Genomic DNA, 111468 nt, shown 5'->3' with positions numbered 1-111468 from the left:
ACTTAATCTTTTGATCAAACTTTCCTTAAGGTATTTTTCAACTATTCTCTTTAAAAATCAAGAATAAAAATTGAGGGTCACCCTGCAAATTTTGGTACCAGAGAAACAATCCAAGATTCACCGATACTTATTTAAAATTCAAAATGGCCGCCCTTCCTGTGTTATCTCTGTTATTTCGAAAAACTACACCAGTAAACAGTTTTCTTACACCAAGAGCTTTAAAATGAACCCCCACATGTGGTATATCAGAAAAGAATTGTAAAGTTTAAGAGTACGAATAGCTGTCCCCGAGGCACGTTCTACCTTAACAGGGTAAAACAAACAATGAAAATACAACCATAGACCCTGAAAAAGACCCTAATCCCTGTTTTCATAGGGTCTATGACAAAACAAACTATTTTCAAAACAGTTAAAATAGAACAAAAAAGTGTATTTTACACGCAATGAAATTAAAGCTAACAGTAACAGACAATTAAGCTTGAGAGAAATCCATAAATCTATATCAACAATTCTCTTTTTAATCCAATTCATGTTTCCTGTTTACAGATCCTGGTGTGTATTCAAACATGAATCTCAGTACCCGACATTTTTTGTTATCAAAGTAGCATATCTGGGGTCCAGGAAACTTGAAATGTGGTTTACAACAATCTTTGACCATCAAGTCACACATCACATTGATTGAATTAAAATGTACGTATGTACGTACATACATGCATGCATGCATGCATACATACATACATACATACATACATACATACATACATACATGATACAAATAAAGTAATCAACAGACAGACATACACCCATCCATCCATCCACCTTGAACCAGGGGAAATAATAATGAACAAAACTTGATCAAGAAGTACAAAATAGACAAAAATAAACAATAAGTACAAAAATACGGAGGCTTGTTGGTGGCGCATTAGTATTTTTTGCTTTTTATCCGACAAAATTTGGGGTGTTTTTATCCAACTAAATTTGTTTCTCAGCCAACAAATTTGTGTTTGCGCCCTCTAGTGTTGGGTTATGACAACCCACTGGTGCTCGGACAAAGTGTTTGATGCTGTGTGTTGTTGCAAAACTCAGTGGCGGAAGTTCTGTATAGTATGCATTTTTATACATCCACCGATAGCCGTGAAGTTGACCAGATCCCCTCCGCTGTTCTTCTATGAACAAGGCAACTTCTAGTTCTCCTGTTTTGTTTTTGTGGCAAAACAGACTTTGTTTTCTAAGCAATCTTTTCAAATGACTGAGACTTATAGAAAAGTTAAAAGATACTGACAAAACAAGTTGAAGTTCATGATATGTCAGTCCAGGATCGACGTAAAATGCAAACAACGAGTCTCTCTGGTCGACATTAATGATCAAATTCGCCAGGCAGTGATAGTTTTGCGAATGGTCACTGCACCAATTGAACAAATTAAAAGAGATTTCTCTATCCACAAGCACATTTCGGATAGAAAACATATTTATTTTAATGGAAACACGCAAATTTTGATGGATTAAACAACTCATTTTTTCAGATGAAAAAAAAAACAAATTTCGTCGGATAAAATAAAACAAACTTTGTCGTATAAAATAAAATAAATTTCGTCAGATGAAACAAATTTTGTTGGATAAAATAAAACTAATTTTGTAGGGTAAAATAAAACAAATTCTGTCGAGTATAAAATACATATTTTTTCAGATAAAAAGACCATTTTAGGGTACAAGTTCCGTAGTACTCCCGATCCATTCGATGTACAATTGACAACTATTTTAATGTGACAAAGATATGAACTATATATTGCAGTATTGCAACCGTCGGTGATCTTGTTACCTGTGTGGGTATTCACTATTGTTAGTGTCACATAGGAGAAGTATACTACTTACGAATATTGAAGTACATAATTATTCTACAAAAAGAAGTCAGGCATTAAAATTTTCATCTTATCAATAAGAAGAGCCTTTGTCCGTTGTTTAAGTGTTGCATCATGTACATATGCTGCTGTATGTGTAATATAGTGCATATAGGCCTATCGAGACTTGATTTCTAAGCTATTTGTTTCGCTACCTATCCATTGTGCACCAACATGACTTACAAGAAAGGATTTTGCGTTCTGTCGATTTACATACCAGAAATATAGTCAGGGTCTCATTAGGTATATATTCTTAGGAGTGAGTAATCATTTTCTCAGTTGTCATGAATAAAGATGTATCAGGCCTAGTCTTTAGGATGTCTGAAAATTTTTTGATCGTTACCGGTGACGAGCTGGCAAACTTTCCCACCCTTTTGTGCGTACTTAGTTTCCACCGTCTTCTTAGAATGGTATTATCTTTATTAAGCTTCCGTATGAAATCAGAACACATCGAAACAATCAGAACGAGATTTATCGCTAGTTGCTACCGGAGAACGCCTTACCGAAAATCAAATTTTGCAGGATAAAATATACAAATTCTGTTGGATAAAATAAACAAATTTTGTTGGATAAATAACAAATTATGTCGGATAAAAAGTAAAAACACTATTGTGTCGTCAATAAGTCTCCGAACACAAAAGACTAGCATACAGAAAAAAAATAACATTAAAACAAACAAAAACAGACTGATTGTGAGACTTCCAGCTAGTAGACGTATATTTTTTATTATATTTCTATTGTGAGGATCCTTTGGTCAGATTTCTCCGCTCACGGTGTGCACTTTTTCTCCATCAAATCTTGATAAGTATTTGTATCATGACGAGTTGGCACCGTGTGCATTCATGCTTAACCTCGTACTTTCTTTTTTTTTCCAGTCGTGTCAACATTTTTGCACAGATCTAACTTGGATTTTTCACAAATTTTCTTTCGATAAGTATTTTTCACGATTCTGACTGACCTAAAGATCTAATAATTTTTGTTCAAGGTTGTTCTCGCAAAGCGAGTGTATGTACAGGAAGGAGCTGTAATTTGAGTTAGAGGTTCTTTTCCACAGCAACCACAGGCCCTAAAGTGATAGGAAACATAGAGACCTTCATGCAAACCTGACATCAACGAGGTTACCTGGCCATGGTCCCGGCGATACTTCTTCTAGTTGGCTTTTCTAGTTTACAAACTGGCACCACGAAACGTTTTAATCTTGGGGACACTTTCTCTCTCTCTCTCTCTCTCTCTCTCTCTCTCTCTCTCTATCTATATATATATATATATATATATATATATATCAGCTGCTGTGACTAAACATAAAGACCCAAAAGTCATTTTACGGACGCAAAAGATTACACGTAAAGGATGGTGCCTGTTAAAATTTAAACTGTGTAAAAATGTGGACAACCAGAGGAATAGGGCCGATGTTTTAACTCTTTGTGAGGGCATGTACTAATGTATGTTTCATTGTATTATAATGTCTAAGGGGCAACATCAAAAGTTCAATGAAGGATAAAAAACTTAATTCTTTTAGTTTGGGGGTGGGGGGGTTTTGACCTAAAAAAGTTTCTATCCTACAAATCGATTTAAGGTAAAAATTGCCAGGGGAATGAATATTTTGAAAAAATAGAGCAGAAATGCACACTTTCGTGTTGAATCCAGCGGAGGGAGTTGTTTTAACACGGTGCAGAGCTGCACCTGGCCTAGTTAGTGTAAACAATGCAGGCTGTTGGCTTCTGTTGCACCATAGACGGTAGTTTCTCTACTGTTTCTGGTTGCACTCGGAATTTATTTTTAATTATATCTTTCTACATTTCTGGTGCATGTGTAGTCCGCCTGAATGGAGCAGTGTGAACTGAGTTGTTACAACCACCAGGACAGATGAGATAGTTTTTATGCCTCTGGAAGGAGAAACCTGGACTTTATTGTTGTTGTTCTTGTTCATTCATTGATAAACTTCAAGTTTGTTGTTAGTATGTTGTATTTACATTGGATGAAACACAAAGTGTGTTCCCAATCTTAAGCCCCACTAGCTGTATCTTTTAGCATTATTTTTATGATTTTACTTTCAAACTAAAATAAGTTTGTGACAATGTGGTCATTTAGGTCTGTGTACACACTGCCGGGGCTATATATGCAATTTTGAACAAGATGAAGATTACACTGCGATTAAATGTTCGCCCAAACATTAAATCACAGCCCCATGCAGAAAAGCTAAAACCCTTGATACTATGCATATCTGCATTTAAATCTTCATATAAACTGCACAGCGTAGTCCAAACTGTAATCCACAAGGGTGAATATTTTCAACTATGACATTGTATGTTCTGATTCCTTTTTAATTTAAATTACCAATTTTGAAAATGCCAGGAAATCAAAATGACCGTTAATAAAATTTTAATTTACATGTGAAATGTTTCTGAAAGGAATGGTTTCCTAATGCAGTAAAAGCTCATATCTCTTCAGAGGGTAGATTTCAGAGAGGAAAGAATAGGTAGATAATTTGACGTCAACAAATTTCAAGAGTTACAGCTAGTGGGGCCTTAACGATGCATTACTTTATTTCACCCCTAAATTGACTGATCCTTAGCTTCGCTTTACATAGATAGAGCCTGGCAACAGGTTCAATATAAGTCAATTAAGTTTCTAGGGGGGTGGGGGGGTTTGGGGGGAAACTAAGGGAATTAAGTTTTTATCCTACATTGAACTTTTGACGTCGCCCCTAAAAGTGTACCTGCAAGAGATTTAAGAGATACCTACTGTAATTCTATTTTTGATATTCAGGCTCAGCTGAAACATTTCGGCAAGATGTCCTTCTTCAACATACATAATGTCTTGTTCCGATGATTCTTTTCACTGTAAAGTTCTGTACTGAGCTGATGAAAGTTTATAAAATGTAGTTTTGAGATTGCTTATTTCATCTCTTTCTTGTGAAGTTCTTTTGTGGTGTATTTCATTTTATGCCGATGTCACGTATGTGAACACAAATAGATAAATACACGTAGTCCGGTATACTTGCAGTCATGGAAATACGATGTCGATCCTTTAAACGTATCTGCAGCCGTATCGATGTGATTGTAACAATTTTATTAAAAAAAGTAAAAAAGAACAAGTTTTCTAAGCTCCCCGAGATATAAATCTGTTGTATATAGATTATATATATCTGAGATATATATTATGTAGTTATACAGCTGTAGCTTATAACGTTATCCAACGGTACATAGAGTGACGTGACGTTACGTGTAACCAATGTTCATAAACGGCAACGTTGATAAGTTCATTTGTAACTAAGGACGCTCTGATTGTAACCAGGGGCTGCTTGCGATTAATACTTTACACAATGAAATCCCAGTTTTGTTGTGGTAGTCGGTTGTCAGGTTCGTCTGTTTAGTTTAAAAATTGACTTGTGAAATATTACGTTAAATTCGAAAGAGGCAACAAATAAATAATAAAGTAATTAATATGAACATATATTAGTATTTATTTTAGTTTCTGGTTATTTGAATACGATACAAATATCAATATTTATGTTGATCAATACATAACACACTGGTGTCATGCAACTACCACACGCGTATAAGTCAAGCTATAGGCCTATAGAGAAAATCTTTCGAATTCCTTTGACTACTGATTGAAGCTGGATATAAATAGCTGAACTGTTTTTCAGCAATGAAAAGTTTTCTCATAAACTGGACAAGTCAAGTGCACATTTGTTGTTTTGCAAGTAAATAACATTATCGAATCGAAATAGTTCTGTTATATTAAGTCGTAAAAAGTCAACATACATAAGCTTGCAATTACCTGTTGAATACACAAAGGGATAGGCCATAAAACTTTGAAGGGATGTCTACCATACAACTTTACGGCTTACATTTAACATGTGACACAATATAAAACGGTAAACTACTAGTATATTGAACATCTATTGTATTCTGTTCAACGGCAACTGCTGATGACGATGTTATGGCATTAATAAACTGACAACTTTGTCGTCCCAACCAATCTTAATAAATTAAGATTGATACAATGTCATCTTTTCTTGGGTAAAATGTACGCACCGTGCAGTGCGACTGTGCGGTGTTTCGTACTATTCGACAGAAAGCACACAAAGACCACCTCGTCATAAAAGTGTTTTATTGGATTATACGTACTGTGACATTTCTGTCACAGAGATAATTGGCTTTTGTCAGCGTTCTCTGTTTGCAAAATATTAATCAACCTTCCTAGCGCATGTACGATGACATGGCATCGTAAAGGTCAGGCTTCGTAACCATCGCTTCTATCGTGTTTATACCACCGTCGCTATGATTTAACGCACATAACCTGATCAAATATTAACTTTTTTATTTGAAGAATGCATATGGATACACTAAAAGTTGGAACTGCGTTTAAAAGCGACGATTTCGCCATGTCTTCATTCTTGGAGAAGCTCTAGAGGGCTTCGATTTCAGAGAGAGAAACTCGGATTTATTTTGTTTGCGGTGATGTCCTTCGGGTCCAACAGAGTCGGCGCAGTAACTCTTACTGACGCCAAGAGGTCGAGTCAGGTTCCTCTAGCTTCCCACGCTGCGTTCGGCGACTTCAGCGACGTCGATATGGCCAACGTTACTGGCTTCGATAACGTCCAAATGCAAAATTTAGGTGGTCAAAACCCACCAGCTATAGGTAAGTGAACATCTATTTCCACATTCTGATGTACTTGCATTCAGTGATCTGTTGTCGCTGCATCTTCAGCGTGGCGGCAAACCGCGGTGATCGCTTTTAAACTAGAACCGCAGACTTGATCATTGCATTCTGCGTAGTGTACACCACAGTCCCTCTATCCAGTGGATAGAGGGACTGTGTGTACACTATCATGACTATATACACAACGAATGATTCTCTTTCTCAGTCGTATTTTTACTACAAGTTGTGGTTTTATCGCAAGCTGACCCTTGTGTCTTACGTTTGTTTTCCAACTGCAGCTCATAGTGTGGGTATTGAGTACATTTTTCACAGATGAAGTTCCGAGATGACTGTATTATTTTGTCCATACATCTTATGTCATAGATAGACAAGCTTTTGTTTTGGTTTACTCTGTTGTTGTTTACAAATCGTCTCTGACAGGAATGTTCTCACGATGCACATCAACGTGAGCATATGGTATGGATTGTGTTATTTAACCATTGACAACGCAGGGCTGCAGTGGTTGTATTTGAACAGTGTCGACATGAAATCCGTGGTACGAGTATAGGCGCTTTTTACAGCCAGCGATGTGTTTTGGGCGGCCACTTTTTGGTGAGAGTTTTACACTGGGTGCGGCCATTGAGTGTGCATTCAGTGACGTGACAATGAATGGGTGTGATCAAAAGTCAATACGGCACTGGGTTTTCTCAATGTATGCGAAGCGGAATGAAGTACATTTTCTGCCACAATGTGTTTGCTCAGAGCAAAGTAAAATAGTTTGCCTATTACGTGTCCTATCTATCGGAGTGTCCACTATCGGAGTGTCGACAATTAACAGCTTTTCGTTGAGAATGAAATGGCATATAAAATTATACCCCGTTCAGTAAGGTTTAGATTTTACGGTTTTAGCAGACTAGGAAGGTAATTTACACCAAGGTATGACCATCATTGCCAGAATGGTGATTAGATTTAGAATATGTCAACAGTACCACCGTGACAAAATTAAAGTCTGACAGATAGAATAGATAACTATGATACGAAGATGACTGTGTTGTTTCCATTTTTGCAAGAGTTTATAAAAGTGTAGATTATGCTCATTTTTTATACATTCATAAATGATATTGCCCATTCAAGTTAAGTGAATGCATACCTGAATCATCGTCTGAAAAGGGAGAATTTCAGACTATTATTTATTTTGAAATAGAATACACTTGCTGTAAAGTGTGAAAAGTTACTAGTCATTGTTCGTTAGTTTGTGTTTGTGCTCAAGGTTGTCAAATGGTTTGGCCCAGACTCCTTGTTATCAATGGAGAGTGTGGACCTGTTTATTAGGAATTGGGGGTGGACAGGTTATATCGATAAAACAGCACACAGTATGAATACTAGACAACTTTGTCCCAATGGTAGCAATTGGTGTTTGTCTAGGGGTGCCTTTCTTGGTGAAAATATATAAACATACCGCCTAGGATAATAGTGAATTAGTGCTACAGCTTTGCAGGGATCCAGTATTGATTAGTCTTGCCAATTTTTCTACAGAGTCTGAAGATAAAATATCTGCAACTTTCCCCGAATAATGCTTCACAAAATGTTACATCCACATATGATAATCCATAATAGAAATATTCACACATTGAGTGCCTCCATCAAGTTATTTTTACAGTTATCAAAATAGTCAACACCGAAATATTTATACACATAGAACACACAGCAACAAGAACAAAAATGGTTGCTATTTGTATGTCAATAACAAATTGCAGAAAAAACGGGTACTGAAACTTGTTTCGGGCTCAGTTTTTGCAGAAGCTTCGTACAGAAATATTGCATCATAAATTTTGTTGATCACGTCACGTCACATCACCACCCTATCATTTCTGTGGTTTAGGATGGGTGGTCCTTTACATTTCTGTGCATTATTATATGCAGTCATGTTCACCAGTCAGTACAGGGAAATTAAAGTGAAGTGTACCATTCCTTTGTAATAGCCATCAGGATCCACACACCGTAAACATGAAAGAGCTGAAACGTTTCACTCCGTGGCATCATTTGAAAATGGCAGAATTTAAAAGTCTCCCAAACTATTGTGATGTCAAGATTAACCATAACAAAACAAAAGCAACAAAGAACTGTCCTGTGCTTGTTTGTTTTTTGGTTACTGCTTACAGGTATCATGTGCCTTGAAACAGAAAGATATATATCGACTTTTGTTATTATGATCCTCAAGGAAACTATCAACAATTCTCTTCCATTATCAAGAATAAAAATTAAAAGTCACTTTGTACAGTTTTGGTAAGAGAGAAACTTAACTAAAACTTATCAATATTTTAAACTCAAAAGGATCATGTATCATTTGTTAAGTAGTTTTGGAAAATTTAGATTTTCAATTTTATCACAAAAAAGCACAACACAAAACATTTCATTTACTTGACAGCCTCCAACCTGGAACTCCCTAAGGCATATTCTACCTTAAACATCCTGACAGCTTTTATTGAAGTTTGACTTGTATCCAGTGTGTACTTTATTGATTTGATCTTTACCTGGCTGTTTGTGGTGGTAAATTTATTGTAGTAATTACACACTGATGGAAACCATTTATCACTCTATTTACAAGATAATCAATACTACAAATATCTTGTTTCAATGTCCTCTTTTGTAGGACATTATACTCATTATAGGACAGACTTAGCACAGTAAATAATGTAAAATGGATTTTCGTAATAACTTCCCTGATACAAATTATGTGAAAGGCAATTGGATAAAATTAAAATTATATGAAGCCCTTTTAATATTATAAATGAATGGTTTCATTTTATATTTTATAGCTTTTATAATTATGTGGATTATGAAGGAGATTTTGTAAATGAATATCTTTCAAATTTACATGTATTGTCTTTGGAATCTAGGTTGGAGACTGTTCTGAATTTTGTACCAAATGCAAAAAATATTAATATTAATATGAAGAGAGGTATGATAATGTGTTTTATCTTTTTAATGAAATTTTTACAATGTTGACTTAAGTGGGTGATTTAGCCAAGCATGTTGTTGGTTGGAATCTGATCAAAAATTGTTGACTTCATTGAATCATGTCACATCAGAGTGTATGATTTCATTGATTAGTTCTGTAGATACAAATACATCCAGACTGAGTAAAGCCCATGTATCCAAGGCTCGGAATGGTTAAGTTTTCACTCAGAGGGTCAAATATTCACAACACTGGCCAGATTAGCCAATAAACTATACTAATGTACTTGTATGATACATCTATATGGTCTAGAAAAATAGACAACAGGTCCTGCGGGCTTCCATTGATATATATCCAAGGACTATCACAAACTTTGTGGATTTACACACCCCCTCACCCCATACATATATCACTTCACATATGGCTGAACACTATGCAGATCTGTTCCTTAAAGGCGGAGCCTCCCTTTAAAAGGACGCGAAGCTATGGCGGCGTTCATTGTGTGAGTGGACACTAAACAGGCAACACGCAGGCACACGGTCCAGAAAATGCCACTTTTTTATAGTTTTCTCCGGCCGCAAAAACGCAGACAGACTGCCAAGGGATCAGCGTAGCTGCCGATCGAACTCTGTGGTTATATTCAAATATTTTTTAGGAAATTCGCACGTTGGCGATTTGAATCGACCGTCAATCAAACGCTTGTATAAACTCTGTTTGCAGGATTATTAAAAGGTGGCAAAAGGTTGAGATCAGTTAGTGTAATTAATGTTATAGAAATCAAACATCGTACTGGCCAGGTATTTGACTGGGAGGAGACCTCCACTAATGCGAGAACCTGGGATTGAAAAGTGTGGCTTTAATCATAAATGCACGATTGATGTAACTACAAACCATGCATATCCACTAATGCAGCTGTTCTAGCCATTTGGAGCGATTTCACTGAATGATTTAGTAAGTTGCAATCCCTTGGTGAGGTCATCATTTATCAGTATTTTAAACACTTGCATGAAGGATTCAGTAAAACTTCCTACATTGTAAACCCACTGAGGTCATTGGGGGATTAGTAAAGCTTTCTAAAACTCATTGAAGTCATTGCTCACTTTCCCAGTCTTCTCAACACCGGTATGAAGGCTGATTCCTACCATTACAGTTGTTTCATGGAAAAGCTGTGAATTACCTTGCTTCACTGAGTCAACACTTACCACAGAAATATGTAATGATATAGTATTGTATGGTTCAGCTCTGCGTAATCACACAGAAGGCAGTTGTGATGTTCATAGCATTAGATCAACTTTTGCATTAGCTTTCCAAGAAAGCAGTCTTCTCCATCGGATGTATCACTGGAATGACCACAGATGCAAAATCTTGAACACATGGTCAGAGTGTGAGTGGATTGAAAAAATGCCAACAGGAGGTGTTAAAACTGGAACAAAGGATTCAGAAATAGGTGTCAAAACTAGAACAAGGGGATAAGTGTGAAAACAGAGGATGGTAAAACACCCCATGAGGAATGTGTCAAGTAGAAAAGTGGCTAACAACCAAAGATACCATAATTACTCAAAATTACTGAGAAACATAAAGTCATGACAAAGTAACGGTTGACCTGTCTGTAAGGAGCTGTAGCAGAAGTGTTCTACAAAATGACACAGTAGCAGGAAGTCCTACGTAATGACACAGTAGCAGTAGTGCTTTACATAATGACACAGTAGCAGAAGTGTTCTACAAAATGACACAGTAGCAGGAAGTCCTACGTAATGACACAGTAGTAGTAGTGCTTTACATAATGACACAACACACACAGTAGCAATTGTTTTCGCACTGGCTGATATCTCTATACCATTTCCCTTTTCAGCTGTTTGTTGTTCTGGTACTCTGAATATTTACACATTCACTTCACTTTTGATATTGATCAAGTAGTATCAATAAAATACTTGTTCAGAAATTCCATGACAACTTCCTTTTCACTAACTCAACTGGCAACTAATACTTTCCAACTTTCATAGTTTCTGAAAAGCAGTTTTCTCTAAAAATAAAAACAAAACAGAATTTTCTCTTCATGCTTTCAATAGTTAGAATAAGATCAGGTCATGTTTTTGTTTCATTATCATTGCAGAGTTTCTGATCAAATTATAGATATATCTTTAAAGTATATAATCATTTGTAAAATTGCTGGTATTTATGGCCTGATATCTTTTGTCAAACACTGCCCTCCACCGCTTTGGAATACTGATGTTTACATAACAGTACATAATTTTCATGTTTCTTTGTTATGATAATGGTTCCTTTGTATAATAATTAACATATGAATAGATTGCTCAATACAATATAGGGATGGCCTATCCCTCAGAATCTCCCTGTTGAGAAAACTGTTCAAATGTTTGTACATTGATGCATAGACAATAGATACTACTGACTATGATTGATGTAACTGTTAACAATATGAAATATTAATTTTAATTTTAATTTTCATATACTAAGGATAATGACAAAAGAACATGACAAAATTTACAATACTAGTGTTTATGATAAAGCTAGTTTTTATGTCCTAAGTTTTACGTTGCATGTAGATGCCACTTTAATCATGCAAAACAATTTATTCATTGAAAATCAAATTGTAGTAGTTAGTACTAAATAAAAATGGAATGAAAAATAAGATAAAATATGTCGCATATCCATCGACATTGTAATGTGTGCATACATTAAAGTGACAGGAAAGTACTGTTAAATTTCAGAGTGAATTTTTTTCCAGGTATTGCGATGCTAATATTTTAGCCATAAGGTGGGGAGTATTTTGACCATCTGCCCAGCAAGGTAGACCAGATTTTTGTATCAGAGTCCAAAAATATTCCCCCATAGGGCAAGTTTTTATCGCATTGAACATTTGTCCAACACCAGACAGTTAAATTATGCAGAGTACATATATGACAAGGGTGCCACAGTTTGTCATCAATTTGATCAAAGAATCGATTCTCTTGGCTGTAGCTTAGTATTTATCTATAGCCAGATAACCTGTAACACAACGGCTCAGTGATATTAACCTTAAGTTACTTTACATGGCGTAGGGTAGGCTGTCCTGTAAACCTTGCTGTACCTGGTGTAGGGTAGGCTGTCCTGTAGTCAGTCACACACTGCCTGAATGAAAAAATCTCAATTTTGCTTTTCCAAGAATTTGTACATATGGATACCTTTGTATAGATGAAACACAGTATTCAACTAAACAATACAGTTACACAAACTGACCAGACATTTCACAGTCAGATACAGTGACTTATCATTGCTGATCTTCAACTGTCACAATTCATTTAACAAATTATCATACTGTATCTCTTGTTGACTGCAGAAGTTCAGTGCTCAAATGTTGCTTTATCCCATCTTTGCCAAATTATGGTATGAACTTATTGTTTTCAGTAGGAATATACCACCATTATGATTGGTAATAGGGGTCTTTTGCTGAGTGTGTGAGGGGTTACAAACAGATTGCCATTTTGGATTTATCACTGGTATCATCCTTCAAGGGAATCCTGAATGTTTATTGTTGATATGCAAATTTTGGTCCCTATCTGAATTAATGTGCTATTTTCACAAATTACAAATTCTTTAAAACCATTCGAAGCAAACTAACAGAATCAACTCTCTAACTAGTTTCTGTCTGAATGTAGTATTTTGAAGTGCACATCGCGTGCACAGCACACATTCAGACATTTACTGTCCGACACATGAAGTGTATTTTTAGTTTTGGAAATGTAAATTCAGTCATTGACCTTGGACTGTGAGTTTCTAAAGCCATGCCATGTTTCACCTGCATCAGGCACTGTGACACCATTAAATTTATTTTTAAATCCTTTCTTTTCATCAGACTTTACACACATTCATCTGTTTCTCATTTGCATGTTTTGTCCAGGGTATGTCACTGTGTTGGGGCAGATTTTGAAAATATGAAGAAATTTAACCAAACGCAGTGACTTCAGTGCTGTAGTGCTGATGTGATAACTTCTATAGTTTTGTCATTATCATGGGATAATAACTGTGATTATTTTTGAAAACTTTCCATAGCAAAAAACAATTACAATTTTGACTCACTTGACACAAGTATAATAATAATGAAAATATTAAAATTATGGCTACCAGAGTTTTTATGAAAACCATAAAAACTCATGTCAATATTTCTGACCACACTTTAGCAGGAAATACATGCATAAAAACCAACAAAATTTATCAAAAATTCCATCACCAACACTTACAGCCAATCATGTTTCAAAAATTCGGTCACCAACAACAGCCTCACTGGTTTCAATAATTTTGTCACTGACAGCAACTAACCTAGAATAATTATCAGTGATATTTTCACTCTAGACATTTACACTTTACAGCGGAGAATTCTACAGCTTGTTTGTTTGATTATTGTCACTAACCTTGTACATTGTAATTAATCCAGTGTGTCTGTAGAGACTCTAATGATTAGGTTATCTGTAACATCTGCCAACCTACCTTGTATTTGATAATTGCTAAGCAGTAACACAAGTTGGTAATATTTCTCTGACACTGATTAAAATGACATGAGGTGCTTTAGACCTGTAATTATTTCTGGACTAGTTTTTCCTTATCAATGTGGAGCATAGACACAAGCCAAATACCAGGTATTCTCTACTCAGCCAAAACTATAGGTACGGCATTTGTCTGTAGACTCTTTTGACCTTCTGATTGTGAGATACAATCCTGAACAAAATACTTTGTATTCCCCAGAGCCGATATAATTCACATTCTTCCTAATTTATCCATAATTTGTGCGGCACACCCTGGAGACTGAATACTCCCTTTGGCAGTCCATAGCAAATGAATTTTTATAGACTTTGTGACAATGACAGATGTACTGTACATTGTGAATTTACTCTCTGGTGATGTCAGAGGCGAAGGAATTTCATTCTGTGTTGTTTGTCAAGTTGTGGTGTTTTAAATTCAGTTACCTCTCAACTTGCTGAAAAAGATAATTGCGTGAAATTACAGAGAATAATTTTAAAAAAATGAAGACTTGTCTTCAAATATTGTTGTAGTGTGTGCCGTAAGTCTTTCATTTGATTCATTTACTCAAAGCGTACTATGGGCTGTGAAATATGAGATACAAGCTACAAATCTACTGACATCAATACTTTACTAAAGGTCATTGTCTGGAAATTAAAAGCTTTCAAGCTTCCACTGTCTATCATAGTGACCATTTACTGAAAGAATTTGATGTATTTTAATCAAGTCACTCATGGTTTTCTGGAGTCTACTCTCATCTCAGCATAGCAATCACCATCTTGTCAGTAAAGTGGAATAATTTATGGTACAGGGTTTCACTTTATGCAAATTGGGGTCAAGTAGAGGTCAGGTGACAGTGTAATGTTTTGTTCAATATTTCCCCACTGGCAAGATAAAACGTTATCACTACATTCCATTGCTTCCACACTGCTGCACCACGGGGAATGCAGATAATATTTTGACATGTACATGTACGTATACCATTTGTAATGATAAAAATTTCAATTCACGCATTTATGTGATTCAAGGCTGCTGGTAGTTTACCTATAATTATAAAAGTTTTGAATATTGTGCAACAATTACTTCTAAATTTGCATAATAATTTGTACTGTAGCTCTCTTCATCCGGAATAATTTCACATGAAAACCTATATGATGAGTTTAAGCTGATATATTTTCTCAAATAAAATATTTTCTCAAATAAAATATTATAGTTGTCAAACCAGTGTTCCGTGAGAGCACTGCATGATAGTGATACAGTTACTGTTGTGATCTGTGAGAGTGGTAGGGCACTGGGCTGCAGCAAGATGAGTTATTACGTACAGGTACATACTATTTTAGACTTCGTGTGTGGAGTTTTTACTCAGGTGTACACATACACGTACAGTGTAGGTTAGTGATTTGAGAACCTGGTACCATTCCTGTTGTCACATAATCATGGAATTGTATTGATATAGCAATGGGAACCCCCTATACATGAATGGGGAACTCCAAACCCTGGTAGAATTTACCGGGTACACCCTGACAAAAACACAGCTCTGTGAACGAGTTGAATGCTCTGTTACTATTCTAAAATTTGATTACTTTTCTCAAAGAATGACTTTGAATAATTCAATTCAAAATGCGTAGAACCGATGTAAACATACTTTTTTTCTTCCATGGCTGAAGCCATGATAAAGCCCTCAAAGTTGACATTTTATTGTGAAGTATTACTTTTAAGGTCATTGATCTATTTTATTCCTAAGTAAGGATCCCTACATACATGTATGTTCACCCAAGAAGTTCTGTTTATTTACCATACTTATAAAATCATTATCTACAAAATTTGCAAAAATAAATATGTGTTTTGTCAGCTTGTTTTCTAGTTACAATTGACGTCAATAAATAGTTGAAGTATGCAGTCTTGGGGCGGTGGTGGTGGTATCTCCAGATAATGAAATTATTGAACACTCTGAACTCAGTGAGTCATGGAGGAATCGTAGAGACGCCCTAAGACAACACACTTGTCATAAATAGTTACATTGCTATGCTTGCTTTACTCTATTCCTATTTTATCATATCCACCTTTTATCTTCTTTCACGCTTCAAAATAATTTACCATGAATAATTGACAAACTTTAATATTTCATAGTTCAATAATTTTTTTATGTTGAACCTTGCATAAATTATTTTATAGTCAGCATAATCATATATAAAATTTAAAATTTGTTGTGTAGTTCCTTGGAATATATGCTGCGCATTTGACTCTGTCAAAGATATTGATGACTCCAGGAATGTGGTATTCCATGGTGCTCTCAAGGTCAAAAGGTCAAAGGTCTCCAAGGTCAATAGCTACATGAAGTTTTGTATCCACATAGATACACAACAACATAGACAGAAGAAAGAGTCCCTGGTTACAAACATGAATAAGTTACACAAGATGGGATTAAAGGTCATCTGTTGATTTGGGTTATTTTGTCAATTATGAACAATGAAATCAGTGTCCTATCGGAAATACTAGACTGTGATGAGAGCTTTGTTGTGGGATACTAATCCTTACTTCTATGCATAACATGTAAATATTGTACTGTAATATCACAATTACTTCTGGTTTAATCATGTCACAAAAGCATTTTAACATTCTATCTCCATGCCAGATGAGGGCAGATTTAAGACAGCTGATGAGTAAGAATTATTTGGCTATTTTCAACTTCTTGTGTGAAAGAGAAAGATAATATCAACAATATCAAAAGATGCAAACACTGTCTAATTGGTTCTACCTTGCCTTACATGACACAGCCCCAATCAACAGTTTTATAATGCCCAGCAAATTATTAAATAAAATTGATGACAAACTTGATATGACAGGGAAGCACCTAGCTTCTTAGTTGCATTTTTCATCACTGTCACCCCTGTCCTAATAAATGTACAGGCCCAACTATCCTGCATTGGGACACTGTATTAACGGGAAGGGGAGGGCAGGACACTACTTAGTACAACAAATGAGGTCTTTCACCTATTAATCTAGCAATAAATTTAAGGTTTGGTGGGCAACAGTCAGTTCATGATAATATAATATCTTTGATGTCATCACAGTACATGTACATATATTGAAACTCAACACTATCACTGTACTACAACACAAAGTGTGCCATCATTTGGATTGACTCTCCCAATGCAAAAGTTTATCAGTATCATCAATGTACATACTGACTCAGATGACAGCACCACACCTCATCTGTTGTGTCAGACTTCGCTATGCAGGATTATATCCCCGACAAGGAATCTATTTTAATAGATATCTATAATAATATAACATATTTATACATACTGTAATGTGCACATTTTGTCGACAGTATCCTTGGTATGTATTATTCATTCATAGTGTGTTCAGACTTAAATATTATTTCAGTTTACAGTGAGGACAATGAAAATGTAAATTGAGTACCTGTCTGACCGGTCTACATGTATTTTATAACATGGGATAATTATGTGCATGTTGCCTTTTAACTGTGAAAGATATGGTAATTTCCTAAAAAAACACTGTAGGACTTGTTAGAAACACTGAACCCATGGTCTTTCTTTTTCCTGAGCTACAGTACAGCCATAGATATAGAGCTACAGTACAGCCATAGACATAGAGCTACAGTACAGCCATAGACATAGAGCTACAGTACAGCCATAGACATAGAGCTACAGTACAGCCATAGACATAGAGCTACAGTATAGCCATAGACATAGAGCTACAGTACAGCCATAGACATAGAGCTACAGTACAGCCATAGATATAGAGCTACAGTACAGCCATAGACATAGGGCTACAGTACAATCTGATTAAAATTAGATGTAGAGTACGGCGACGTCTTCTTATGCGTACGCTGTATTCTCTCGCTGTCGCCTCTCACTACATCTGACCAACTCCCATAGAAGGTCGCGTTCAAATCTCGCGCTCTGAAGCAGCCAATCAGATTGCACGTTATACGAGCCATGTAATTACATCCGATCTAATCGTTATTCAAGTCCGCAGTGTCAAGTACACAACACGACGTACTTTCAAATTTCAGTCTAGAAAAGTTGTGGCCGCTCGGCTGCTTTGTACACATTATACAGGAGTGTATAAATAACAGTAGAGTTGAGCAGCCAAAGTTGTTCACTGTGCATATGCATGCTGCGAGTCATGCCCATTGTTCTCCGTAAGGCGCCTTCTGATAGGTCGGCTGTTTTAGCCAGAGCGCGAGATTTGAACGCGACCTTCTATGGGAGTTGGTCAGATGTAGTGAGAGGCGACAGCGAGAGAATACCGCGTACGCATAAGAAGCCGTCGCCGTACTCTACATCTGATTTTAATCAGATTGAGCTACAGTACAGCCATAGACATAGAGCTACAGTACAGCCATAGACATAGAGCTACAGTACAGCCATAGACATAGAGCTACAGTACAGCCATAGACATAGAGCTACAGTACAGCCATAGACATAGAGCTACAGTACAGCCATAGACATGTACAGTACAGCCATAGACATAGAGCTACAGTACAGCCATAGACATAGAGCTACAGTACAGCCATAGACATAGAGCTACAGTACAGCCATAGACATAGAGCTACAGTACAGCCATAGACATAGAGCTACAGTACAGCCATAGACATAGAGCTACAGTACAGCCATAGACATAGAGCTACAGTATAGCCATAGACATGTACAGTACAGCCATAGACATAGAGCTACAGTACAGCCATAGACATAGAGCTACAGTACAGCCATAGACATAGAGCTACAGTACAGCCGTAGACATAGAGCTACAGTACAGCCATAGACATATGCACAATGCAATACTGCTTGTACAAATACATTGAAAAACTATGGATATGTGCATAAATTCTGAACCACTTTTCTCACAGCAGACCTAACACAGATAATTTCTACGACACATTTTTAAGGAAACCACATGGTGTTCAATTTCTTGAAGTGTCTTCATGTAATTTAACCATACAGAAAAGAATTCTACCCCTACACCCCCCCCCCTCCATCCTGGCTTGCCTTTGTCCTGTTATTTTTTGCCTGATGCAGTCATATCATACAAGAGCCCCCAAGATTTTGAAAATGTGAAAAAGCAGCAATTTTTCAGGAATTTTGTAATTTTATTTCTTCCCTACATGTACCAGTCAAAGTACGGTAATATTTTACAAAAATACACTGTCCAAAGAATTTTTTGTTTTTCTTATTCGCCATCTGTCAATTTTTTATGAGTGAAAAACAGAAGTGCTTTTATTTTGGATTTTGCTGAATCAGACGGATGTAAAATTGTCAACGAAACACCTGTTGTGAATTGACTGAAGTGCTAGTGACCTTTGACCTTTCATGCCAACATGACCTTTGATCCCTCAAATGCCTTAGCATTTCTTACTTCATACGATGATCAGAATATTACATCACATCATCAATTCAGATTGTCAATTAATGGGTAATGTTATCATCACAACTGAAAAGGTTGATTCTTACTTTTAATATTGACCTTTGACCCCAGCTGCAATTTGCATTATCAGGTTTCAAATGTGAATCTCTAGTATTGTATCCCTGCCCATGAGTGTCAATCTTGGAAAATATTTTTTAAATTTGATATCACCATGAACATCACGGACATCACCATGTATCTGAGTGTAAAACCCTGGAATTTACTGTTTTTCAGTTGTTGAAATTTTGCCTTCCAAAAACAAAAATATTAAAATTTGAAGCAGGTTCTAGTGTATGCACCTTGCGTGATAGTTTGCACTTTCCAGTACAATTACTTCAGAGAGATACATGTAGCTGATTTTTATCTCAGATAATCCCAGATGACAATCTTAAAGTTGAATTGAGAGTATCTGTCAGTGAGCACTGCTTTACCAGGGTGTTAGCAGTATGAGGGCTGTTTTGTCAGAATTTGCCTCATTGTTTCCATCCTGTTTCTTCAGAAAGACTTTTCATAAAATTTATAAACTTTACAAGTTGTAGTGCTCTAATCACACAATCATTATACTTCAAGTGCAGACATTTAAAAGTGGCACACAAATCTGCAAATGTGGTATTTCCAGAAAGAATTTTCCTTAAATTTTTCTATAAATGTCAAAATGTCATGTATCAACGACAGATGGCCAAGATGTGCGTTTTATTGTTTTGAATTTACCATTTCATTTTGAAGTATCAAGTGGTAATGACAGGAAACTACAAAAACAACATGTTGCATCAGAAAATGGCATTTTACGCCCAAAAGAAGAACAAAAATGCATATATTTCAAGTGTTTACTTATTGTAATATTGCTGTATTTTTATTGGCTGTTGGGGAAGTCACTTGAGTACACAAGATGGTTTGTAAATATAGCAGGTCTGTGCGTGCACGCCAATTTACCAACATCAAAAATACTTACATTTAAAGATCATAAAAAAGTCACAAATATAGACCATTTTTTTCCAATAAATTGAAAACACATTGCCAACAGAAGTACATTTGTACCTTCGAACACGGTCCAGTCGGTGTCGATGTGTTCCAGGCAGTTTGTTTCAACAGCTGTAGGAAGAGCTATCATTGTGGTCAAGTTGGTTGGCTTCTCTCAAATGCAAAGTCCCTGAGCTGATGCCAATGGAAGACTTCAGATAAGTTTAACAGAAGTTCACGTCCAATGTCAGAAATCACAGCTTGTAATGTAACAGATTCAGAGCTCTGAGCATCGCGGATGTAAAGTGGTGATTCAGATAATACAGCTTTCAAAACTCTTGTCCTACATGATATCTTCACAGAGTAAAAATCTGTTGTTACATCAAACATTTTGGTATCAGCTGTGTTGATATAACTTAAAACTAAAGTTAAACAGTCTGGTTACTCATCAACTCCTATCTCTGGACCAGTTCAGGTGTATATGTACATACAAACTCCCTAGGTGAAAGAGAGGCCAGTTATCTTGAAGTATCGTAGCAAAATCCAGTTCAGTTGCATCCATGCAAGGTTCATATCGTAAAACGGATGACGATACATTGGCAGCAGCCATGTTGATGTCTGATAGAGGACAGAATTACGGTGGTGTTGATAATCCTGCCATTGGTACGTATGTGCACTTGTCTCTTCTCGGGCAATATGTCGTTAATTATTTAAAAAAATTCTGGTTATCATGATAACTGTTACCACACTGCGGGGGAAACAGAAATTGTGACATTATGCAATGTAACATAGCATTCTATCTTTCTCTACTTTCTGTACTTCTGGAAATTCTAGAACAGTCAAACCATAGATGTATCTACTGTAGTGACTTTAATATAATTTGGTCAACTCAGTATTGTCAGGGACAAGATAGAAAGATGGGTAAAGGTTAACTGATCTGTATGTTGTGCCATAAATCATTCCATGTCATAGTCTCTTTGATTCATCTACATAAAAAGTTTCATGGGTGGGGTAGTGTGTGGGTGGGGTAGTGTGTGGGTGGGGTAGGGGATTACTGTGTGTGTAGATAAGGCAAGCAGTGCAGTGGGTTGTTATGTGATCTAGCATCAGTACCTGCTAGCAGTGGTAATTGTCAGACTATCAACAAGTAAATGACATGCACTCCTGTGTTCATAAAGATATTACCTCCAACAGTTCCTCCTCTGTCGTCATCAGGGTGATTACACACTGCAGGAGATGGTTAATCAATAGATCACAGGTCTATAGAAAGCACTGTACTTGGCTATCATCAGTGACCATGATAGCCATGACCTAGGGTCACCTTGATCTTGGCAGTCCACTCAGGTAGCAAGATTTCAATTACATGAGAACAGCTACTGTGTAGTGATATTTTGATTGATTTTAGAATCTGCCTTTACCATCAGGATTCAGAAATTATTGATGCATTTTGGTGTCAGAGAGAGTTGACTTTAATATCAGAGATAGATGACTTAAACAGCTCATTCACATCTGTTACAGTTTTAATGACTTTAGTTTTTAAGGCCACACCCCATTGTTATGTTGATAATAACGGAAATAATTCAAAGCTTTCATATAAGTAATTTATGAATAAGATTAAATTAATAAGATTAAAATTAATAAGATTCATATAACTTTCATATTAATCCAAAACACAATCCATAGTTGTCTATTTTGTCTTGAAACAAAGCACTCCATTATTTTAAATATTAATGTTAATTACATCATACGGTAGTTAAATCAACACCATGTGCTACTAAGTGAATGTTTGTGTTCAGAACAGATTTTGTCATTTGTTATCATAATGTTTAGCCATATTCAAATCAGTTACAACAACTGACGTGTAAAATCTGCAGTAAACCTTTTGCATCTGTGGATCACAACAAATGTGAATTGGACATGTACACGTCAGTGGTAGTCATTTTCACTCAATTTCAGTGACAGCTTTGTGAGAGATATAAGAACATGACCCAGCCATAGTGTGTTGTGTGTTTGTCAACCAGGCACTGCTATATCCTTGCTACTGTACCTAGTAAGGGATGTATGTATGTGTTATGTATTAAACAGGCAATGAATGATAGATGGGGATCAGTTAGCTTTTTACCAACCCATCCACACATCTTGAATTTGTCAATTCTTGCCATAGATTTTTCTTCTTTCATACAGCATGCACACTGACTCTAAGAAGAATACATGTGAATATGACATAGAGGTATTGGCAAAGTTTTGTTAAGGTTGTATAATGTATAGTCACTGAAGCATTGTCACTGGAATTGAAGATTGTTGACTGTAATCAGTGTGCATTGCAAATGACATCACTACTGAATTCTGTGAATTAAAGGAAGGGGAATCGATCGATCCCAGGGATCGAGTTTGTTCTAGTCTTTAAGAGGATTATGAAGGTGTCATAGCCTTTTGTTTTCCTTTGAAATTGTAATCTAGTTAAGTAAATTTCCTGTCAAGACAATCTGATGCCTGAACCATGCCTTTAAGTTCGAAAATTCAGAAAATTTTGCATCGGCCGTATACCAGTAGTGAACTCTTTTGAATCAGTGGACATCATTTGATTCACAGATAACACTGTACAGTGATGTCACTTTCTAATCCAAGTCTATATGTACAGTCTCAGCGTCATCATTTCACATCAAGGTATTCAGTTCTGTGTCTCTTTGATACTTGTTCAGATACTGAGAAATTCCTATCATCATTGGATACAAAACTAAGTGCTGTAATTTTTTCCAACAAAAATTTTAGTGCAACTTTTACAAATATTTATAAAGTTTTCTGTAATTTTATTGATAGTTTTGGACCAAATGGATATAACATTTCATTGGCTACAGTTTCTCATCAAAATTTTGGTAAAAATCTGAAAATATTTAACAGGGATATATTTCAGAAAGACAACAAAAATATATTTTGGCGCTGAAAGGGTTAAGATGGCACATGCCTCAAAAGTGTGTCATAGTGAAAAATTTAATTTTTTTGCACCAACTTTCCTCAGGGATACATTCACTCATTTTCAAAATCAAGAAAAAGGCAATGTATCACTGACCAAATATTTCCGCACAATAGATACAAATTTGAAATTAACTGACAGTTGAATTTGAAAGTGGCCGCCATCCCTATGTTTATTCAATTGGGAAAAATCACATTTTTGATTTTGACAAAAATAAGAAACTAAAAACCTCAGTTACTTATAGAGTTTTATAACAAAGCCACAAAAGTATCGGATTAGAAAAGTATTGTAAAAATTTGAGTCTGAATTTCTGTCCATGAAGTGCATTCTGCAACTACTACTTTACTGTCATCTGTGAGAGATTTTCCGCTATTTCTACCTGTATTTAAATGACTCGCTTGAAGTAATGAAATATTTATTATACTATATTGAATAGCTTATCAGTGAAATTGCTATAGTTATAATTCATAAGAAATCAAGTGTTTATATATCTGTGGGTATTAGGTCAGGTGGGTTGAGGGTGTATCCATAGCAACCAATTCATTGGGCAGTTGAAGTGACCAAGGCTGGCAAGTCCAGATCAAGGGTTTGATCAGATGATAATAATACCGGTCTAATTTAAAATGAGAAATATCAACACCTGGTTGATGATAACTGCAGTGAGCATTACTAAGGAAGACATTATAGAACCAGCAGTGTTTAGTAAAGAAAACTGCATCATTTGATAATGATATTTTAATAATTTTAAGAACATGTTCTAGGTCAATTGTATTTCTTCTAAATGACAAATATCCATACCATGCCATAAAAAACCCATTAGGTATACATTTATGATACTTTACTGCTAAAATGCTATTTGCATGTCAAAGTATACATACTGTAAAAACAGTTGATGTTTTATCCATCAGATTCCCTGGCATATTTGACCAAATGGTTTGTTGTTATTTTCCCTCTTTGTACATAAATAAGTTAGGCAAAACAAGAGACTAAAATCAGCAGACTGGGTTTACAACACAATTGGATACTTTGGTGTGTTATGTCTGTATCAATGGTCAGTTAAAACACTACTTACATATATGGGTCTATTGACATATTTACATGTACTTGATATCAAACTCAAGAAATTTATGTCATTGTTTGCAGTGTGTAAATATCACAGCAAAATTATGATTTATGTCAAAATGTAATGCATGTACCTGTACTTTTAACAAGCATGGATAGATTGTCATAGTTTTGAAGTGTTTGCTAAAGTATAATTCAAATGATATTTTTTAGAAGAGTGCAGTCAGGTAGTTATGACGGTAGACAAAAATTGTATGAAATAATGGTAATGGGCAGTGGTCATGCTTCCATTAGGAAGTGTGTGAAATTGCATTTTAATAAGCTACAATGTTTTTTAAGCAATTTTCACTCGATATCTTAATGAATTCTCGCTACTGAAAATAGCTTTTTTTTATCATGTGTTAGAGGTGTAAATTACAGGATCTTGAATTGCATTGTGGGTAAAAAATCAACATGACAGCAAATGTTTGAGATAGTGATCCAATAAATAGTTCTAATGCAAAAGAATCATTTTCATGACAAAATGTTCGACCCTTTTGTGAAACTAGCTGAACTAATGCATCTTTTCATCTTTATAGGCTTTTCTGATGTGAAATTCCTGTATAACCGAAAACTTTACTTTTGCTTCTGTGATCCTATTTGTTTTACCTGTGAAAATCTGCCATATTGAAACTATGGTTAACCCAGTGTTTCATCTAGACAGGGGAACGGGGATTCCCTGTCTGTTGACATGTTGGCACCCCCAAGGAATTTGTCAAGGAGGGGGGCAGCCTCCCCCTCCCCCCACCATGAAATGGTGCCAGTTACACCGTAGAGATACAAGTAAAACATATGAACTGGTTAAATTCCCAAAATTTTCTGGTAAGGGGAAAAATCTCCCCTGTTGATGCCATCCTGGAATGTGGATGACACACTGGTTGACTGCCTATGACTTTTATGACCTCTTAGGTTGCAAAATTGTATTTAAGGTACGGAACATTGTGGCTGAGAATATTGAGTTTTAATAGTATGTGTAAATGCCGTGTAATGGATTGCTGCAACATGAGACTACAGACAGCTGGACATACATGAATGCTATCAAACTGAGCTGCAAAGGTTCATTGAACTTTCAAAGGATTGGAATACTACTGTAAACCACAGAAACAGTAGTGAAAGGTCACGCATACATTTGGTATAGGGAAACAGAAAATGAAAGTGCTGTACTGTGATTTCATGAAAGCAAACAGTACGGTATCTTCATGTACATGTAGATATGTGTTGTCACAAAAAAGATGCGTTAGATTTCTGAGTAAATTTTAAGACCTGTTTGTAAGTGGAAATTTTGTGGTTTTCTATTGTGACCAATTTTCATATTACATTGTGGTGTAGTATATTCCGGATTAATTCTCTGTCATATCGTATCAAGTACAAATATGCCTTAAAAATGTGACATTATTCAGGGAAAAGTGAGGGAAAAGGTCATGAAAAACTGAAAATTTGGTGTGACTACAGTAGGAAAATGACAATACAAGATCATTTTGAAAGGAGAGATTATGTAAATATTGCTGATATTGCCAGCATAATTTTATTTGAGGACATGTTTGCATCAAGAAACTTAAAACCATCAATTCAAGGAAGACAAAATTGTGCTGCTGGAGTGTGACAGTATCTTATTTGAATCTCTGAATGGTAAAAGAAATAAGACAAGAGAAACTCATCTATATGGGAGTATATCCCTATGACAGTTTGACTCATCATTCAGTTAATGTGCTCCCAGATATTACAGCTGCTGATACCGGCGTAGAGCATCTCTCAGCCAATGATATTACAGCAGATACAGAGAATCTCTTGTCTAATCTGGTGTTTCTGATGCTATCTTGAAATCTGTACACATAAAAATTTGTAACCTTTGAACTTTACGTTAGTAAGGTCAATTAGGTGACATCTCTCTTCATTCAACTTTGACCTTTTCTGGAAGAGGCTGCCATTTTGATTTTATTTATTGTCAAAAATTTATGATAAGCAATGAATGTATTAAATCCTTCCCAGATGTGGCAGTGCAGTACTGAAACTTACTGGTAGTTTTTCATATTTTCATTACATCATTATTTTATCATTATCATATCATTATATTCTATCATAATTATTTCATCACTTTATCACAAGTCTTGCTATTGTTAATTTTGACTCTTACACAATATTCCGGCCTGCAAAAACATTCAGTTTGGTACATGTAACTTTCATAATGTTCATACAGTATAGCAGTATTGCATAGATACAGTACTGGTATTAGACATACCGTAATATAATGTTTAAACGTCTAATTATTGTAGCCTCTGGACAATTTTGACAGTATTTGGTTTTTAGAAAATTCCGAAATCACAAATGAAAGAGTTCATGGAAATAAAATCAGTTTAAGCATTGCAAAGGATCGAAAAATTCCGTCTCAATGCTGCAAATCATGACAAGATTTCTGTCAGAAGAAGAAGATTAGTAAAAATTCAGTTGCTTAGCAACTGCTCAAAGTGAGATAGAATTTTTGAATCCCTGATCTCATGGGAAATATTTTATTTATGATTTATGAACACCATTAAACATAAATTATTGCAAGAACTGAGAAAGGTCTCTGTAAGTCATGTAGAACCTGAAGTTAATCAGTTTTAAAATCTTATCAATCTATCATTGTTTTACTTCCAGCACCGATTATCAGATATTGTTACATGGGTGTGGTACATTGCTTTGTCAGCTGCCAAACACTTCACTGATAGATTCTGTGTTTTCTCTGTCATTTGTGAGTCATGATCCTAAATTCTTGCTATCAAGGTTGTCGGTGTGCTGGAACAACTGACTTGACATTATTTTGACATCTGACACTGCAGTAGTGTGTTCAATTTGACATGATGGACAGCCAGGAGTGACAGCATTTTGCTTATTAATGTGATAGAATTTTCAAAAGTACATGCAGAATTAGTGTGACACAAAAATGAATACATTATAACTGTCTTTCAATACTGTATGGTAATTTTGATTGTAGACATATTTATAGTAAAAGACTAGATCATTTATGTAGGACAATAGATTGACATGTATTGTTTGCAAATTTTGTACAAACACATCTCTTAGCTCAACTGGTGCAAGGACTTGCAATATTCTTTTATATCACACCAAGTTATGTTCACATGCAAAACTCAATATCTCATACCATACATCCAATATGCATTAGTGGGTGTAGGCACTGTGCCTTATAGATGGTTTGTGATAGCAATTTGCAACTGTACCTAAAACCAATTACAAAGTCTGTCATGCCAGATAAAAGATAATTATATTGACATGATTTCAAGCTGGTTGGAAAAATACATGTATTCCAAACATGAAGGCACAGTCCCTTGTGGAGGGACTGTGATGAAGGATATCAGAGCAATTTTAATCAAATTTGTGAAACACCCCACAGTAAATCATATCATTATTACAAAAATGATTATTTTCTCAATTATCCATCAAACATTTATTATTTGACTTATTTATATTGACACACTGTAGAAGGCAGTGACCTTTGACCTGCAACAACTCCTTGACTCAGAACATTGACAGTGCACTAAGTGTTCATAGGTGCGTGACTTGTGATGTAAAACTGGCCTTTGCAAATAATTGCTGGTAGTGTCACAGATCATAAGCCATAACTAAGCCATAACATAGAAATGGGGCCCTTGATGCACTGAGTAGATGACCTTTGACCTTTTAGTTAATAGTGATGTTGAATCAGATCTGATACAAACAATAACATAAGTGTGTAATGATAACAGCAGCATTCAAAATTTAATGTAGTTAGAATAAGCTGATCATTGTTGATCAAAATGATACATTTAATATTCATAGCATCGTCAAATCTAGCTGCATAATAGATAACGGATTTCGGCAAGGGAAAGGAATATGACTAGTTGTAAGAATTATTAAACCTCTTCACAAAATATGATTTCTATTCTCATGAATCATAAAGAATTTTCTATTCATAATCTCAGATTAGTGGTTAAAAAGCATGACTATTTCATCAGACCATACTGAATACAAGGTCAATGGAAATAAACCAGTGTGAGAAATAGAAAGCTGCTCATCAGTCATGGGACTTCATCAATCTCTTCATGAAAAGATTATTTCTATTCTCATGGAACATGTAAAATTTACTGCTTGTAATCTCTGAGTACTGTGAAAAAACATGACATTTTATTGATGAAGGAGTATGGTATATGTATCAATATTTTATCACATGCGAGTTGTGTTAATTAAATGAATTCAAGTCTCAATCTTTAAAATGCAGACATGTTTGTCAATAGATTGACAAAACAATATTGTTGTTGATGTTTAGTGTCACTACTTCGTAAATATAATATCACAAAGACAAACAAGCACAGGTTGAACTATTAAAACACTGCATTTGATCATGTGGAGCATATAAACTGTTCCTTTGATATAAATGATATGGAAAAGTGTGTTGACCTGTGAATTTTATCTCATGCCTTATTCATGTGGAATTACTTACATAACAAAGTTATTAAAGCAAAAAGTTTGGCATTCGTACATGTCAGTTACAGTGTCCTTGAAATGTAAATAGATTATTGGAATTTCCGTATCTAGTAATTTCTCTTTATTGCATTGTTCAAGACATGAAAGCCATAAGTATGGCATAACATATATAAAAGCTAGTGGGGGGAGAGATAGAGAGAGAGATTTCCATTATGTCAACAACATAACAAAGTCTTACAAATAAAGGTTCACAGTGACCAACATGTGAAGTGTGTATTGATATTTCAAACATGAATCATCTGTAATCCAGACTATTAATAACTAATAAGCTGATGATAGGTGGACCAGTATAACCTCTCCCAACTGAACATAATAGGCACATGAAAATGTTGTTCAGTCTAGAGAAGCATTTGGCGCATGGAGGAACATTGAATTTTGTGTCTGTAGCATTGGACTGACATAAGGTTCAGTATGTAGACTTCAGCTTTAGACAGTGTTTGGATTAGACAGGTTTGACTATTAAACATTCAGTGGTGACTCTTATTGTTGAAGTGATAGTAGACCATTGATCTTTGTAATTGTACAGAACAATAGATATTGTCATTTCAGTATTTCGATGACTAATTTGTACAGGAACATTGTCATGTACTCTGCAATGTGCAGTACAGGAGTAGTTTGTACCAACGTCCCTCCACCCGAGGATGGTGTTTGTATCCCGACATGAAATTTGAGAAGAACGGCAAGCTGCCCCTGCTTCTAGTTCCCTTTCTGCTTCATAAATTTTTTGTGAATTATGGAAACATTTATGAGACAGATTTATAGTGGATCATGTTTCTTTAGATGCTACTGAATTGAAAAACTTTGTTTTTATTGTCATGGATGGGTGATAAATTTATGACAAGGCAAGTTGTAATAATTTTTTCATAGCTCTAAAACCATAAAACAGACATTCTGAAAGTGATACTGCATGGTGACTTGGTTCAGTTGTTTGTTCAGAATCACAGAACAGTTCTTAAATATATTCAGGTTTGTGTGAGTAGCAAAATAAGGAAAATTCAAGTCAGAGATAAATTACTGAATGTTGCAGTTACTCTTTGAAACTTTCTCTTCACTGAATTATTCTGTGACAACTGTATAGTTTCTTATAAATTTAATATACCGGTAGGTACTCTCTGTGAAAGTTAATACAACTTGAAACAAACTTTAAATGTGACAATTATTTACAAAGTATAAAGACTTTTCTCAAATTCAAGCCAAGTTTCTCACATGCCTGGCTTCCATGTTTCCATGTGATGGACGCATTGGTACCCTATGTCATGTGTTTTCAAGACTTAAACTGTCAGTCTGTCCTGTCAGCCAAACTGTTAAGTTATATTGACAAACCATTGACTTATTTAAGAAAGTACAGCTAACAGTGTAAGGTTGAATCAGAAATTACAAGAAATTGACCCAAATAGAGTTCAGAAATGTTGTAAGTTAGAGATCATACCTCACTGTATCTACTACTGACTGGTAGCCATGGTTACAGTATTTCAGAACCTCTCAGTCCTTCCAGTACTGTATGTTACCCCAAACTTACCTGTAAGTTATAGTGTACCATACTGAAACTACAAAAGTTCTAAACTTTGATTACAACATGTCATTCTAAAAAAATGACTCATGATGACAAAGACATAAATCATTTCAAACACTTGATATCAATGTACAATGCAAGATGTGTTAGATGCCAAGAGAGAGTCATTTAGCTTTGGGAGTAAAAGTTCAACTTCAGTTGATATCTAATTCTGTAAGATATATTTCATAAAGGGACAAAACTGTAACTTCTGATAATGTTTACATTGTTTTTGTTCACCAAACAAACAAACAAACAAACAAACAAACAAACAAACAAGACATTTCCTTCAATACTAGCTGCATGCGGTAATGTGTTCACTTAGTGAATTCTTATCTGAACTAAAATTCACTTGTCAACTTTAAGATAGAATACGCCTCGGGGACAGATATTCAGACCCTCAAACTTTTATAATTCTTTTCTGATCTATCACTTGGGGGGGTTCATTTTAAAGCTATTGGTGTAAAAAACCTTTCACCGCCTTAGTTTTTTCGAAATTCAAACATTTATTTTTTTTCCATAGAGTTCACACAGAGATGACGGCCGTTTTGAATTTCAAATATCGGCAAATCTTGTGTTATTTGTTTCTCTAGTACCAAACTTTACACAGTGACCCTGGTTTTTTATGCTTGATTTTAAAGGAGAATAATTGAAAGATTCCTTGAGGAAAGTTTTAGCAAAAGTTTAAGTCTTTCACTTTCGAGGTGCATACTACCTTAACATTGACATTTACAAATACAAGTTGAGTTGACAGATGGAACATTTGATATAACTGTAATTACGCTATTTTGTGAAGTAGAACAACAACCTGTATGCTACAGACAATAAATTATTGGAAACTAATGCACTAAAGTTACAGCAAAGAAATCCTTTGTAATGATATGGTACACAGATCAGAAAGTGTGGGTGTAAGTCAATACACAGATTGTAATAAATATGGTAGATAAATCAAGACAGTCAGTGCTAGATATGGCATGGTCTCCAACCACAGGAAGTTTAATATGAATTGTATCAATGTTTGAACTTCGAGCTGCCGGTCAGTTCCCCGACATTTATTCATAGTTATGTATCATAGCTGTGCGTACAAGTAAGAAGATTTATTGCAAAATATGTGAAATCATTTCAGCAAATATGGCATGTTTGTGTATCACTGGTCAGTGCTCAAATATTTTAATATTTCTATTGAAAATTTTATCAAGAAATCAGGAAATATGATGAAACATTAAGCATTGTTCACATCTGTTTGGAATCAAAAATAGAAGTTACAGAAGTAATTTATTGATGCTGTAAAGTTTTGTAAGAATGCATGTTCTCTGTTGTGCAATAAATTTAATATAAATTTATCTTTATATCAAAGGGTAAATTGTTGGAGATTTTATTCAAAAACTCTGTTTTGTCACAGCATTCTTTATGCAGATTTGGTGACACATCTTTGCAAAGTATGACTGTGATTTGTTGTTTATTTCAAATTCTGCCTCTGCCAGATTACCATCTATTGAATATAAACAACTGAAGATTAGTATTACACAGTACAGTACTGTATCAGTACAGGTGTGCTTGAGTGATAAACTTATGAGTTAGGTATTATGATGAGAGATGGATTTGGAGGGAGATGGATTTGGAGGGAGGTGGATTTGGAGGGGGATGGATTTGGAGGGGGATGGATTTGGAGGGAGAGGGATTTGGAGGGAGAGGGATTTGGAGGGAGATGGATTTGGAGGGAGAGGGATTTGGAGGGAGAGGGATTTGGAGGGAGATGGATTTGGAGGGGGTGGATTGTGAGAGGAGGAAGAGTACAGTACCGGTATACCCTTGTCTGAATTCTTCTAATAAATTGCAAAATTGCTTGAAATTTCCTTCACTAAGCCCATTCCAATACATGGAAATGTGTAATATTTAAACTTGATGCACTCACGGTTCAATGTTGTGTAAAATTGGTCAACAGAGATCACTGAAGAAATAGAAAGGTTCAGACCTTGTCACAGTGAATCTCCTGCTGAGTGAGTGTCTTTGCTTCATGAATGATCAATTTTATCTGTTTGTGTTCATTGTAGGTCTGGAAGCGTACGGGCAACCCTCTCCCCCACCCCCCAATGAACAGAATCTATATCCCAGCATAAATGACAATGGAAGTGGCGCTAAGACAGATGCAGCCACAGGTACAGCTACACCTATCGGACTGGAAAGTCAAAACGAGGCTGAATCCAAAAAAAGCCAAGATCCTGGATCAGTGCAAATAGCATTGACGGTAAGAGACACCTTCTCGATGTCCTTGATGAGATAGTTTGCATTTTGTTAATACTGGTGATCTTACCAGGATACATCAATGATAATGTAGAACAAGCCAACATTAAGTCTATGATCACAGGTGGATAGAGATGAAGATAGAATCTAGATAGCGCCATAAGGAATAACAATGGAATTTTCTCAGGCTAATAGGCAAAGTTACATTTCTGTTATTTGAACCCTGAATGATGAAAAGTTTGTTGTTTTCATTGAAAAGGGAAAATTAGAGAGACAATATGCCATCTGTGTCCATGCAGTTGGTTGCCTAGCAATAGAGACAGCTACATACATAAATAACCATGGTAGCAGTTGGAAGAAACACTGTATCTATGGCAACTAGCATACACTAGCACTCTGTAACTTGAAACATACTGGACTGATTTTTAATGGCCTTGAAATCACCACATGAATGGAATTGCTCAACCCTGTAACAGTAAAATATTCTGTGAGATCAAAAAAACTACAGTATCTCTGACAGGGGTATTTATAGTGTTTCTCTAAACAGCACAGAAGAAACAACATGATACAATCACACTTTGTAAAATAAAATAAAGTATAACAAAATGAAAAACAAATGAACAAGTGAAATTAAGCACAAAGTTCATCTCGGTCTTTGATTGGTCGTTGGGATTTTACTGGACGCTGCCAAACACATCTGTGAATCATAATAAAGTGGTCACTGTCCATCTCTCAAAGGAATGCAGATCATTTACGATGGAACTATCAAGAGATTCTTAACTTTAAACAGAGTTATGTAGGTTCAGTGAAGCATGGTCCCTCCAAGGGATTGTCAGTGAAGCACAGATATGCACTGACCCAGTTCTGTAACTTCAAGGTCACTTTTTTGATCCAACTACAGATAAAAAATCATATTGCGTGAATTTTTACCACATTTGATATCACACTAGATGTTCATTCTTTTGATTAATTTGTCATCTTGCTATCATATTTTGAGATTGATACAGAAAAGCAGAAAGGCGAAAAAAATAATTTTGAAAATATTTTAGCAAAGTGAGTCAATTGGTTTACTAAGGTCACTCTAGGTCAAACACATAATTCACTTATTTCAAATATTAATAAATAATATTTTAAGTAAAGTATGGAGAAGAGTAATTAAGGCAGAGCTGGCGTCATTAATTTTATCATAAAAAATATGAAAAGAAGTTTTTTAATGAGATTTTGGCAGGAATTTAACTAACTGGTCCGTAATTATTTACCTGGACAAAAATGTATGGTATGAACAACCCAATGTCAAGTGTTTGTCATCGATAACAGTAATGATAATAAACACATGTGGGTTAGTCTGTGACAAATGTCAGTAAATTCAGATATAATTGACAAAAATTTCCAGCATGCAGTGTCATTCTGACGGAGTCCCAGCATGCAGTGTCTTTGTGACAAATTCCCAGCATGCAGTGTCACTCTAACAAACTAGGCAACACAAATGATGAGATGTTTTGAGGTCAAGTCATGTACAGCAATGAAACCAGTGACATGAAACTGTTTACAGACAGTTTGCAAATAATGAACAATAGAAACGATTGTTTATTGTAAATTATTAAGAGTCAGTTTTGAACAAACATGCCACAGCTGGTTTATACAGATAAGACAGTTCAGCCAGGCTTTCATATTCTGTGCAGTTTCCTTTTTGACAATGCAATATTAACTTTGCATATCAATGTAAAAACACTGCAGTTATATTTTCATCTCATTAAATCTTTTCATAATGTTTTATATCAAAGTACCGTTAAATCAACCATAGTTATAATGTATTTGCAGTGATTCAGGGTTGCATCGGAAGGCTAAGATCAAGTTTTCTTTTACAAGAAAACCATATGTCCAATGATTTGCAAAGTGTTTTCTGGAAGACAAGATATCCACAAATTTAGATTTTGTAAGGAACAACTGTTGTTAAAAACAGTACAGATCTTAGAAAATGGATTGGTTTTGTGGTTTAGCCATTCTAGCAATAATCTATCAAAAAAAGGTAACATGAATGAATGCTGTAGAAAAGTCAACCAGTCAAATCAGAAACATATTATCCCGGTACGACACCATTCGCTGGCTGTCTGCATTAAAACACTTCAAAAATATACAATGCTCTAAGAGAAATTTGGATTAATGAATAAACATCTTTCATACAATCAGGTCATATATTGCTGTCCAGATAGTCTGCACCTGTCACTTCTTATTTACAAAGATGTCTTCTCTGTATGTATTTAATGGAAATCAGCAAATTTTGGAAACTTGAAGGATAGCTTTGTAACCATTAAATAGTTACTGTATTCCTTCCTTCCCTGTCATTTCAAAATCCCTGGATTATGTTACAAGTTACAAACATTCAGGTCATACTGGCTTAGTTCATTTGATTTATTGACATAATGGTGTCATTGAGGTCAACTTAAGGTCAAACTTTCCCTTCATCAGTTGCAATGTAAACATCAGTGCATGGTTGTAATTCTCAAACATTGTAATGTCAAGTGTTGCGTGCAGTTTATCATTTCATTATGCCAGATTTATTGACTGCAAGTTCAAGGGTTTTGCTAAAGACATTTATTTTCACAGATTAAACAATTTATGGTTGCATATTTCTACCAAATTCTACCTTTGCAATGAGACACATCGAGGTTAAACGTTTAATTGCATTAACTTTGTTTCACCAACAACAATGGGTCATAAATAGCAACAAAGCTGTTTTAGACAAGATAAATACAAAAATTTCTCTTGCCAATTGGACAAATAAAGGGATTGAAAATTGAGAAGACTTCTTTCAGAACAGTACTATGTGCTAAGATGAAGCTGTTGCCTGCTTCAGTGAATTATTTTTCTTGACAAGTTTTGAAAAGATTGATGTACTGAATCAATTCTTTAATCCTCATTGATCTTCCACTGTGTAAACTGTTCGGCCATCCACCAATGGCCTTCATCAGGGTGAAGACCCCAGGGTAAAGACAAATAGACAACAATGGACATGTTGTGAACAGATGATGTGAAATCTGTATGAAGTACAGGGATATAACAAAGCAAAGAAACTAGTAAAACTGTCAGAGTAATGATAAAAAAGCTAAACGATAAAAAAAAGCTCAACAAGAACTGCTAATAGAGATAAGAATTATCAGTAAGAGAAGTCAAAATATCAAGAAAAATAGTCGTTATGAAAGTCTCAACAAATAACAACATTTTAGGAGATGAAATCAGCTGATCATCAATATGTATCAATCTTTTATCAAATATCACCAGGTATTTTTATATGGTTTTGAAATGTTACAGCCAGTCAAAGTTGAGTTCAGACGTGAGATTTGTTTGTAAAATCATAATGTTGGATTGTCAATCAAGCATGGTAGTAAATATTTTGAATAGTTGTGAAGTAAATATTTTGTAGAATATTGCATCAATTTATGTTGTGATTTATTGTACTGTGAGAACGGGAACATTGCCAGTATGGTGATCAATAATGAATTATTTGTATCTTTCAAAACTTTACCTGAAACCACACGTAGTATGATCTCATAGATTAGACTTGTTTTGTTGAAATTACTACATGCTCAGATAGAGGAAGTGGTATCTTTTAACAAATATCTTTTACCAAAAAAGTTCATGTTGATAACAACATCCATAGAAGTTTACACTCAAACAGTCAGTATATTTGTGATTGCTTTATAGTGACGAAATGGAAATACAGTGACAAACACCAACCATGGAAACACTGAATTGTAAAAATTCCGATGTGCTTGAGGGAACTTTGTTCAAGTATTTTATAAATACTTTGAAGTACTTGTCTTTATCAGATTTCCTCATTCATATCCTGCTGTCTGCAGGAAAGTCAGTCAGCGATAATCAAACAATTTATATCTCTTTCCATCTATTACAAATTGGTTAGGGCATAGGCAAACAGCCTAAGTATTATGAATTTCCTTTCTTGCCTCTAGAGGGCGATCTCTACCAGCAGCTCAAGCTATTAATTTAGCTCCATTATTATCACAGAACATCTGAAAGAAGAAATTGAACTTCAAATCACAGCATGCCAAGGCCTATTGCTCTGATTTGTTATGTTTTAATTTTTCTTTACATGGAAAGATTTTACAAAACCCTGTAAAATTGTTTTCAATAAAATTGTTGATGACAATAATGTACAGCAGACAGACATGAAGTTCAACTGTGAAGTTGTATGGGGTATCAGTGATCCTCTCAACTCTCCCCATGTCAGCCTTTCTATTGATCCAACCACACCAAGAAATAATTGGATTCAACCAAATTGTGATGATAATAGGGGTTTCATTGGCCTGAATCTCATACTTTTAGTGTAGTAATCACCGTATCAGCATCTCTTATAGTAATGCAATCAGCAACTTGAGGAGTCTGTACACCTTACATTTCTTGAAACTTTGATGAGAATATTTCACACATGTCTCAATCACATGTAAAGTGCTAAAAGCTTATTGTATTCATTTAGCATTTGTTACAATAACATTTGCAATTATTTACATATAATCACATTTTGCAGATTTACAAAAGGTAAATTCGTTAGCACACTTTTTGTTTCTGAGGTTATTGTTCCTTTGTTTAAATTCAGAAAGTCCAGGCATGAGAACAAACTGTTGACAAATTTGACGTAACTGGTGTCTACAAAGGCAGATATTTTTGTGTTATGTAAGATGGATTGAACAGACATAGGTGTGACTTGGTCAGTGTGAATGGAGTAGTCCAGCTGGAAGGGCTTCACTCCAGGCTGTGTGGGAAGGAAAGATTTGTGGAATTGGAAATTCTGATTGCTTTCAAGTCCAGGGAGTGATCTCCGGCAAGGATTTGGCATTATGGAAACGGATGACGTCAATATAGATGTGGAACCAGGGCAGAGTTTGGTACAGGTATGCAAGCAAAGGTTGTCCAAGTATCGGTTTGAAATTCTATGGTGTGGGTGTATGAATCAAGTAATGTAATTAGTTCAGCATGTTGTAGGGTTACCTGGATGTCTTTGTCAAGAATTGTCAACAATCAACATTTTGTATAAATAGGACTGTGCTCTCTCAGAATGAGTGGAGTCATTCAAACAAATTGTTTGCAAAAACTTATAAGTAAATTAACTTAAAGCTGTACTGAGAATAACGTCAAATGTACTGGCATGTGTATGTCAATGTTGAAAGTAATAACTATGGTTAAGGTAGAGAGAGCAAAACTTGGAACTTTCAATGTGTGTAGAATTAACTAACATGTACAGCAAAAATTATCGTGTACACATTCAGTACCAAAAAAATACAGACTTCACTTATGGAAGTATGTGGAAAGTAGTAATTTTGATAATAGTCAGAAGAAACACCCAAAATGTAATGTGTTGTCACCTTATTAATCCTGACAAATCCTGGTCTTTAATACATTCATATGTAGATGTCAAATGCTATGCATGAATACACCTTTGGAGACTAATATTTCAAATTTTTACAAAAATTTTTTTGGTGTACCACTTTTGGGCTCATTTTAAAACTTATTTCATGGTCCTATTCTGATGCAAATCAAATTTTATTTTTCCCATTGAGTTAACACAGGGATGGCAGCCATTTTGAATTTCAAATTTCAATAAATAGTTTGTGATTTGTTTCTTTGGTACCAGTTTTCGAATTTGATTTGAGAACCTGACATTGATGGTGCAGCTTTTAAGTACTGCCATCACCCTTGCAAGGTCATTGTGAACATGAAGTTAGCAAAGTACCTGAGAATATTTCATGCTTTATGTATATCAGCCCATGAAGCCATGAATGAGCAGAACAGATGACAAGATTTTGCACAGAGGACACTAATAACACCGCCAGAGAGCACCAACTGTGCTGATTAAAACATAACAAAATTGTAAATTATGAATTTATCTCGGTTTTATTGATAGTTACATTATATAGCAGTCAGTTTTTGTCATGTGTTATGTAGCTCCTGATACAGTGGTTTACAACATCCCAGAAGTGGTACAGCCATAAATTGATAGTGTTACAACCACTGTGGACAAACCACACACAGGTCTTATAATGGCAGCAGTTTGTACTGCTTTTGTGAGTACTCCGTTCAGATTTGATTGCATCAATTTGTAGCTGTGCCATTTCTTCAGTGTTACCAAACTGTTTTTATAAGAAATTTTATCATTCACACTTGCTGCCTACTGGTATTGACAGATCTCAGATGGTGACCAAAAAGACTATGGCTCTATGTCAGCAAGTCTTATTCAGGTACGTCATCAAACACTGATCAGTTTGTCAGCGATACTGAAATAGATCAGACTTAAATGGAAAGGAAAAGATTTACATGTAATCTAAACCAAGATACTGACCATTTGTAACAGAAAGGCATTTAGGAGGATAGATAATATATCAAAACCAGTTGGAGGAGGGGAGGCAAGGCATAAGGTGTAGAGCTGTCAAAAGCACTATTGGAGAGGGGGGAGAACAGAAGCATGTACGGTACGTTAACAGTAGTAATTATTTGTTTACATACTAATTACTAACAAATATAAGACTGCAGGAAATTCAGCATAATGTGACTTCATACTGATGAAAAGAACAAGTAGTCCTGGTAATGTAGCCAAAATTGTTCCAATTTAAGATCAATGTAGCTGGTTTCTTTCTCGCTAAGTTTACAAAAGAATTTTTTGTTTTGTCAGCATATTTGTATGACATTGATTCAAAATATCAGTTTTCTCAGTAATATGTGGAAATAAACATTTCTGAAATTTCCTTCACAAGACTAGCACAAAACTCTCATAAAAGAGTAGCAGGAATGATGCACTGCACTATTAACACTCAGTCCTATTATGTGATGTGTGTTTGCCAATGATGTTGTGATGTCAACACTAATGTTCTGACACTTTGTTAATACTGATATTTTGATGTTACCACTGATGTTGTGATACATTGTTACCACTGATGTTGTGATACGTTGTAACCACTTATGTTGTGATGCATTGTAACCACTGATGTTGTGATACATTGTTACCACTGATGTTGTGATACATTGTAACCACTTATGTTGTGATGCATTGTAACCGTTGATGTTCTGACACTTTGTTACCACTGATGTTGTGATACATTGTGACCACTCATGTTGTGATACATTGTAACCACTGATGTGATACATTGTAACCACTGATGTTGTGATACATTGTAACCACTGATGTTGTGATACATTGTAACCACTGATGTTGTGATACATTGTAACCATTGATGTTGTGATACATTGTTGCCACTGATGTTGTGATACATTGTTGCCACTGATGTTGTGATACATTGTTGCCACTGATGTTGTGATACATTGTAACATATTATTACCACCTATGTTGTGATGTTACCACACATAGTAATTGCTGGTGTTGTAATGTTACTAATGATGTTATGATATGTTGTTGTCAATGATGTTACTGTATAGTAAATTGTTACAACCCATGTTATTGTTATGATCAATGTTGTGCTTGAAAAATGACATTTTACAACTCCAAAAATTGCAGCAGCTTATGACAAAACAAATCTTTCGCTTAATTTCTACTCGTAGAAACCATGACTGCACATACAGGGAATTTAAGATCAGTGTTTACACTCGCATGTTCATCACACACATTTTCTTCTAAAGTACATACAAAATGTGTTGATAAGCCAGAGATAATAGTTGCCGACTCATTTAATTACTAGTTAGAAAAACATTGAAGTCACTTTGTCACATCATGAAAATATCTGTCAAATACTGCAATCATGTTGTCACATGATCTTAATTAATCATGTTGGCATTAAAACAAAAAATGGCTTTGTTCACATTTAAAAGGTCCTAGCCCATAGGATATGTCAATACATGTTCAATCATCAGTGCCAATAACTTGTGAGAAAATGGAACTTGTTTTAGTCTGAAATGAGACAGCAATGACGGCAAAGCAAAATTCACAATGACATTGTATCACCCTGTGAGGGCAGACTTGGATAGAGAACTACCAGTATGTTGCCAAAACAGACCTTTCAGAAAGCGTATTCCTTTATAACTGTACTGTTTACTGTTGAATCAGAAAACAAAATATTCATACTCACCACAAATTTGTGTCTTTATGTAGATTACACTAGGATTGAGTTAGTTTAGGATTGTCTTTGATGAACTTATCACTGTTTTGATTATTTTTAGTGAGCCCCTGCTTTAAAAGGGTTGCAACAAATGAATAAATAAATAAAAAAAATAAAATAGTTCAGTCAACTTGTCAAATGATGAAACCATGGATTAAAAAATAGATGATAAATGGAACTTGATCGACATATTTTTCGAAGGTAGTCAGACTTCCTCTTTCCAAAAATTTGTTCTTTTATAATCTGTGGATGATTCCATGTGGAAGAAAGATGAACATTTTCATTTCCTGTCATTGATTGGTTTTCAATCTGCAGCCATCACCAGCTGATTTTATTCTGAATCCTACATGGAGCTGATAAATTGGTTTCAAATAAGATGTCTTCTTTAAAGCCCCACTAGCTTTAATGGTTGAAAATTGTTGACCTCAAAATATCTTCCTATTCTCTCCTGGTTTTCTCTGAATTCTACCCTCTGAAGGGATATTGGCATTTACTGCATTAGGAAACCATTCCTTTGTGAAACATTTGACAAGTAAATTCAACTTTTAACGTCCATTTTTATTTCCCACCATTTCCAAAAATTGTTAATATTGCAAAGGAAACAGAACATACAATGTCACAGTTGAATACATTCACCCCTATGCATTACATTGGACTACTCTGTGCAGTTGATGTGAAGATTTTAGTGCAGATATCCACTGTTTTTACTTTTTCGCATAGGGCTGGGATTTAATATTTGGGCAAACATTTAATCACAGTGTTATCTTATTCAAAACTGCATATAGTCCAAGAGGGTAGTTAATAATAAGTGTATACACACATCTAAATTAGTACATTTTCACAGACTTACTTTAACTTGGAAGTAAAATCATAAAAATAATGCTAAAAGATACAGCCAGTCGAGCGTTACATGTATGGATTATGAAACACTGGTCTGCAGTGTCTGTCTCTGTGTCTGAGACGACTCTGTTGAAGTTAATTTGTTCTGGGTTACTTAGATACATGTAGTTATGCTTGAAGTTAACAAAATCTAATGAACCTTGGAGATGTTGGCTTTGATCATCTTTATGATATTCCTACTGATTATGATTTTATACCTTATTGTAATGATAGATATACATGTATCTACAACTCTGAGTCTAAATGCTAGATATACATGTATCTACAACTCTGAGTCTAAATGCTAGATATACATGTATCTACAACTCTGAGTCTAAATGATAGATATACATGTATCTACAACTCTGAGTCTAAATGCTAGATATACATGTATCTACAACTCTGAGTCTAAATGCTAGATATACATGTATCTACAACTCTGAGTCTAAATGATAGATATACATGTATCTACAACTCTGAGTCTAAATGCTAGATATACATGTATCTACAACTCTGAGTCTAAATGATAGATATACATGTATCTACAACTCTGAGTCTAAATGCTAGATATACATGTATCTACAACTCTGAGTCTAATAATTCACAACACTGACCCAAGAAACAGTGTGCTTTTATGACACATTTATCTGGCTGACCTTGTACAGTCATAAAAATTACTGTGAGGCTAAGAGAACCTGGCTGTGAATATACAGAATAACCTCAGAAAGGCCATGTTTGTTTTGAAAGTTGTTAAAACCTAACATTGAATCTTACCTTTTAGCATTCAACTTTAATTTTAAAACGTCATTGTGCCAGGTAAGACTCCAACAAAGGTTTAATATTGCTACGATCTGAATTGCCCAAATTTAAGTCATGATTCTTGCAATTTTAACCATTTTAAATATCATAGCTTTTTTGAACAAGCTTTTTTTCAAGTACTGTAGAGATATGTGCTTAGTGTAGAACATCGTGTATTCCTTTAACTACCGGCAAATTTTCAAGAAACACCACTTGCATCACACCTTTGTGATGCAAATACAGATGAAAATGTTACTTTTATGTGTCTTTTGAATATCATTCATCTAAAAAATTGCTCTTCCTTGATGTGGAAAATACAAAAAATGACAATAAATTTACAAAATGGTCATGGACATGTCTGTGACCAGTATTGCACAGCACAGTAAATCTTGCTGGTTTTGCAAATGGTGAGACAGTTTATAAAAATCCTGTATTATTCTTCAATTGAATTCATTATTTGTGAGATGAGCATTCTGCTGACTCAACGAAAACTGGTACCAGTAATTGTCACGTCCAGTTTTCATATTCATAATGAAAATTTCACTTTTATCTACAATGCATGGTTTTGATGATTTCAATATATGCTTTGTGCTTTGTGTCCGGTCTTTTCAGACTCAGACAAGACATGTACATGGATGTTTTTTGCTGATGTGCCTGGCTTTGACACAACCAGGTACATCCACATTAAAACTGTGAATTGAGCTGAAATTGTGCTCACAAAGGGCGTTGGGACATCATTACCATATTTGCTTCCTACCGTTCACGTTTACATGAATTCGTTTGCAACAAAAGACGTGAAACTCACTAGACAATGCATCTACGACAAAAGAAACAACAGCAAAGCCAAACAAAACTCTACAATGGCTGCCTGGGAAAGTTTGTGACAACAAGTTGATCATTACATAATGAATTCCTCCAAAACAATGAATTGAAATAACAAAAGAAGGTAATGATCCAGTGGCAATGGTTTGCAGTCAGAATATGGTCTCTTTGCAAAAGAGACGCAATACAGTTTTAATCAACTACAATGTGCATATACAATACTGTCATTGAGTTCTCTGTGTTTTAACTGGAGATACACATGAATTTCCAACAAGAACCAGAAATGACTATGTGTAGATTAGTGTTAAAATTGTCAAATTCATTATGGCAGAAAAAATGTTTGATCTTCAGTCATTCAAGGAGCATCTTATGCATCTCACTGTCATGATTTTTTCGGGGTTGTGTGGAAGGGGTTTTAGTTTTTGCCCATGTTTTAAAACCCTGGTGAAAACACAGTATATTATACCACATTGTGGGTTTTCACAATTCATAGGTTCATTGTATTTTATACTTACCATGGAATGTAAATACTGAGAAATGATTGACAGTTTTAAAAGTAGTTTACCTAAGGGGTAGTTTGACTTTTGTACCAATAACACTTAAAACGTCCCTCAGAGAATTATTATAACGTTCTTCGGAGAATATTTTGCATTAACAAGCAACTGAAGATAATGGCATTATGAATATTTTAAAGTGATTGCCTTTAGCTAGGTCAGGTAATAAAATGCTGCATTCAGCAGTGAAATATGTCTATGTTTGAGGCAAAGTTACTTTTAATGAGTGAACAGTCTTTCCCCACAAATCAACCACCTGTGTGTAAATTTCCCTGTTTCTGATTGGTGGCTTGACTAGCTTTCATTGTACACCTTGGATATTGTGATGGCTTACCTCGCAGTGTGCTGCAAAGCCATTTTGTCTTACATTGTTTGTGTTTACTGATGTGTATATCTATTGATGGTATGTTTACAGATGTCCAAGTATAAAATATTCAATACCAGAAAAGTTTCAAATATTAGGTTTTATTCAAAGGCATTTTCAGGAAATTGTCCAACTCAATCAAGACAGTACTCAAGTCTTGTAAGTTACAAGACAGTTACAGGACAAACCTACATTTCTCTGTTTTTTAATTTATAACTTCATAATGTTGTAACCATGATGATGTATCCATAGCAACTGTTGTCAAGATGGTTGATGCGGTGTTTCAGACTACAGCAGTGACATGATACATTGTATAATGTCACTATAACAAAGCTAGCAAACAGGCAGTCTTATTTCGGGATCATCTTATCTCATCCAGCTGTCCTCCAAAGATTTGCTGGTTTCCCTGTTGCCAGTTGCTGCCTGTTGGTTACTAAAAATGAATACGTAGAAAACAGACCAGCAGAAATGTTAGCATTAGAATAGACAGTAGTGGATACTGTTGAAATACCATATGATTTGAAATTTTCCTGAAAAAAATGGTAAATTCCTCACCAGTACCAGTTCATAACTACCAGTTCTGTACAAGCTGTGTATGGATAGGATGCTTTTTGAAAAAGTGCATAGAATCAAGGATTTTTCATGGCCTACATGTAATTTGAGTACGAAAAATGTTTCATCAGTTGTTGGAGACCTTACATATTGATGATGATGATGATGATGATGACATTGATCACTTTACTGGTTTTATGATGGTTAATTAAATCTGCAGAAATCGCTTTTAGAAAAAATAAAACACATTGTCCATTTACAATCGACAATGTGAAAGGAAAATGAATAAATGAACAAATAAAATTTTTACTCTGATCAGGAGAGAGTCAAAACCCTAGAGATTTACACGTACCAAGATTTAAAACATCTAGGATCAACAATAGTGGCTTTGCTTGTCATTCTTTTTCGTGTGATTTGTTCATTGCTTGTCCTTGAAAGAAATTCACCCATCACCAGGGAAACGTAAAATGAAATACATTTTCCCTGTTTGCTAATCAGACCAGTCATAGACTTTTGTGAACTTCAGTCACAAGTCACACAAGATACATAGTATTACACATAAATTATACAATAGATACTTATACCTTACTTATTATCAGAAAAATTATTGTACTCACCACTTTGATGAGTACATGTATAGTTAACCCTTTGAGTGCCAAAGTCTATTTGTGTCACCTTTATAAAATAAACCCCAGCCATTTTTTCCCAGATTTTTGCCAGAATTTTGAGAAAAAACTACAGCCAATGAAATATGATGTCCATTTGGTCCAAAATTATAAAAAAATTACAGAAAAAAATCATAAAAATTGGTGAAATGTTGCACAAAACTTTTGGCGGGAAAAAAATACAGCGGTCAAAGGGTTAAAGTGTCATTCTGTATTCATTTGAAAAAACACAGCAAGAGTAGAATTTAATCTACCACATGGTGGAAATAAATTGTCATGAATGTCGCAGTGATCAATCTTTTATAGAATTCAATATCATGTGAATTCTGACAAAGATAGGGGAATTATTTGTTTTGGATAATGTACAGTACCGTGATAATGAAATGTCAAGAGTTTTAAAAATGAAATAATTCTGAAATTTTATATGGTGTCAAACATACAAAAGCAATCTTTTAAGTTTTCAAAAAACCATGAAAAGCTTCAAATAAAACTCAACATGTTCAATTATCTGATGTACCATACATGTATGTAGATATGAAGATTGAAGAAATATTACAGATGAGATACATGTAGTTAATATTTTACGCAATATCTTCTGATGAAAGAATGATTCATAGATTAGTAAATTGATAACAATTCATATCCTGAATGATATTTGTTCAGTCAGAGGTTGTGTAAATGTAAATAGCTCATTTGGTTGTCACGACAATCAACGGTCCTCTGGAGGAGTCTAATTTTAGGAAGTGGTGACTTGTCTAGTGACTTTATCATGTCTTTATTTGATCTGTAAATTCATGGGGAAGTAAAACTATCGAGCAGTTTAACTTTGCATCATTATCAGGAAAAAAATTTACCCATCATGAGGAATACCCTCCATTGAAGTAGGGGGAAGTTATCAATTGTTATCTTTGAGCGGGATCTATGCAAATCATTATTTCTGAGGGGAACCTACCCATGTTTATAGTGGTACAGGCCATTCTGTATAGCAGGTTAAGAATACTGACACACCCACATATTGAATGCATTTCATTTTATGAGGTAGAAGGTATCATAAATTTCATTTGTCGGCCAACTACATTCCAAACCCAATCAATAAGAGAGCAGTGTCACTGTGTCAATAATCACTTACTTGGGAGTGCCGTTAATATGCTGACGTCACCTAAGTGGTCCACAAACACTCTGTTATTCATCTTTATGTAACAGTCGTATCTTTGCAAACGCCTTGGACTGTCATCCACACTAGACTATGGCTGATCCACCACCAGCTCAGCTTCGTAGAAGCTATGAGCTGCTCAACATTGAGGGTCAGGCAAGTCTAATTAACTTTGTTTACTTTTAGAAAACTTGGGTGTGACCAAGAGGACTGACGTTGACTTTGTTTGGAGCAGTGAGATGAATGTCTTGACAGGGTCTGTATGTGTGTAGTAGTTTGTGATACTAACAGTTGTATCAAAACAGGAACTTACTCAGTGTCCCATGCCTGTCCATTGATTGTGAGTAAAATTATGTGATACAAAGTGAAAACTGCCTGATGTTTATCATAAAACAGCATCAAACATAAATTGCTACATGGCGGTTCTCTCTCTCAGCCTCCTGGTGAAGGTTGACATACATTAAACACAATGCTCAATTGTACTCTCACTGATATAGAGAAAGGTTTATTTAAATGATGGGTGTGTATATCCAGGGTTGGAATCTGTAGGGATTCCCAGTCATTCACACGGTTCGTTCTGAAATCCAACAAGTTCTTTGGAAACTTAAACACAGACTACAATGCACATACTCAATTTGGATTTTACAGTTTGAACTACATTATGTACATGTAGTTAGTGTTTAGGTTTTCACAAGTGTATCCATAAAATACATGACAATCAATAGACATTGAATTTCATAGCTATCAGTCAATGGTTACATTGGCCAAATGACAACACAGAAATATTCACTGGGTTTTGATAGTAGGTCAGTGAAAGATAACTGCAAGGAATGCGTTTTTGGTCTTTGATACGTGAGTTTTGCAAAGGATAACAGACCTGGCATGTTTTCTGACCTGAAACTTTCAACAAAGACGCCTGTTGTTGGAATCCATACTTCATTTGCATCAACATCTAAATAAAACCCCTCCAAGATGCATGGTGTAACACTCTCACACAAGTCACTGGGATTATTATGCCTGAAAATTTGATATCTATGCGGGGAAAACCCCAACTGCGTTTCTTTACTTCAGGCTGTGTTTTAGCATACCAGCCTAACCAGGGTACTTCTTTTACTACTTGGTCTTTATTGTGAAGAAATTTTATTGACTTGTTTGCTTATTTTTAAAACAACTGAACAAAATTTATTTTACTTTGCTGCCAATTTGAAGATATCATATTCAGTGAAATTTCACACCTTTCTCACAGATTTGTTGAAAACTTGTACTTGTATGTCCCAGACTTCAAAGACTGTCCTTGTGTAGTATGTGTATATGGCATGCCATTGCTATTTTATTGTCTCTACACAAACGGCTTAGGTGATTGAACTAAACCTACCTAGGTCACTTCTTGTGAGTCAACAAACCATTTCTTTTAAAAGCAACTCCACTTCAAACCTTCCTCACCAGAGGCCATCATTTGATCACAGACCATCAGACTGTATCATTTGATCACAGACCATCAGACTGTATCATTTGATCACAGACCATCAGACTGCAGTTTAATGTATGAAAACATGCTGTACCAGAATTTGGCAATGGGAAAAGTTAATTTTCAAAAAACTACATTGCTTCCAAGCCAATTCATGAAACAATTGATGAATGTTGCTACATATATTTAATCTCAATGTTCAGATAAATACATTTTACCCTCAGGGGAAATAAGACATGCCACTTGCAGACATAAGTTCTTTCCGATACAAAAGTAAATTCTTGATGGTTGTAAATGGATTTAAAATACTACCAACAATACCTGCTGATACAGTGATAGTTGAGAATTGTACGGTTACTAACGGCGTTACATCCTAACAAGCACTGTAACCTTCCATAGAATAGTGATCGTACTCATGCAAGGAAATTAGATGTTCATGAATAAATTAAGAGTTCCTTATAAATTGTTAACATTACAAGAAATTCTGGCTGCTATGCAAATATTTGACCTTATGCAAATATTTGACCTCCAAGTGGAAAATAATCAATGTGAAATGAAAAAGCTCAGAGATGTATTAACAATAACTGCCAACAATATAACTGTATTTCACTGAGTGTTGTAGCCTTACAAGAAGTGAGAGGAAAGTTCAAGTAAAACTAAGATTTCAAAACTCAGATTGTACATCAAACAAAATCATATTATTTAATTTGAGAAATGTGATTTTGTAATTCAGATATTCAAATTGTTTGAGTATTTGCAAATCTGTAGGAAATTAGTGATAGAGAATGAGGTTCATATGGAAATAGCTTTGTACAAAATCTGCATCTTTCAATAATTAACTTCAGTCAGAATCTCAATGTTTTTCATTAATCAGTGTAATGCTTTTATAGAGTTTTGATCACAATTTAAATTATTAAGTTTCTCTGAGTTGTTCATGTCATGTCAAACACTGCCACTGTTATCATTACCGCCTGCGATTATGAAAATATACCAGCAAATTTCACATGCATATCCTTGAGTGATAAAACACATTAGTACATTTAGCATATACCGGGTATTCATACACATATCTAAGTTTAAAATGTTTTGTATCTTCAATACACATATACATGAAAATTCACACATCTCATCACAAAGTGACTGATATATATCTTCTCATGTGATTACTCCTGTGGTTAAAATTTACACACATTCCCACTTCCAGATAATCACAAATACAATTTTGTATATATGACACAGTACGTGCCATCATAACAAATACTTATGTATGACTTTAGCACAGTCCAAAAAAGACAGGCAATGTGCAACGTCTCGGAAGGCTATATCTGATTGGTAGATTGGTAACAACTTAGGGAGTGTAAAGCTAGGGCAATTTACTACCTTAATTGAAACCGATTGGCTTACAGCTTCTGAGACGCTGTACATTAGCCCCAAAATAGACAGTGTATTTGTATGCAAAGTGATTTCTCAACGTCTTGGTTTGTTGGATTTTTGTAGCCAGAGGAAGAGGAAGAAATCAAGGAAAAACAAACTTTGTTTTTCCGAGACACAAAGAGAAGAATCGACTATGTGTTGGCATTTGAAATATCTGAGAAAGATAAAGATGAAGAGAAAGATGAAGGAGACATGAAGAAAGAATCAAGGAGGAAAGAGTTTCAACATAACTTAGAAGTAGAACATGGACTTGAACTTGAAATAGAAGATGCAAGTGTAAGTGACAAGTTGATGATTGTTCGTCACTTTGTATACTCTGGCTGCAAACCACAGGCATTGCACCTGACGACAGATTATATTACCATGCCCTGTCCATTGTGTTTTAATTGGTCGAGCTGAACCATGTGACTGCCCACAAATACACAGTAATGGTTTGTTTTAATGCCCGTGAATATGAATAATATCGTAAACATAGTAACTTTACGGCTAAAAACGAAAATTGTGATTTGTACAAAGATATAATCAACCACAAAAAAATAAAATGGAGCATTTGTTGGCCAAGTTTAGACGCTTTTTTCAAAAAATCTCCGGATTTGCAAAATTTTTGCAGCGCGCACTACTCGCTGACAGGTTCTGGGGCCCCGTTGTCATTCGCACGGGAAATTTTCATAAATTTTGATGGTTTTTCGGGGTTCGTTGAAAATATAATTGAAATAACAGACTCCGCACTGACCATTAATGTTTATTTATGGGCGCGGGCTCGAGGAAAGCCAAATTAACAAGCTCGGCAAGCCTCGCCCGTTAATTTTTGGCTTTCCTCTCACCCTTGCCCATAAATAAACGTTAATGGTCAGCGCGTCGTCCGTTATTTCTATAATGTTGGCTTTGTTACATTACAACTATAAAAGCAATCATCTCTGCATGAGATGACTTCAAGGGAGAGGATTCTCTCTCTGTTTCAATGGCACAAAACAATTTATGAATAACGTAACATGCAAATTTTGTTCCTGGTATCTGCAAAAAAGACAAAGAAAATACCAAATTTTTACAAAAAATGATTTTTTTGGCAATAGACTACCGTTTGGTAGTTCGTTGTGGAACTCAGACAAAGCATACATGTATGTTAGTGTGTATACGGTACATATTAGGGAGAGGATGATATCAGTCCATTGTAACATTCACTTCAGTTTTCTCTTCATTTGTACAAGTAATTAGTAATTAGCCAATGAAACACTCAGCAATCATCATATTGATCAGTTCTCTCAAAATTGTGAAATTTGATCAAAATAATTTTCTCCATCTTTAAGATATCACATAGTGTTAGGATAGTGATAGAACTGAGCTCTGTTCAGTTTAGAGTCACTCTGCACAGCAAAGCATGCAGGCGCAGTGTGTGTGTCATATAATATGGTGAAAAATTAGTATAAAATCCAGTACTTTTTTAAAAAGCGTAATTTAATTTGATTCAAAATAGGTATTATGTGTTATAAACTTACCATGTTGGAATAACACTCTATGTTGTAGATGATATTTTGCAAATAATAAAAATTTGTTGTACCGTACAATTCATGCTATTCGACTTTATTAAAAGGTTTGAAACTTGAAAACCACATTTTGGCCACTTCTTCATTTTAAATAAAATATACTTAATACTGTAAAAATCCCTTACAGATCTTTCTTACTGAAAACAATGACACTACTCCTTTTTCCTCCCATAAATAGATCAATAATATTGTATTTTTGTTTTTAATGAATTCAGCAAAGTGCAGACAAGAAGACATGCTTTGTCAAAATCCATGCCAACTGGGAGGTGTTAACAACGGCTGCTGAAACTATGAAGTTAAAAATGCCAATCCAGGTATAATTGACAGATTCTTAATCTGATTTTTTCTATCAATTCATTCATTCATTTGCTATCTGTGTTGTTTGCTAATTGTTATATTTTATTCATAATTTAATTAATTCACCCATTTACATCATAGAAAGCTATAGGAATCAGTCAATGTATATCAACTGTGTGTATTGTATGTATGTCCATCAGCTACAAAAACATTAGAACCACAGCGTTTATCACGTCAGTCACAGGTGTGAAGACAGTGCATCATGGCTTGAAGACCGGACATCGTAAACTCAACATGCTCATCCCCAAACATGCAAATGAGCTCAAATAATGGAAATTTATTTAATTTTCAAGGTGATATCTTAAATTTTCCCTGGTACTTTAATGAAATTTGTCGTTCTTTCATGTTTTGGTTAAAAATTTAGGAATTAGCTTCTTAGTGTCGTGAAACGTGGTGATGTAAAAGTTTCTATGGATGTTCTCATCAAGTTTTTCCAAATTCTGATGAAATCATTGAAGGTTACGTCCTCTGGCTCAACTTCTTGTTTAGTCTTTGATGGTTTTCTTCTTAATTCTCGAAATCTGCAGAGAAGACTCGTGCTCTTCTGTGACGGCTCAAAGTTGTTATCTGCAGATTTTCCAGATTATAAGCATCATGGAGGATATACCTTGTGTATTATGGAGGACATACCTTAAAAATTGAGGATATACCGTACCTTATTAATCATATAATCATGCTGATATTAGTCCAACTTGGTGTCATGATATGTGTGACACAGCACAAATGATACAAATGATGATAGGACATAGGAACAGGCGATATTGGATAATAATCTCTAAATACTATGGAGGATACACCTGATATATTATGGAGGATATCACATGCACAAGCCAAGTTTGTCGTCTCCGAACAAAAAATACGGGATTTATTCTCTGGTCGTTCTACGTCACGACAACCCGCGTCTATGTCATCAATTTTGGTGCGTCGGACCTTTTTTTTGTCGATCTTCGGTGTGCTCGTAATGTTGTAAACAAACAACATGGCGGCCGATGTTTCTCCCACGATCAAAAGTCATGTAATGAAATCGATATTTTCACAGACTACGACATTACTAATCCGAACAATGTAAACACAAGAGTGTACTGCCTGTATATTCCGAAGGAATTACGCGAATAATTTGCGGAAACAACGAACTCGAAGTGGTCGCGTATAGCCTACCGTGGGTTCCGTACGCATAGGCGCGACCTTTACAGTGTTCGCGCCGTCGAGATTCAGTCGATATTTGTTCCCGAAAAATAGCGTATCTTCGTCTGTGATAAATTTCTAGGACTATGCTATCTTTGAAATAGATTATAACTTTGCGGAAGATAGCCTACGTGTAGACCGAGAGCTGTCATTTGCTCCACACACGAACGAACGTGAGCGCTAACGCACACGACGGACGACTGGAAATGATTGACAACTTGTGCACGGCGTACTGATATTTATTCCTAAAGTAGTTCAAAGTTTAAACGCGGAATCGTCATGGAAAACTTATTTTATTTTGCAAAAAATAACGAATTCTTGGCTTGTGCTGTGATAAGTATAATAATCGCAATCATACCAATCCATAATCCAATAACACTAGGTCAAAATTTGTAAGACAATAGTTGTAAACATAGACACAAAACAGCACAGAACAGACAGTAAATAGACGGTACAAACAAAGTCAAATTCATGAAAGAAAGATATATGGACCTCTGGCCAAAAGACCAAGAAATACTCGTGACGTAATGACCGTGTCACAACTCGTCTTCGACTCGTGGTGACACGGTCATTACGTCACTCGTATTTTCCTTCGCTGAACGAAGAAAAATATTAGGGAATAATATCTAAGATATACTGTATATATTACGGAGGATATATTTGTTGCTCTGTGTTAGGAACTCTTCCCAGCATATAGTCAGATCGAAACTACTGAATATGGTTGCAGTTTCTACAGCTACTGTCATTCTTAGCTGTTTAAGTTTTTCTTGACTTCTCAAAATGCTAACAACTCTACGCACGACATCAATCAACCAAACAAGATACAAAGAGTTTCAAACACATCTTCTAAACACACTTTTTACATGATGAGAAAATGTACTCTATGTCTCGGAATGCTTCAAAAATAATATGCATAGCACAAAGTTTCTTTTTGTCTTTGTCTGGGATGCTTATGCTCTGCACTCAGAAAGCTCTTAAAGTAATTCTACCTTGGTGCTTCGCTTTGTTACTGCAAAAGCTGCTATAATTTTCATTTTCAAATCTCAACAATTTTTCACATTCCTGTAAGTATAATAATTCAACACTAAATGTCTATGTTTCCATTATCATGTAATATCTGCAACATTGTTCCAAAGTATGACAATGCATCTGCAACATTGTTCCAAAGTATGACAGTGCATCTGCAACATTGTTCCAAAGTATGACAATGCATCTGCAACATTGTTCCAAAGTATGACAGTGCATCTGCAACATTGTTCCAAAGTATATCAATGTATCTGCAACATTGTTCCAAAGTACGATAATGCAAGACATTTTATGGTAAAAGCACAGACTCATAATGGCAATAATTCACATCATACCATGTGTCACACAATCTTGCTTTTTGTTTATTTTCATTTCCATAATCTTCAGTATGGATTACTACTCTATCATTCTACAAAGGATAATTTAATTGGATAGTCTTTTAAGTCTGCTTCTATTAGACTTGATAAATTCTACATTTTCCTCTAATTTACTTCCAATTCACACCTTTGGACTTTCTCTCTTTTTTTCCAACTCCTTGACTCATAGTTTCTCAAAACAAAAACAAAAAACATGTCTCTTACTCTAAAGTTTTTTTATTGATTTACTCTAAAGTTCTTTATTGATTTACAAAATCCTGTCCCTGTCTTTTTACTTTCTACTGGTATATGCATATTACTTGTCTTACATATTTTTCAGTCACAGAAACTATCTCTTTCTCTCTTGCAAATGGATTAGTTTGGTTTCCAAGGGATGTCCTTGTTCAGTTTGTGAAAATGATAATTATAGGAATATAGCATAGTGCCAAAACTTTTATTATATCTGACTTTGCACATATCTAACTGCAATTCTTGATTCGGCCGTGTAATTTATCATATTAATTATTTATCTCTTTGTTTATTCCGATATTATTTACTATTTATTTACTTATGTCCTTTCTCTTTCTTTCTCTTCTGTTTTTCCTTTGGTTTTTCAATCTTTCTTTTCTAAATCCTCTCCCTCTATATTCCTTCATTCTTTCTTTGTTTTACTTGTGGTGTTTCTGTAAGGTGGTAAGGCACAAATTTTTAGGCAATCCATCACTATGTACAATTTACAGTCTGTCATTGATGCATTGTTACCCTTCTGTGGTGTAGTACACTGGGATCAAGAAACCTACATTTTAGAGACTGTTATTAGATATATACACATGGCAAATGAAATTATGTTTCACCCAACACTTCCTCTACAGATCAGTAGTTTGTATTTCCAGCTATCTGACAATCAAATTATACTTTGAACTCTCACAAAACAGGATTTTATTATTTATTGTTGAAAAAATGGTTTGAAGTTTACAGTGCTTTCTGGAAATTTGAAAAAGAAACATTTAAAAACAAAATCTTCAAGGTGATGTAGTATCATTCACTTTGATTATGGCTTACCCATGAGACATGTTTAGTAGGAATTGCAAATAATTAGCGAAAACTAACGAATCTCCCTAGTGCTAAATGCAAGAGGTCCAATTTTTCACTATTTACCATGTCTTAACCCTTTCACCACCATAGTTTGACCAAATCCATTGTTTTCTATGGTAAAGTTGGACCTGTACACAGGGAACTGGGGGTGAAAGTCTTAAAGGTATACAGTCACCTGTAATCTAAATATTCCCATATATGGTTAAAGGGGGGGTTCCTTGGTATTCAAATGCCAATGTGAGGGCGCTGTTTTTAAAAAGTGGCCACCCGCTTAAAATCTGTGATTGGTTAGATTTTCTCTTTCCATGGTAACTGTGGCAAAATTGGAACAGGTGACAGTATACCTTTAACTATCCTTCATCCCGTAGTAAGGTAGTCAGTGTTTTGTAAAATGAACAAATAAGCAGTGTGAACACAGACATCTGATGATAAATGCCATTTATGTGTTAATAAGAATAATGTGCAAGGCCACATAGAAGAACTTATTAGTTCTTTAGATTTTTCCTGCAGGACAACTGGGAAAATTTGACATCTGGCAAACTGGAAAATTTCCCTGAAAATTTTAAGTGCAACTCAAAAACTGTACCAGTGTTTTTGCTAAAGTTTGGGAACACTGGTAAATGGTTTGGGAACCCAGGTAACATTTCTTCTGTCCCCTAACCTGATTGCATTGATATACCAAGGGGAACCCAGGTAAAATGACTGGGGAACCCCAGTAACATTTACCTACTTACCACCCTTAGCAAAAACACTGTGTACAATTATCATCACAGAGATTGGCAGTGCTGAAATAATTTCAGCTGGCTTTGAAGCATTTTTTGCAAAAAAATTCAAAACTAAAACAAGTTGTTTTCAGAAACGATTCATTGATTTTACTCAGCTGTATAAATTATTGCTAGCCTGCTACAAAATTAGTAATTTCTTTCCGAAAGATCATGAATTTAAACTTTTAATTTGACTATTTCCAGAAAGTGTTAAATACTTTTAATGTGATTGTTTTCAGGAAAATGATATTGAAGAAGATGGAACACTTACTTGCTGTGATAAAATGCCAAATCCATTTGCACTCAGTGAAGAATACATCAAACCAGAGCCAAACTCTTTCACATGTGCCTTTGTCAAGGACAGACAGGAAGAGTAAGTGTTGTTAAGAATTAGGACAGTTACAGAACAAAATTTGCATTTCCAGTAACCCAACAACCTGAACTGGATTATGTTTGTGCTTAAGTATTTGCAAGGTCTGAACAGCAATACTCCTGCCTACGTATCCGACCTGAGCCATCTTAAAGATTCATGTAACGTTCTTTGATCTAATGACAAAATTCTGCTCCACGTACCATGGAGTAACCGTAAAACCTATTGCAATTGTCCTTTCTCATGCAAGCCCTCCCCCCTCCCCAACCTAAAACAATGTCCCACACCCCTCCCCCCCAACCTGAAACAATGTCCCACACCCCTCCCCCCCAACCTGAAACAATGTCCCACACCCCTCCCCCCCAACCTGAAACAATGTCCCACACCCCTCCCCCCCAACCTGAAACAATGTCCCACACCCCTCCCCCCAACCTGAAACAATGTCCCACACCCCTCCCCCCAACCTGAAACAATGTCCCACACCCCTCCCCCCCAACCTGAAACAATGTCCCACACCCCTCCCCCCCCCAACCTGAAACAATGTCCCATTAGAAATGCACCAGTCGCCCACTCTACATACTTTCAAGAAGAACATCAAAACTTTTCTGTTTAGTAGATCATACCAGTACTGAACAACTCTGACTCTAAAGCACCATTGAACACTACTGTGCATTTTGGAGTTTGGCACTATCAAAACAATGATTTTTTGTTAGTTTTTCTGTAGAAGTATATGTCAAGTAATGAGTGACATTATACCCATTGATAAGAGTTTATCAAAAGATTGCTACTATTATTCAGAAGTTTTGTTCAGCATTACCACAAATTTTTGATGTATCAAAAAATAAAATTTCCATCCATTTCCAACTTATAAAGATTTTGAGTTCAAATTAACTATGTCTTTCTCCTTCACAGATTTATTGGTATTGAAAATAAAGATGACTTTTTTTCACCGGCTGAACGAAGCAGAATGGTAAGCTAAGTTTTATAGTTTTATGGTTTCTAATCCAAACTGTGTGTCAAAATACTTTACATTGAACTTGTCAACTCCTGTACAGTATTGGTGTAATGTCTGATGTTAATTTTAACATCTGAATTTTATTCCGTTGTCTTACTTTCTTTACTTTACTGCCAATTCCAAATATACAAGTCTACAAATATAAAAGTCTACAAATATACAAGTCTACAAATATACAGGTACAAGTCTCATTATGCAATGAGGAGGGACGAGCAATGTTGGAGCCAGTCATATAACAATGTTATGTCACAATACTAATCATTGAAAAGAGGACAAAAATGTCTTGAACAAAGTCTTTGAAAAATCAAATGTCACAACTGTTAAAAATACCAAATGTTGCGACACATCAGTGTCCGCACCAATGTCATAATTGCAAAATCATTTAGTTCAACATACTGGTATTGAAAGTCTGAGTTTAGAGTAGCTATCTAATATTTTAAAACCATCTCATCTTTTACCCCAGGTATATGAGATACTGGAGAGATGTAAATATGATCCAGACAAGGGTAACAAGTTTGGTAAGTTGATACATTGTGTATGATTGTATTGATACAGTGTTTCCCATGATCCTTTGGGTCAAAGGTCATCCATTGATAATAACCCTACCCTCAATGTTGAGATCTAAAACTATCAAATGTATAGACACTCTGAAACTAAACCTCATCAAGTTTCAGTTCCCTGATTTAGTTCTTTGGTCAAATCAAATTGGTTTTTGCAGACTCCATTCAAGTATGTGTCCACAGCAATATCATGCTGGGCCATGTATTGTATGAAAGCAGTGTAGATAAGCGTTTTTGATGATATGCTAAATATTTTTGAAGACTTGCCTTGACCCAAATAAAACTCATATTTTGACATTACAAAAGTAAACTTTTAATTAATTTGGATGAAATCAAATATCAGAATGTTAGTAGTGGGAGTACTTATTAGCAAAAGAAATTTTTAGAGCATTAGGTCTATTTTCATCAAACTTTTATAAGTTTGCGGTAAACTGCCAAATGTCTGTGCTTGTAGTGCATATAATGAACCTTTATGAACCTTCCACTGCATAGCTTTTGGTCATATTATCAATTATACTAAAATTATGAATTTTAAGAAAAATTAAAACTACTTCATTTGAGCAGAGGATACCAGAATGAACTTAGGGGGCAAAGAGTGACAATTAGTATGCTTCTACTAATACCATCTTACTTGTTGTCCAATGAATTTTATTACACCGTGTTCATTTGAGACATACTTGTTATCAAATCTTTCCTGTCCATGACTATTATTAGGTATTGAACATTTACTGAGCAATGGAACCTACACAGCAGCATTTCCACTCCATGAAGGCAAGTACACCAGTGAACATTCCATGCTGACCCACGGATCTGAAAACGACAGACGTGTAAGTCAAATCTAATGTTGATAACGAAACAATTTAAATGATGATTTTAAAAGTTGTGAATTTTACATCTAATATTGAATTCTGAACATATTAATAATAATTTTTAAAAGTAATGAATTATTTGCACAATATTGATATCTGTTTGAAATATTTCAATCTGAAGTGTCAAGAATGCTAGAAAATGTGCTTTATTCCGCTCCATGAATGAACTGATAAAATAATTTGATGTAGGAAACATACTGTATATTTTGGTGCACAGTTGTTTGTTTGTTGGTTGGTTGGTTTAACCATGTTCACAAGGTGACAATGATATAGAAAAAACCTTCCAAAGCAATAGGGCCAATTCAATTCCAAAATCTAGGAAAGAGAAATTAACCTGATTGATGAATTGTTATCACAATGCACATTATCAATGCATAGTAAAATGTATTTGATGACGGTCTTACCAACATGCTGTATCCTGAGTTTGAATATCAAATATTTTGTAAAAATGAACTCATTCAATGTTTATAAACAGACCTGACCTTAGAACAATTGCCAACAGACAGACAGCAAGAGTGGAGGTCTGATAGAGGCAATGAAAGATAAAGTAGTTAGATGGTTGATACATAGACCGGTAGCTACAATTAATATCTAAACTCATCAGTTTTCACAAGTTTTTAGAAACAAAGAAATATTAAGAACTTTAGATAATGACAATACATTAATGTTCATTTCTGTGTTCACCATTTAGCTTCTATATGAGGAGTGGGCAAGACCTGGCAGATGGTACAAAAATCAACCTCTTGATCTTGTCAGGTAAGTCCCAACTGTAAGCTCTATCACCGTCAAAAATCATGCCAACATTCATTACAAGTTCATGGCCAAATTATTCTGTGTTATCTCATAGTAAAGAGATTTCAAGAGAATTCAGATCAGAAAGAAGGTTAGAATGAATAGGTACAAGGACACAGTTCAACTTTCCTAAAATGAATTCATATCGCAGATATCACATAATTTTAAATGTAAGCTTGTTGCCTTTTGAGTTTGTTTTATCTCTCTGTGAGAAGGGATATACAACAAATTTGGACCTGTTTTTAGACGAAGTGGCCAAAAACATCTCTATTGAATATGCATCTCATATGACATTTGACAGGAAATATTATGGTGAAAAGATTGGATTATATTTTGCCTGGCTTGGTTACTACACCAGTGCATTGATACCAGCTGCTATCATTGGACTTGGGTGTTTCATCTATGGCTGTGTTGTCATGTTTGATAACCCTGTCCAGAAGGTAAGAACTCTCTTTCATTTCCACTCAACTTTACTGTCTTACCATGTTTTAACTTACTTTGAATGTCCATTTCAAATCTCAGATGTATGTGCCATCCAGATGTGAAATGAATCTAGCAACTTGAACAGGGAACTACATATGCCAAAATGTTCAAAGAAATATGTTTATTTCCATACTTGCTTGTACAGTTGGGTTTGTTTTCACTGCCATCACATGATATTTTGAGCGTACTGATAGTGATATGTGTTTTTTTTCTTCCAAAGTAGAACTATTACCTATAATGATACAGATTTGTGAATGACGTTTTACCCTTTAATGTTTCACCATCTGAATATCTTAATTGTCCTTATTTCACAGGAAACCTGTGATGAGGCTGGTATGGGAAATGCTACAATGTGCCCACTGTGCAATGAAAGATGTGGTTATTGGCTGTTGTACGACAGCTGTATATATACACAGGTACAATCATTAATTCTTCCTTTTATATCAACTGTATTGTATAATTGCAAATTTCACAAAAACTGAAGTACATTTTTGAATCTCATATTAAGTTCTGCTGTTAAAGATGTGGAGCTGTTAGGTAAAGTAGAATGATTGTTGCATCCATCCTCTGTCGTCAGTCGTCCGTCGTCTGTTGTCCGTCCCACCATAAAATTTACTCTTCTTCTCGGAAACTGCTGCTCAGAAATCTTATACATTGTATTTGCAAGTTACTAATGATTGTTTGTTGAGATATTTGATACCACTTGTGTTACGCCTTTCAAATTGTCAATTTGTAGTACACCTTGTTATATTCACACCCAGTCAAAATTTATTTTATAATGTTACATAATGGAATGTATATGTGGACACTATCTATCACAGCTTTTCATTGATTCCAATATTGTAAATTACACCATTAAGGTCTCTTGTTACATTACATTCAGCAAAATTCCTGAAAATTCACAGCGGAGCTATATCAGCTGCTGGGCAGTTTATTACCAGCTAGAATGCCATCAGAATGAATTCCTATGATGCATTTGTTCAAAAGATACTAATTGAATTTATGTTTGAAATCAGAGCATACCAAGTATTGGAAAATTCCATATTTTTATAATGGAAACATTGAAGAATACAAAGTAAACAGTAGTTCTTGTTCTCTTGTTTTAAGAAAAGAACCTTCCCCTCACATAACAGCAAAATAATAGATAAAAACAATTGTGAAAAGATTGTTTGATTAGAACATTCTGATCACTTGTATAAAGTGTGTTGTGTACGCCTATTCATATGCAAATAAGGTCATGTAAAGACCACAGTACATTTGCATATATTTACTCTTTGTATTTCCCATTTCTGTTTGATTGTGTTCTATAAATGAAAGGATCAGTTTCTTCCATAGATGGTGTGTTATCAACATGAAAGCATTGTGTAAATGATTACTGCTGCAGAGAGAGAAATTTGATGTGTTCTGTTTCAGTGAAACCAATCCACCGCTATGATTTAATATATGAGAACAGCCCTATCATTTTGAGAGGTCATTTTAAGATTCCAGTTTTAGCAAAGTGTGTTGACAAAGGGTATAATGAAATGCTGATCAAACAGAACAGGTCAAATTTCTCCCTTTTTGTATTGAATAACCCTTTATCATGACCTATTGTTTGACTGTTTGACAGGAACAGCCTCTTTCAAGGCCTACATTCACAAGTTTGGTGAAGGTGCAGCCTCTTCCAAGGCGTACTTTCACAATAACTCTCAAATGTTGTCAAACCTTTTCCTGTGAAACAAGTATGAAAATGTCTTTAAACCAATTTCTTTAAATCCTAAACATTTAACAGGATTAGTGTTTCATTGATGCTGACTATTCCCTTTACAGATGAAGATGATTGCCATGGATTGAAAACATTGCTGCTGTAATTCATATTTGTGATGTTATAACTATCATTGTTGATTTTTTAGGTGTCGTTGGTATTTGATAGTTGGGGAACACCAGTAGTATCCATTGTAATGGCAATATGGGGTATGTACATGTAATGAAAAAACGAACAAACACACACTGTGTACTAACCTATCTTCTTCTTTTCTCCTGTCCAGCTGAAAAAAAACAAGCCTTTCTTTTTGTAGCATTCATTCAGATATTCTATTACACATTGTGTTCACCAACCAAGTGTTTCAACATGAACTGTTGCAAGCCAGCAAAACAGCACATGTCTCTGACATCAGTTTTTCATAAAATGTATGGTATTTACCAGTCAACTCTGACTGTTTGACAGATGATACCGTCACAAAGAAGTACAAACTATCTCAACTGATCCAGATGGATCTAATATGCAAATGTGATTGATGATGTGCATTTGAAAGTCCACACAGTCAGTTGAATATACTCATCAGTGCTGCTACAAAATACTATAATATTTACCAAGCATTTGATGACAATTACTACCTCATTCAGTTCGTCATTTGTAAAACTGTGATCAGGGATTTCTTTAATTACTATTCTGAACAAAACAGATGGAATTGATGTGCAGTGTTGTACAACTAAATTCACCATCCTTACATCAGTTAAATTGTTCATGCACTTTCAGATAAGCTTAAAAGCTCTGCTCTGTCTGTTTCCTAAAGTTTTACTTTCTTTGACTGAACACAGTCTTTCTACTAACAGACTTCCTTACAAGGCCATGGTCAAATGAAATTAAAAGTCAGTCATGAAGACTGCTAACAGATACATCAGTTGCAGTGGTTTTCAAAGCTGTAATGAAGAAACAGAGAACTTAATGCAGAAAATAATGTATTCAAATGTTTGAATATATTGGTTAGTTGTACTGAAAACTTAACCAGCAGCTTGTACTGTGGCACAAATGTGAGATTTAGCTGTGTCTCCATCGTCAGCACAACACCATGTTAAAATGTCAATGTATGTAGAAGTTAGTAACTGTAGTCTATAACAAGTGATAAGTGGTGATACCAAAGCAACAGTTGTATAGGCTGTAAATATGGATATCATAGTGCCTCTGTGCCCTGCCTTGTCAGATAGATCATAACCTGACCCTGTGGGGATAACTATCAGTGTTGTTTTAGGTGTGCCATATTACAGAATGTACACCTCTACCCTAACTCACTCAAATGAGCAAGAATAGAGATATAGAGCTGTTAGAATTTGCAGATTACCAAAACAAAGATGTCAGGATGAATAAGCAAACATTCAGAAGTATTACCTAGAAAGAAAGTTTAAAGAATTACTCCTAAAGTGTAGAGTATAAGGAATGGAAGATAAATATAAAATCTTCTTCCCATGTCTTTTCTTTTATCAATCACTTCATAATTGTGATGTTTCTACAACCAAAGATCAGAGTTATTCCTTCACATCAGCTCCTCATATTCTGAGGAGGCATCTACATGTCAACTGTGTCTCAATTCACCATCTTCATTTCCTTGTAGGATATCTGATGCTCTCCACCTGTTTATAACTGCCTCTTACTTTTTCTTCTTTTCCAGCAACTTTTTCCGTACTCTCAGTATCTTTCCTTATCTTTCCCTTGTCCATCAGTGTCCATAGACTGTGTTAGCAATATTTAGTTTATCTTATCCATATCAATCAAGGGTCTGCTGATTCCATTTAAAGTTGTTCATATTCCATCATGGCATATTCCATCTGTTGAAAATTGTCAAATATGAAAACCATTGGACATGAAAGCTATCACTTTTCTAATCTTTTAGTATTTGGTTGTGAATCACCTTATCCATAAGCACATAATCTGAATAACGTTTTAAGTCTGTAAGTCAAACTCATCTGTAGTGATGCTTCATACAGAAAATGAGAAGATAATCTATAAATGAATATTCTGGACAATTTTTCATGATTGAATAAATGTAATTGCCCTCCTTGGTTCCTTTCTGTTCAACAAAACTATTTGTTCATGTATCTGTGATTCACCATTTGTCCTAACTCTCCAGCTTTATTGCTCCACTCCATTCCTACTAAAGACCATACCTCATTCAAACCTTATCATTTCACTGTCCATTTTCTGTCTCTTTCAGTTTATTATGATCTTTGATAACCATCTTTCACCTCTATCAGCTATTATCTTGGCACTCTGGGGTGAGTAGTAAATCAGATGAAAAAGTTGCCAATAAGCCGACACATTGCTAACAGCATTCTGTAAAAGACTTGTCACTGAATAGTGTCAATGCTTACAGTTGCTGATGTTCTTGTAGTATCGTGTTATAATTACATCTGAAAAAAGTCTTCATAGCATAACTAATACAAGTTGCTAGTTTCTCATGCATGAAAGCATTATCTGTAAATAACATTTACTAATACCTCATAAAATTATTTTAGTGATAGATATCCCCTAAGAACTTGCATTCCATTCATATCAGGGTTGTCTGACCAATCTGTAGTACCAGGATTAATTTCTATGGAATTCCTGAAGCAACCGTAGCACTTAATAAATATGACTGAATACGCTGTGTTGGGCAGTTTTAGCAAATAATGTACATTACCAATAATTATTTCTATTTTAGGTGTATTGTAGTTTGTTCCACATCATCTATGATCCCTATGGACAGGATTAGCATTGTACTATACCTGCTACAATAGGAGGGAACATTTTTCACATTACTGTGATTTTTTTTCCTGATTAATTACCCCTTAAAAAATCTACATCATTTATGTATCCTAGTTGCAAGAATATCGACTATTCTCACATTTTGATGATATTGTAACTGCTCTAGGCATGTCAGTGTAGATTGCATTTGATTTTCTGTGTGAGAATACTAAAGATGACATTGAGACAGAAAATTGAGTCAGATTAATAATACCGTACAATGTCAAATAAATGCTGTAGTAACAGATAAGCTGAAATGCCAAAATGTGTAACTACTTTCTGGACAGGATGTTTTGGATTGTCACCTGTTTGATGGACAGGAGGTCATGCCAGTGGTTTTCCTCAGATTCAGAAATTCAACAATTTCAATACTCTCCTTCTAAGGAGATAAAGTTCACAGTTGCCAAGCTGACTGTAGTTGAATGTATCATCTTACCATGGTATGTCAATGTCAATGACATGGAAGGGATATGTCTTTGATGTGAAACTTCGTCATTTTGTTAGTGATGTCTTTTCTTCTATGTCATGTCACCAAATATCTGTCAATAGCACAAAGCAAAGAAAACTTTTCCTGTATGTATGTACCTGCCACTGAAAACTCAACTCTACAAGTGTACAACAGTGCTCTGCGCTTATGAAGGAAACTTTGTTCACTGGAATATTTGTACATGGATGTTAACACACTGTGCGTGCAGCGATCTCCATTAAATACCGGTACTAACATTGCACAGCTTACTTTCTACACACAGTGCATGAAGCAACCAGACGGACCAGTTGAACTTGGATGTTTTCTTACCACTTGCATCACACTTCACTTTATGTGTTAAAATAGCTGTATAGTACTACTGTCAATGCGTAGCAAAAAGTCAGTAATCTATGTGTACATATGCTTTCTTGCATATTAAGTGTCGTCAAAGCACCAAGGAGTCATGTGACTATAGCATGCAGTAGTTGTCATATTGTGTTTTATGCATTTGTTGAAGGCAATTTCATAAAGTGTCAAACAAATTACTAAATGTAAATTTATCTGTTCATTATGTTCAGTGACAGGCAAAGCAATTATCTTTGCAACTACACAGCCTCAGCTGTAACGTAAAGGCAATTAGCATTCAGCACTGACAGTAGTGTACTGCAGCTGTTTTTTTCACAGACAAAATTTTATCTTGGCAATCGTGTTCAGTTACAGCACAGGTGTCTGCTGCTGGATATACACAGTCACGGCTGTAAGATAGTCTGAAAGTTATCCAATTAATCTTGTTGAATTACAGCAGTCAGTCTGCATAGCTGCATGCTCACAGTCACATCTGTATTATATGCTTATCCAATTACGTCTCCATAGCAATGAGTTCACAGTCACATCTGTATAACATACTGAAAGTTTTCCAATCCAATTACAGCGATCAGTCAGCGTAGCTTGGTGTTCACCATCACATCTGTATGACATGCTTATCCAATTACAGTCTGCATAGCTTGGTGTTGACAGTCGCATCTGTATGACCTGCTAGAAGTTATCTAACACGTAGCACTAAACAGCTGTGTACTCTATTCACAGATTAGTTCCATATTTGATAGCTATGCTGCACCTTTCTTCTCCATTGTAATGGCACTGTGGGGTGAGTAACACCCACTTGCCTTCTTCCTGTTCCATCAACCCTCTCAGTATGAGTATAATGGAATGTTCCAATTGTTTTTAGTTCATACTACTTTTTATTAGGGGAACAGTGATTGAGTCAGCATTGATTTGCAAAATTATTGCAAACACAAAGCATGAAAGTTATGTTTTCTCGTTTTCAGTAGCATTCTTGTTGAATCTTGTAACGGTTAGAATGATATTCAGGACCAGTTTATCATGCCTTTACCAATCAACAATTAATGGATTGACTTTAACCCAAGAATGAAATAGATTTTCCAAAATTCCTTTCAACAGAAAAATAACAGTTTTTACAACAAACTTTTGTTTCAAATATAAAACAATTTTAGGCAAACTAGTTTACTGATTCCGAATTTTATCAGATGACTGCAAATCTTTTATTCTGTTTAAGTTTCAAGACTACTTGTTGAAGTGAGTAATAGGTGCATGTTGTGTTCAAGTAGTGAATGCATACGACAGCTAACAACATAATAACAGTCAAAAACACTGAAAAAATGTAGAAGTATTTCTATTATTATATTCAGACTCCAGGGAATTGATGTAAGCTTAATTGATGTAAGTTTACCAGAAGTAAATACTGGTACTAAATGTAATCAGGAACAAAATGTAAAGTTATGCAATGTCAGTTACTAAACATTTTTTGAAGCATTTCCATACTCAATCACATTTTGTAACAAATTCTCATTTAATTTGCAGAAAATAAGGATAGTTGTCTTTAATTATTTACATTTGCTGTGATTGAATTATTGTCAGCTGGGAAACGTCAAATTAGTAGTCAAAGGTTCTAAAATAAATAAACACCGCGGTGCATGCAATAATTATAAATGCATGTGTGGATGTTTGTCAATGTTTCATGTTCACCAAATGTCCACTGTTATTAACCTATCCACACCCTGGTACCTTAATAAACAGACAATCATCACTGATAACAATCTCCACTCTGATTCAAGAAATCACTCATCCATACCTGCGTCTCTCAGTTTTGTTGCAAGTTTACTCCTTGTTTGTTTGTTATCTAGAATGTTATGATTTGTTTATGTTGTATGCAGCGTTATCAGTTACTTTCATATTTTCACATTTATCTCATTCAAAGGGATATTTTATTTCATTGGGCACATTGTAGTCGATTCTCCTAATAGGAACATTTGAGGCCGTCATCAAAAATTCCCCATTTATACTATTTCACAAAGTGATCAACACAACTGAAACCAAAGGAACTTTTCTCTGTGTGATAGAAAACTTTCATTTACCAACATTGCATGCAGCAATCAACCTTATGCGCGTTGTTTTGAAAATGTTACACACCATGTGACCATAATACACTTATGGAGACAGCAAAGCTTTGGCACATGCGCATTCAGTTTCAAAATAAATGGCAACTATGCTTTATGCAGCGTGCATTGCAAATAATTCTATAATACAAGTTTTATATTTGTGAGAATAACAAGTTTTATTTTGTTAATTTACTTGTGTCTGTCTATGTCACCTCCAATGCTATACTGGTACACGGTCCAAGGTTTAGAATCATACATCTGTCTTACTTTGAAGAACGTGTGCTTTACACTCAAACTGTCCTTGTATCAACACTACCTTTTTATGTGTATCTAACTATCAGTTGTCAACAGACAAATTTTATCCTATGTGACTTAAAAAGTATGCCAACATAGATTTTCAAGATAACTGATGTAGGGCAGGTATCTGAAAAAAGAGTAAACTATACAAATTAGCACATGTACATGTGTAAAGCACATAAAGACATGGTGTATATCTCTTGGATCATGTACAGTATTGCACTGAGCAATGGGCAATGTTATGCAAATACAGTTATTCTTTCTTGACTTTTAACCTTTAACCTTTCTATATTCTTTCTTCTCCCCGCAGGATTTGATCCAATTTCTTCACTGCCAAACTGTCTCCTGCATGTCACAATGCACTTAATGTCTAGTCTCTATAATATGCTTCTTTTCTTTTGTATTTTTTTGTTCTTTGTTTGTCTGCATGGCGTGTAAAGATGGCTACAATATTTGATAACCAAGCAACAGTGTTATTTGCTGTAGTCATGGGTCTATGGGGTAAGCTAGCTTTATAAACAAAAGAGTGATGAAAATTTGTAAAATTTTCTGCCAATTTAGATAAACTCCTCTGAATTGAATTTGCTGAATTTCTTTCCGTATTTGATTGTATCTGTCTGAATCTGCAGAATTCTCTATTTTCTCAACCTGGATAAGTTATAAAAGTTCATTCACTATCATTTTCAGTAGGAAACCTGGTAGTGATCTTTGATGATTGAGTTTCTAAGATTATCTCATATAATGTCAGCTTTCACAAACGTAGCGTTAGTGACATCAATAGCAATGTAAACATAGATGTAGTAGCCACCTGAATGGTTTCAAAAGAAATGAAACTGTAATCTGAATGTAGGATATCTTTACTTCATCAAGACAAAACCTGTGCTTCACTCTGTTATATATCAAAGGAAGTTAAGTTAACCGTAAATATTTATTTTACAATAATTTGTGAAATCCCAGCCTGGCCAATTTCTCACTTGGTTTTTCACCTTTCCTGTTCTTCTGGCTTTACTTTCTACTGACTGCATTATGCAGAAATCTCAATAACTTTGTATCTTGACAACTAACATATGCTGTTATCTGTGCAATGCTTAAAATAATCTTGTATGCTGTTTTATTTTATGTTTGATCTTCAAAGAGCAAAAAAAGTGAAAGCAATGTTGGAATTTGGACGAACATAGTTACAACAATCTGTGCTGGTTTATTCAGTGTTTGATCTTGAATGAGAAAGCTAATCTTGGAATTTTGACATGAGTAAATGGCTATCTGTGAAACGAAATGTAATCTGCTATGAATATCAAAAAATGTCATTATTGTTTTCAATATTTTGAAAAGCTCAGAGGTATTTCATGTCTAACTTTCATTATAATGCTTCTCTCTTAGCAACGTTGTTTTTGGAATTTTGGAAGAGAAAGCAGTTTGAGATCCAGTATGACTGGGATTTGTTTGGTTTTGAAGATCACGAGGTCAGTGTTTGAACAAAATTTATGATTTTTTAATCTGCCTGAATTACTTATGTATGGCTAAGTTGAACAGTACAACAATGTGTGTGTGTGTCAATGGATTGTATAGTTTTCATTGAAAGTTCGGAAGATCATATGAAAATTGATCACATGTAAATTTCATGTCTCCATTTGGTGGAATAACTACTGACAAAATAACTTCCGTATGAACTTTATGGAAACATATAATTGGTTGACAGTTACTTATAGTGTGATGTCTTTTGATGTTGTTAAAGTGTACATTTTTACCCAATCATGTTTTAATCTGTCTCTCAAATTGATAAAATAGCTACACAGCAATTTTTACTATTTTCATGCATATAATAGTCTCTTTGTAAGCAATATTTTAATATTACAGGTTCTTTTCTTTCAATAAAACAAATCTTGCTGTATCTTGAACAGGAAAACTGCCGGCCAGAGTTTGAAGCCAATGCTCCAGACAAAAGAGTCAATCCTGTCACCAAGGTAACAATGTTTGTTGTGAATTTCCTGTCTCCAGTTGAACTTCAAGTTTGGTTGTCCTTGACTTCTTTTCTCCAACTAAACTAATTACAGGAGACATTTAAATGAAGCATCGGAGTGCATACCTGAGCCAACGATAGCCTGTCACCGTTAACTTAATCTACCAGTGTGGAATATGCCAAGATCTGAATTTATTTAGGGGACTATTGATTATGTGTGCTTGAGAATTTTGAAGTCTATCACTATCTTGAAAATCTGATCCAATTTTCACTTTTCCAATCAAAATATACTCAATTTGAAGATTCTGCACATATGCATGTTGGACATGTTAACCCATTGTGGTGCAGTAAATTCCTTCTTGATGATTACAAGTCTTGACAACAGTGAGCACACAACCAGCAGAAGTTACTGTCGATGTTTTATTTTAGAATATCCTTGTTGAGATTTCAGAAATGGTTAAAATTATTGTAGTGTTCTTGTATTCTAACATGATGTATGGCATTTTAGGAGGAGCAGCCATATGTCAATTTACGGACCAGATTTCCAAGGCTGGCAGCGGCTTCTATTGTTATACTGCTGATGGTGAGACAAAAACAATCTGTGGATAAAAAAACCATCGTTAAATATTTATGTGAAATTGATGAAGATTTGCTGTGTGCTGATAATTTCCATCAGACTAAAACTTTCTACTTAGTTGTCTACGTTTTCACTGGATTTTTTGCGATGTTTTTCACATCTTACTTCATATTTGTAATTTGCCTCCTGTAAAACAGGGAGTGTAGGGGGCTTTCTCACAAATATTCAGCCTTTGTAAATTTCAAAATATGAAATTCACTGACAATACAAGCAGTATGATGGAAATCTATTGACACACAGCAAGTATCAATCATTTCAACATCACTATCACATCATTAGATGCTCACCAAACATGTCATGTATTTCCATTCATTGCATCCACGGACCCTTCCCTCATCTCACATGGATCATGGACCATTCCTTCATCACACACGGATCATGGACCATTCCTTCATCACACACGGATAGGTGGAAGAGAAATGGATTACTTGGTACCAGAAATTTCCTCGCATTCTGACATCTGTATCCGGCATCTTGTTCATGGTAGGTCAACCATTTCCTTCATCCATACAGACACCATATTCAGATCAAAGACAACTAGAAAGCATTTGCAAGCAAAAGCGAAGTTCCAGAGACCAGAGCAGCGGAAGAAACAAGAGAATGTGTGACAAAGATAGGTGCAGAATGAAAGAGTGCTTTGGATTTTAATATTCAAGCACGTACCTATAGTTAGGGCTGATAGCAGTAAACACCATAATACAACTAAAAGCAAGGCAGTCCGGGGAATTACAGTACACAGATTACAAATGCCTACATGTACGGTAAAAACGCAACAGATACATACGGGGGCGACAACGCACGGAAATGTATATCAGACGACATTCTCGCGAGCCAGAGCAATAATTTTCGCTCCGCTGACCTACGCAAAAATCAATCGCTTGACGGGTAGCGCTGAGTTGTTGCCGTAAAGAGGCGCGTGATTTACGACGATGATCAGACGAGAGGAAACATCGGACCTCGGCCGTTGAAATTGAAAACTCAGGCCACATGCATTTTCATTTGATTAAAAGCACAGACTAAAACAATTTTCATTGCTATATCGCTGTTTTCACAAGATACTGACCGTTTGATCTTGGAAAGTTGAGTTGCTTTTACGTGCAGCCAACGCATGCCGGTGCGGTGACAGACAGTTCACTATGAACAGATGAATGCCTAGCATGGCAGGGCTGTGTTACCAGCGTTAAACGGCCTCGGCTCCTCAGAAATACGGCGGGCAGTTTCTCTGCCAAAACAGCCGAATTTGAATCCAAATTTTGCATTGATCTTCGTTTTCGAGCACACCCACTTCGCCTAGGTACACGAGGTGCCCAGCCATGCTTGTAAACTTACGGAAAGCCTACTTTTCTCTCTCTATGCGAGCGAAGCGATCGTACCGCCGCCATTGTTATCTCATTAGCATTCTGGCAAAACAGTATAGCGCCACGCACGGCGAGTATTTAGAGAAAAATAAAATCAAAAAGCAACAAAAAACAAAGCGTAAGAAAGCTAGAATTATTAATAGCTGAACGCAATATGATAGTTGAGCAATGCAAAATAAAAAATAAATAAATAAACACACAAGAAATGCCCGTAAAACCCGTCCGAGCTGAGTGATGACGTCATAAGCGTGTCCAATGCATTCTGGGTAATTAAGGTAAAATTTGTGTATACCATGTTCTATGGTAGTAATACCGGAAATAGAGAAAGAAAGAAAGAAAGAAAGAAAGAAAAAAAGAAAGTGAGCAAAAACTAACAGTTCCAGAGCTGGTCTCTGGAACTAATGATACAGAGTTGTATAATTTCATTATTAAGTACAAGTAGACCATAGTTTAGACTGTCATATTTACCCCATTTACATCTTATTTCAAAACTGTTATCTTAACATTTTTGTAAAGTTTGGTAGAATGCGCCCAGGGGACAGATATTCAAACTATAATGTTCTTACAGTACAAGTAAATTCTTTTGTTCTACCACTTGTAATAATGGCTCATTTGGAACCTCATTGAATAAATAAACATTTCAAAGTTTACATTTATGAAAATCAAAAATGTGATAAAGTTAATACAGAGATGGCGGCCATTTTGAATTTAAAGTCGGTAAATATTGGGTATTGGGTTATCTGTTACAAAATTTTGCACAATGACACCAAATTTTTTTCTCTTGATTTCAAAAAGGAATGGTTTAAGTTTCCTGTAGGAATAACTTTGTCTTTCAGTTTCGAGGCGCATACTAAATCCTCAACGATAAATTTTTACAGTTATTTTATGTAAATCACAATGCATTATCACAAATTTGGAAACTTATCTGACAAGAATTAAAGGATGATAAATAAACTTTGCCTCATTTGTTCCAAGTGTACAGGTCTGTGTATGATGATGTATGATATCTGAAACTATGAATTAATCTGTTCATCACATTTACTGGTATAAAATGGGTGAAAAAATCACAATTGATAACAATTGGGTTGGGCCAAAGTATGATGGTGAAAGGGTTAAACTAAAACAGGGTGATGAATGGTAAAAAATATAAAATCACTAAAATTTGAAGTGTTTTGGCAAAAGTTTTGTGACCTCAGTATGCATGGGAACCCTGGTAACATTGCTATGATCCTCTGATAGGACTGCATTGATATACTGAGGGCATCCCTAGTAAAATTTTGGGTTTACCATTCCTAACAAAAATATTAAAATGATCAAGTTATGGTAAAAGCCAATCAAAAACTAACATTGTATCTAACAATGATCTCATAGCGTTGGGGAAGTGTTCTTATGATGTCGTAGCACATATATCACTATATACTGAACATTGTACATTTGTAGTCCCATTGTTTAATTTTGTGATATTCAATATTTCAAAGCATCATTGGTACTCTGTGCAACACTTGTTCCGTCAAAGCTCAGGATTGATTCATATTCCATTTCAGATCCTGCTGGTGTTAGCATGTGTCTTGGGAGTTGTCGTCTACCGTATAGCAGTATCAGCGGCCATTGCATCAACTGGTGATGACTTTGCCAGCACATACTCGTCTCTCATCACAACCGTCACTGCATCATGCATCAATTTGGTTCTAATTCTTATTCTCAACAGGGTGAGTTTACAGATATCTTTTATTACGTTACTGGTATAACATTTTAAATCATGTAGCGTTACCTACTGAATCGTGTGTTTTAACAATAACCATTGCATTATAACTGCTACATGTATGTGCCTATACTGTACCATTACAAAGAGTAAAAATAAACATGGCTACAAGTATCTCTGTCAATATTCTTATAATGGAACAGCCCTATAACAGCTAAGTTACCATTTCTCATTTTCATGGACCCTGGTAAAGAATTGACAAATAAAATAGCTCATGATATAAGCAATTATAAATCAATGAATTTCCATAGTAAGGCAGTATTTGGATCAGAATACGTTAAAAAATTCATAAAGCAACTTAACTTTGCTTTTTGATTCTCAGAGCAGTTCTCACAACTAAAACTTTGTTAATACACTATGAAGCGGTGCAGTTTCCGTTGTAATGCGCATATTGCATTCTAAAAATTAAAAATTGATAAAGCAACCATTTAGACTTGCCGTTAAACAGAAATCTGTCTGTCTTGTGTTCCAAGTATAGCATTACACAATCTGTCTCATGTTGTGATACTTAGACTGTGTTTCTGTCCATAGATCTATGAGAAGATTGCAGTATGGCTGACTGACCTGGGTGAGTCATTTTTGTCAACCAGAGTTGACAAGTCTATTTTGAACTACCATTCACGTTTTAAGAAACTTTTTTGACTGATTTGAAAGGTCAGCACTGTCGTATGGAAAAACTAAGACTCAAAGCAGTTCTATGTGATTGACTTCCAGTAAAGCTAAAAATAAGAATGCTGCTGTATCATGTGACATGATATTGACCAATCAGGTTAACTTCTTTCAGTGTGTACAAATGTGACCAGTAACCATTTTGAACAATTTCTGTCATGATATTCAAAGATGTTCTTCAGACTAATGGAATAGTTCTGATAGTTATGCAAATAACATACACAACTACAACAAAATATTCCGTTGTGAAATAATGTAGCTGGTAGCTGTGATGTTAACCCAGTATGTCTTTGATTGCCAATGTAAACTGCATATTACCCCATAACTCTTTGTGGCCATAGAAGCCAGCAGGCTTTTCTCTTAGGAAGTTAGGATCTATCGGTAACAAATCACCTGTGAAATATTATTATCTCAAATCTGTTGTTAAACAAGACGTACAGTGTTACACCTTTGTTCATCACATTATCTACACTCATCATTTGCAATGATGTTGGTGGATATAGAAAACAAGATATGAGATGAAATTATTTCTTTGTTTTTTTTCACAGAAATGCATCGTACTGAGACCATGTGGGAAGACAGTTTTACTTTCAAGATGTACCTCTTCAGTTTTGTCAACTACTATACATCAATATTTTACATTGCATTCTTGAAAGGACCGTAAGTAGTACCCTTCCTCTCTAGTCCTCTTAGCCAAGTTGGTACACCACTGACCCATATTTTACTCAGACTTTACAAAATTGTACAAGTTACATATTTCAGTACAGAGCTCAGTCAGAGAAGTTTCAAGAAATTCCTAAGCTGATTCAAAGAGTTTTGGAATCTTTGACACGAAAGGGCACACACGCACAGACATAGTCTATCTCTCTCTCTCTCTCTCTCTCTCTCTCTCTCTCTCTCTCTCTCTCTCTCTCCATACTCCTACATGAAAATTTGACTTTCTATACATACATTCATATGTAGGTCATTTCCCCCACACTCATCATGACCTGAGTTCAATTAGTCTAGAACATTCTCAAGGTCACTGCCCTTGATGACCTCACAACCTTGAATTCAATTAGTCATGTTTGGAATGTTCTGGAAAGTTGATTAGTTGTGTAAGGGAGATAATTTTAGAACAGTAATTAGCATGTCAATAAAAGTTCTAGATTGTTCTTATATGCCTTTATAAAAGGGACGTGCACAGCTTCCAGTCAGACTTTTGGGATCGTGTCTCTTGTGTGTTACTATAAACTCCAGCAGTAGTCATTCTCAAGACTTTTCAAGACCTTCACTGTCAACGCTGGATTTATACTGTGGACTTTGTGCAGCTGCAAGCCTGCAAGGACTGTTCATTCATTCAACTGACTGTTACAACTCTGAGACTGGAGCTTTGCCGTCCCAGCTGAGATAAGTAGTCTGTACACTTTTAAAGCTTGTACTCTATCCCTGACTTAGCAATTAGTTTTTTTTTTCGTAATAAATTTTGTTTAAACGTTAACTGCTGAGTTCACCCTTTTGTTCGTTTTCTCTGCACGTAACAAATTGGGGGCTCGTCCGGGAGTACGAATATTTTGAGCCGTTTGACAACATTTTGACAGCCTTTTCAAAACTACTGTATACTGTGAACTCAGCGAAATTCAATCATGGCGGAATTCAGCCAGACGAATTTATGGATGACCTTGATCAGGACACATTTAATTCCCTCAGAAAAGACAACCTCATAGCACTGGCAAATTTCCTTAAAGTAGATGTCAAAAGATCTATGCGCAAGCGAGAAATTCAGTTCAAGATTGCAAAACATTTAGTTAATTCTGGCCATTTTGAGGAGTCTGCCTTAAAAGATTATGAGCCTGAGTCTTCCTTCGAACTCAAAAAATTAGAATTAGAAATACAGGCAGATTTGGAGCTTAAGAAATTGGAATTAGAAAAGGAAAAATTGCAAATGGAAGAAAGGGAAAGGCAGGAAAAATTACAAATGAAAGACAAAGAATTACAAATGAAAGACAAAGAATTACAAATGGAAGAAAGACAGAGAGAAAAGGAGAGAGAATTGGAAGAACATCGACTACAGTTAGAAATGAGACGTTTAGAGCTTGGACAATCAGGAAAATTCTTCCCTTCAGACAAGTTTGACATCACTAAGCATTTCAGGTTAGTTCCCCCTTTCCAAGAAAAGGATGTTGATAAATATTTCCTTCATTTTGAGAAAATTGCTCAGAGTCTGAATTGGCCTAAGGAGTCCTGGTCTATGCTTTTGCAGAGTGCTTTGGTGGGTAAAGCCAGAGAAATTTACATTCAGTTGTCAGTAGAGCAGGCTTCAAATTATGATTCTGTGAAGGAATTATTCTCAAGGCTATGAGTTGGTGCCTGAAGCTTACCGTCAGAAATTTAGGGATTGTGAGAAGGTGAAGGATCAAACTTATGTTGAATTTGCTCGAACAAAAGAACAACTGTTTGATCGCTGGTGTTCTTCTGAAAAGGTCAGTCAGATTATGACAAATTACGACAGCTTGTTTTGATTGAGGAATTTAAAAGGTGCATCCGGAGTGACATCAAGACGTTTATCAATGAACAAAAGGCAGATACATTAGAGGTTGCTGCACGTTTGGCCGATGATTATTCATTGACCCACAAATCTTCATTTCTCAGCAAACCATCCCAGTCCTTTTCATACAGAAACAATGCAGGTAAATTTAACTCCTCCTTTTCATCCAAGAATTTTTCAAAGGAGAGTAGAAAATCAATGACAACAGTTCACAGAGTTCAAGTAACACTCCACATCATCAGATCCCAAGTCTCAATCTCCTTCTGACAAACAGTTTGGTACACTTTCTTGTAATTATTGTAAGAAAGACGGCCATTTAATGTCAGAGTGTTTCAAATTGAAAAGAAAACGTGAAGGTCAAAGTGGTCAAAGTGGATCTAAGCCAACCGGCTTTATTTCTTCATCAACTCAATTAGAGTCTAATAATGTGTGCAACACATTTTCTGAGGTTAAACCCCTCTCATCCCCAATTAATGAGGTCAAGGTCAATTCTTCTCAAGATAGCATTATGGGTATTTTCGAGCCATTTATTCATAATGGTTTTATATCACTTTCTAGTGATTTCTCTTCCGCTACCCCTGTCAAAATTTTAAGAGATACCGGGGCTTCCCAGTCTCTTTTGTTGGCAGATACCCTGCCGTTTTCTGAAAAGTCATTTTCAGGTTCTAAAGTTCTTATTAAGGGGGTAGATTGTAATGACTACATTCCTGTTCCTCTCCATAATGTCTATTTGTCTTCGGACTTTGTTTCTGGACCTGTGGCTTTAGGTATTAGGCCTTTTTTGCCTTTTGAAGGGATTCACCTTCTTCTTGGAAACGACCTTGCTGGGGACAAGGTCATTACTAATCCACTTGTGACTGATAATCCTAGTTTAGATCAGGATCCAGAGCCAATTGAACAAGAGATACCCGATTTATTTCCTTCATGTGCCATTACTCGAGCCATGTCAAAGAAAACTTCCGAGAATCAAAATACTCTCAAAAATAATGTCACAGATGTTGACTTAAATGACACCTTTCTCAGTCAGGTGTTTGACACGGATCATTCCGTTATCCCTCGTGGATTTGAAACTTCCAGTAAAACTTCTGCTGACCAAAGTCAGACATTTTCTAGATCAAATCTCATTGCAGAACAACACAAAGACCCAGATATTTTGTCTTTGTTTGACAGGGTAGATGATGAAGGTAAAACTTCAGATAGCTCTGTTTCCTATTATACAAAGTCTGGTATTCTCATGCGTAATGGAGACCTCCAGATGTTTTGGTTGATGACGATTGGGCTATAAAACATCAAATTGTGGTTCCAAAGCCCTACCATGCTGAAATATTGCGCCTGGCCCATGAAACCCCCTGGGCTGGTCATTTGGGAGTAAGGAAAACTTATCATAAAATTCTCAGTCACTTTTATTGGCCTAATCTCAGGCAGGATGTAACACATTTCTGTAAAACTTGTCACACATGTCAAATGGTAGGAAAGCCGAATCAGACCATTCCAAAGGCCCCTTTACAGCCAATTCCTGCATTTCAAGAACCATTTAGTAGGATTCTAATAGACTGTGTTGGGCCCTTACCAAAACAAGATCAGGAAATGAGTACATGCTGACAATAATGTGTACATCAACCCGGTTCCCAGAAGCCATACCACTGAGAAATATAAAGACAAAGACTATAGTGAGAGCTTTAGTCAAATTTTTTCACTTTATTCGGCCTCCCTAAATGTGTCCAGTCCGATCAAGGCTCCAACTTTATGTCTGGTATTTTTCAACAAGTAATGGATCAGCTAGGCATTAAACAGTATAGGTCATCCGCCTATCATCCAGAAAGTCAGGGTGCTCTTGAGCGATTTCATCAAACTTTGAAAAACATGATTAGGACTTACTGTTTTGACACAGAGAAGCAGTGGGATGAAGGAATTCATTTTCTGCTCTTTGCTGTTAGAGAGTCAATTCAAGAGTCTCTTGGTTTTAGCCCATTTGAGCTTGTATTTGGACATACAGTCCGTGGCCCACTTAAGCTCGTTAAAGAGAAATTCCTATCAGACGATGATGATTGTCTGAATATTTTGCAATATGTGTCAGATTTTCGTACAAAACTCTCTAAAGCATGTGAATTAGCCAGAGAAAATCTTGAGTCATCTCAGCAGTCAATGAAAACACAAATATGATAAAAGCACCTCAAAACGGAAGTTTGAACTAGGTCAAAAGGTTCTTGTTCTACTTCCAATTCCTGGCAAACCACTCCATGCTCGTTACTTTGGGCCATATCTAATTGATAAGAAATTGAGTGATTTAAATTACATCATAATAACACCTGACAGGCGAAAACAAAAACAGCTATGTCACATAAATATGCTTAAGCCATATTTGGATAGGGATAATCCTACTATAACTCAGCCTGTCAGTACCGTCAGTTCTGGCCATTATGAAGATAGTGATACTGAAACTGTCTTGAGTGAAAATACTCTAAATTCAAAGCTGGGCTCGGTCAAGCTTCAGAACTCAGAAATCCTTGAGAAGCTGGAGTCTACAAAGTTGGCACACCTCCAGCCAGAACAACAACAACAGGTGAAAGAACTTCTCCATGAATATAAACACCTGTTTCAAGATGTTCCAACGAAGACAAGCATCACCTATCACAACGAAGATGTCTGCGACAGTAATCCAGAGGAACAACATCCAGACGGACTGAATCCTGCGAAAGCGGAATATCTCCAGGAGGAAGCCAAGTATTTGCCGAACAATGACTTCATCGAACTCAATAAAAATAACCGGGCTTTGCCGTGCATACTTTATGCCAAATTCAGTGCCATTTCAAGTTTTCCAACAACAAATTGCAAGAAGATAGTCATGGGACATCCTGTTTGCTACTTTTCACACAAATTTAACAAATCCCAGAGAAACTACTCTACAATTGAAAAAGAGTGTTTATCTTTGATATTAGCTTTACAGCATTTTGAAGTTTATGTTACTTCTTCAATCAGCCAATAGTGGTTTATATTGATCACAACCCTCTTGTATTTCTACAGAAATTTAAAGGCAAAAATCAGAGATTGCTAAGATGGAGTTTAATGTTACAGGAGTTTAATCTTGACATTAGACATATCAAAGGCAGAGACAATTTAATTGCAGACTGTCTCTCTCGTATTTAGAGTTTATTGTTGTTCACTTTCAAGAAATTTTATTGTTGTTCACTTTCAAGAAACTTTACTTTAGAGTAAAACAAAATTTGAGTACTTAAATCCTTTTCAAGATTACATTTGTAAAAGAAAGATTTTTCTTTGAAAAATTTTCTTTTTTTGAAGAGGGGGTGTGTTATGTAGGTCATTTCCCCCACACTCATCATGACCTGAGTTCAATTAGTCTAGAACATTCTCAAGGTCACTGCCCTTGATGACCTCACAACCTTGAATTCAATTAGTCATGTTTGGAATGTTCTGGAAAGTTGATTAGTTGTGTAAGGGAGATAATTTTAGAACAGTAATTAGCATGTCAATAAAAGTTCTAGATTGTTCTTATATGCCTTTATAAAAGGGACGTGCACAGCTTCCAGTCAGACTTTTGGGATCGTGTCTCTTGTGTGTTACTATAAACTCCAGCAGTAGTCATTCTCAAGACTTTTCAAGACCTTCACTGTCAACGCTGGATTTATACTGTGGACTTTGTGCAGCTGCAAGCCTGCAAGGACTGTTCATTCATTCAACTGACTGTTACAACTCTGAGACTGGAGCTTTGCCGTCCCAGCTGAGATAAGTAGTCTGTACACTTTTAAAGCTTGTACTCTATCCCTGACTTAGCAATTAGTTTTTTTTTCGTAATAAATTTTGTTTAAACGTTAACTGCTGAGTTCACCCTTTGTTCGTTTTCTCTGCACGTAACAACACTCATATAAATACACTCATGTACACTCTTTCAAATTGTTTCCTGACCATCCTACTCCTGACAACAATGTATGAAGAAGACACATAGAGTAAAAGATACATGATTGTATAATTGTCAGTCCAAATATTTGTAATTTTTTCCCCGTACTATGCAGCTGCAGTCTAACAGTTGTCCCTAGCATAAAACAGCATTGTAGAAATTTCAATTTAAAGCAGACAATATTTAGTTTCATACAAACACATGCATGCAAATATAGTGTTATTGGTCAAATACCAGTATTTGTGATGGAATAACTGTGAATAACTCTGTCAATTTTCTTTTCAGTAAAAATGGATATCCAGGAGACTATGACACAATCTTTGGACTCAGAGTGGAAGAGGTGAGAGAAACGATTCTTCTTCCATGGAGTTTTGTAATCTGGAGTAGTAAATGAATCAAAGCCTTGCACAATATCAATATATAGTTTTCATGTAATGTACGGTGAAATTTCTCACTAGTGTGTAACTATCCCCCGCAGAAAATGCTCCACAGAAAAGTGGGACCAAAACTCTTTAGAACTTCTATAAATATTGACCTAATGTTCATAAGCTACAAACTCTATAGAATCTAGAGCTTATTTCATAGGGTATCATCATCTTTTTTTCAAATAAATATCAGGAACTTTGATGGAGATCAGTAACACTTATTCATGTTTCTTCACCATTTTGTTTAAGAGTTTCTAAATATTGAAATTGTCTCTTCACCAGAAATGTAGCATTGTTGGTCAGCATAATTTACCTAACCTGGTTTTGTTTGTTTGTTATTTCTTTCAGTGTGACCCAGGTGGATGTCTTCCAGAGCTGTGTCTACAGCTTGCAATCATCATGGTTGGTAAACAAGCCTACAATAATGCCCTGGAAATCATACTACCGTAAGTATTTCTGTCACTTCCAGATTTGAACAAAGTTTTCCCCAGAGAAAAATGTCATGTTCCCCATACACATTACTTTCACTGTGTGAATGATTTGTATAACATAAGACTGGAGTTGGTTTTGTCTGTAAAGAATACAAAGATTTGATATTTATCATTCCAAATATGAATTAGATTCATAAAAAAATTCCACTCAGAACTAGGACATGAAGTAAACTCAACACTGATATTCTCTCCAAGCCTAATAAGTGTTATGTATAGCTCTATTGTGAATTAATAAACCTGTGTGTACATTAGTTGTGTTTCAAGTACATTTCATAAATATATTTTTTCTGTTCGTCTTTAGAAAACTTCTGAACTGGTGGAGCTCAAGAGACGCCAAACAGAAAGAAAAACAACTGGGTAATGAGTACACACGATGGGAACAAGACTATGACCTTCGACCTCCAGACAGACATGGACTCTTCAGCGAGTATCTAGAAATGGGTAGGTCATCAGTGACAAACAGTTTGGTTGGATGGGATTTTGCAGCATTCTGCAAGACAAATGCACCTTATTTAAGGTAGAACGCACCTCGGGGACAGACATTCGGACTCTCAAACTTTTACAATTCTCTTGTGGCGATTTATTTTAAAGCTCTTAGTGTAAGAAAACTTTTTACCGGCTTAGTTTTTCGAAATTCGAAAATTTTATTTTTCTCCATAGAGTTACACAGGGATGGTGGCCATTTTGAATTTCAAATATCGGTAAATCTTGGATTATTTGTTTCTGTAGTACCAAAATTTGCACGGTGACCCCGATTTTTATTCTTGATTTTGAAAAAGAATGGTTGAAAGATTCCTTAAGGAAAGTTTGAGCAAAAGTTTAAGTCTTTCACTTTCGAGGTGCATACTACCTTAAATGTCATATGCTATGGCCTGCATCCTTCATGCAATGAAAGACTTGGAGAGAGATGTGTGAACAGTACAAATGTTTTATTTGTCAGTCATAGATTTTCAGTGGATCATGGCATAGCATATCCATTACAGCTCCATTCTTGTTTGTCACCTGTTTACGTTGTAGGTCCAGAAAAACAACCAATCCAACAGCTTCAGTTTTAAACAAGAATTGTTTTGCTTTTGTGGTATTAATAATGAGATCAATGTATGATCATCAGGAAATGTAAAATGCAGTCACAATAATAATAGAAAATTTACTGAAATGTTATAATATCAAGAATTTTTAGGAAAAAACATTTCACAGCCAGGAGGGTTTACAATCAAAGCATTTGAACTGTGACTGAAATATTGTCAATCAAAGAAGAGATCAAATTACTGCACTGACTGTGTTGGATCATCAGTGCATTATGATTTCATTTCATTCTGTTCACAGTTTTACAGTTTGGATTTGTCACGCTCTTTGTGGCTGCGTTTTCATTGGCTCCTCTCTTTGCGCTGCTGAACAACATTATTGAGATTCGATTGGATGCTTACAAGTTTACATCTCAGATGAGAAGACCAATGGCTGCTAGGGCACAAGATATCGGTAAGTCAACAATTTATTCAGACCCATGCCTTCCCAACCCAGTGGGCAATTCATGTAGCTCCATTCCCTGGCAACCCCTCCCAAACCCCAGTGTGTAATTCATGAAGCCCAATTACCCACCCCACCAAGTGGGCAGTTCATTCTGTAGATCCTATATAATTTTTGAATTTTTTCCCCCCAACCCCAACAGTCTTTTTGGCCCAAAGGTAAGAAGCATATGTTATTGGCTTTACAGCTGATATACCTGACCTGAAGGCAATAACAATGTATTATTGCCCTTTCTGGTTCATATATCTGTGATGTACAGGTACATATCGTATCCTTCATTTAATGGGACGCTGCACCCAACACAGCATATTTGCTCCAAAATCACTTGTTTGCTCCAAAATCACTTTTTTGATAATATTTATTAAATTTTATTAGCTCATATTTGGTTTTATATATAAATACCAAAAAAGAGCTTATATGATGAGTCTAAGTGGCGTCTGTATATTTGTGGGTATGTGCGGATGTATGTCCGTCACACGCAAAGGCTCCCATACCGCCAAAGCTACCGTCTCAGTATTTGGTGTACGGGTAGATGTAGGGGTTGAGATGTGAACACATCAGTGTCAAAAATGTGCAAATGAGGTAAGAAAAAGCGAAATTCTGAAACAGGCTTGAAACAGGCTTACTCCACTGACTTGAGTCATTTCCTGTCATTGTTTATGAACTGTTACATATTAACAGACCTGCTCAAACCATAGACAGTAGAGGGGAGGAAGACCGTCAGTAGAGGGGAGGAAGACCATCTATGGTCAAACTAAGGGGGGCTAGCTGCCTTTCTGCTATGCATGTTGCTAAAGTTGACCTCCAGTACCTAAAGTTTTAGACCTTAATTACTTTTGTCATTCTTGTTTTTCTGGTTTAAATATTTCTTGTTGTTTTTCTGGTTGTACTGTGCAGAAATCATTGTCATAACATCAACGTAGAATTTTCCTGCACTGAACAGATAGAAACAACATTTATTGTTGATCTTTGGTACCCATACTGGTATGTACCAATTCTGATCAAATTTGAGCGACACCGTATAATTGCGGTATTTTTTATTTTTGTTAACCCAAAATTTAAATATTGGTTGGATTCACCTATTAGAATGTCAAGCTGTCATAAGTTGCATGATACAGAAGTGTTAATTTATGCAAATGTATGCAAATCACTCGACTTTCCAGTTTCTCTTTTCTTTCAAATTGAAGATTTCCAAAAAATATAACTCCATTCTGGCTTGGTCAAATTTTCTGAAATTTTCATATTATGTTCTTTAAATGCTATAAAACAAAACAACTATTTTGTTTGGCAATAAAGTTATTACATTTTAATAAGAGGCATTATAATTTTCCTAATCATGTTTTTATTCACTTTTTTTTCGAGTGCCAGTCTTTCAACCCATGCCATTTTAGAATGAGGATAGATAATGCAAAATAAAATAGTCATTTTGCCTTTCATATACTCTTCTTTCAAGTGAAATATTACATTTCAGAAAACAGTGTCAAGTTTGTGACTTAAATAAACTTTTATCATTAATACCAAAATTGAAGTTTTTTACCCCAAATGTGCAACCACTTCATCCTTCGAGTAAACCATTTCTATTACAGTAAACTTAGAGTCTGCTTTTTAAAAATATGTCATCTAAGATGAGAAATATTCCTTTGAAAAAAACTGTGTTGGCAACATGCAGCTCCACCTTAATGACGTACTTTAGAGGGAGATACATGTTCTAGTGCCCTCACAGGCTGGTTTCAAGTATTTTAAAGGGGAAGTTCACCAAGGATGATTTTTACATATGTGGTAGCTCTGTGGTCATTTACCCCAGAAAAGCTATTTTCACCATTTATAACTCACCCGATTTTTTACGAAAATGATAAAATAGTACAGGAAGTTGCCCATGTAATTTGAATCATGGGAAAAAAGCCCCAAGCTTGGAGCTTGCATCATGTGATATGGAAGGACCATCTTTGGATGGGTATGGCCCCCACATTGTCCACTCACAGTAACACAGTAGTAATAAGCAACACAGTGGACAGTTTATTATCATTGCATCTCAATTAAGTGGCAACTTTCAAACAAAAATGTCAAATTTGTTGGAAAATCACCTTTACCGATATGTCTTGTTTTCAGGTATCTGGTATGGTATCTTGGATGGCGTAGGAAAAATTGCTGTGGTCACAAATGTAAGAACACACTCATTTCCAAACAATGTCTTTTCTTTCCCTTCATTGTCAAATGTCCTCATCTTGGAAAGATTTCATATTTTACCATCGTTGCAGTATTACAGCTATCTGTACTTCTATTTCCAACTTAATAGCCAGATTGAAAATATTGAATCACTTGAAACATTCATGGCCCCACTTTAACATGTTTTTGAAAAACATGGCAAGACACTAAGGTGAGAAATAAAACAGTAATCAGATTTTTTCAGCAAAAGTTTATCATACCAGGAAATGGAGACAGAAACTAAGAATTGTAGTTTTTCCTTCTGTATAGTCCAAGGTCTCACAAAGTGTACAATAACCCCTATTTCACCTCACATGGATCTAACCACTCTGTACAAAATAAAAAGGTTATTCGAATCTGTGCAGGCAAATAGGTTGATCCAATTAATCTCATGAAGGATATGTGAAAACATTTAATGACATTTATCGTCTAAAACACCCAAAGAACAAAGCTGAGCCAAGATGTGAACTGTCTATGTCATGGGAAGCCAATTTCAGAGATAATTAACAATTATGCGGAAGTTTAATTTCATTTGTTTCAAAATGGTGTCAAGGTGACATAAATTCTCCATGTTTTCATATTCAGGTAGAATGCGCCTCAGGGACAGCTCAAACTTTTACAATTCTTTTCTGATCTACCAGTTGTAGGGGCTCAGTTTATAGCTCTTGGTGTGAGAAAACTTTTCAGTCGTAGTTTTTTGAAAATCAGCCATTTTGAATTTCAAATATCAGTGAATGTAATTAGGTAATTTGTTCCTCTAGTACCAAACTTTACACAGTGATCACTGATTGTCATTCTTGATTTGGTAAGAGAATGATGTCAAGTTTCATTGAGGAAAGTTTGAGCAAAGTTAAAGTATTTCACATTCAAGGCACATACTACCTTAATAACCATGCACTGTTTATTGCAGGCATTGGTGATAGCATTGACATCAGAGTTCATACCAAGACTGGTGTACATCTACCAATACAGTGAGACTGGTGGCTTGGAAGGCTATGTTAACAACTCATTGTCCTATTTCAACACAAGTGATTTCCAAGAAGGCACCGCTCCAAATGATCCGAGCTGGCCACAGACTGAAACGGGAGTTGTCGACATTTGCAGGTAAAGTAGATCCCTATCATACATCAAAGTCAAAAATTTTAGTAATTAAGGAAAAATTTTGCTTGATTCCGATCAAATTCTTTGCTGTCTGCACCACACTTCAAAATTTTCTTCCTCTTCCTGTGATACATTTTTAACATGGCACTGAAGATTTGAAGGAGACTGAACAATTATGCCGCTGGTGGTGAAATCATGTTTCTTTGAAAATCTATGACAGAGGAATCATACCTGAGGCAGTGAAGATTTGTCTGATCTCAGTGTATCCCTCACAGTGTATCTCACACAGTGTATCACACACAGTGTATCTCACACAGTGTATCTCACACAGTGTATCTCACACAGTGTATCGCACACAGTGTATCTCACACAGTGTATCGCACACAGTGTATCTCACACAGTGTATCTCACACAATGCATCTCACAAAGTGTATCGCACACAGTGTATCTCACACAGTGTATCGCACACAGTGTATCGCACACAGTGTATCGCACACAGTGTATCTCACACTGTATCTCACACAGTTATGGAATATCAAAGTCACAGTGAATATTGTGAGAAGAAAGTCAAACACTGCTGCCATATTCATACATTAGCTTGAACACTACTGACCAAGTAGGCTTTAACTGTCTGACCTAATGTTTGTATCCATGCTGCTGTCAAATGACACATACATAATGTATGGCATTTCTATCATTGACACATACATAATGTATGGCATTTTCTATCATTGACACATACATAATGTATGGCATTTCTATCATTGACACATACATAATGTATGGCATTTCTATCATTGACACATACATAATGTATGGCATTTCTATCATTGACACATACATAATGTATGGCATTTCTATCATTGACACATACATAATGTATGGCATTTCTATCATTGACACATACATAATGTATGGCATTTCTATCATTGACACATACATAATGTATGGCATTTCTATCATTGACACATACATAATGTATGGCATTTCTATCATTGACACATACATAATGTATGGCATTTTCTATCATTGACACATACATAATGTATGGCATTTTCTATCATTGACACCTGATCCACCCTGAAATTGTTTAACACAATATTGATGTGTGCAGTACAGACCATCTATCTGTAGAAGATATCACCGTCTCTCTCCGTTCTTTCATCATTTCGCATTGATCAGCTGTTCTTACCTTCCAGGTGCAATAAAAAGTGAGCTTGAAATACAGAATTGCGAAGAACCAAAAGTGGTTTTTTTATCGTTATAAAATGCTCAGTCTACGAGCGTTCTGTATTAAGCATTTGAGAACAAGAGTTTTACCTCTTTCCTAATTTATCTTTTACCTGACAGGTACAAGGACTATCGTCTCCCTCCATGGTCTGGAAATCCATATGGACACAGCATTCAATACTGGCACGTCTTGGCAGCAAAACTAGCCTTTGTCATCGTCTTTGAGGTAATTTCAGGGTCAAATATTGACTATTAGCATTTGAATGAGGTGATCAAAAGTTCACAAAATGACAATGCTAGTATTATGTGATCCCTCCACCCTTTTACCACAATGGTTTGGCCCAAACTCGTCATTATCAATTGTGGACATGTTTACCAGGCATTGGGATAAACAGTTTAAAGATTGGCACAAAAATTTTCGTGTTTGCTTACTACCTTGTGGTATGTTGTGTTCTTTATTTTCCAGCATGTTGTATTCCTGTCTAAGTGGTTGATAGACTACCTTATTCCAGACGTTCCTCAGAAGGTTAGAGATGAAATCCGACGTGAGAACTACCTGGCACGTCAAGCTTTGTATCGCGCTGCACTTGTTAAGAAGACCAACCAGGAAAAGGAATCTTGAAATGACTTTACTGTCAAATGATGGTGAAAACTACTGGATTTCTAATCAAATACCTGCCTTTCCTCACTTTATATATCCATGCCCTCTCTGAAACGTATCTTCTTCCAGAAGTATTATGTATAGATATGTACATGAAATCTGTGATTTCTTTGCAAAGTGCATCTATAGGACAAGACTTCTGGAAAAATCTGTCAAAGTCTTTCATAGTTTGCCATTTCCTAAACTAGGTTCATGTCAATTCAATGGTTTTTCATGGTAATAACATTATATGGTAATTACGTTTCATGGTAATCACCTAGTTTAAGGTGTGAACGCAATCTATGATAGCAATATTGGATTTCATTTTGCAGTAAATTTGATCAATCCATTTTGTTGCACTAATTTTAAACTTTCTGCATGTGTTCTGTTCCTAATGGATGGTGATTTTTGGCAGCGTATGATAACACTCTAAGTCTGATTTCATTTTCTGCATCAGAATAACAAAACAAGAAAATTCTTGGTCTGTATTTCTGTATTTACCTCTAAAGAAAATAAAATTTTAAAAAAGATTGTATCACAACAAAAGATACCTCAAAAATTTTAAAACGTGAAGGCTGCATCAAAAAGTCCCACTTTCCTTCAGAATTTGGCTGAATTTTAAAATGACTCACCTATGCTCCCCCTTTCATCATTATCCTCAATGCCACAAAATTTAGAATGAAACAAACACTGTTGTAATTTGAATTGTTTAAAATATTACTATAGAATAATCAACAGACATAACCTTACACCCAGTGATTACGTATTCATTGCTTTGTTGCCTGGTATTTACATATTCAAGTGTGAATTCTTGAAATTAATACAGTAAAACTACTGACTAAAGCTTTCATTCAGAAAACTCTGCTGAAACACGTTCATGTTACTTTTGCAGGTAGCACAATTCAAACACCATAAAGCAGATTGTATTTTCACAATTTCAGATGTCAGTTTGACCACATGATTTTCAATTATGTAGTTGGACTTGTACACTTTGGTTTTGAGATGAATGCAGTTATCAGATAGGATCTCAAGAGTAAAGCGTAAATGGAATGATGGGAGACATTTTTTAAACCTACCTTACTGTTTAATGTTACAAATATTTGTATATGAGGCTATAAAGTCATTGTAAATTATAAAATTTGGAATGTATAGGAATTTTCTGTCTGAACTCAAGTGTATCTTGATATCACTTTGTAACATGAACAAAATATTCTATCCAAGTTGCAAGACAGTTGCAAGACAGAACAAGTTCACGGACAGTTAGATTGTTATAAGCAAAAATTATTATAACGACAAAATTAGAATAGATTTTGATATTTGATTTTATGCTTGTATGACAAATCCATTTTGTACTGTGGATGGTGCACTGAAAAACTTGGTACAAAAAATCACATTTTCCATACTGATGTTATGCATGTCAGTTTATGTCTTTCAATATGACTTCTTGTCAGCAAATGATTTTTAAAAACCTGTGACATCTTTTATCATCATCAGAGACTGGAAAATGTTTTTTTTTGTAACAATGCCCAGTGAATATGATACAGTATAAAATGTAAGTGATATCTTGTGACCAAGTATTGCCAAGTAGGGCTGATATCTTCATTGTGTAATGTGTACGTGTATTTCTTCATATTGTATGGGGTTAGGTATTTCACAGAGATATTTTTATACATGAATCAATAAACTCAATTTTAGGTATTCCCCGTTAAATTAATGAAATTACCCGCATCAATTGGACTATTCTACAGCTATGAAGAATGAGGTGTTAACAGCTTCAACTACCGGGCACCAGGATTTATGATAATCCTAAAAGTGTCACGATTATTGTGATTAAGCTGTAAATAATTTCCAAGCCAGTAGATGTATCGATGTATCATGTATTATGAATTTTGCATTCCTTTCGAAATATGTACACTCATAATGTATCGATCATTATCCTAAGTAAAATGTTGATTAAAATTTTGTTTCATATTTAGTATTTAATATAATTTTAGCTTTCCTCATATGATGTCTAATTTTAACTTGACTGCCATGTTCAAATAATTCCTGTATCATGATGAGTTAACCACATACCACATCTTGGTTGCTTTTGACAGTTTAGTAATAATATGCAAATAAAATCATGACAAAACGGAAATTGACTCATCCACACTGGATTAGAACATTATGAAAGGCTGGTTTGCAATATTTTGTGTTAACTGTAATTGCCCTAATTAACTGACATGAAAGGGAACAAACATATTACACATTTTAAAAGATCACCGTTTTGGAAAAACAGGGTGATTTTGAAATAACCAGGCTTGTTGTCTCAGAAAATTAGGTATCTTAGAAAACGTATGGTTGTTATGTACAAAAATATCAAAAATACCAGGTAGATATTCAGAAAACATCAGGTTATAATTCCAGAACCGATAGATTGTGTTTTCACTTTGGAATACAAGACATTCAGGTAGATCCTTGTAGTGCCTTTACCAATTGACACATTATAGAAACATTATAGAATACACTCAACAGAGATTTTTAAAGCAAATAATCCAATGTATTTGTTTCTATGTTATAAATAGGAAATTATCTTAGTCAACTGTTAAACCATTTTAATATTTGTAGTGGCATTAAAAGAGGATGTTATTTAGAAATTGTATCCATGGTCTTTATCTTCAGAGATGCACTGTCACTTTGTCTTGTCTGATATTGTCTTTTCTGACATTGATGAATTTTGATACACTTCATCCATGCTGAATGATTATCTTATCAATTACAATATAACACATTGTCTTACAATGTAACACATTGTCTTTCAGGATAAAAAATACAAATTTGTACGGTTTTTAAAATTCAAACCTAACTTTTGACAGGCTCTGAAAATATTCTTCAATTTTTGTGAAGTCAAAAGTGTAAAAATGTTACATTAATGCCTGTATCTCTTTGCCATCACCACACTGTGTTGTTTACTCCCCGTCACTGTTAATTGTTTTTCTAGACTAGGACATTTATACTGTGATTAAACAGTTAAGAATACCATAAAAGCTACATACAGCATCATCTGTGGATGAAATTCATCAGAAATTCCTCAAGTCAACCTCACTGTCCATCTTGAATTCTGTAAACAATCAAACAAAGATGTGATAGTGAAAATATAATGTGGACAGCTCTGTTTAAAATGCAAGTAGCTATAACTCTACATGCTTTTGGATGAGAAATGGGAATGAAAAACAAAAAAGTGAAAAACTAATCAAATGATACAGCTAATGGCACTTTAATGTCTTTATATACTCAATCATACAAACTTTAGAGCTTTGACCTTCAAACACCAGTAGAGATGATAGTTCAGAGTGTTTGACCACAGTTCACATTCTTTAATACAACACACGAATATTAAGTATTTGCAAAATCTTGCGCCCATTGCTGTTTCTTTTCGAGAAGTTTACTGTTAATACTTTTTTCCATCCATTCACACAGTAAATTTTTACAGTGTTATTTCCAGGTTACTACAGGTTTATTGGAAGACCGGGCATCCCTGGTCAGAACATGGCATGTATTTTTACAGGCAAATTGCATTTATCAACATTTAACAACAGTGAAAGACAAGCAAGCAGGTTGAGTTAACACACTGTAGATGATGTGCACAGGACAAAATGGGCAACAACCAACTGACACAAAAGTTACAATTCATGATTGCATTGATTTTATTGATCTTGCTAATTCACATCCTCATGTCTATAGTTACATTTTCATATTAAAAAATTTGTACCATTATCTAGATTTCAAAATTTAACTATATTATCATTAGTATTACATGAATACATAATTAACCGTATATTTATAACAACACAGAGTCATTTAGTGTTTTCACCTTACAACTCTATCATTCAAAGTTTACACTTTCAAAAGTCACACTTCTGTAGCCACATACATGTATCTATAAACATCCATACACAGGTGTCAATACAAGTATTTTTCTCTGTTTTAAATATATTGTGATTTGGTGAAGTTTTATATGTTGAATAAAATGTACATATATTATGTGAAAGTCTTGAAAATATACAATGTTTATCTCATCTTGCAATTTTCTTTGACATTTCCTGATTTATTTATGGTATGTAGTTTTGGGCATACAATCCAAAAGATGTGTATTACATCATTGATGATGCAAACACAGCGATGTGGTTGGTTCACATATGAAATAACCATGCTCTATTTGGATATAGAATGATTGGTACACACGCGAACTGTCAGCTAGCGAACAAATTCCATTTTTGACATTTGATGCCGGAATTTGAATATTTTGTTTTGATATAATAGCAATAAGCCACCTCAACGATGGATATAGCATTCAATTTTCAATTACTAATGCATAATTGTGTGATGTGGTCAAAATCTTGTGATATACCATCAATTGATGGGGTTTCTTGCTTAAACAGTACAGATCTTCAGAATATCAAACTCACAGTATGTATGTATAATCAATTCATACTAACATTATTAGCAAGCAATTCTCAATAGGACAACGCTTTAACACTTCATCACATAGTGAAGTGATTGGGGCAACTCAAGCTTTTAACAAGGAAATGCTAGTGTCAGATTTTAATAAAATCTATTTCATTGCAGAAATAATTGCACTTTACTAACGAGGTTGGTGTTTCAGGCAATTATTGTATCATAGTACAACACTTGAAATAATAAAAGACATTTTGTGCCATTCTTGGAAGAACTTCGGGATTTTATCATGCAGATTTTCTCAGATAGAATTTTTCATACTTTTGAAGAAGTCTCTTTTCAACACCCCTGTAGCTAAACCATCTCAAGGATGAGTTAAAGACAAAACAACTTTTTTACCCAAGTTGAACATACTCACCAGGTTGACTCCATCAATGTTTATTGTCTCCATTTATCAGTTCATGAGGCTGAGAATGCTAATTGAAACTAATAAAGCTTTGTTGATATTATGTGTAATGTAATTACATACCAAACAGTTCTGAAGACTGGTTTTCAAGATCTTTCTTTTTCAAGATAACTTCTCTTCAACACTGTACAAGATAAAGTATAGAGCGTCTCGTCCGTATTTTTGTGCAAAAAGAGGCTGTGTAAGAAAGACATTCTAAGAAGCATGGGCCAGTGTGTTTCGATAAAAATCCATTAAAATTTGGACAGCGAGTCCCGCGTGTCAATAGCCACATCCAGGCTATTGACAGGCGCGGTGGTGCAACATGTCGTACATGGTAAACTCTACAATTACTCAAAATTGCAGCGACTTTGTCCTGAATTTAATGTACAAAGGCTTTATCAAGCATCCTAAAAAGCATTGGACAGTTTATTAGGCTTAAATATGGTGAATTTTGGCGAAAAACGTCCCGCGTGTCAATAGCCAACTTTTGTCTATTGACAGGCGCAGGTCAATAATAGACATTGTCCTAAAATAAAAGTTGGTCATCGTACGCTATAGAGGAATTGCAACATGACTGGACATCAGAATGGCCCACCTGCCTTATTCTATATTGACCGATCGGGTAAAAATGTGAACTGTTCGCAGTAACACCATCGGAATAGCCATGCGGATCTTTTTTCTCACTCTGGAGAGATTGCAACTCTCCAGTAAGCCATGGCAAGATTTCACAAGAAAGAACAAATTTTTGCATTGCGGGCTAAACTTTACTACTTGGCGTAAATTTCCACCACTAAAACTTGTGTTTTCATGGAGTGTGCGTCATTGTGTACGTGGGCTGCTATAAAAAGTACAGTGAAGTCGGAAAGCAAGAGGTTATACTCGACAGAGTGTGATAAACGTAAAAACCAGCTGAGCGATAAAACTACAAATGACACTGACAGAACTCAAAGATGTGTGACCTTTTCGATATTATTTGTCCTCCGCACATAGAACTTAAACACTGAGGTTTGTTTTTCTTTCAGATTTTTGTGTAATTGATTTTTCACTTAGGCATGTCCAGGCATGTCCATTTCATATTTCGTAAATTTACTAACTCAAAGGCTTTAGGGAAGGTAGATTTCCCAAAAAATTGAGAGAGAGAGAGAGAGAGAGAGAGAGAGAGAGCACAGTACAGAGCAGTACTTCTGGTGTCCATACTTTCTTCCATATAGGGATCTCTGTATCGAAGGGACATTTATTATTTAGGGGTGGACCATTTGATATCCTGGGGGGGGGCTTGGAAGATTTGGGGAAAAAAAAAGATGACAGGTGGAGTTGCTCGAAAAAAAAAATCTGGCTTTAAGTGGCTGATGGAAAAACAATTATGGACCATTGCGACTCGGAAAAAAAAAATCTTGGCAATTGTTCGATGCACACTGCAGCATCAATAAAAAAAATCAAGCAGTAGCTCTGGAGTTTTATAAAGCATAAACCATTTCAAGCTTGAGGAACAATAACTGAATATGAACAATTGTACAGTATACATGACCTTCTGATTAGAGGAAGTATGCTGAAATCGAAATTGCTCACCAGTGTTTTCCAGAAATGTGTAAATCTGAATGTATGGATTTTGTCAAAATACCACAAGAAGAGAGACAGCTTGCAAACATTTTACTATTATCGTTTGCGTACAGAAAACTCATAACAATGACAAAATGCGTAGAGACTCAATCCAATGCATAATATTATTACGCATTGTATCGACTCTCTACACATTTTTTCATTGTTATGAGTTTTCTATATACGCATGTTTTATTCGTAAATGCGAACACTGTTATAGTGAATTATCTTACCAATGTTTTTCTTAACAAAAGCGAATGAGTTTGATGGCTTTGGGGAAACTACTATGTGGTAATGAAGAATGGGAAATGGGCAATGAAATGAGCAGACAGCGGGTGATTTAAGATTAAATGTTACATCTTCACTGCAAATAAAACCATAAGTGTGTCATAAATAATACAAACAAAACAAAATCATGTTTGTTTGTTTTGTTGTATGTGAGCCACGTCTAAGACACACAACAAAAGTACTGTTTCAGTCTCAGCTAAATGTCACCTCAGATGCCACCAGAGAACACCATTTCCACTCCAAAATTTCATTTTTCGCCTTGCGAGAGGGGGGACACCCCCCCTTTCGTGCTCCCCCCCTCGTTCGCTACGCTCACTTGCCACTCGGTCGCTTCGCTCCCTTACATTCCACCCGTCTACTTTCTTAAATTACCCGGCTACTTTCCATGTAAGGACAACAGTTACAAGTAAATGCCATAAATGTATACGATTTTACAAATATGTTTTGTAAAGTGAATCAAAAATGTACATGTATTTACATATCTTTATTTAGTTTCTTGAATATAGTCTGGGTGCAATAGAACAGCATCTTGTTACTGGGTGTGAAAACCAAGCAAACAAACATTGCACCGAAATTTGGTAAAAAAAAATATATCTCGAAGAAGGAAAGTGAAAAAAAAGTTGCCAGCATATGCCCTGTAGAAAAAAAAATTCATGGTGAAACACGTGGGAAAAAAATAATGGCTCTCCACCAATCTTCCAAGCCCCCCCCCAGGATATCAAATGGTCCACCCCTTAGTATTCCGCTTTATTATGGACCATTTATTAGTGTCATGACCCCTGGAAAACAGACCCATTTGACTTTTGAACCCGCCGCCGAATTTCTTTTTAATGAGAATTTTTCAATTGCATTTAATGCTGCTTGTCCATTCAAACTAGTTTCAGGCAAATGGATGTCGTGAACCCGAAAATTTAGGCAATATATTGGAGAGTTCTTACTTGTATTGAAGACGTGGAATAGCCAAACAGGCAGACAATCATGAGCTTGAACCACATTTTTGCAGCAGATGCTCAAATCAACGGTTTTGCCTCGACTTGCTCTGCACGCCATCTAGTCGAATGTAGTGCATCTCCACCTCCAAGTGTATACCGAATCTCACTTTCCGGACCTCGCTCACTTCGCTGAAGAAACTAAATCATGTCGGTGGTAGTAGAGACAGACATGCGATGAGCGAAGCCACCGATGCGACCGAGGTCTGGACAAGACTACTACACGTGCTATTTTAACAAAAACTAGCCGGATTCGAGTTTCCACATACCGGTAATTTAATCTATTAACACGATTGGAACTAATTTAAGATAATTGGATCTTCATTCTTTTCAAATTTCTCAAGAGTGTTAGGAGTCGTATAGCTGAATGTTGAGATATTACAAATTACTCATAAAAACAAGTGTGTAACTTAAACAGAAAAGCAGATGAGCTTACATTTGCAGGTGAAAACGACCTTACTTCATATCCAATGATCCCAAATTAGTTCCAATCGTGTTTATCGCTGTCAAGGCGGTACATACCACAGGCTCTTGAGTCAATGCAGGCGAACCGCTAGCCGTCATCGATACAATTGTATCGGTGACGGCTAGCGGTTCGCCTGCATTGACTCAAGAGCCTGTGGAACATACACTTGTGATGTCATCTTAAGTTTTCATTGGGTCTGAATGCAGTTGCACTGTGCACTGCACGGCAAGCCCTTGTTTACCAGGAGCAGTTAGCAGGGTAGAAATATTTCTGCCCAACAGCAAGTGAGCTCCTAGTTCTTAGTAAGCTGAGGGGTATTTTCATCTCGTACAATCGGGGCGGGAAACGGGCGGGAAAGCAATTAAATGTTAACCAGAAGAGACGTGACAGTTTATTTCTTCATTGGGCAGGTACCTATGGATGAGCCCAGACAGCGGAGGAAAGGGGGGCGTGTGTCCATGTTCACGGAGGGGAATTCCAGAAAAGGAGTGGGAAATTGAAGTTAGGAACTCTTGTATTAGGCCCTAAATTGAAAGAGAGCAAACGGTGACTCTTTGCCAAGTTTCCCATATTAGGAGATGGAAGAAGGTGAGTAGGCGAAGGGGGAAATTTGTCACTGGATGAAGCAGATTCGATACAAAGTGTACGAATTGGGAAAGTGAAAGGTTGGACATTTACAAAATACACTCACTGCACCAGGAACATACTGATGCAGACGTTTATACACATTTCCACACGGACAAATCAGGAGATGACAATCAATATGAATTTTGAAAGTCCAATGGATTTCCTTTAATAGCGATATCAAGACTGAGAAGTAACATAAAGTTTGAATATTTTCTCATACATTTGATCAAGATTGTGGCGATTATACTCAATCATAAATCCAGGCCTCTGTTTAATGAATATATATCATTTAAAAAGGCTAATTTTGGGTACGAAGTAACAGAGTGAATATTCATTCTTCGCCGTAGAGAGAAATTATGACATCAGAACAGGTCAAATTATGAGCATCATTCATGTTAAATGAAGAATTTACTAGGTCTAAGGAATAAAAGCACATGACAATTACAACAGGAACATCTTGAATATTTATACATCTTGTCCCTATAAAAAGCTAAAGCTTTCTCACTAACGTTCACATTTGACAATTTTCATTTCTGCTCTTCGTTTCCAATGAAGTTCATTTCATTTCCTGATAAGTAAAATACATTTAAGAAATGACTTTTAAAAGTACAGAGATACATATCTGCGACGTTGCTGGCACCTGCATCGTTAGCCAGTGTTAGCGTTGCTATACGACGGTTACTAATTACAACGGATGATTATCCGACAAATTTTCACCAAATTTCCTGAACGAAGGATGACGATTCTACAATACCTCAAGTAGGTGCAGGCACGTTTGTGACGATCTGCGATGAAAGGAAAGAATGTTTGTGTATATGCATTTCTTGAATTTAAACTCAAGTGACAAAACGAATCAACAGAAAAAGTCATCTCTTGTTGCACGTAAAATGACATACAACATTGTGCTTGCTCCTCTGCTATCCTGCTAACACTGCATTTGGCTTTAACTCCTGAACCGAATATTACAAAGACGCCTTGCCCTTATGATTTTTGTCGAGTGTTGTAGTCAAATAAACTCGCCATTTCTTTGTCTTCTCCGAATCGTTGACAAGTGCGATAAAAGCTCTCAACATCTCGCATTTTTAAAGTTGCCTGGTGTGTCATGGTGTAACAACACTTTTCTTAGAAACTAAGCACACGCGGGAGTTTCAATTCAGCTTACAGCCGTATAACTACCTTGATCTCCGTGTGACAGAGCAGTCAACCAATAGATGTTCCTCCCTTCGCATTTTTCGGAGATGGTTTCGCCCACGACGGATCTTTTTATGATTGGGTTACCGGCCAAAGTATAATACTCGTCTTTTTCATCGTCGACTGGATTTGTACTCTGAAAGAGATATAAGAATGGAATTGTCACCTATTGGGCTGCGGAAAAAATTATGAGTTAACTTTTTAAATGTACAGACTACGTTTTATGTTGACGTACTCATTGCACATATGTTGAACTGTACGAGTAAACTATAAGATTAGTTTTTCTGGTAATATAATGTTTCAATAATGGTGCAGTGCTAGGAAACGTTCACTTTTTCGGGCAGGTAAGAATCTGTCACACTCTCCCTCCGGTTTTCCCCTGTACGTCATCGATATTCATATTGTGATGTTGTCACTCTGCCATTGGCTTGCTGTCTTCGCTAAGCCCTCCTACTTACCCTCTTCGCTCAGCCCTCCTACTTACCCTCTTCGCTCAGCCCTCCTACTTACCCTCTTCGCTCAGCCCTCCTACTTACCCTCTTCGCTCAGCCCTCCTACTTACCCTCTTCGCTCAGCCCTCCTACTTACCCTCTTCGCTAAGCCCTCCTACTTACCTTGGAGTCTCCACTTTCGATATCTGCCTTCAAATCTGCCGGTGAAGTGTTTTCTTCACTGATCATTGGTTTGACGTAACACGAGTCCCCGTGTGTCGGAATGAAAGCCTCAAGGCCCTGTCGATGAAATTAACATTTTAGCGGCTATTAGTGCTCGTGAACTTGAGTTTTATCGTGTTGGCTAAATATCGGAGGTCAGTAATCTCTCACAATCGCATCACGTAAAACTTTGAACAGCACAAATTCATCTGAAATTCGAAAACGTGTGAGGAAGAATGACATTATGGGTAGAACGACCTGAGAAAATCTTAAACAAATAAATATAAAATCTGTCTCCATATGTTGTTTTAAATCTGTCCTGCATTGTTTTTTCAAACCGTCTTCATCTGGCAGGATTTTGTAGAGAGTCCGTATAAAGACAAGACGATTTAAGAAGTCAAGACAGTTCGCTTTGACCTTTCAGGGTAAACAATGGACTGTAATGAATTAATCACCGTGTTAAAATCTTCAACGATGTCAGCATCGTCTGAATTCACACTCTTGAAAATCTCCACATTCTTCTCTTCATCAATGATGATGGTTTCTTCTCTTTCCGTACCGCCATCATTCACAGTGACAGAATATGTATTGCCCTGCAATATCAGGTGTACACATGATACATATGAATTAATAAATATATGCTCATCTACTTGTTCGACTGATGCTAATCTTACACCAATGTAGAACTCAGATGTAACACTTTGGTGAAACAAAATCCATGATATGAAAGAAACGACGTAAGGGTTGTCTTCGATGTGTGGTTGAATTCCAGAGCTACAATCATTCAACCTCCCCTTGTACGGACGGATCGGACGGAGCACCTCTTGTGCCAGCCGTACACACTTTGAAAATGCATTTTGGGGAACGACTTTGACACAGTTGTGAAAACAAAATATTGCTACCCGTCAAATAATTACAAGATTCTTTTCTTCTGCTTTGACCATCATTTCATGTAAATAGAAGACGAAAGTATAGCGTATATAAGAAGTCGATATATTCCAGAGAGATGTCTCACCTTCGACTCGGCAGGATCATCGGGTGCAGACTGGACCGCACTGATCGCCAGGTACGCAACAACTATCACCAATGACTTCATTCTGTCTCCGATGTCTGCAACTTCTGTCAACGTGCCTCTGTTTGAGTTAAGCTGGTCTCTGCACGGCTATGATCAGCGCAAATGATTCTGAAGACTTTATGTCTCAACACGGTGCCTTATATACATTTCGAATACAATACTTTTCCTGCTTGGAATTATGCCAAATATTTCACAAAATAAATGTTATGGTTACTGACAACATGCCTTGTTGTTTTTGCAGTACCTGGATGTACTGTCATTATTGATGTGCTCTCAAAACTTGGTATTCTTTGACTTTTCCCAGCAATCAATACGAACGGAGACCCGGGCTTGCATACAATTTACTTTTATGCCTTTATTTGTTGTAATAATCACTCGGGGGGGGGGGGGCTCATTCTACCTTCATTTCAGTGAGTCCGGTACCTGTTGCTCATTTTCAATGCCCCTCGGCATTTTGGGCGACCTTACTAAACTTGACTTAGATGAGGCTTTCGCCATTGACTTTAAATTTGAATAATGTTATGTCCCTAAATTCGACCGAATAAACTTTTATTCTTAATGGGAAAAAAGCCTATATAAATTTGTGTATGGACATTTTAGACTTGTCAGGGTACTCCATTTACTGCGGACGGTCCTTGCCAGGATGAAGGGAGTGATACGGTTTAACGGCACCTGCGTAAAGTAGTCTTTTGAATGCGAGTCGATTTGGCTCTTTTAGGGACTGTCCCAAAGTAATTATAGAATGCAGCTTTCGTGGGAAAAAAATGCGTTCACATGGTTTCTTTACAGGGGTTTTTCACGTATAAGTGGACTCGGAAAGTCATACATGTAATTTGCAATTGCTCAGGCGACAACTTGGTAGAAAAACCAAGCTAGCGAACAGGCACAAGGAATTAGTGATTTAACTCAGAGGCTACTGTGCAAAAGTTGATGGAACCTGCTACATATAATGATCTGAAAGATATCTGTTTTTTGGAAAGCGTACTACTACGTAATGAACCTGTTGTAAAGTACGTGAGCATATTCAGTTCACATCTGGTTTGTAACGATTGATTTGGTAGAAATGAATATGGATCGCAGATGCGACATCGCAATGGCTGTGCCCTGTCATGTTACCGAAACCGAGTTTATTACCCATGTGGTCTCTCATGGGAGTCCAAAAATCATTGGTGACTTCTGTGCGAGTCCCTGTTGAATCCATAGGATCCTTAGGCAGAAAGATTAGGTGATGAGTTTACCCTAAACTCACTATACACTCACACGATATGAAGAGCCCCATCTAAGTGACAGGACTGACCACCGTAATTCCGACTGATCCATTAGCTCAGTTGGTAGAGCATCCGAAATGTATTCGGGGATGTGGGTTCGAGTCCTACGTTGTCACTTTTCATAAAATTTTCTTGTCAGATATACCACGGTGGGTTTATTTTAAAGCTCTTGGTGTAAGAAAACTTTTCATCGTCTTAGTTTTTCTAAAATCGAAAATTTAAATTTTCTCCATAGAGTAAACACATGAATTGTGGCCATTTTGAATTTCAAATATCGGTAAATCTCGGGTAATTTGTTTCTTTAGTACAAAGTGTGCACGGTAATCCCCGATTTTTATTCTTTATTTTGAAAGAGGATGGTTAAAATATTCCTTGATGAAAGTTTCAGCCAAAGTTGAAGTCTTCACTTTCGAGGCGCATACTACTTTAAGGGCGTAGTACGCACCTCGAAATTGTCAAACATTGAGACTTAAAACGTTTGCTCAAACTTTCCGTAAGCAAAACTCAAGAATCAAAATCATGCCTACGATATTAATTATCTGACAAGACATTTTGCAACGCATCTTTTAGATTATTCGTACCTTAAAGGTAATTAAACAAAGGAAATATAATTTTGTTTTGAATTTATGTTCAAGATTCTTTATTTGCTGTCTTGAAGTATGAACATTTCGGCGTACACAAATATGCCAATCAAGTGAACGTTGCTTGTTTCCCACGATGCCCATTGAAAGTCGATTAGTGTTCGGAGAGTCACAGATCCTTTCTCAACCAATATATCATTGATACTTAAAAGCTCAACGGCTCAATGATTGTACACTCTGTCGCCTATGATTTTAAGCCATTGTATATCCGTCACCGGTTTTTTGAAAGGGTGCACATAAACAACTTTGCACTTTCGTCTTACTTTCTCACCGCTTTTTTCTTCCTTTTACTTTATGCAAGCCCCATTCAATCTAGCAACAGGTGAATAAACGCCGTGAACGCGGAAAAATGTACAAAAATACTAAAGCAGGGCTACATTTACAAATCCGAGGGAGAAAAGAGAGGGAACAATTGAAGAAAATTCAGGGTAAAATGCTGCTGATTGGAAGTATCACAGTTGACCAATAACAAACAAAATGACGTACAAAAAATACGAAAGAAAAACGTGCGTACATACTTAGCGTATTTATTTTATCTGTACACATACATTTAGGGACTGGACAGAAATTATGGGGCGGGTGGCTTGTGTTTTGGGGCTGTGTCGCCATTTGTCGCGCTAGCAGTTTTTAAAGAATCATGAAATTTCACGCATACGTTTGGGGTTAATATGCTACGCAACCTTTTAGAAGGTAAAATATGACTGATATATTGCTTCGCCAATAATATCAAATCATAATGCATGGAAATCTATTTGTCAAACTATCAACAAGTTTTCCCTAAAAACAAGATGTATCTGTACATTTACATATTTTAGATAATTTATGTAAATGCACTTTGCTTGAAGTGGCAGGTAAAAACATGCATGACTGTATAAGTAATTTGTTTTTGGATTTCATCAAAAATATTGATTCACTCTACTTGGTAGTCTATGAGAAAACTATGAACAATTATTTTCGAATATAAAACCAGCAATATCTGCACATTCATAGATGTTTGATAATTGATACAAATATACGTTACTATAAAATGGTGGGTACAAGTACATATTCGCACAAGAAATTCGTTTTTGGAACTACACCGAAACTGTTGATCCACTATACAATGTACATAACAGTCTATGAACAAATTATGAACATTTTTACAATATAAACTTATGTTCGAAAATTTAATAAATATTAATGTACTTGATTATAACATAGATTGTAGATTCTCTAGAGTGTATGGTTAGAATATAGAGTGTTTGAAAATGCAGATGAAAATAACAAATGTGATATTTGAATTGCACCAAACCAATCAATTTCTCGTGATGGTCTAACGGCATACTATCACACATTTTCCCCCACAAAATTTGCTATAATTGTGCATTTATCTGTATATGTAAAACAGCTGTTAAATCCTGACTTTTAAGCCGTAATAAGTTCCATGATAAACAATAATAGTGCTCTCTGTATGATTTTAATAGGTAAGACTATAAATGAATGTAAGCAGTACGGCCATTGTCCCCTTTCATTTTGAATAGCCAAATATACTAGAAGTTGTTATAATTATTTATTGTGAAATGTGATCACTCTTCATCGAGTTACTTAAAATGTTGAAAAGTGATTATTTATGGTTAAAAGTGATTATTTAGAAGTTAAATTGTCAAATGAGAACTCTTATGTCAATTAATATATTATTGATACAGACTTTGACATGAAGGGGCCGGAGAATCACTGTTTATGCACATAAAAAGGTTGGAGGGTCAATTTTTTAAAACTTTTTACTATTTTCCTCGCAGCATCATTTAGGAAAAAACCCTGGCCATCCCCTTATTTTCTCTTCTGCCCAGTCCCTTAATAACATGAACTTTTCAAATCAGAAGGATTTTTCACAAACCCAAACAAGGTGCCTCAGCCATTTTGTTGTGTCAAGAGAAACATTTCATGTCTAAGATCATGACAAATGTGGTGACCAACAGTGACCATTTTGTCCAGTGCTAAATGTTTGGGGAACTTATGCCCATAGTCTACATACAATAGTTTCCATTGTGTACATGTACCAGCAGAGAATATAAAAAGGTGTGTACTAAGTTTCTAGACTGATTGGCACCTGTTTGTCTTGGCAGACGATGTGGGACGCCTTTCTGTAAACCAACTCTACATAAATTAGCCGCTGAAGTCACCCGGAACATCATGGACGTATTGAATGGCTTTAAGGTATGTGTTGCGTATATACTTCCCAGATCTTCAGAGCTTAATCACTAAAACAATTCTGATGTAGTCCCAAGGACAAATGTTACAGTTTTCCGTCCGCTATGGCCATGTTGCAAAAATTGAAAGTACGTGTATCCACATCCCCTTAGACAGGTGGTAGAAGTGTAGTAACTAGGCAAAACGTATATCAAAGTCTGATCGTACGGGCATGTTATCTGTTTTGCTATCTTTTGAGTTTTCTTTTCGATTGAAATGTGATAGTACTATGAAAAATATATAAAAAACATATTGACTCTGCCCGTTCGCCCTGTTTTGTTCACTCTGCGTAAATACGGGCATGTCAAGTTCCTAATGATAAAACATGGTCTTGTATCATTAGCGTAGACTTCAAAGATGCCATAGCTTACACTTGATCATGAACATGGGACCTACCTAGCCAATCGCAAAATTTTAAAAATATTAGCACAAATCAGTGTCACTGTACGTTAAGAGACTTTATTTCGAGGGTGAAAGAGAATTGATGTCAACGTTTTGAGAAGGTGACAAAAAAGTCAGTGAATTTCCATAAGTTCGCAGAGTCAGCAGAATGTTCCAGCAATTCTGCATGTCACGTGATGAAGCGTTAGCATACAATTCATTATTACTTTTAGAGTCAATGCAGGTGATGTAGAGCATTCAGCAAGAATGTGAATAAATGGGAAGAGAAATTCAATGCAGAAAAAAGACAACATCAGCGTTGAGTTGCCGCTCTCATAAAAAAACGCTGTAAACAAATTAACCACAAATGTAATAAACAAATTTACCACAAATGTAATAAACAAATTAACCACAAATATAATAAATGATTAGTCTTGCAGATTCATTCATTCAGTATCTGCTATACTCAAACCTGAAGGTCAACCCTGTCATGTGTTTTTGTGTTGTGTTTCGCAGGATAGATGGCATGTTTTTACATATTGTATTGTTAAATGTTGCGAACTGAAAAAGCCTTTCGATTCGTTGTTTCTACTACTAAGTCACCCATTCTTGCCTTCAAAATGTGAAAAGTGAATGAACTGCTTACTTGGCCTGTATCTGTACACCTAGATCTTTAAAGCAAAATATAACATTCAATCTTGACAACCATACTAAAGTTTCAGTGGTGTACCTGGTTTACGTGCTACATTCTAAAATATGTATGTCGGAAACGAATAGAAAGCTTACTTTATAATTTTATAATTTTCAACTGATCAGAGATATAAAATTCATGAAAAGATGAGATGATCGTAACTTCCAGTTTATGGGGTATATGCAATACAGATAGCTGCTTCCTGCTGGTAAGATCTCAAAAAATTCAAGATTTTAAGGAATTTTGCAGAGTTTTTTACAAGTTTATCCATGCATTAAAATATATACAATGGAACACAACCAGAATGTGCCTTGTGTTCGGTTCATTCATTCATCCTTTGTGGAGGTTGGGTATTATTTTTACTGTCATGCGGAATAGTTCGCTTATCCATAGTCTGCAGGGTAAGTTGTACCTGAATTCTAGTTTTGCAACCGGCATAAATTCTCGTTTAACTTGAGATTAACAAGCGAAAGACAAGTGATAAAAAGCCGCTCCACGCTCCTACGGATGTGTGAAGTGAAGTGAGTTAGTATCAGAAACTGTTGTTCCTCCCAAGAAAGCAGAGGCGAGTACTTGGCCGTGTGAGGGCGTTTTTTCATACCCCGGGCAAAAAATAAAACTCCGCCGGAGCGGGTTAACAGTCCCCAAATGGCCGAATTTTCCCGTTTTTTTCTCTCGAAATTCAAAAAAGTAAACTTTCTTTGCATATGAAGCTTATATTCAAAACATAAAACCTCTTACTTGGTCAATATTTGGATGAAAGGCCTCCACAGGTAACAAGCTTTAATGCAGTCAAAAACTTAGAGTGTTGCATTCCTTTTAGAAGACATTCAGCTATGAAACAATCGGGCATCTTCCCTTAGGCCAAAAAAAAATAGTTTGTTTCTCATCCTAGGCATCTTGCAAAAATGATGCGGTGACGCGGGTTTTTTTTTTTGCTGCTACTTTTTTTTTATTCACCATCAACAACAACGCGCTTACAACATGAGAACATAGGAATGCATGCAGAGATAAATGCACAGCAAATTTTTAGCATATCAACAGTGCTGCTTTTTAGTCCCCACGGACACCGTCCGGGGGGACTTATAGGTTTGGTCATGTCCGTGCGTGCGTGCGTGTGTGCGTCCGTCCGTCCGTTCACACAGATATCTCAGAGATGCAAGAAGCGATTTCATTCAAACTTGGTACAAGGATTACTTCATATGTCATACAGATGCACGTCAATTTGTTTTGGGATACGATCCAATATGGCCGCCAGGCGGCCATTTTATTACGATTTTTTCATGTACAGAGCCATAACTCAGACATGTTTCAACCAATTTTATTCAAAGTTGGTACAAGGACATTGACCAATGTCATAGATATGCACGTCGATTTGTTTTGTGATACGATCCAATATGGCCGCCAGGCAGCCATTTTATTACGATTTTTTCATGTACAGAGCCATAACTCAGACATGTTTCAACCAATTTTATTCAAAGTTGGTATAAGGACATTGACCAATGTCATAGATATGCACGTCAATTTGTTTTGTGATACGATCCAATATGGCCGCCAGGCGGCCATTTTATTACGATTTTTTCATGTACAGAGCCATAACTCAGACATGTTTCAACCAATTTTATTCAAAGTTGGTACAAGGACATTGACCAATGTCATAGATATGCACGTCAATTCTTTTTGTGATACGATCCAATATGGCCGCCAGGCAGCCATTTTATTACGATTTTTTCATGTACAGAGCCACAACTCAGACATGTTTCAACCGATTTTATTCAACGTTGGTACAAGGACATTGACCAATTTCATAGATATGCACGTCGATTTGTTTTGTGATACAATCCAATATGGCCGCTAGGTGGCCATTTTATTACAATTTTTTCATATACAGAGGCATAACTCAGGCATATCTTAACCGATTTTATTCAAGTTGGTACAAGGACATTGACCAATGTCATAGATATGCACGTCAATTTGTTTTGTGATACAATCCAATATGGCTGCTGTGTGGCCATTTTGTTACGATTTTTTCATATACAGAGGCATAACTCAGGCATATCTCAACCGATTTATTGAAAGTTGGTACAAGGACATTGACCTATGTCATACATATGTACGTCGATTTTTTATGTGATGCGATCCAATATGGTTGCTAGGCAGCCATTTTATTACGATGTTTTCATGTACAGAGCCATAACTCAGACATATTTCCACCAGTATCATTCAAAGTTGACATTGACCTATTTCATACATATGCTCGTCAATTTGTTTCACGTCATGTAGCAGTAACATGTCAATTATTGAAGTTTCGTAAGTAGGCTGATATGTCAAGAAATATGTACTGCATCAAATTCATGAAACTTTATACAGATGTTAACTGATGTTAAGCTCACATTGCTTTAACATTGAAAAAGACATTTTATCAGTGTCATTTTAATTAATTTGTAATTGCATAAGTAATGAACTTTCCTAATTAGGGTGATATAGCCACAAATTAATACAACGTCAAATGTGATGAAACTTGATACAGATGTTGATCTCATAGTGTTGTAAATACTGCATCAAACTTTATGAAATATGGTACCAGTGATAATCTATTAATTGTTAGAATTGTATGCAAAAATGTTTTGCAACATCCTGTTGATTAATTCCTAGTTGACTCATTTTATGAACTTTAGGATGGTGGCCTACATTGGTTTTATGTTTTCATCACCATGGAACTCATTCTTGGCCATTGAGCGCCATCTGTATCAAAGTATTTTTATCACAGACCTAATTAATGAAGAGGACTCTATCCTCTCTGAGGACATGTAATCAAAGTACCCATTATTAACAAGTGGGGACTGTGTCATCAACGATGACTTGTTTACTATTTGTGCAGAATGCAGTTTTGATAGCTTTCAATGACATAGTGTACAGTTCTGAATGGAATGTTACAGCACTGTGTGATGTTCAATGTTCTGTCTAGTTCAGTTTTGTATATCATAAAATATTTGTGTTGCTTTGGTATGATCTGAACGGTTTAATTTGTTCTTAGTTTTTTTTTTGTTTTTTTTTCCATTTTTTTTTTCGTTCCCTCTTGAGATGCAAAAAAAAGGTTGGCGCGGCGGGTCTACATTGACGCGCGCGGGGATGAGAAACAAACTATTTTTTTTTTGGCCTTATCGGTTGGGACTAAAAGATCAAAGAATAGCATGCCGAAAACGCCTTTACTGCAGTGTACTTGTAGGGTCAATGACCTTGAGTGACCCATGTCGATCCAAAGTGGAGAAACTTGCCTGTTTTGTTGCTTGTTTTTGTGACCAGTCTAAACTCTTTCCAGTATTTGCGGGTCCTTAATATGGGAATATGACTTTATTCTGAGCGAAAAATATTTTCTACATTGCAATGTTCGAAGACAGAAAATGCCTGAAAGCGCGGCTATTTTCTAAAACACTTTCATTCATATATATATATATATATATATATATATATATATATATATATATATATATATATATATATCTTATATACAAATATATATACGGACTTTAAGAATTGTTAGCATAACTTGGGAAATAGACTGTAGGTCAAGATTTGCAAATATCATCATACAGAAACAACAAAACGCCCCCAAAATACATAAAAAACCTTAAAAACATACAAAACACTCAGAAAAAAGATCCATGCGGCTAGTAGAGTTCCTTCCGTTGAATCCCTGGATAATTTAAACATGTTCATGACAAGCAAAATTTGTTTTTATTTCGATTTTGTTTTGACATAAGTTGACATTAGGGACTGGTCAGTTTCTTCGGCATGGGACGGCGGTGGATTCATGGGGTATGCCCCCGTTTTTTGACTTTGGTGATGGCGGGGGGACCAATTTTTTGAAATGCCCATGGGGGGGGGGGGGGTCGGTGTGTTTTTTTGAACATTGGCTTATACTTGTATCAAATTGAAAAGGAAAAGTTCATGCTGTTCTGAATCAGGATTAAGGGGAACTTCAGACCACAGTACGCGTAGATGGAGTAAATATGTAGATCAGGCGACACAGGAATTAACGTTGCGCTCGAAACTTTATTTCCCCAGGTCAGCCTGATGGCTGCCTGGGGCAACTCTTAGCTCCGACAGCCTGGAGATATGCTCACTCCAAGGCCCAAGAAGTCTGACTCCCAAATTTACAAATACTTTGCCGAGAAGAAAACTTGCCAACGCTAGTTTCACAATGATTAATACGTAGTATGCATGAGACATGTCACAACACCATTGTTTTAAATCCAAGCTGTGAAAATATGAAAAGCAATACTTAACAGCTACAGTTTTGATAAAAGTTCGACTACATTGTCTTTCTATTGTCCAACCTTGCGTGAGACATTCCATGCATAATCATAGGAATTCACGAGACACGCGGGTGCCTGGAATGGCGCTGCAAGACTTGAAAATGTAATTTGCCGCCAATTTTGAAGAATTACAGCTCTGGTAAATCGTGGGAATTCAAGCCCAAGTGGCGAAATGTTGAAATTTGACGAATTACTAGAATGAAGATTTACAGTAACCGGTACAAATTATAGAACACTTGCCTAAAATGCATGATCTTGTCAGCCTCAAATTTCATCATTCAGTTGCATTTTTCGGCGTGCCCTTCAGGCGCGTAACTTTCACAATGAAACATATTTTTCAGCACACCCTTTGGACATATCAGACATAGATCAGAGATATCTTATGTTTAATATTTTTCGCCGTAGCTTTCGGACTCGTTAGTTAAAAATTATATTCAGCACGCCCTTCGGCTGCATGACTTTCATGTATTAGACATATTTCAGAGATATCTTGGTATTTAATATTTTTCGGCGCACCCTTCGGGTATGGTATGTCAGATATATCAGAGATATATGTCATATGCAAATTGAAAGTCTGTTTTGCAAAGTGCACTAATCATTATGAAATCTGCAGTTAATATAAAAAGCATGACAAATTCTCGATACTTTTCTGTTTTCTCTATGAGAATTTATTATAAGAAAGTAACAGGGTCCAGACACTTCGCACCAAAACCAGTTCGCCCCACCAACTTCGTCCCAAAGCCATTTCGTACCAAAACCACCTCGTCCCAAGTACTACTTCGCCCAACCCCACTTCGCCCCAAGTACCACATCGTACTAAAACCGCTTCGCCCAAAGTATAGTACCGTCAACTCGTCCTGAAACAACGATGTTACGACGTATCATAAGGTTGTTTTTACCTGTAACTTGGAAGGATTATGTGTTAGGACATTTTGGCTACCACGAACCATTTATTGTTGCATGAAACCATAAACGATAGAATAAGAAAAAAGAAACGCGCAAATGCTACAACTCAGGTGCCGTGCGCGGAATTGCACGATGTCAATTTCGCGAAATGCGTACACTTTCAAGATTTTTGTCCCAGGATGACAGAAAGGTGAAAGGTGGTTATTTTCAGCTTTACTAGTCAGCGATAAGTTTCGGGCAAAGTGGTTTGGGGACGTGACTTTTGGGGCGAAGTGGTTTTGGTACGAGGTTGTTTTGGTGCGAAGTGGTTTTGGTGCGAAAGGGTATGGGACGAAATGGTATGGTGCGAAGTGGTTTTGGTGCGAAATGGTATGGGACGAGATGGTATGGTGCGAAGTGGTTTTGGTGCGAAGTGTCTGGGACCCAAGTAACATGCCCTAGTATTTCACAATATATTTGATATAGTGACATATTATAAAAGAGAAAAATGACAAGATATTTTTCGTTGCCATTGGTGCAACTATTTTCCTTTTTGTAACAGGTTTACTGTAAAAGGTTCTTTTTTCATGTCTAAAATAATAGTTAACAAAAAGGAGTTTTTGTCATTATCAGTTGCGCTTCATTCAATGTTAAAGAAAAGGTCCTCTCAGACACTGCGAACATCAGACTTGGCTACGACTTATAAAAGTAGCTCCTTATGGCTTCTCAGAAGATGTAATTGGATGGCTGGCAAGTCTAAACACCCATCAAAGTTTTTGATTTACTGCTTTTCATTAATGATTCACATCCATTTATGTACAACAATTCTACACATCTGGTTATGCATAGAAAGTGTGGAATACATTCACAACTCATTCAAAATATTGACACTTTGAAATTCCTATCATACATTGTACAACTGACATGACAACAATTTTATTAAAACACAGAATGACGCGGGGGCGGGAGGGGGTGTCACACTGTTTTGAAATTTTGAATTGGGTTCACCCTCTTTTCTAAAGTTGGAATGGGG

General features: G+C 35.8%; 2 protein-coding genes across 15 annotated transcripts; one reads left to right on the top strand and one right to left on the bottom strand.

Annotated features, from left to right (window-relative positions):
• The first annotated feature begins 6220 nt into the window (after positions 1–6220).
• LOC139122714 (anoctamin-4-like) lies at positions 6221–92295 on the top strand. 14 transcript variants are annotated; one of them, XM_070688383.1, is made up of 26 exons: positions 6221–6548; positions 32621–32814; positions 49686–49898; positions 51382–51480; positions 56189–56322; positions 57232–57289; positions 57798–57852; positions 58609–58721; positions 59455–59519; positions 59857–59995; positions 60353–60454; positions 68241–68301; positions 69181–69263; positions 69702–69764; positions 70269–70343; positions 73300–73464; positions 74049–74085; positions 74735–74846; positions 80915–80969; positions 81403–81500; positions 81847–81986; positions 82872–83024; positions 85182–85234; positions 86188–86381; positions 87729–87834; positions 88075–92295. In XM_070688383.1, exons 1-26 carry the CDS (start codon positions 6368–6370, stop codon positions 88228–88230), a joined length of 2904 nt encoding a protein of 967 aa, XP_070544484.1. In that variant the 5' UTR covers positions 6221–6367; the 3' UTR covers positions 88231–92295. The 14 variants fall into 14 exon arrangements, with proteins under 14 accessions (XP_070544484.1, XP_070544476.1, XP_070544468.1 ...); XM_070688375.1 differs by lacking the exon at positions 68241–68301 and adding an exon at positions 61931–61991 and having other exon boundaries at positions 6283–6548; XM_070688367.1 differs by lacking the exon at positions 70269–70343 and adding an exon at positions 70806–70880 and having other exon boundaries at positions 6285–6548.
• Positions 92296–97239: 4944 nt separating this feature from the next.
• LOC139122706 (arenicin-1-like) lies at positions 97240–100142 on the bottom strand. Its single transcript, XM_070688330.1, has 5 exons — positions 99962–100142; positions 99402–99539; positions 98908–99024; positions 98279–98429; positions 97240–97887 (listed from the first exon to the last, which is right to left on the bottom strand). Exons 1-5 carry the CDS (start codon positions 100040–100042, stop codon positions 97784–97786), a joined length of 591 nt encoding a protein of 196 aa, XP_070544431.1. The 5' UTR covers positions 100043–100142; the 3' UTR covers positions 97240–97783.
• Positions 100143–111468: the final 11326 nt, after the last annotated feature.

Source organism: Ptychodera flava, chromosome 2 (genome assembly GCF_041260155.1).
Source record: "Ptychodera flava strain L36383 chromosome 2, AS_Pfla_20210202, whole genome shotgun sequence".
Taxonomy (NCBI): domain Eukaryota; kingdom Metazoa; phylum Hemichordata; class Enteropneusta; family Ptychoderidae; genus Ptychodera; species Ptychodera flava.
Note: the sequence above shows the minus strand (reverse complement) of the source record. Positions and strands in the feature narration are given on the sequence as shown.

Coding starts and splice junctions, on each gene's coding strand:
- LOC139122714 (XM_070688383.1), top strand. CDS start 6,368: ATGTCCTTCGGGTCCAACAGAGTCGGCGCAGTAACTCTTACTGACGCC. Junction 69,264..69,701: donor TTGGTTTTGAAGATCACGAG/GTCAGTGTTTGA, acceptor TATCTTGAACAG/GAAAACTGCCGGCCAGAGTT. Junction 83,025..85,181: donor TGCTAGGGCACAAGATATCG/GTAAGTCAACAA, acceptor TCTTGTTTTCAG/GTATCTGGTATGGTATCTTG.
- LOC139122706 (XM_070688330.1), bottom strand. CDS start 100,042: ATGAAGTCATTGGTGATAGTTGTTGCGTACCTGGCGATCAGTGCGGTC. Junction 99,025..99,401: donor TCGTTGAAGATTTTAACACG/GTGATTAATTCA, acceptor TTTCATCGACAG/GGCCTTGAGGCTTTCATTCC. Junction 97,888..98,278: donor TCTGTCACACGGAGATCAAG/GTAGTTATACGG, acceptor CTTTCATCGCAG/ATCGTCACAAACGTGCCTGC.